This window comes from Pseudorca crassidens, chromosome 10 (assembly GCF_039906515.1).
Source record: "Pseudorca crassidens isolate mPseCra1 chromosome 10, mPseCra1.hap1, whole genome shotgun sequence".
Lineage (NCBI taxonomy): Eukaryota > Metazoa > Chordata > Mammalia > Artiodactyla > Delphinidae > Pseudorca > Pseudorca crassidens.
Window position 1 is genome coordinate 21628828 of NC_090305.1, and position 143501 is coordinate 21772328.

At 40.9% G+C, this 143501-nt stretch overlaps 6 protein-coding genes and 3 non-coding genes across 23 annotated transcripts; 7 read left to right on the top strand and 2 right to left on the bottom strand.

Moving 5' to 3' along the window:
* Positions 1–3407: 3407 nt before the first annotated feature.
* Positions 3408–3479, bottom strand: TRNAM-CAU (transfer RNA methionine (anticodon CAU)). Its single transcript has one exon. It is a non-coding gene; the product is annotated as a tRNA-Met (tRNA).
* Positions 3480–3845: 366 nt separating this feature from the next.
* TRNAG-GCC (transfer RNA glycine (anticodon GCC)) lies at positions 3846–3916 on the bottom strand. The gene has a single exon. It is a non-coding gene; the product is annotated as a tRNA-Gly (tRNA).
* Positions 3917–9115: 5199 nt separating this feature from the next.
* ZNF165 (zinc finger protein 165) lies at positions 9116–20395 on the top strand. 7 transcript variants are annotated; one of them, XM_067752274.1, is made up of 5 exons: positions 9216–9364; positions 12938–13417; positions 13762–13900; positions 16059–16187; positions 19740–20395. In XM_067752274.1, the coding sequence occupies exons 2-5, from the start codon at positions 13007–13009 to the stop codon at positions 19937–19939; spliced, it is 879 nt and encodes a 292-aa protein (XP_067608375.1). In that variant the 5' UTR covers positions 9216–9364; positions 12938–13006; the 3' UTR covers positions 19940–20395. The 7 variants fall into 7 exon arrangements, with proteins under 7 accessions (XP_067608370.1, XP_067608369.1, XP_067608375.1 ...); XM_067752269.1 differs by lacking the exon at positions 19740–20395 and having other exon boundaries at positions 9116–9229; positions 12935–13417; positions 16059–17036; XM_067752268.1 differs by lacking the exon at positions 19740–20395 and having other exon boundaries at positions 9147–9229; positions 16059–17036.
* A 6122-nt stretch (positions 20396–26517) lies between these two features.
* LOC137231717 (zinc finger protein 135-like) lies at positions 26518–35381 on the top strand. Its single transcript, XM_067752285.1, is given in 4 exon segments — positions 26518–26656; positions 26788–26935; positions 32017–32444; positions 32446–35381. Coding segments are annotated over 4 exon segments (1095 nt in total). The 5' UTR covers positions 26518–26639; the 3' UTR covers positions 32948–35381.
* Positions 26813–53349, top strand: ZSCAN16 (zinc finger and SCAN domain containing 16). 7 transcript variants are annotated; one of them, XR_010946714.1, is made up of 5 exons: positions 39813–39898; positions 40478–40944; positions 41942–42080; positions 44244–44351; positions 46068–46204. XR_010946714.1 is itself a non-coding variant. In XM_067752298.1 (5 exons), exons 2-5 carry the CDS (start codon positions 40561–40563, stop codon positions 52346–52348), a joined length of 996 nt encoding a protein of 331 aa, XP_067608399.1. In that variant the 5' UTR covers positions 39814–39898; positions 40478–40560; the 3' UTR covers positions 52349–53349. The 7 variants fall into 7 exon arrangements, 6 of the variants coding, with proteins under 6 accessions (XP_067608395.1, XP_067608396.1, XP_067608397.1 ...); XM_067752298.1 differs by lacking the exon at positions 44244–44351 and adding an exon at positions 52340–53349 and having other exon boundaries at positions 39814–39898; positions 46068–46531; XM_067752294.1 differs by lacking the exons at positions 39813–39898; positions 44244–44351 and adding an exon at positions 26813–26935 and having other exon boundaries at positions 40528–40944; positions 46068–52177.
* Positions 53350–60650: 7301 nt separating this feature from the next.
* ZKSCAN8 (zinc finger with KRAB and SCAN domains 8) lies at positions 60651–95091 on the top strand. Its single transcript, XM_067752321.1, is given in 11 exon segments — positions 60651–61161; positions 61194–61462; positions 67966–68469; positions 69113–69254; positions 71303–71394; positions 71656–71779; positions 73424–74363; positions 86741–86747; positions 87713–88683; positions 90920–91034; positions 93359–95091. Coding segments are annotated over 7 exon segments (2472 nt in total). The 5' UTR covers positions 60651–61161; positions 61194–61462; positions 67966–68052; the 3' UTR covers positions 88463–88683; positions 90920–91034; positions 93359–95091.
* Positions 95092–103474: 8383 nt separating this feature from the next.
* LOC137231713 (zinc finger protein with KRAB and SCAN domains 8-like) lies at positions 103475–109199 on the top strand. 3 transcript variants are annotated; one of them, XM_067752277.1, is made up of 4 exons: positions 103475–103614; positions 104586–105094; positions 105385–105514; positions 108335–109199. In XM_067752277.1, the coding sequence occupies exons 2-4, from the start codon at positions 104666–104668 to the stop codon at positions 109096–109098; spliced, it is 1323 nt and encodes a 440-aa protein (XP_067608378.1). In that variant the 5' UTR covers positions 103475–103614; positions 104586–104665; the 3' UTR covers positions 109099–109199. The 3 variants fall into 3 exon arrangements, with proteins under 3 accessions (XP_067608378.1, XP_067608379.1, XP_067608380.1); XM_067752278.1 differs by having other exon boundaries at positions 103514–103752; XM_067752279.1 differs by having other exon boundaries at positions 103514–103682.
* A 12479-nt stretch (positions 109200–121678) lies between these two features.
* LOC137231707 (zinc finger protein 345-like) lies at positions 121679–129355 on the top strand. Its single transcript, XM_067752259.1, has 4 exons — positions 121679–121769; positions 122646–123101; positions 123621–123768; positions 127634–129355. Exons 2-4 carry the CDS (start codon positions 122691–122693, stop codon positions 129025–129027), a joined length of 1953 nt encoding a protein of 650 aa, XP_067608360.1. The 5' UTR covers positions 121679–121769; positions 122646–122690; the 3' UTR covers positions 129028–129355.
* An 8528-nt stretch (positions 129356–137883) lies between these two features.
* TRNAS-GCU (transfer RNA serine (anticodon GCU)) lies at positions 137884–137965 on the top strand. Its single transcript has one exon. It is a non-coding gene; the product is annotated as a tRNA-Ser (tRNA).
* Positions 137966–143501: the final 5536 nt, after the last annotated feature.

A 143501-nucleotide genomic window follows, 5' to 3' on the forward strand; every position in this document is an offset into this window, starting at 1 on the left:
TGTTCCTCTCTCCAGCACTAAAAACTGTCTGTGTTTTCAAGGCTAGATCCTGGAATTCCACTGGTCAGTATAGCAATAAAAGCAGGCCTGAGAATGAAAACTTGGCATCGGAGAAGTAAAAGAGGAAAGGAAGATTATTAACAGAATGTGTATGAGTTGTCAGAATAAGTTACCAAACTTGGAAGTGTGTGAATGGGATCTGTGGACAAAAATTGTCACCTGCCATATCAGTAAACGAAGGATTTTACCGCAGCCATCAAGCCATCAGCCACTGCCACGCACTGACTGTGCACCCTGAGGGGCTTCAGGATGGCGAAAAGCAGGATACTGGCCCTAGGTAGTTAAGATACATATCAAAGGAACGATTTCAATGAGCCCAGACTCTTGCATCTTCCCACACATAAAAACGCGCTAAATTCATTAACTTGTGATGTCTGGTTTTCTTTAATTAGCAGTGATATTTTGATGCTAGACCACCCGTGTTTGTTTGAACTACTATATATCTTGGCTACTCCCTTACCTGTTCACAGCAGTCCCTCAAAGCTATCTGAGAGGCTGCAACCTGGGCTTAAGTCCTCAGCAGGTCCACGGAATAAAACATAATTCTCAACGTTTAGGTTGTGCATTTTTTTTCAGTCGACAGCTCCCAGGGAGTCCTTTCAGTGGTGCCCGGTGGGGTGGGGCCACGTGGCTGAGCCTCCAGGATTATATGATCTATGGAGGTGTGCATCTTTGATTGCCTTTGAGTGATTAGGCTATTTTACAACTCAGAGATAGAATGTAAGTTGTAGATAATTAATAAAATGCAAATGATTCCAGGTATGGGTGTGGACAGGAAGGAGGGGGACAAAGGTAAACTGGTCCCAGTCCCATTTTCTTCCTCCAAACCTTATTGAATAGACACTCAACTCTCAACCAGCAGATTATTGCCTCACACAAGCAGTTTCTAGGCCTCTCTAGGAAATTCTGAGATTTGGAAATCTCTATAGTCGGCATCCAAAGCTATGAAGTGAAGACTGTAATTGAAGAATAACACTTTGTGGAATCAGAAGGCTTGGGTTTTATCCACCACCCAGCCCTGCTGCCACTGCTATCACATTCTGTGTAATTTACTGGACGGTCTCATCTTCCTGGTCTGTTCCTGAACTAAAAGTGATCTCTGAAGTCTCTCTTCCAGCAGAAATAATCTGTTTCTAAAAATAAGTCTCCTTCTTCCAGGTCACTTGAAGCTACTGCTAACAAATGTAACAGATGACAAACTTTGTTTCAATCACGCAAAATGCTTTTTGTGGGAGATGTGCTCTACACAGAGAGTGTGCTTGGAGGCCCGGCCCCACAATAAAATGACTATTGTGAAATAAAATTCACGTTTTATGGCAAGACAAGAAAAATTTAAACATAAAAAATTTTCTCTGCCGTTTGGGCTACGCTCCCCGCACCCCCGCCCCCACCTCCCTCCCCCTCCCCCTCCCCCCTCCACTGTGCATTGTGTGTCTGCATGATGCATCCACCAAACCACTCCCATCAGCAGAAATACTGGCCTCAACCGTAAAGAACAACATTCTTCTATCACCAACAAGACAACTCCTTAAAAGAAAACCTTCCTTCTTGATCTTGTAAGGAGCCATGATAACCCACAACTTTGTACTTGCAGATCTGAATTGTGTAAACTGTCAATAATACGTCGTTTGATGTACAGCCCTCTGTCTCAAAAAACTTATATAACTGTGTTTTGACTTCTAATGGGCGGAACAGTTCTTGGAGGTTTCTGAGAGGCTGTTCCCTGGTTATAAGCCTCAATTTGGCTTGAAGAAAGTTTTCCATTTCTTTCTGAGATCGGCTGATTTAATTTTTCGTCGACACTATCATAATAGAGCTCTTCTCTTTTCATTTTTATGCACGTCAATAAGAAATTCTAGGTAAGCATGAATTTGCCACTGTGAGAAGATGCTCAGTCTATGGTTACAATATCCAAGAACCGACTGAAATTTTATTTCTTAAATAGAACCCAGAAGAAAATAGTGAATAATGTTTCATCTTTCTGGGCAATTTTTTCCTTTTGATTAATCACATGTTCCTCTGGTGATCTGTGAGATTAGAAAGCTTGTTACTGAAACACCTCAGATGGAAATTGTGTCTGCCATGGGCATCCATGTAAGCAAGACTGAAAATGAAATGAGATCTCGCCTGGTACCTAAAGTGATTCTTTACTGTGATAGGATTTTCATGTGGAAAAAACTTTAAATACAAAAAAAAAAAAAAATTAAATATAGTTGATAAAAGAACTTTAATGACTGGATTTCTAAAACCTCTATCGCCAGGTTCATAAAGACGTTGCCTTCACTTTAGAACCAACTGAAAATCAAATATGGCCCTTTGGCCTCTCAGTCCAGACATTTATGTAGACATTAGGTATACTCATATGTTTAGTTATAGATTATTACATAGAAATAGACTTACTGTCAATGGTATCATAAAGGAAAGCCTTTTATGTGGGCACTTTGTCAATGCTTTTGAAAATAAGCATTGTGTTATTTAAATGAAAACTGTAATATGAGTTGTTCTCAGGCTCCTTGCAAATAAAAATTATTCATTAAAAAAAAAAAAGGAATGGGAGATATGCACATCGAATTCATAGTAGAGTTGCCCTGAGAAAGGGGATATTAGGACTGGGTTTGCAGCTGAAGAGTACTTCAATTTTATGTTGTTGTTGTTTTCCTTAAATATAAAAGAAATTTGTAGTTTATATACCATAATGTTAAGTAGTAGATAGATTCTGTGTGGTAATTTTTGTACTCTTTTGTACTTTTTTAGAAGGTGAAAGAAGAAGGTGAAGAATAACGAAGAATAGTCATCTTTGGTGTATTAGAAATCGTAGCTTTTAACGTATTTAACAAACGAGCAACGCCCAAGATGTGACAGGCCATGTTGTAGATACTACAGGAACCACAGGGGGACTAAATACTGAATGAATAAATAAAATATACTATATATTACATAGTGATAAGTGCTAAGGAGGAAAACAGAGCAGGGGGGAGAGATTGTTGAAAACTGTCATTTTAAATAAACCCCAGCTCCCTTTAACCAAATCTCTGAAACTGAAATCAGCTATATATGGTTCTTTTTAACTCTAAATTTAAATTCTCTTTTACAATACAGTAGTAGGTAAAGATGGGCACCTTTCAGCGGATGGATGAATATTAATTCTCTGCTCCCTGAGATGGGGCACCTGACATTAGAGACTTTCTGATTTGTGAATTATTTTCGTCACAAAATTTTCTTGGGATAAAAATCTACCCCTGAATTACCCACATTTTCATGAGGTACAGAAAGAAGGGAAACAGGGTTGCTAAGACTACGGTACCTCGTTCCCCCCCCCCCACCCCGAAAAAAAAAAAAGAAGCACCTAGCAGAGGATGGTTTCGATCCATCGACCTCTGGGTTATGGGCCCAGCACGCTTCCGCTGCGCCACTCTGCTGAACGCGGCGGCTGAGGTTCGCAGTAATTCCTTTATTATATTTTTATTTAAAGAGAGCTGTTTTTATAAGTTGGAAAAAGTTTTCTTTCCATCAGAGCCCATTCGCTGGCTTTACTCATGCTTCAAACAGAAGAATGAATCCAGAGCAGATTGACTCCATATATTCTGAACACAGAAAATTGGATGTTTCTTTTAGGAAAACAGCCCGTCTCCAGCCAGCCTGCCCCTTTCACCTTGCAGAAGTGACTCCGGGTCTTATGGTCACAAAATATACGAGTAGGTCAAAATTCGAATGTATAAAGTATCCGAGTTCAAAACGAGAGCATTTTGAAAATTGGAAGGATTTTTTGAAAACAGAAGGCTCTCTGCATTGGCCGGGAATCGAACCCGGGCCTCCCGCGTGGCAGGCGAGAATTCTACCACTGAACCACCAATGCCTACACGCCAGCTTCCTGCACACTTTCCACATGGCTTTTACCTGTTATTTTTACTGCTACATTGAAACAACCCGAATTTTCTTGCCGAAAAAAATGTTTAGTTTTTTGCTCTTACTGACTAGAAACTTGTAATGTTCCTTCTTTTCAGGAAACTCTCCCTTCCACTGCAAGCTCAGAGCGTCCCCCTGCGACACCGGAGGCTGGCCCGGGTGTGGGCGGCCCGGTCTCGGGCGCGTCTCAGCGGCCGGTAGCCGCCCCCGCCACGATTCTAGCCCCTGGGTCGCGGGCGTGGGGAGCAAAAGGAGGAAGAAGGGGAGGAACGAGAAGGAAGGGGAAGGAGCCTAGTGCTGTTCCCCTCTGGTCACCCCAAAGGGTAGGCTGTGGGAGATTTAGGAATTCTGTGGGTTTGTTTGCCTTATGCTTCGGTTGCCATGGTTATGGAGGTGGCACTAGAAACTCCTTCCAGTCGAATAAAGAACAAAGGTCTTATTAAAGGGTAATTTTCCCCAAAAATATACAATCGTGACTCTCATACAAGTATAAAAATGAACCCCTTTGAAAAGATTTTATTTAACTCACTAACGAGGTAACTGGTGAGGTGTTACTACAATTCAAAGGAGAATTCGAAGAATGGAGGCCATTTATAGATCAGGAATATTGAAATTAAAGTGTAAATAGGGCCCAAACTGGCTTTTACACGGTTAGGGATTGGTGGGGAGGGTGGACTAGGGAGGGAGAAAATGTCCCACCAGTAGACAATTAATTTGCCTGTCTTAGACAGGAGTTATTTTCTATTGCTATCATATCTACAATCTACAGAATTGTAAAATAGCTCTCACAGAATCAGATGACACAAAAGGGTGTGCTATAATTTTCCTTTGAAGCACAAATTTCCCTGACAGTCCCTTTCTTTCTCAGGAAAATTCTGCAGACTCAGCACTGACAGAAGGGCTAAACTCACAAATTAAACACCGTTTAAAAGCTCACCATAGCTCAAAGCCAAGGGCGCTGGTCTGCTGTTTCTGACCATCTCCCCTTAAAGTCTAGGGTGGGGGATTCTTAACAGGTGGGTTCACAGATCCTTGTAAGAACGGATGAAAGATCTGGATAAACTCCTTAGAAACCTGTACACATACACACATTTGCATTCGAGTTCAGGTTTGGGGCCTAGGATAACAGTCCGTGATCCAGTAGTTCCAGGGTCTCTGCTCTCCCTCTTTTAACCTGGAAAGTGGCCTTCATTAAGTACCATCCTCTCCATACTTCTCATTCATTCATTCCTGCCATCACCCACTTCAGGAACTGCAGCCTCTCTTTTATGAAGGCCCCACTCGGGGGCTCAGCGTAGTTTAGGGGTGGGATGGATGGGAGCTAATGTATAACTAGGTGTAGATTAACCTACATTCCTTAAAATCATGCCCAATGCCCTACATGCCTGCCTTACCCCCACCTACACACACGTTGTAAGATTAGGCCACCCAAGATGGCTGTTCTCTTGCTCTCTGTACCTTCATCCCCTGCTCGACCAGTGCCTGCTTCCCTACACCCTACTCACCTGACTGACCTTCCCTCTTAATCATACATCCTAATCAGTAAATACCTATGTACTTGCCCCGGCCCCATCTAGTGACTGTTCTAATCTTTAGATCGGAACTATCTCCACTATGATAGCTTATCAAAGGAGCGGTGAGGGGCACGGCCCTCTGGTTTCCCTGGCAACCGATGAGCCAATCGGATGTCAATTCCCCCCATAACCTGTAACCTCCCTCTTCCCCTGGGAGCGAAGACTATTGGCCTGTCCTGCCTGCCATCTGCCGCTGGCGTGTCGCACCAGGACCTTGCTTCAGATATGTAAATTGTGGGAAGAAAATACACGGGGAAATTAATAGAACACAAGGGTTATTTTAGTGAAGTATCTTTGTGCAGACTCATCTTGGTGCTGACTTTCCATCTTCTTCATGGCCATAAAATTCCCCTGGAGAAGGAATTTATGGCAGTCCTCATTTCTCAGAATTTTCTGCTTTACTACTTGCAGCAAGTCCAGAGAACACCAGGGCTCTTTCTCAAAGCAGTGTCTCCCAGAGCAGCAAAACTGGGGAAATTTTAAGCTAAGAGTACATGCATATTCATGAAGGGGCTTGAACAGAGGAGAATTCAGCATAGAATTGGGGCAAAGGTCAGCAGGGTTCAAGCTTTAGTCAAAGTCACAAGGGTCATAAAGGGTCAACATTATCATCCCTTAGGCTCCGGTTGATCTGGTGGTTGAGCACTTGGATTTAAATTCTGCAAGCCAGCTGGAGAATGTGCTTCAGGCTAATCTTTACCACAGAAACAGAACTGGGAGTCTTTCCCACTGATTTACTATCTTTGCTATTGTTACTTCTCTTGCCTGATAACAGTCCTTTGTTCCTGCATTCTTTTGTTCCCTTTAGATCATTAATTACTGAGACCTGTTCAAGGACAAGGATCGTGACCAGGTTTAGATCAGTTATGGGCCGTTTTCAGGCAAAGCAGGGTAAACCAGGGTATGGTTGTTATGAATATTTAAGTCAGGGCCTTCTCCATTGATAAGTTTCTAGAGATTTGATTATCTTGCTATTCCTGATACAGAGAGGGAGACACCCTTGCAAATAGAGGTTTCCCTTATAAATATAAATGTCTCTTACAAAAGCGGAACTTTGACTCAGTTTTCAGAGCTTCTCCTGTGTCTGCAGTTTGGTACTATTTGATAAACAAATATTTGCTAGGTCATATACATTAATATGTATAAAATAGATAACTAATAAGAACCTGCTGTATAAGAAATAAATTTAATTAAAAAAATATTTGCTAGGTCACGCAGAGACAGTGGTCTCTGATCTGTAACACCTGCCGAGTTTCCACTCCACACCTAGCCCATATTTGTTGCAGTGTAGGGGAGCAGAATTTGCCACCCTAAAATATGTCTTTGGCATATGAATTGTTTTAAGCCGGTTATTTTCTGAGAAACAGCAGACAAGGGATGTAATCGAGCAGGACCCCATGGAGCCTTCCCAGGACAGGCCTTCCTCCATATCCTCTGCTTTAGTTCCTCTCTGAAGTACCTAGATAATAGGATTTCATGCACATTTCCTGGGTTGTTTTGCAGATGTAAAAAACCTCCCCCTGTCAAACAAATGGAAGATGTTAACCACTTGAGGACCATAAACACATAGCCCCAGGCCTCCTGGAGCCTAAGGACTGATAAAGTGAACCCCTGTGACACCAACCTGCTACCTCACCATCAGCCAATCAGAGAACTGTGCACAAGCTGGTCACAGACCCTGCAAACCCTTCCCCCCTCTCCCCCCCCCACTTCCTTCAGGGAGCTTGGGGCTTTTTAGGGCATGAGCCACCTGTCTCCTTGCATGGCCTTGCAATAAACCTTTCTCTGCTCAAACTCCGACGTTTCAGTTTGTTTGGCCTCAACGTGCATCGGGCACATGAACTTGTGTTAACAGAGAAGGGCTCTGAAAATCAAGTAGAAGCTGCCCTTTCATATGGAACATTTACATTTTTAAGGGAAATCTTTATTTGTAAGTGTGTCTCCCTGCCTGTACCTGAAAAAGGAGAATGACCAAATCTCTAGAAACTTTTATCAATGGAGAAGACAATGACAAATCTCTATCACAATCACCTTTGTTTACTCTGCTTTTCCTGGTAATCTCCCATAACAGACTCTCCTCACCCTCAACATCCTCTTTTATCTTTAGCTGAAGACGGTATTTAAGGTGGGAACTTTGGCCATTTTCGCAAGTTACTCAGTTTTCCTGGGTTCTTCCATGTATACATGTTATTAAACTTTGATTGTCTCCTTTTTGTTACCGAGTCCAAGCTCGCTCTGCTCACTGCAAGACAGGGCAATAAATCGGGAGACGAGGTGTTGAGGTAAGGAATAGCAACTTTACTCGGAAAGCTGGGCGTCTGAGAAGATGGCAGACTAATGTCCTAGAGAACCATCTCATTGGGGTCTGGATGCTAGTTTCTTTTATAGAAGGGGGTGGGGAGGCGGAGGTTAGGAAATAAAGTTAAAAGGTCATAAGTCTTGCAAAATATCCCCTGGTTTGACCATCCTCGGGTAGGGGATGTGTTAATTTCTTCTTTCTTGCAGCCATTCACAGGTGAGCAGAGTCAGAATGTTTCCCTGTGAGCTGAACAAAAGCTGTGGCAAAGCAAGAGAGGCATGGACATATATACACTAACAAACGTAAAATAGATAGGTAGTGGGAAGCAGCCGCATAGCACAGGGATATCAGCTCCGTGCTTTGTGACCGCCTGGAGGGGTGGGATGGGGAGGGTGGGAGGGAGGGAGACAGCAAGAGGGAAGAGATATGGTAACATATGTATATGTGTAACTGATTCACTTTGTTACAAAGCAGAAACTAACACACCATTGTAAAGCAATTATACCCCAATAAAGATGTTAAAAAAAGTTTACTGCGGTAATCCAAAAGAGAGATAATAGTGTTATCAACCCATCTTAGGAGAAAGGATGAACACAATGCTATATTCACAAATGGAATATTATACAGTAATGAAAATGAATTTTAACTCGACAATATGGGTATATCTTAACTTATTGAGTGAAAAGAAGCAAATTCAGATTACCTATGACATGATGCCTTTCAGACAAAAACAACTAAAATTAAAAGCCTATATTGTTTGGCCATGTGTATGTATCAAGCAGAACTATCTTTTCAATAAGTAAGGGGACACAAAATACAGAGGGAGACAAGAGAAAGAGTTGTAGTAAAGGTTAGGTTATTGTCAACGTTCTGGTTCTTATAGATTTGGTAATGGATTAAAGAATGTTCACAATTTAGGGTAACGCAAAGTCTTAAACCAGGCGTTATGATTAACCCCGTTTTGCATATCTGCGGTCCACCCGGGTTAGGGACAAACCAAGGATTTGGGAAAAGTTTCCCATAAGTCCAAAGGTGAAGTTTGAGCCGCGTCCCTGCTGCGTGGGCTTCCATTTCATGGCCCCATACTGAAATGGGATGAAGTCAAGGATGAGGACCGCATGGGAGCTATAGAGGCAAGCTTATTACTACAAAGAGAAGAAAAGACGCCTTCTCCTTCAAAGTCTGAGGACTTCAAGACCGTAGCGAAGACGCCTGGGAAATGGAGTCCCGGCTCCTGAGGAGATCCGAAGGCTTCTGGGAAGCGCAGTCCAAAGCCGGCCTGTCTCCTTCTGCGCAGCCTCAAAAGTCTCTGTGGAAGGACGCCTGGAGGCGTATTGCAGCTCCGTCCTTCCACCGGAAGTGTCCGATCGGAACCAGCCCTGTGGGAGAGGTGAGTCCGGCTCTGGGGCCTCAGATGTCCGGCCCTTTGTCCCCTTTAAACACCCAGTCCCTATCATGTTACCTTCGGGATTGCAGCAGCCCTGTGGCGCTCTGGACCGGGACCTCAGAGGAATCCCGAGGAAAGGTGGAACTAGGTTTGGCGTTGGGAGAGCGTTCGCGCCCTCCTATTTCGGGAAAGAATATGGGTTTCCATAGTTACCTCCGCCGCGCGTGACGTCATCGTTGAGGGCTAAGAGGGCGTGGTTGGGGGGGCTCGGGCATTCCTGCTTGCGGAGATTACAGGGTCACTGGTAAGAGGAGTGGCCTGACCCAGTCGGGCAAGGCGAGGAAGGGTGGCATCTGTCTTGGATCGGCTGCGTTCTGCCAGAAGAAGACTGCCCCACGGTCCGCCCCTGACTCCTGCTTCTCATGGGAGGAGTAATCTGCCTTTTCGCAGGAAAAGTGGGGACATCCCGGCATCCTCATGAAATTTACTCACGCAGTAAATATTTAGTGTTTCCTGTGTAGCGGGGAGGCCGCGAAGCCAATATTGAAACCAATATCTCGTTCTAGAATGAGAGAGAAGACAGCAAATCAGGCAGTTGTAAGACTGTAAAGTGCCTCAATTTGAGAAACACAAGGTGCTGTGAGAGCTGTGAATCCCCTGCTCTCTGGATTTCCCCTAACTGCCATCCCTCCGCCAACAAAACTACCCCCCCACCCCCGTCCTCGTCCTACCCCAACATACACACCCAGAGCCTACCCATTCACCAGGAACCTACTCATCCAACAGGAAGCCTGCACTTTACGAAACTTCCACCTTTCCCAACGTAACTAATTACTCCCTACTCTCTGTCCTAATGGCATTTGTTTACATATCTGCTTAGCTATTTTTGTAACTCTGCTCCAACACAATGATTGTAAAGCACTAGATGCTCAATAAATGTTTATTAGCTTGAGATTAGTAAGACATTTGAAACCCAGCTTTACGGGGTATATATCAAATCCTTGAGAACTAGATGATTTTATCTAGAGTTGTGGACTGTTTTAAGTGGATGAGAAGTGAGTAAACATCTGAAGACAGAACTTTCAGCTATGTGAGGAGATAACATATGTTGTAGAATCAGCTGCTTAGCATGATAATTTAAGTTTAAGCTAGGAATTGTGGATTCTGTAGGCCTACTTTACTGTTCATCTTCCTACGCTAAATGAGATAATGCCCATAAAGATTTAAGACACTACCTGGTAAACATTTAACACGTCTAGAAAACATAACAAGAAGTGAACTTAGGTCTCTATATCAAAAGAATGTCCCAATAAATTATGAAAGATTGAGACTGATATATATACCATAGCTCTAACCCCCCATTTTCCTCCTCTATCATTGCTAAATTTTGTTCCTACTTTCACCCCCTCAAACTCTGTTTTCCAAGGTTCAATCTGAGCCTGTGATCTTCATTTCATACTCTTAGACAATTATCCGCAATATTTATCTTTAACTGCCCTTTCCATGGATCTTATCTAAATCTGTATTTCCATTCCTAACTCCTTTCCATTAAAATCTCTTAATATCTGTTGGAAATGTTTTTCTAAGTGGACGTCTCATCATCTAAAATACAGAATATCCAAAAGACAAAGCAATTAGGAAACTCAAATTTCCTAATTTACATTTTTATCTAATAAATCAACAAATGTGGGAACTTAAGAATAAATATTAATAAATATTAATAATGCTCCTTAACCTCATGGAGCTCCAGTCAATTGTTGAAAAAAAAAGAAAAAGAAAACAGCCAAACAACTAAAAATAATACAGGTTAATATGTGTTGCATCCACAGATGTTGTTTTAGGAACTGCAGGAACTCAGTAGAGTTGGTGAATTCCTTATAAGAGGTAGTGCAATTCTTAGTCACTCCAATTACACCCTGCAAGCTGGTCTCATTATCAATCTGCTGTTCTTTCCCACTTCCTCAACTCTTTGCTCTCCCTTCCTTTTTGCCTTTCTGGATCTTTCTCATCCTTTATTGTCCAGTTTAAGCCCCACCACCTGTAGGAAATATTTGCACACATACACACACATTCCTTCCTTACCTCAGAGCTCTTAAGATATTCAGTGTCTCTACCATGCAATTTGTTTAGTACTTCGGCTTTCAACATTTATCAAACATTTTCAATGTGTGTGTCACGTGAAACTTGTTTTGTTATTTAAATGTTTTGTATCCATGTGTGTTTTATGTCATTTCTTTCCAACTATTTTGCAAACTCAAATACTATTTTTTAAATTCCTTATATCTGTACATCAGAATAGAGAATATCTAGGCATACCCCATACTAACCAGGTCAGCATATCCAGGGGCAGGGCCAAGGAATCTGTTTCTAACAAAGTTCCCACATGACAGTTAGGCAGTGAGCTCAGCTCTGAATTCAGACTTTCTTGGAAACCACTGCCATATAACTTCTAGCCCAATGCTTTGCTGTGTTAAGATTCTTAATAACATACATGTCTGTGCAAGAGTCAGTAGTCAGCTTGGTGAAATGTTGAGTAGAAGAACATGAAAGATTGGTACTTGTATTTTGCTATTGTACTCTGGGGCTTCACCTCTCAATTCCTTTATTCAGTTTTTCAGTCCAGACACCAGACTGACCATTCCAAAGTGCTGATAAGACTTGAGGAACTCATATCTTACAAAAAGACTAACAAAAGACTGATAAGCAAGTCTTGGCGCTGGTTTATTATAATTTCCTGGTGATACGATAGGCCTCAATGTCCAGGACATAGACTGAGCCATGAAACCAGAAAGGCAGAGAAGGAATTGTTGGGACAAAAGGAAACCTACCTGAGACTTTTGGGGAAGAAGCTAGTTACACTGACTGAAATTGTTAACCTCTGGCTGTCAAGAAAAGTTGCCCTATTTTATTATTTAAGAGATTTATAAGTAATCCTAGTTCCACATTCTGAATAGATAATTATAACATTCTAAGCTTGTATTTCCCCCACACTTTTATGAGTATAGTAGCCTCTTTATGTTTCTATCTTTTCATATTGGTCCATCCTAGAAATAAACAATATATCTCCACAAACAGTATTTGTCAGGCCATTCTGCTCAGAAGCTTTTGTTGGCTCCCCAGTGCCTAAAAGATAAACTCTGAATTCATGAACTTGACATTTGAAGCTTTCTTCAATAGGGCCTTTGTCTCTATAATTTCCTTATACAAACCTACTGACATTTGCTTTCCCACTTCTGTGTTCCTACCATTAACCAGTTGTTCAAGCTGTTCCTTGCTTGTAATTTCCTATTTCTTTCTCCCACATCCTAGTCAAATCCTATCCATTCATCAGAAGGTAGTTTTTTAATTAAGCTTCTGACCATTGTAACCTACTGTGCTCTTTTCCATCTCCAACTTTATGAAGCACTTCTGTCATTTTTCTGTTGTGATGGTTATTTTCTTTATGACTAATAAATAATTTAATTGCATGTGACAAGTTACCATTCAATATTGCCTTATATTTATATTGTCTTATATTTAATATTTGTAATTTAAATTATCTTATTTTTAAAATAAAAATTTAAGCTGCTTTTAGGTAGAAATTATGCAACAGTTGTATTCCACAAAACAGGTATTTTAGTGCTTTTAAGTGTATAATGAAGAATAACTATTTCTATGATGAGATATTTTGTCTTCCTAGACAGTAATAACAATTTTTTTATCCCTCAGGAGAGCTCTTTAAACTAAAAAAGGCCTTTCACAGAGCAGAAGTGGGATTCTGATCATACATTTTATCTCAGGATGACAACAGAATCAAAGAAAGCTGCAGCTCAGAACCTTCAAGAGGATGAAGAACTTCTGATAGTGAAGATTGAAGAGGAAGATTTTGTCTGGAAGCAGGACACTTGCTTACAGAGAAGTGATACCCTCAGGCAGGAGCTCTGCCGGCAGCTGTTCAGGCAGTTCTGCTACCAGGATTCCCCAGGACCCCGCGAGGCACTGAGCCGGCTGCGAGAGCTCTGCTGTCAGTGGCTGAAGCCAGAAACCCACACCAAGGAGCAGATCCTGGAGCTACTGGTGCTAGAGCAGTTCCTGACCATCCTGCCAGGGGATCTACAGGCTTGGGTGCATGAACGTTACCCAGAGACTGGAGAGGAGGCAGTGACCATACTGGAAGATTTAGAGAGAGGCACTGATGAAGCAGTACTCCAGGTACAAAGGGGATGGGAGATCTAAGACCTCCAGGATGGGTGGAGTCCCACAAAGGGAGAAAAGGGCCTGAGATTGATATCTAGCGAGCTTTGTAGGAACTCGTAGTTCAGTATGCAGTTATGTCTCCTTCCATCTCTGTTTGGTACCATACTACCTTTTATAATTGAGTCAGACTTAATTCTTCCTTCCCCAGTTTTATATTATTGAGTTGGCCAAAAAGTTTGTTCAATCCAAACGAACTTTTTGGCCAACCCAATACTACAGGAGGTTCTCTTTGGTTTTGGAAGATGTTTAATTCCAACAGGGATTCTCTCGTAAGCTCAAAGGTACTTTGTTTTTCTCAGATTCCAGTCTGTGGACATGGACAAGAACTAATCAGGAGAAAAGTGGCACCCCCTGGACCACCACTTAGTGTCCAGTTCCAGCCAGTGAACACCAAGGTCCTTCATGGTGCTTCAGAACCCCAACTCCTACTGGACCGTGGTAAGGGACAATACTCTCTGTGGTGCACGTCCCTGAAGAACTGGGACAGTGAACCTCCCTTCTCATGTTAGTCTTCATAACCGTAGATGGTCCTTTCCTTTATTACTTCATGAGAAATGGAGAACTTTTTTCTTGTGTGTCATTGGCCAACCAGAAAAAGAGAGAGAAAAATTTGTTTCTTATCCAAAATGTCTCCTTTTTTTCATTTGTTCTTTATCCATAATATTTCCAAAACATGAGATGTTTTCATGTTATGAGCAAGTTAAAGGAAAGAAAATGAATGAGTTGAGATGTCAGGGAATGAGAAAAGAAGCAAAAGGGAAAGAAACACATTCACAGAAACAAAACATGTTCATAGAGAAGCACATACAATGATAGAGAAAAAGAGAGGCAAATATGTGATGATATACTCAGAAATAGAATATAATTCACAGATACATAGAACAAGATCCATATTGTTGCCTTTGTTTATTTTACTTTTGGTTTTACAAAGCTCTTTTATGTTTTTATAGAAAGTTGGCCATACTTGCACTGACTACCTCCACAGAATCCTCATTGCTATTCAAAAACTCATTGTTTAAAAAGTTCATGGACTTAATATCACTTTAGGTGATATTAAGGTGATGCCCAAAAATAAACCCAAGAGTAAATTACAGTAATTTTTTTTAAATTACCCAAATTCTGCTTTCAAGTTTGCTCTGGAAACATTTCCGTTCAGCCCACCTAAAATTGTAAATTTTCCCACCCTAAGACCAGCACTGCCTAACCCCCTTTACTGGCTAGCTTATTCTACACAAAGGACACCCTATAACAAAGAGGGGCTGCTTGATTCCAGCATAATATAGAGTCATGAGCACAGTATATGGTTGATGAGCTAGAAGGTAGGAATTTTGAGGACTAGATCATAGTCCTGGAAACCAGTGTGAAGAGCTCAGGTGTGTCGTAGAAGAGATTAAGGGTTTCTGAGTAGGGTGTAAGAGGATGACAGGGTTTGTTGTTATTGTTGTTTTATTTTTGGCTGCATTGGGTCTTTGTTGCTGTGCGCGGGCTTTCTCTAGTTGCAGCGAGCTGGGGCTACTCTTCGTTGCGGTGCATGGGCTTCTCATTGCGGTGGCTTCTCTTGTTGCGGAGCATGGACTCTAGGTGCGTGGGCTTCAGTAGCTGTGGCACATGGGCTCAGTAGTTGTGGCTCACGGGCTCTAGAGCACAGGCTCAGTAGTTGTGGTGCACAGGCTTCAGTAGCTGTGGCACATGGGCTCAGTAGTTGTGGCTCGTGGGCTCTAGAGCACAGGCTCAGTAGTTGTGGTGCACAGACAGTTGCTCCGCAGCATGTGGGATCTTCCCGGACCAGGGCTGGAACCCATGTCCCCTGCATTGGCAGGCAGATTTTTAACCACTGCACCACTAGGGAAGTCCCAGGATGACTGGGTTTAATGACAATCAGTCTGGTAAGGGTATTTAGGATGACTGGGAAGAAGAATAGCTCAGAGTCAGAACAGCAAGGAGGCTGTTACAGTTATCTAAACAGGAAGCGGTGAGGTTCTATAGTAACAGAAATGTAAAGAAAGGGAGGTATATAGGGGACATTTAGCAGAAGTGACAGAATTTGATTATCCATGAATGATGAAGAAGAAATGGAAGGGTGGATTGGATGGATAGATGGATGGAGGTTTCTCCCACCACATACATACCTCAGAGTCATTATAACTTTACTTTTCTCAATGCATCTATGTCCTCATCTGCTCTCTTTGAGATTGTGCCTCCCTTTCATCCTCTAAGCCTAACACTAGAAATATCATAGACCCAAAGTTCCTCAAGAGCCCTCTCATTCACATTGCGTAGTTCTTTCTCCTTACTTTGTTCCCCACCCCCATTCTTGCTGGTGGTGATCCTCTTCCTAATCTTTTCTGTTGTATCTGCTCATCCTCGGATGTCTGTTTCCTCTCTCTGCCAACCACTGCATAAATAACTTGCTTTTACCAATTTTTCTTTCTTTTGTATCCTCATCCATCTGTCCTCTAATTACAAAGGCCACACATTTTTAGAGTGGCCAAATGAAGTACCAATAGGTAACCATCTTGCGTGTACCTCAAAGTTTTATTTTCTATCAGCTCAGCAAACAGGTATTTACCCCTTTATTTTTTCATCATTATTTTAGATAATGAGAGTGAAAACAGTGGATCCATGCCAAAGCTGGAAATTTATGAGAGAATGGAATCGCAGAGAATTATATCAGGAAGAATTTCAGGATTTGTGTCAGAAGGATCTGCTGAGCCTCAAGACATCTGTAAGTCTACAGGCAGGTTAAAGAGACAACAGGAAATAGAATCAGGGGAGTCTCAAAAACCATCATCAGCTCAGGATGGAGGTTTTAGTAAAATCCTCACCCACAAAAATACACTTACAGGTGAAATAATAAGCCATGATTGTGAGAGAAGCTTAAATCTGAACTCAAATGAATTTTCACACCAGAAATCTTGTAAACACAGTACCTATGACCAAAGTTTCAAATGGAATTCAGATTTTATTAAGCATCAAAGAATTTATGCTGGAGAAAAAATTCACCAATATGGAAAATCTCTCAAGAGCCCAAACCTTATTAAACATGCAGCAATTTTCAGTGGAGAGAAAACCCATCAGTGTAATGAATGTGGGAAAGCTTTCAGACACAGCTCAAAGCTTATTAGGCATCAGAGAATCCACACTGGAGAGAGACCTTATGAATGTAATGAGTGTGGGAAAGGCTTTGGGGGGAGCTCAGATCTTATTAGACACCAGAGGATTCACACTGGGGAAAGACCCTTTGAATGCAAAGAATGTGGGAGAGCATTCAGCCTGAACTCACATCTTATCCTGCATCAGAGAATTCACACCAGAGAGAAACCCTATGAATGTAGTGAATGTGGGAAAACCTTCAGAGTGAGCTCACACCTTATTCGACACCTGAGAATCCACACTGGAGAGAAACCCTATGAATGCAGTGAGTGTGGGAGAGCCTTCAGTCAGAGCTCACACCTTAGTCAACATCAGAGAATTCACAAGAGGGAAAACCTATTAATGTAAAGAACTTAAATTCATAAGGAAATAGAAAAACGTGAAAAACATTGAATAAAAGATAAATACTGGGTGAGATGAATGACTGTAAGACCAATGTCTCTTTATTCTCTCTCTCATTCTCAGTTTTCTGTTCTGCATATGATCTTCACCTCTGTGTGTCTGCTTTCTGTGAGACAGTGGATGTACCTCTTCCGTTGACTGCTAAAATCAAACCAAAATAGCAGAATTTGGGGGAGGCTAATAAATGGGTTAGTCTATGGCAATGAAAATAAAAAAGAGGACGCTCTTGGGAAATAACCATGATTACAGTGTGGGGGGAAGAAGATTCAGGTAAAGAGACTGATCATCAACTCTAGTTAATGATTCTCCACAAGAGGAGGTAGGCTAAGCCCAGGAGTGGAATAGCTTGAGCAACGTACTGCAGAACAGTTCTTTTGGAAGATTCCTTTAAAGAATGAAGACACAGCACAACTAAATTAGACAGTCATGTCAAACAAGAGGACATATGCAGTGGTGGCATTCCAATATGTAAGCCAAAATCTGTGTTCAGAGGTCATGCCAGGAAGTGAACAACTGGAAGAGCATTTAAAGCAAGAGACCATAATCCAGAGATTCAAATAAGACAGGAGGGGAATAGAAGCAAATTAGGCAACAGCTAGGGTTAGAGGTAAGGAAAGGTGTTCAAATTGAACTAAACCTTAGAATTTGGAGGAGATACACAGTAGTATAACTGGGATTTTACTGCCACGTACGCTGTGGGGTTTTTGGCACCTTCCTGGGTAGGTGGATAGAGAGTGTAGTTCTGGGGAGCTCTCTTGACAGAAATAGGGTTCTCTGGCTACTGACAATTGTGGAAGAGGGCTGAAGGAATTAGTACTAAAAATATAGGTCCCGAAACTTTATTTCATTGCTGCTGGCTGCTATTCTCTCCAAAAAAGACCTAGAGGAGAGTGTAGAAAGGGTAGGTATCTGAGAGAAGAGTGGAGAGGAATCTGCAACAAGTTGGAACTCTACCAATGATTTCAGGATATAAAGGTGAATCCTGCTCTACTTGTTTTACCTTTTAGATGAGGCACATTTGAACTAATGTGAGAAATAAAAACATATTTAAGGCCTAAATATTCTATAGTATATAATGCTTTTATATGAAAACTCTGGCGAGAAACAGAACTCCCATATGAGAAGTATAATCTAATGAACAAAATTTTCCACTAAGAGGCTTTATAAAAAAAAGTCTTAGCATTTATTTTTCAATGACCTTGAACTAGAAATGTCCTGATAGGATCTAAATAACCCAATATTTGTTTTAAGGTAATGTTGAACCCATAGTTTCTTTTTACAGGCACTGTGCTGATAAAACCTGTCTCATGATTGTACAAATGCTGTTATTTTTACCATTTTATTTTATTTTATTTCCCATTTTATAGTTGAGAAAACTGAGCTGTAAAGTATCTGGCACAAGACACATAGTAAATGGTGGAAGCGGGATATAAACACACATACTATTCCAGTGCCCTAGTTCTTAACCTTAACCTTGACTATGTCACTGACAGTATGACAACGGGATATAAAATTAGAAAAGACAGTACTGGGGAATTCCCTGGTGGCCCAGTGGTTAGGACTTGGCACTTTCACTGCAGGGGGGCCGGGATTCAATCCCTGGTCCGGGAAACAAGATCCCGCAACACAATTTTAAAGTTAGGGGGAAGGGGTTTGTATATCACCCTTTTAGAACACTAATTCACCATACATTTTAAAATCAAGGCGGCAGCAGGGACCTGGTAGGCTAGGCAGCGACTTTGCCCTGAAGGCCCCGAGAGACTACCACGAAGACTACCACCCGCCTGGTTAGCGGGCATTTGGGCTTGTGTGGCCGGGGGGCTGTTGCCCAGGGTTTCAGAGCTTCTGTTGAGGTTCAGGAACAGGATTCCAGAGGTGAAGGCGGCAGCTACAGGAAGGGGCTGCGACTTCAGATTGCCCCCCCTCACACCACACCACACACATGCACACTCACACACCTGTCTATGTTGCTAGTGAACGTCTGCACACCATTTGATCATTTACTGATCATGATCAGAAGTCTTATCTGTAGATTTATTTGTAGTAGAAAACACCAGCATGCTTGGTTTGGTATTTCTGATTTCATCCCTTTGTGGCCAAGCTTCACGTTGTTTCCAAATTATAAATTGTATTGTTTGTCTTGCCAAGTTTGTGCTTTCTGTCACATGTGACAAAATTCACCAGAATTGTCAGTTTTCCTTTTGAATTAATATTTTAGTGGTTCATTCAATGAGTTTCAAGATGACTAGTCTTCTTTTAACCTCAGTTAAAGATTTCAGTAACCCTTGGCATTTCTCTATGTTAGTAATGATTTATTTTGCCTTAGGAATGACCCCAACAAATCAGCCCCAGGGACAACCCCCTTGAAGCAGAGACTGCCATATACTCCCAACCCTTGGAGTAAGAGTTTACTCAAACTGTCATAGGCCATACTGGCTGCAGCTTTGGCTATTAAATATCAAAAGGAACAGAATAGTCTCCTGACAGTAAAAGAGGAGGACAACACTACTGTGGGAGCAAGGCTGCAAACCTTCAGTCTCTACTCACCCTGACTAGATATATTAGTCTCCGTGTTTCTACTACCTCTTGAGGATGGAATAAGACTGTGCACATTCTTTGTCTATTGTACGCCCTGAGAACTGTTCCCTAAGATGTCTTTCTAAGGTATTAACTCTTGTTCATTCATTGAGTCTTTCACACCCCAACCATATCTTGTTTCCAGGCTGTAGCCAGTGCCTGTGGAATGGGAGTGCATTCCGAATTTCATCATCAAGCGACACAGAAGCCACCAACTATTCCTTTCCAGACTATGAAAAAGACAGCTTAAATGAGAATTCCAGGCCATTCACGAGCAAGGTGAACATCAGAATCCACCTTGAGAAGAAGGGAGTGGTTGAAAGCTCTGACAGTTATCCAGGTTGAACAGCAACAGGAACACTTTAGACATAGGAAACACCATGCTGAATCAGACTGAATATCCATCCTCTCAGGTACTGCATTCCAGCTTGGGTTGCATCAACAAAGGACATGATGCAGAATAACATAGTGCTGTCCTCCCTATTATCAGCATCAGCAGGAAGCTATGCACCAGCTTTCCTAACTTCATTTAAAAACCTATTTCTGGGGCTTCTCTGGTGGCACAGTGGTTGAGAGTCCGCCTGCCGATGCAGGGGATACGGGTTTGTGCCTCGGTCCGGGAGGATCCCATATGCCGCAGAGGAGCTGGGCCCATGAGCCATGGCCACTGAGCCTGCGCGTCCGGAGCCTGTGCTCCGCAGTGGGAGAGGCCACAACAGTAAGAGGCCCGCGTACCACAAAAAAGAAAAAAAGAACCTATTCCTGACTGATCTCATAAAATAAAAATTATCTTTATTTAAACCTATTTGTATTTTCATCATGTGTAATTTCATAGTCTAACCTCTACTGTACATTTAGTGCTTGCTCTGTAAAGTAAATGTACTCTTTTGTCTTAAAATTACCTTTTCTGACTCCCCTGGATCACCTAACGCCATTTTGTACCCTCTTTCCTATTCCCTTATAATAGAAGCCACATCATCTACCTGATCTTTCCGACTCACCTAAGCCTTGTTTGTTTGGGTTTTTTCCTTTAGTCCCTATAGTCTTAAAGGGTCAGAAATGATTCTAAAATATCTCCTAGATCTGTCCTCTTCAGTATTACCTCCTCAACTGAAGAAGGGCCCTTCTTCAATTTACCAGTTACCTGGAAGTCCTGCCATTTACAACAATATGGATGGACCTTGAGGGCATTATGCTAAGCGAGGTATATCAGACAGAGAAAGAAAAACACTGCATGACATCATTTATAGTTGGAATCTAAAAAAACCGAACTCATAGAAACGTAGTAGAATGGTTGTTACCAGGGGCTGCAGGTGGGGGAACTGGGGAGATGTTTGTCAAAGGGTACAAACTTGTAGTTAGAAGGTTAATAAGTTCTAGGGATCTAATGCACAGCATTGTGATTATAGTTAGCAATACTGTTTTATATACCTGAAAGTTGCTAAGAGGCTAGATCTTAAATGTGCTCATCACAAAAAAAGATGAGATAATTATGTGAAGTGATGGAGGTATTAGCTAACACTAAGGTAGTAATCACATTGCAATATATGTGTATCAAATCCAAATGTATGCCTTAAACTCACACAATGTTGTCAATTATATCTGAATTTTTAAAAAGACAAACACAAAAGTATTTTTTAAATGTCAGTATCTTGAAATGGATTCACTCTGACATGAAACCATGTTTTCCCAAATCCCACTATTCATATGTCATGACTATTAGCTTTTAGATTAATAATAAATAAATGAAATTTTATTTTATTTATTTATTTTTTGGTTGCACCATGCAGCTTCTGGGATCTTAGTTCCGCTACCAGGGATCAAACCCAGGCCCACTGCAGTGAAAGTGCTGAGTCCTAACCACTGGACTGCCAGAGAATTCCCATAAATGAAATTTTAAATTCATGCTATACCAAAAAATTGGATTTAAAAATGACTCTTCCTTTATTCTTTTCATTTGAAACCAAAATTTCTCAGTCTCAAACGTAACTTCTTATAGACCCAAGTTTTGTTTTGTTTCCTGAAATTTAAAAAAAGTCTTAAAATATTAGAGCCCATCTTTCCCATCTGAAGGCACTGCTCTCCATATTTTTTAAAGAACGAATATTTGGTTGGAAAGACAGCAACCTTTATGTCTTCTGAATGTGAAATTTTTATAAAGGCATAATAAATGCTCTGCAATATATACCTTAGGAAAAAATTTTGGTTTATATTCTGGAAACACAATTGTAACCTGTTTCTTAAGTGGTATTTGTAAGGGTTTTTTTTTTTAATATTTATTTATTTATTTGGATGTGCCGGGTCTTAGTTGCGGCCCGCGGGATCTTCATTGTCACATGCAGGATCTTTAGTTGTGGCATGTGAGATCTGGTTCCCTGACCAGGGATGGAACCCGGGCCCCCTGCACTGGGAGCAGAGTCTTAACCACTGGACCACCAGGGAGGTCCCTGTAAGGTTTTAATATATATTTTATTTTTGTTTATTTCTTTAATATGTCATACTTCTTCTGTTCGTCCATTTTGCTTTGGCAGAGCCAATACTCACCTGTACTACAACATTCTTAGACCAGCACAGGAATGCATGTATTCAAGATACCTTCCACATAATACCTTCTTTTATCCTCATAATATCCTTACTCACCACAGTTACAAGGTTTTTTCTCCAGTATGGTTTCTCCTGTGCTTGATAAGATTTGAATTCCAGCTGAAAATTTTCCCACATTTATCACCTGTTTGTTTGAAGGCTTCTCCACAGTTGCCTCCCTTGTAAGGTTCCCCACTGAGTCTGCTAGATGGGTAGTGCTAGCTTCAAATATGTGTGACTTACGCAGTCACACAGTGCCTTAGCACTCAGAAGTGTCCTGCTTTCAGAAGGTCAAGAGCTTGGTTTAATGCCCTGTTGTCACAGTCCTGAAATTCTTAACTTTATCGTTCAAACTGTGTTTTGTAAGTGAAGTAAAACAGGACAATAGAGCATGTGCCTGAACAGAGGATATGCCCCCGTTCACGTGTAGCATTTGTAATCCCTCATGAGCACAAAATTCCAGTGGACCCACAATTCATGAAGAGTTCAGCAAGATGCAAAGTGAGTATGAAGTGGAGCAGAATAGGCTACCCAAAAATGTGCCACTTTGGAATGTGGATTATTTTGAGTTGAAAACTACCAGGACCCAGCAGACTCAGGAAAACTTTTACCTCTCCCTTAACTACCGGAAATAATTTAGACTGGGGGCCTGTGCTGGAAAATGAGCTATTAACAGAGATAATTTTTTTCATTTAAAAGACGTATCTGCCTGGCAGGGGAAACATCTAATTACCAAACATCTGCTCTTCTTATCATCCTGTTAATTACCCTCCTCCCCTTTGAAGCCCCAGACCCCTATCCCATTCATTAGCTCAGGATGGCATGTAAGCCTCTCTTATCTTCAGGGCTCCTAGACATAAAAAATTAAATTTGTTTTTCTTCTGATAATCTGTTTTATGTCAATTTAATTATAAGACCAACCAAAGAACCTAGAAAGGTAGAAGGAAAATTTTTCTTCCCCAACACCTGCTTCCCACTCCACTTACCAACTTAAAAAGCCTACAGAGTAGAAGTGTCCTTTACAAGCTACAGACCATCAGTTGTTAAATTTTTCCAGTAGACTCTATTCTCTACCTGGGGTTCTAATTTTCCTAAAGAAAACTTTTATAGTGTCCGAGCCCTGCAGCAGTCTCACATTTTAATGTCAATACACACGATAAGCCTGGAAATTGTCATTTTACCTTGAGCAGTGGTGGTCTCTCTCACTGTGGCCACGCTGTAGGGATCCCAGGGCAGGTCTTGGTCACACATGCGTGGGGTGCATCCTGTCCCTGGGCTGTGCAAACTTGGGCAGGTCACTTAAGCTTTTTGCGTGTTTCCGGGTTGTAAGTAGAACACACAGCACCGCACCCATCATAGCGTGCCTTAAGCCTCCTCCTTTCCCTTCCTCTCTTTGCGAGGCATTTATGATCCAGACGGAGTGACTGTACTGATGGGAACACTGCGGACACATTCTGGTTGCGCGATGTGCCTGCCTGGTAAATACATTCAGGTTGACGGGGGTCGGGATGGAGTGGGGGATGCTGTCCAGGGAGGCAGGTTGGCAGGGAGGGGAAGAGGACTCGGGGTCGGTGAACTCGAATTAGACAAATGATGCTCGGAGGGGAAGCGCGCCTAGGAAAGTCCCCGCCCGCTGCCCCGCGCGGGGGAGGGCGGAGGGACTCAACGACGCGGAGCTGGCGCTCGGACCCTCTTTTTAAGATGAGGCGAGTCACAAATCAAAACCCCACAGGCCTAGGCGTCCTGATGTGCAGACCTCGCTGCAGGCACGGGGCGCTCGGCCAAGCCAAACGGCTCGGACCTTCCCGAAGCCGGCGGAAGCGCAGGCGCAGGGCTGGGCCGGGTTCGCGGACGCACTTCCGTCGCCTGTAGGTCTGGGGCTCCGAGAGGCTGGGTAGGTCCGGGTGGCCGCCTTCCCCGGGCGCTGGTAAGACTGGCGGGAAGACGGCCCCCCGTCGGGGCCTGGGACCCCGAGGTCGGCTGGGCGCGGGTGGGAGGAGCCACCTCCTTGGTTAGTCGGCGCTGGAAGTGCCCCCGGAGACCCCGCAGCCGCCGGCGTTTCTAAGACTCGCACTCCTGGGTTACTGGCGCTAACACGAGTAGTTCTATTCTGACCACCCGTTTGTCCAACGTGGCCGCCTACTCCCGGAAGCCTTTTGTGGTCTGCCAGGTCCTTGTGGCTTGAAGGACACAGACAGCCGACACCTCCTGAGCCTTGGGCTAGTGGTTGGTCACAATGATGTGCCAGTGCGGTAAATGAGAACGGGGTTTGTAGTCTAGACGGTTAACTCACTATATTGTCTTACTCTTTCGAAGATCCAAACCAGTGGAAGACATGTATAAGCGGCTCCATGTCCTTTATCTTGAATGATTCCTAAAACAATCTTTCTCCAAGCCCAGTCTAGAATCCCCTAAATTAACCTTTAGGGCCGGGAAGGTGAAGGTGTTTTGGAAAGTTGCCCATTGAGTAACAGATGCCAGGCACAGAGAAGGCACTAGAGGGCCTCCTTGCATCGTCCTATATTCTGTCCCCGGAAACCTAGAAGTGTACCTGAGCTTGAGGCGTGATCCCTGGAGCCAGCACCTGGATGACCAATTCACAGTGGTAACTGCATCCCTCTAACTGAGGTCTTACTAAGTGCCAGGCACTGAATTTAATTGATTCTCAAAATAACACTATGTAATAAGGTCTGCCGTTTAGTTAATCGCACTGTAACATTATTTTCCTGGTTTTGTAATTGTGCTGTGGTTATATAAGATGTTAACTAGGGGAAGCTGGGTGAAGGTTATAGGGATTGTTCTGTACCTTTTTTCTGGCAATTTTCTATAAGTTTAAAATTATTTCAAAATAAGACGTTTAAAAATCTCTACGATATTTTTAGAGAGGGGAAAACAGAAGTTTAGAGATGTTAAGCCACCACACATAAGAAAAGAGGATTCAAGCCCAGGTCTTTTGGAATCCACAGCCCGTGCCCTTAACCACTGCCTGCCATGCTAATTAGTTGGTAATCCACATTTCTGCAAACCCATAGGCCCTGCTTAAGTCTGTTGCTACATGGAAAACTGAAACCACCTACCCCCACACAGCCTACTACCTACACTAACATAATTTGACTGTTCAACTGTCTTCCCTAAATGTAACTCCACTATTCCACTTCTTTAGCAACATACCTTTACCATTCCAGGAAATTCTTGCCCTAGAAAGTAAAAGTTGCCGATAATTATATTTGTTTCAAGAACTTGCCCCTCAATCCATTTATGTGAACATCAAACTGTTCAACTTTCAATGGATAGGATCTAGACATTTTGTAACCGTCAACTCAAATTCTGCACCTTGCTGTGCCCATCAATCCTAAACTATTGTATCATGATCCTTGCCCAATCCTTATCCTGCTTTGAAAGATCTGCCTTAAGCCCCCAAAACCTCATAAATATCCTGACTTTGCCTTCTTCCCTGGGAGACACTACTAAGACTCTGTCAAGTAGTACTCTCTAAGAATAAACTTGGGCTGGCCTTATCAACTGATTGTTTTGGTGTTATTTGGAGGAAGCAAGCATCCAACAATATTCCCAGTATTGTCAAAAATGCAGTCTCCTGACAAACTTCCCTTCTCCTACTTGGAAAAAGGTTTGAATTGCCTTAAACTTATTTTTTTTTAATTTTCTTTATTGAATTCTCTTTAATTTGGGATTGAGCCTCCTTTTTCTTCTAAAACAGAAAGATTAGACTTAGTGTGTGAGCTCAAATATTGAAGCAGCCTGCATATACATATCTTTTTAACTATGGTTTCTGTAACCTTAGGAGTGTGCCCTAAAGGATAACACGTATCAGCAATCCTCCTCTTGGCCCATTGGAGTGGGAATAGCTGCTGTTTTCCTTCCAGATGTTCCTGAAGAGCCAAAAGGGCTCTTCGAAGTAACTAATAAAAAAGGGCCTGCTCGGCTTCCCTGGTGGCGCAGTGGTTGAGGATCCGCCTGCCGATGCGGGAGACACGGGTTTGTGCCCCCGTCCGGGAGGATCCCACATGCCGCGGAGCAGCTGGGCCCGTGGGCCATGGCCGCTGAGCCTGCGCGTCCGGAGCCTGTGCTCCGCAACGGGAGAGGCCACAACAGTGAGAGGCCCGTGTACCGCAAGAAAAAAAAAAGAAAAGGCTTGCTGTGAGTCAGAGATCTGGCACAAAAGGGAGCAGCCAAAACAACCAGGAGTTATTCTGCCAGCTCTTCCAACATTTCTGCTACAAGGAGACTCCTGGGCCCCATGAGGCCTTGAGCCAGCTCTGGGTGTTCTGCTGTGAGTGGTTAAGGCCTGAGATGCACACCAAGGAGCAGATGTTGGACTTGCTGGTGCTGGAGCAGTTCCTGACCATCCTGCCTGAGGAGCTCCAGGACTGGGTACAGGAGCCTCAACCAGAGAGTGGGGAGGAGGCAGTAGCTATGCTGGAAGATCTGGAGAGGGAGCTGGATGAATCAGGCCAACAGGTAGGAAAGGGCCCTATGCTCAGCAGAGAGATAGTTGGGAGTGAGCTTCCAGGCTGGTCCTTTGTGGGATCTCTGGGTATCATTTACTCTGTTGGCCCTTCAGACGCCTAAATGAGCTTGCTTGTCCTCAGGTTTCAACCCAGGCCTGTGCACAGGAAGTTCTTTCTGAGACATCAGTACCTCTGGACCCAGCTAAGAAAGCAACATATCTCCAGCCTCAACCCATGGAGATCCAGCTTAAGGGTGAATCTCAGGACGCTCTACAGCAACAGGATTGTGGTTAGTATTGACACTTAGGTCATATGGCTCTCCTGGAGACCTTAGAATCATTCATCATTCAGCAGATGTATATTGAGTACTTATTATATGCCAGGCACTGTGCAAGGCACTAGGTGTAGTAAGCAAAGTGGACATGATCTTTGTTTTCATGGAGCTTATAATAATCTGATGACAGAGGCATTAAACAAACAACTAAACAAATAAATGTGCCATGATAGATTGTACATGGGGGGAGAGGGATGACAGAGAAGGTGTCTTTGAGGAAATAACATGGTAACTGAATCCTAAAAGTAGAGTAGGAATTAACCAAGTGAATAATAGAGGGGAAAGCATTCCATGCCAAAAGAGCATGTGCAAAAACAAGTGTGAAAGAAATTGGTGGGTTTGAAAGATGGCCAGTGTGACTGGAACGTGGAGAGACAGGCAGAGTAGCAGAGAGAAGATGGTCAGGAACCAGAAAATGGGGGCTTTGTGGGTCCTGTTAAGAAGTCAGTAAATCTTTACTTTTCACTGTGTGTAAGCCTAGCTCTGGGTTCTCTGAGGATCCCTGCCCTAAAGGGGTTGAGTATCCATAAAACGATAGCTGTTGATTTGAGACAGTGAATGATTATGTGCCAAATTGGAGATCAGGTTCTTAGGAGAAGAAATCTACTTCTTCAGGCCCTGGTGGTAGCAGAATGGCTGGGATTTGAACTGGGTCATAAAAAAAACGGGTAGCATTTCATTGGGCAGAGAACATCAGGAAGGCTGTTGCTCATACTTCCTCCTCTTCTAGCTCTCTCTGTCCTGCTACCCTGTTCTTCAGTTCTTCAGTGGAGATTTCTAGTTATTTAGCCCATTTTTTTCCTCCCAGTGCTTCTTTCCTTCCCTGTCCTATCAGGCCCATGACATATTTGGGTTTTGCAAATATGCTCAACATTCTCCCAGCCACCCTCACTGCACTGCCACACACATCACCACCCTGTTGGATTCATAAAACACCACCTGTGACCATACCTTCTCCACTTGCCTGCCAAACCGACTCAGAGCTATTCTTCGAGACTCACCTCAGCTGTCGCCTCCTTCAGGAAGCCTTTCTTGATACTTTCCTACATGTTTGAGTTATGTGATACCTCTTGTGCATACCTGTCACAGCAGTTAGCATATTGTATTTCCACTTCACTTGTCTGAAGCTCCTTCCATTGATTACAGTTGGTCATTCTTAGGAACCAGTTTCTTTTTTAAATGTGAAATGGACATTTTCTTTAATACTAAGATGTTAGTTAAGTTTTCTGACATGTTTTATCAATTTCTGAGGCACGATTCTTACATGTCAGCACCTTTCCTCTGGATTCACTCTTGTTGAAGTTCATCCTTTCATAATCATTTTATTGAGTCATTTGTTGAGACGTGGATGGATCTAGAGACTGTCATACAGAGTGAAGTAAGTCAGAAAGAGAAAAACAAATATTGTATATTAACGCATGTATGTGGAACTTAGAAAAATGGTACAGATGAACCGGTTTGCAGGGCAAAAATAGAGACGCAGATGTAGAGAACAAATGTATGGATACCAAGGGGGGAAAGCCGTGGTGGGGGTGTGTGTGTGTGATGAATTGGGAGATTGGGATTGACATGTATACACTGATGTGTATAAAATGGATGACTAATAAGAACCTGCTGTATAAAAAATAAAATAAAATAAAATTCAAAAATTAAAATAATAATAATTTTAGCAAGATTCTTTGGGTAGTAGACTTAGCCTTTGCATGTCGGAAAATACCCTTATTTTGCCCTCCTTCCTTTTTAATCATGGTTTAGCTAGTGTAAAATTCTAATTGACAATTTTTTTTCCTCAGCATTTTGAAGATACTACTTCACTGTCTTCTAGCTTCTATTTGCTATTAAAAGGTTACTATCAGTCTTACTGCCTTTTAAATTTTTTTAGGGATTCCATCTTTATCCATTAGTGGCTTTTAGATTTACTCTTAACCTTTATGATCTGAATTTTCATTAAAAAGTGTGTCCTGATAGGGTTTTATTTTTGTTTGTCTTGCTTCATCTGAAAATGCTCTTTTGCTCTAAGATCTCATGTTTTTCTTCAATTCTCGGAAAATTCTCAGCTACTAATTCTTTAAATTGTGCTGCTTTTAAAATTCCTTATATTATTTTCTTCTGGAACTCCCAGAATACACTGATTAGAACCTACTTATCAATCTATTCATTTAGCCACTTTTTCACATATTTTATGTCTTTGTCTCTCTGTGGTACATCCTAGTGGATTCCTCTTCTGTTATCTTTGAGTTTATTCTGTCTCTAGTTTATCCACTTCTAAAATTTCTATTTAGTTTTTATACCACATATCTTTGTTTCATTTTTGCTTATTTTATTTCATAATTCCATGCTTATTTGCCATGGATGGTATGTCATCATTTAGCTCTTTTAGGTATCTTTATTCTACTAATTTTTCAGGATTTTTGATGAAAATAACTTCATCTGGATTGAATTCATGTTCCAATTGACTTTGTGAACCATCTTTCTTAGTGTTCCATTCATTCTGAAATTTTCTTATCTAGGCTCACTTTGAGTTCTTTCTGATCTGTTTAACATCGTCTGCTTCCATGTTTAGCTATTCTGTTGTTACTGTTACCTGGCCCCCTGGAAGCAGGTTTTAGGGCTCCTGTTTCATGTCATACACAAATATCACCAGTGTAGTCACAGGCTTCCAGGTGGCTTGACATGGTTCTTGGTCAGAGTTGTATCTTTCTCTGTATGTGTCTGTGTGCTTGTGTATGTGTGTACCTGCGTGTCCCACCCAGCCTCTGGCATCAAGCAGTGAGCTGGTGCTACTCCTTTCAGGAAGTAATTTTAGGTCCCCATTTTCCTCTGGGACTAAGATTTCAGTCACTCTCTGGGGCCCAGCAGACCCACAGCTTCAACTGTAGCCACCGTGTGTATTTTTGTTTCCATTCTGGTCTGCAGAGATGTTTATCTTACTTTTTAGCACAGATGGGTTTTTAGATTTATTTTTATTTTTTACTCAGTGTATTTAGAGCTGAAGTGTGAACTCATGGCGCCATCCTGCCTAGAAGTATACCATTTTCCCCAACCTTTTTTAAATTTATTTATTTATTTATTTTAGGCTGTCTTGGGTCTTCGTTTCTGTGCGAGGGCTTTCTCCAGTTGCGGCGAGCGGGGGCCACTCTTCATCGCGGTGCGCGGGCCTCTCACTGTCGCGGCCTCTCTTGTTGAGGAGCACAGGCTCCAGACGCGCAGGCTCAGTAGTTGTGGCTCACGGGCCTAGTTGCTCCGCGGCATGTGGGATCTTCCCAGACCAGGGCTCGAACCCGTGTCCCCTGCATTAGCAGGCAGATTCTCAACCACTGCGCCACCAGGGAAGCCCCCAACCTTTTTTAGACAGTTAGAAATTGAGTTTCTGTGCTGTACTTTATTATATTAATCCATAAATTTTTTTCTCATGCTGATACGGATTTTAGTTCTATTATATGTGCAATGCTGCTTTGTAACCCATCCGCAGTAGCCATTTTTTATTTGCTAATGGCTCTAAAAGACTATGTTCTTGCATAAATGCATCTCTTTGTGTAATTTGCCTTTAACTTCTACACAGATATATCTAATGTAACTGTAACATAAATTAAAGTTTTAAAGCACCTAAGTACTTTAAGATAACCTTATATAAACCACTAACAATGAGGGTTTTTTACCATAGTGGCAAGCTGGTTTGGTGAGGAAATTATTGCAGGTTCCTGTCCTAAAAGGAAACCCCGAGGAAAGGCTTCTCTCACTCTTGGCAACATTCTTTCTCAGCTCTGCCTTATCTCTGGGTTTCTGCCCTTCACAGAATGGGAGCTCCAGGACCCAGAAGTGGCTGTCACTTTTCTCAGGCAGACTGCCAGTGAGCTTCTTCCCTCATCCACACTCTCAGAAGTCTGGAATGTGCTGTTTGACCATGGCTCCTTCTCACCCCTCATCCCAGAGTCTCTTTAGGCAACGCATTTTGGCACAGTCAGCCCAGTGCTTCTGTTTAGAGTTAGGTCTGACTTGTACTACATCGTAGATCTTCAACTGGCTCCATAGTAGTCTTTCCCTTTTTTCTCCCATTTAATATCTTTTATAACACAAAGCAAACCACTTTTCCCTGCACTATTTCTACATGGTTATAAATTCTGCCCTTTACTCTGGGTCCTAAAAATGTGATTACTTCAGGGAGAACATGGCTTGAATGGGACAATCTCACTTTTTCTCAGAAACTGTTGATCATTGAGGAAGTGGCCACATCTCCCACCCTGGAAGAATGGGGAGTGTCGGGACTCTGCTCAAAGGAACCTCTGTAGGAAAGAAAGGCAGAGGAATTATGGAATCATGCTTTCCTTGGATGAGGTCAGATGGGAGTCTAGGGTCTGCTAAAGAACCTTCTCTGGGCTAGTACTGGTTTCCTGGGAAATCTCGAATGACCCACAGAATGTAGCTTCAGGTTTGACAGATTTCCAGTGTTCTTTGCAAGAAGAGTAGTAATGTCTCTGGGAGCTAAAGCAATTTCTGTCTGTCCCCACATGAGAACATCCTCTTTTACCCCCTGTGTCTAGACTCTAATCTCTTTGTCCTGCCTGTTTACAAATGTGATACTTCTCTGTGGCTGATCCCAGAGGCCTTCAGAGCAACCTGCACAGAACTGTTTCATGACTGCAACTTGGTACCTGCCACTGTCAGCTTCCTCTTTCATTTTGTTCCTCCCAGTTTCTGTTCTTTCACCCCTCTCTACTCAACTTTTGGCCTTCCTGGTGAACCCATTCTTATCTTAGGTCTTCTTCTGTTGTTTATGATGCTTGTTCATTGGACCATTCTTAATCCTCCCTGATGTTTCTCCACTCTTTTCTTGAATCACCCCCTCCCAGTCCAGCCACTGTTAGTCCTCTCTTCCTTTGCCATCTCCCAATTTCCTCCTCAAACGTTGTAAAACCATTTTGTTGGTATATTGAAGCTGTGTACTTCTAGTATAAGTGTTTCATTTTATTTCCTGTATATTTCAGTGACATTTGAATACTGTATTTTTTATTTCGGATGATGTGATACGAATTGAGAAAGAAGAATTGGTTCAAAAGCAGGAGCTTACTGTAGATATGGAATCCCAAGAAAAGCTATCAGACCAAATCAATGGAGAGGCTCTTGAATGTGGAGAAACCCAAGAACATGAAGGATGGACAGAAAGGTATCAGAGAAACACTTCAAATGACAGAAGATATAAATGTGATGAATGTGGAAAAAGATTCACTCAAAACTCAAGCCTCATTAGACATAAAAGAATCCACACTGGAGAGAGACCCTGTTCATGTAATGTATGTGGCAAAACTTTCATTCAGAGCTCACAACTTACTGACCATCAGAGAATACATAGCCAATTAAAACCGTATCAGTGTGATGAGTGTGGAAAAGCCTTTTATTACAGTTTACACCTTGTTCAGCATCAAAGGACCCACACTGGAGAAAAACCTTTCCAATGTAATGAGTGTGAAAGCTTTTCATTACAGCTCAGGCCTTATTCAACACCAAAGGACCCACACAGGAGAGAAACCATACCAGTGTAATGACTGCGGGAAAGCTTTCTCTCTGAGCTCACATCTGATAAAACATCAGAGAGTCCATACTGGAGAGAAGCCATACCAGTGTAGTGAGTGTGGGAAAAGCTTCAGTCAGAGTTCAGGCCTCTTCCGTCACCAGAGAATCCACAGTGGGGAGAAACCATATGAATGTGATGAGTGTGGAAAGACTTTCAGTCATAGTTCAGCTCTTGTTGGGCACCAGCGAATACACAGTGAAGAGAGGCCCTATGAGTGTGATGTGTGTGGGAAAGCTTTCAGCTATAGCTCACATCTTCTGGGACACCGAAGAATCCACACTGGAGAGAAGGCCTATGAATGCGATGTGTGTGGAAAAGCTTTCCGGCAGAGCTCACACTTCATTGTACATCAGCGAATCCACACTGGAGAGAAGCCCTGGCGATGTCAAGAGTGATGTAGAATTTTCCGTCTATGTCCATTCCTGTGGGACATCATCAGAAAAGCACAGCTAGATGTAGGGAACTCTGTGATCACTATTGCAATTTCAGCAGTCATTTGCAAATACTTATAGAGGCTGAAATAGGCAGACACCTGACAGCTTACCAAGCAAGACATTGTGATGGTTCTGCCACTAAGCACATCATGTGATGAACTGGGACTTTGGAAGGGCTCATTCCATATTCTCAAACTTTTCTTCTCTGAAGCAAGTGGCTCAGGCAATCTAAATGGTCTGTTAGACAAATAACAAGATTTTAGAGATTACTACTGTTTCTTTTCCCTTTCCCTTTTTATTCTCCCGTTTTCTTTGGAGTTGGAATAATAATCTTGTCTAAAGTGTAAATTTAGAATTAACATCTGATCTGCATTTTTTTAAAAAACCATGAATTTTTGGTTAACTTGATAAAATACATTAACCAATCAATTACATACACTAAAACATTGTGCAATACAAAAGCCATTTTGTAATATTGGAATGAACTATGATTTGCACGGGTAGGATGGGTTAGTGGCAGTAGAGCAAGAAGATTTACCGTGCAATTTCCCAGTGACCTTTCACATCTTAAACCAGAGAGGGCAAACAGGCCAATGGGCTGTAGTTGGCCTGCACATGCATTTTTCTCACAAAGTTTTTTTGGTGATATAAAATTATTGCAACTACTTAAGTTCACATAAAGTCTGACTTTCCAGATTCTCTTACAAAAATGCATGATGTGGCAACCCTGAGCACCACATTCCCATGTGGGAACAACTGACTGGAGCTGATTATCACTGTTGTCTAGTTGGACATGGTCCCCACTGCCACACAGATTCCTACTGTCTTATATCCCCCCCTTAATTCATTTTGTCTGTGTGAACGCTGCCCCTGCCCTAAGGGTTTCTCAGAGAGGCTTCAGGGCTCTAGGTCCCTCACCACTGAAACAGCTTCATTTTAATTCGTTTTAAATATTGGCCTCTAAATAAGATTTCTCTGAAGAAAGGGTTTTCTGCTAGCAACAGTTTGAAGATTTAGATTAAATAATAAATTCTAAAATGTAACTTTTGAGCACCTGAAGGTAGAGGAAAGCCACTTTAAAATTTTCTTTAGATAGAATGTATAGGTAATCTATTGAAAGTCAATTATAATAGCTTCTAACCAAATTCTTAGAGACCAGTTAATCAGGTGAGATGAAAAACATAAAAACACATGAAGGGAGTCAACATTAAGTGGAAAAATTGAAAAAACACAAGGCCAAAAGCAGAGACCATTTGGGGAAGAGAACCGTTGAAATGTGAAACATTCAGTAATAGGAGCAGTTGTGGGAAAGCAGTGGGATGAGGCCTTAATGGGAGAGTAGGCAGAAGTGAAAAGAAAAAGCAGCTAAGAAATGGAAAGATGGGGATAAACTCTAGGAGAGGAGAAAAGTGAAGAGAAGTTAGGGAGAAAAGGGAAAGACCAGAGATGCCAGAAAAACAAACTTCAAACAGGAAATGGAAGCAAAAGTAGTGAAAACATAATAAATGAAAAAGCAACCTTTAAAGAAACATGAAGGGGAGGTTGAGGGTTTGTAGAGGCTCGAGACCATGTTTTGGTCGTTAACCTCCCAGTGACTTCAGAGTAATAATCAACCCTTTATTTCTATGCCATGTAGGCCAAATCCCTCATATGAAAGATCCTAACCCAAACCTGAGTTCACTACTCTATGTACCACTCAGGAATCTGGTTCTGCACGGGTCTCTGAGTGTTGAGACACAGGACGCCCCTCTTTACCACTCTAAGCCCCAACTTGTTGAACTCTGCTCAGCCTGAACTCTACCTTCTTAGCAAAACCAAACAAGCAGAAGGATTCTCCTGAGGAGCAATAATATATTCTTGGCCTCTCTCTGTGAGGCATGTGGCTTGCCTGTTCCACTAAAGAGGAAAAAGCATGATGTTGTGAGATAGTAATATCCATTATAAATTAAATAATGATATATGCAAAAGGAAAAGCACTTTGCAAAGTATAACAGTAATAGCTACCATCTGTTGAACCCCTGTGTCCCACACACTATACCAGGCACCTTATTATCAATATATATCTCATGTAAACTTTCCATCTCTTCTATAAGCACTATTTATTATATCTCAATGTCTACATATAATTTATTCTTATGAAAAGCTTGTAATAAAATGAAAAGTTTTTATTATATTAAAATGTTAAATAGCCTGTTAAAGTGCTTTTAGAATAAAATCACACAACTATGTAAAACAGATTAAAAATATCAAAAATTGGAAGGGAATGACAACAAAATGTCAATAGTGACTGTATTTAGGTGATGAAAATGGAACGATTCTCTTCTTTTCTTTCTACTTGTCTTATATTCCAAATGGAAAATTTAGAATTTATCCTACACATGTAATAAATACTTTTAAAAAATTAAAATGCTACAGAATTTTCTGAGCCTTTCTGGAGATGATTCTTTGATAGTTTTTTCAATTATTTCCTTTAGGATTGGTTTTTTTAGATTTTTCTACTTCTTGAATGAATTTCGGAACTAATGGTTTTTTCCCAGAAAACGATCAATTTCATTAAGATTTTTTAAAATTTTGGTAGCATACTTACCTCATCTGCTATTATTTGTCATTGATAACTTAATTTTCTTCTCTCACTTGGATTTACCATAGGTTTGTTGTTTTTATGGGCTCATTTACAAAGATTTCATTCTTGGATTTATTTATTAACATGACTTTTTCTATTTTTAATTCATTTACTTTTATTTTTCTTTTCTAACCTTTTCCTTGGGAATTTCTCATTCTTTTTCTGATTTCTTGAGTTGAATTCTTAGTTCATTTATTTTCTCTCTGTTGAAATAATGAAAGCAAGTGAGTATATACATCTACCAAGTGCTGATATTTTTTTAAATTGTCCACTAGTGTTTTTTCTGGGTTTTTGTTTTGCTTTGCTTTGTTTCTTGGTAGTTTTGGAAGATATAACTAGAGGGGGAGAAAAGAGGACTCTCCTTGTCATACATAGACTGTCTGCTTATGCCTTAGTAAAGAGGTCAGAGAGGCTTTATCCAAGTAGAGGAAGGACATACCTAAGCCAAGGGCAGAGACAGGATTTTAACAGGATCTGTGACAGTGGTTGGAAGCCTCATTTTGTCTGGTGTTCAACCACTCAAGTTACCACAGCTGGTGCTCCAAGGCGCTGGTGTGTTGATTCTCTGAAGTTGACGAGTGACTGAAGCCAGGGGTACCTGAAGAATACTCTGGGCTACTCAGTATGTTCATGGCCTCTAGCAAGGTTTGTGTTTGAAAACCTGATAAGAGAATTTGATACAACAAGGCACTATATAAGGAGGGAGAAACATGCTAATAGTGCACCGTGCACTAAAGGGGGAACAGGAAATAGTTAAGCATTTTCTAGATGTTTTATTTGCTCAGTTGGCTATGAGGGACATATTATGCCAGTCAAGGGAAAGGGCTTTGGCTTTCCATCATGTAATTCTAGTGAAAGAAGAACAGGGGTTATCCTTTGTCTAAATGTTTCTCCCCAGAGAGGAGAGTTTTCTAAAGCTTACATGAAAGTCACTCATTACTACGCTTTCTAAATGTTCCACCCATGTTTACTTGATCACTTATATTTGCCTGAAGCACAGGGAAGTTAGATCTGATTTTCATCTTAAAGGAGTTGTACTCTTTTACAGGATGACTTGTCAGGCAAAGAATTTCAGAGAGAGAAAAGAGATATTGATGGCATTCTCCAAACAGGAAAATTGTTTGTAAGTTGTGAAGAATAAATAGGGTTTAAAAGCAATTATCTTTTTCTATTTACACCAGTATTAAGTTTTTATAAAAATTAAACCTTAACAGAAATATATAATGTATAAAATGCAAGTTCTCTGTAAGTTTACCCCAAGTGATAATCACTGAGAACACATTTAAGGTGATTATTTTACAAAAATGATCATATCATACTGTTTTGTAACTTACTTTTTTTACTCAGTATGTCTTTGGCATCTTATAGTTTTTAGTTTTAAAAATGATGAGGATATAAGGGCTTCCCTGGTGGCACAGTGGTTAAAAATCTGCCTGCCAATGCAGGAGATGTGGGTTCGAGCCCTGGTCCAGGAAAATCCCACAGGTCGCGAGACAACTAAGCCCGTGTGCCACAACTACTGAGCCTGCACTCTAGAGCCCATGAGCCACAACTACTGATGCCCACATGCGTAGAGCCTGTGCTCCCAACAAGAGAATCCACCACAGTGAGAAGCCTGCACACCAGAACGAAGAGTAGCCCCGGCTCACCGCAAGCAGAGAAAAGCCCACGTGCAGCGATGAAGACCCAACGCAGCCAAATAAATAAAATAAAATTTTTTAAAAAGTGATTGGGTATATAGAAATTTAAATTCCCAAATGCTGGATATTCAAGTTTCCCCATTTAAATAAAAAATGTCTCTTTGTACACATTTTCAAACATTTGTATAAGTATTTTATATGGATAATTCAAAGAAGCTAAGTTGCTGGATCAAGGAGTACAGACATATTAATTTTAAGATGTCTTCCAAAAATATACAACTAACAGTGCCTCTATTTCCACACACTTTCTAATATTGAATATTATCGATTTTTTTGTCTTTAGTAATGGAAAAGAATTTTTAAATCTCATTATTGTTTTAATGTAAATTCTTTAAGTAGTAAATTTGAATACTTTTTAACAGTCATTTTTGTCTATCAATATTTGTGTTCTATAAATGCCAACTTAGGTCCTTTGCCAATTTTTCTACTGGCCTGTTCACGTTTTTCTTTTCTTTTTTTTTTTTCAAGAGGTCTTTGCTTATTAGGAAAATCAGCCCTGTGTCTTTGAGATGTGTGGTATATTTTACTCTGAGCTTATATTTTAGGTGGTTTTTTTTTCATTCAAAAATCCTAAACTTTTCCATCACCAGTTCCGTTTATCTTTCTCTTCATGGCTTTTCAGTTATGTCTTTAGGGTTTTTTATGTCACACTTAGAAAGTCCCTCCCCACTCCAAGGTAGCAATAGCTTCACATTTACAAGTCTATTGTTAACACAGCAGCCAGAAAAATCTTTTCAATGCCTAAGTCTGATTAAGCTACTCCTCTGCTCAGAAATTCTGAACGGCTTTTCATCTTGGAGTACAAAACAATATCCTCGCACTCACGCAAGACCCTCATCTCTCTCTCTCTCTACTCCCAACACCCTTTTGCTCCTTCAGCTCCAGACACATAAGTCTCCTTCCTGTTCTTTGATTATTTAAAATACTCTCCATTCCAAGCCTCTGCATTTTCTATCCCTCTCCCAGAAATCCCTTTACCCCTAAGGGCCCACTCACTCATCTCCCTCAATCTTTGCTCAAGTCAATGTACTAGTGAGGTCCTCAATGACCACCCTATTAAAAGTGCATTACTCCTGGGCTTCTCTGGTGGCGCGGTGGTTGAGAGTCCGCCTGCCGATGCAGGAGACACGGATTCTGTGCCCCGGTCCGGGAAGATCCCGCATGCCGCGGAGTGGCTGGGCCCGTGAGCCATGGCCGCTGAGCCTGTGCGTCTGGAGCCTGTGCCCCGCAATGGGAGAGGCCACAGCAGTGAGAGGCCCGCGTACCGCAAAAAAAAAAAAAAAAAAAAAAAATTGCATTACTCCTTCATTGTCATCCCAAACTCCATATTTTCTTTATTTTCTCCTGAGCACTAACAACCACCATCTGATACACTATATATTTTTCTTGTTTGTTTATTGCCTGCCTCCCTACCCCCACCCTCCACACACACACACACTTAGAAGTTTTATGAAGGCACGGGCATTGTTCTACTTTAAACTAGTTCCAGCTTCTAGAACAGTGCCTGGCACAGTAGGTGAATAATCAATATTTGTGAAAGAAAGAGAAAGGAGAAAAAAAACCTAAGCTTTTCTTACCCGTCAGCTTGGCAAAGATCAAAATATTTCATAACATTTCGTTGGCAAGTATAGGTAAACATCGCAGATGCGTTCTATGATTAGTAATTTGGCACTAAGAAAAGTACAAATGCCCCTACTCTGTGCTCTAGTAAATCTTTTTCTAGGAATATATACTATGGGTATATCCTTACACACAAGAAATTATGATGTTCAGAGTAATTTATTGCAGCATTGATTGAAAAATAAAAGAATGGAAACAACCTACTTGACCATCAATAGTGTAATTATTAATAAATTATGGCATAACTGAATACTATGTGATTATTCTTTTTAAAAAAGAGCAAGATGGAAGAAGCCCTTTATGTACAATCTCCAAAATCAATTAGTAGGAGGGAAAAAAAAAATCAAGTTGCAGAACTGTTACCATTTGTGTATGGGTGTGTGTATTTGGGGGTGAGGGTGAGGGAATCTAAACCTGCGTAATATACCTATGGAATGATATAGCATATGTCACGAAAAATGGTTACCAAATCTAGATGCGGGGGCCAGTTATCCTTTTCTTTTCTAATCTTTTTTATTGAAGTTTACTTAATTTACAGTGTTGTGTTAGTTTCGAGTGTACAGCAGAGTGATTCAGTTATACCTATATTCTTTTTAGATTTTTTTCCACTATAGTTTATAATTCTTTTTAAACACTGAACCATGTGAATGCATTACATACCCATATTACTTATTTAATAATTAAGTGGGGGAAGAAAATCTTGAGAGGGAAAAAGGTTTTTTTTAAGAGCAAAAAAAAACAGCTTGCGGGCGCCTAAGTCCCATCAGTCCAATGTACAGGAACCGGGCCCTCCACGGGTTAGAGCTGAGGGTGGGCAGCCCGGCGGACGCCACCGAGGCGAGGCTTCCTAGAGCGGCCCGGAAGTGCCCAGCTGACAGCGACCCAGCGCCGATTGGTCGGTTTGAGTCTGACCTTTGTTCGGGCCGCCCAAAAGACGCTAGCTGTCGCACCTGTACCTCTCGGCGCGAGGTGAGTCTCTCCCGGCTCCTGGGTGGAGGAGGGGGCAGGGCATAGTCGTGGTCTGCAGCAACTGTCTCCCCACACTTTCCCCTCACAGGCTGTCCCCTCCCTCCAGACATAGCTACGAGAGAGGACTTGTGCCGACATCCCGGGAGAACGGAGCGAAAGGGAACACTGGTTACGAGTTGCTCTGCGAGGGCATTCATCCTAACCCCCTTCCTGAGTTGGCGCATGTACCCCACAACCACTGCATCCTAGGGACCCGTACATCTCAGGTTGTGGAATGAAAGAGGCTTTTGACAACGCTGTTAACACTTAGCGTTTATTTAGTGCTTGCTCTCAGGCCAAGGACTTCGCATACTTATTTAATCTACACGTCGACCCTATGAGAAACACGAGAATTTTTACAGATGAGGAGCTAGTAACTTGCTCTAAATTACACAACAGCCCAGATTCAAATGCATGCTCCTGCTTCAGTGTTCTTATTTACAGCCTCCTGTCAGACTGTTTTCTCTACTCAGTTCTGGTTGCTTCCCTTTATCAGTGTTTATGTTCACAGCAGCTTTTGTCATTTCTCTATGGTAACAGATTTTTCTCTGAGACAAGATTCTAAGAGATTCTCCTTGAATCAGTTCCAGATAGAGGATTAATCTCCTGAAAAACAGCCCAGAATGGCCACATCCCTGGAACCTGAGGAACAAAAAGGACTTTTAATAGTTAAGGCAGACCATTATGGGGGACAGGACTCCATCTCACAAAAGTACAGTCCTCACAGAAGGGAACTCTTCAGGCAGCACTTCAGGAAGCTCTGCTATCAGGATGCACCTGGACCCCGTGAAGCTCTTACCCAGCTCTGGGAGCTTTGCCACCAGTGGCTGAGGCCAGAATGCCACACAAAGGAGCAGATTTTAGACCTGCTGGTGCTTGAACAGTTCCTGAGCATTCTCCCTAGGGACCTGCAAGCATGGGTGCAGGCACACCATCCAGAGACTGGAGAGGAGGCGGTGACTGTGCTGGAGGATCTGGAGAGAGAGCTTGATGAACCTCGAAAGCAGGTGGGAAGGGGGCGGTCATTTGGCTGTGAGAGAGCAGGGTTTAGACCAAGCCAAAGCAAAAAGCGTATGAAAGAATACCTGAAGGTATTTAATATGTTACCCTAGAGAAGAACAAGGCTTAGGGACTGACTGCCAGTGTCAAATAACTTAAGTGTGACTGATTAAAAAGAGACACTAGACTGATTCTATGTCAGTTTGGAAGGCTAGGATCAGTGAGAAGCGGTAGGAAGGCAAAAAGGTATCAGGAAAACAGTTTTCTAACATTCATGGTTACCTATACGTAACATAGGCTACCTTGTAATAAAAAACTCCCCTTCAAGGTTTGGTTCAAGTAGATAATAAGGATAATACAGAACAGCATGGTCTAATTGTGACCCATTCACATTTAATACATGTAATTAAATATACATTTAATATATGGTAATTAAATATAATGTGAGCCCTATATGTGGTTTAAATTTTTAGTAGCCACATTTGTGAAATTAAATACATTTCATTTAACCAAAAATATGTAATCATGTAATCAATATTAAACATGAGGTATTTTACATTTTTTAATTTCAGTTTTCAATATTTGAATGTATTTTACACTTCACATATCTCAATTTGTATTAGCCACATTTCAAGTGCTCAGTAACCACATCTGGCTAGTGGCTATCATATTGGACCACATGGCTATAGAAGAAATGCCCCCATTTGGTGGAAGTTGGGTTCGATGATCTTTAAGGTACCTTTCAAGTTCCCAGACTCTGATTCTGGACCTCTGCAGATCACTATTAGAGGCACCGAATTTTCTTCTCCAGTGTCCTGAACTGTACAGATTAGACTGCGTCTCTTGGTTTTTAGTCATTATTGCCATTTGCAATTGCATCAGAATTTGTCCTCTTTTCCATGGCCTTGGTCCCTGGCACATGCTTCTTTTGATCTTTCTCTGAAGTTCTTTCAGTTCTTTCACAAAATCTACCTTGCAAGCCCAATCATACTTCATTGTTCCCAGGTCCCAGCCAATTCAGAAAGACAGGACACACTTTTGGACACGTTGGCCCCCTTGAGAAGGCCACATGAGTCACTGACTATCCAGCTCCATCCCAAGAAGACCCAGCAGGAGCAGGAATCTGGGGAGCCCCAAAGGAATGGTAAGGAGCAGGAGTCTGTGTTTATGAGGGAAGAGCTGTTTCCTTAGGTTACAGAGGAGCTTTCTCACTTTCATCTTCTCCCTTTTAAGTTTTCCTGCTTGTCCTTCACCTCACTGTGGAAGATCTTATTTCCCTTCCTACCCTTGCCCTATCATGGAAAGAACTGTATTTCAGTTTTTCATTACACTTAAAAGCTGCTATTTGGCCCAAGGGGTAGGGGAGGAGTTCACCAGATGTAATCAATGCTACTAATAGAACACAAGATGAGGACTGATAAGAGTCCTTTGAGTTTGGTATTTAGAAGTTAATGAGTCTTACCAAGAGTATCAGGAGGCAGAAGCTGAAAGAGTCAGACTATTTTAATAAGCTTTAGTAAGCTTAACTCTGTGGAATCCTCACCTCTTTTCTGTGAGAAGCCATATAAGTTTCTCTCCTCACCTTTCAGAGAAGATAGGACATGCACTTATAAAATAGGTCGCAATAATAATTTAACGTGTCTATTGTGCTAAATTGTATTGCAGAGAACACGGAGAATTATTATGACTAATGGCTTATCTATGCAAAACTTTAAATTCTAGATATCTTTCCTTCTGTTTTTTTTTTTTTAATACTTCTGGACCAGTTTCACTCTGCTTCCCGTTAATGGAAGTCCAGAAAATTACACACTTCCTATACCTAAAATTATAGAGGTTTACACATGTGCTGCTACCAAAATAACCTTTCAAGGGAATACTATACAGTTAAAATGTGAATTGTATTTTCTTAATCTAATCTACCAAAAGATACCTCATGAAATCTAGCTATCCTTGAGGCCTATGACTTCTTAGGGAAGTCTACTTTGTCTGCATTGAACAGTATTAATATGACTTTTTTCTAAGGTACAGCCCTGGCAATCTTACACAATTTTTATCTGTGTTCCCACTACCACTATACTCCCCGCCAAAAAACAGACAAACAAAAAACAAAACCACCAAAGCAAAACCAAAGGAAAAAAAGAAAAAAACCCTGCAGAAATCACAACAAATACTTTGAAGAAATGCCTCTCAACTTTATTAAAAGAATGTAATATCTGGTCCAAATCCTCATTTTACAATTAAACAGATATACCCACAGTGATTGTGACTTTTCCAAGTTTCCATAAGGAGTTAGAGGGAAAGCTGGGGCTCCTGTCTACTAGTAGAACAATTTTTTAAAACCATCATGATAATATACCAAAAAGCCAGTGTCTTTTAAAATAAATGTATTGTTAAATAGAGAGACTTTTATGCAATATCTCATTTTAAAATTTTCATTGTATCCATTTCAGCAAGATTATTAGTATTAGCCGTTGGCTAGGGTAATGGGACTCGTCTCTGTAAACATACCTGGAAATTATAATAGTGGTCACTTAATACAGAATTATCTTCACATATGAGAGAACTTGGAGAACTGAGTGTTTTGCAGTTCTTTGTAGCACATTGTCAGGTATTTCAAAGGGAATTTTTGGATGTTCTGTTAACCCACAACTCTGACTCTGTGGTAGCAGTAAGTGATTGTCTGCTTAACTCTGTTCCAGTTTCACTTCAGTCAGCATTTAACCTTGTTCTTTCCCTCTAGACTGTCAAGCAAGTTGTACATATGGTAATCAAATGGTCTTTATGGACATAGCCTCATCTCAGTGACGAGCAGGACTGGGCTTACCTGGAATGTAACTGATAGGGACTCTTGGATATGCCAAAATAAAATTGGAAGAATGGCCCTGGCAGAAGATGCTAAAATGAAATACTCCTAATTTCGTCAGTTCTGAAACAAGATCTCCTAGAATCCTATTAGCCTGGGAATAGCTGGCACTTGGAAGAGATACATAAAGCCCTGAAACTCCAGTTGGCCAAGTAGACTGCAGGTCCCTGAGATGAGAAAAGTTCCCATTTGACAGTTTCCATACAATTTTCTTTATGTTGTTCAATTGCAGATGTAAGGGAGAGGGTTGTAATTTGAATCTCTGAACAAGGAAAACTGACCCTGTATTTAAAAACAAAAAAATATTTTCAAGTCCTGGTGAGGGATTTTTCTCCAGACTTCTCCTGAAGTTGTAGGAGAGAGACTCATCCTAAGGACTGGTAGATTCCCCTGAAGGTGGTAAACTGACCATAAGTGCCAACTCTTTGTATCCTTTTTTAAAAGATATTCATCTTCATCAGTAAGCCACCGAAAACCAACCATCAGTGACTCCAGTATGTAAAAGAAGCTGTTGAGCCAATATGTTGATGTTTGAAAACACTTTTCTTAATGGTATGGGGGTGTCTCTGATTTCTGTGATTTGCTTAATGATCATTAACCTACTAACTTAGCAGTACTTCTGCCACACGCTATACTTTTACACATGCTTTATTATACATTTCGTCATCTGATCAAACTATAGGAAAGGAGGAGGGCACAGAGGTGATAAGGAAACCAAAATGGTTATAATCTGCCAACATTTAAACAATTTTCAGCAAAGCCAGGACTGATATCTGGACTTTCTGGCTCTTATCCAGTCCTTGTAATTTCTAGCCTGAGATAATATGGTATTTAGATTCCAAAACAATATCATTTTAGAGCAAATAACCAAACTTTAAGAAATTTATTGCCTGATTAAAAAAAATATATTGTAAGGAGGATGGTAAGATTTGAGGAAGATTTGGTAGGATGGGGACACTGTGATGACAATGAAGAATGGGGTTCATGGCGCTCAGTCCAGAGCCAGTGTTTTCCATACCCAGCCCAGGAACTGAAATGTTCTAGTAGCTCTTGCTGCTTCTTCCATCATACCGAGTGAACCACTGAAAACTATATGTGATTAAATGATTGTTCTACAGTTGGGATTCCTAGGCCTGTTGAGATGGAGGTTTCATCATAACCAAATAGGTGACACCCAGCATTAAGACCAAATAGGTTTATTCCCTCCAAATCATCAAAACACCTATTTTCTTATAGAATTCAACTCAACAAATATTTATTGAGTACTTGCTATGTGCCAAGTTCTATGCTTAGCTTGGGGTTGAGGATATGGGGATCAGAAAGAGGGAGAGAGCACATCCGATTTAGGAGGTTAGGGAAGACTTCCTGGAGGAGACAGCATTTGAGATGGACCTTGAATAATAGCTAGGCCAGTGGCTCTCAAAGTGCAGTCCCTGAACCAGCAGTGTCTGTCATACCAAGACGAGCAAATTTCAGGGTTCTACTCCAGCCTTATCAAATCAGAAGCTCTGGGGGTAGGTAGCACAGCAATGTTTTGATAAGCCATCCAGATGGTTCTGATGCACAATAAAGTTTGAGAACCACCAAGCTAGGGTTTAGACAGGAGGAGATGATAGTGAGGACGTCAGTTTCAGAAAAAGGATTCCACCCAGCACATACACCAGACCATTCACTGTCACTTCCTGCTTAGCTTCCTCCATTTATCCTGACCTGCATGCTCTCTCTGCTTTTAGCTAACTATTATTTACACATACTTCTCTCCTTTAATGGTTCCAACTCACTATATTCCTCTCAGACCCCTGATCCCATTACCTTCTCCAGTCACTTTTACTTGGTTTTACTCCCACTTACTACCTAGGTTTCAGACCCCTCATGTTTCTCCCAAAATTTTACCTCCCTCCCCATCTGTTTTCTAATCTCCCTGTTTATCCCTCTTAGTTATCCTTGGCATGTGTGTAGTTCCTATTTACCACTCTGCATTTGCACAGGATTGCCAGGTAACCCCTCATCCACATTTTTGCCTTTTCCTCTCTTCATAATCTATTCACAAATAATGTATCCTGCTATCTTCCTTACTGGCCTCTTCTTTAATTTCTTCCCTATATTGTCAATATATGTTTTGATGGTGCCAGATATCTAATTTTTGCATTGCATGTGACTTTTCATTTTTATAACACATTTTTAACATTTACATGTTCTTTATTCCATAGGCTTTTTGCTTCTTAATCCTAGAATAGGACCTGTTTGTATACTGTTCATTTGTTACAGGTGATAAAACCAAGACTAAGAATGAAGAGTTGTCCCAGAAGGAAGATATACCCAAAGACATGGAATTCCTTGGGAAAATAAACAACAGACTTACCAAAGCTATTCCTCAGTATCCTGAATCCAAAGATGCTATTGAAAGTGAAGGCAGATTCGAGTGGCAACAGAGAGAAAGAAGACGCTATAAATGTGATGACTGTGGAAAAAGTTTCAGTCATAGCTCAGACCTTAGTAAACACAGGAGAACTCACACTGGAGAGAAGCCCTATAAATGTGACGAATGTGGAAAAGCCTTCATTCAACACTCACATCTCATTGGACATCATAGAGTACACACTGGAGTGAAACCCTATAAATGTAAAGAATGTGGGAAAGATTTCAGTGGGCGCACAGGTCTCATTCAGCATCAGAGAATCCACACAGGTGAAAAACCCTATGAATGTGATGAGTGTGGGAGGCCTTTCCGTGTAAGTTCAGCCCTTATTAGACATCAAAGAATTCATACAGCAAATAAGCTCTACTAATATGGTGGAAATAACAAAAGTTCTTTAGACACTCAGGCCTAATTAGTTATCAGAGAAATCTGCCTTGGAGACCTTGAGTATCCTGATGTAGGCAAAGCTTCAATCATCATTAAAAATTTCTCTGGCACCAGAGAATTTACCTGAGTAAAATTTCCTTTTATTTCTGAAGCAGTTCAGTTTCTTGGAAGGAACTAAGAGTTATTTCAGAAAGCCTTGTCCACTGCCAGCATTGCTCACTTGCAGCCCCAAATAACCATGTTTCCTGGTCCTGGTTGAAAGATGTGAATTCTACCTCTCAACTCTGGCTCCTTTTTCCTTGGCCACTCAGTGTATGACTTTAGGCAAGACATTCATATTTTCTCTGCCTTCATTTTCCCATTCTGCAAAGTGCAGATGATATAATAGAAGCCCACCGGGTATGCTGTATTAAGTTAAAATAGATGAAAACTGCTTTTGAAATTAAGAACTAAAACCATACTGTTTTTCCCCATCATTAGTGATATAATGGCCTAAATATCCCTTATCTTAAAGTGGGGAATATAATAATTTTGTGGAATATTTTGCTTTGCCAGTGATAAAAAAATGAGGAAACCACCAGAAAGATAGCAGGCTAAGAAAAACATTAAAATGGAGAGGAAAGCTATAAGTCATCAGTGGGAGCTGCTGGGAAGGGGGATGATGGAGTGTGTTAGGGATCTGTAACTTTGGATAAGTCACTTCTCTTCTGAATCTCAGGTCATTTAAACTGAGGGAGATCGGGAGAGGTTGGTCTAGAACTGCACTGTCAAATATGGCAGCCAGTACCCACATATGGCTATATACATTTAAACTTAACTGAAATAAAGTGGAAAATTCAGTTCCTTGGTGACATTAGCCACATTTCTGCTCAATAGCCACGTGTGGCTGGTAGCTACAATAATGGACAGCACAGATCCAGACCATTTTTTATCACTGCAGAAACTTCTCAAGGACATTGCTGTTCAATCATTGGTAAGGTAACTTCCAGCTTTGGTATGTGATTCTGAGTTCAGGAAGGTAGCAAAAGAGATAGCTGAAGAGGCTGTAATAGCAATAGGAGATAAAATACAAACACCTTAAAACAAAGTAATTTAGTAAAAATAACTCTGTGGTACTTTTTCAGCCTTAGAAAGAGAGTGTATTGTAATTGGAGAAAGATGACTATTAAGTAAATACAATAACCTAATAATCAAAATTGAAAGCTTAACTTACTACCTTATCTCTATAAAAAGAGTGTAATTACCTTTACAAGGTAACATCCCCTGTCAGTTACCCTATACTAATGAAAAACTGGGACTCTCAGGACACTAATACTTTAAGACACAGTGAACAATTTAGTTTTTCTTTTTCTTTTTGGCTTCGGAATGTATTAGCATTTCATGAACGTATTTGCGACAGTTTTACATCACTAGTTTGAGAATTTTATAGCATGACAGGAATTGTGACCAAAGGCCAACACGTTCAAATTTACAACACCATCAAACTGCCACGAACCACTAATTCTAGGAATAGCCATCACCAAAATGATCAGGAAGTGATCTAATCTCTTACTGAAGACATTAATTACACATACTTGCTTTGAGAGTAGGAAAAGCACCAGAATCATTTTGTGTCTACTACTATTGGAAGGTGACTCTTAAATCATTCTTCATAACACCATAAAGATAAACTGAGTTTTTATATCTTTTGAACATAATGCTCCTTATAAAAAAATAAAAGTAAGTTTACTTTGAATGTATACATCAACTGATACAAATATTTTAAGGCATCAAGTTTCACACTCATACTTGTTTTTTCATTTATCTGAGCACTATTTCAAAACATTTGAAACAAAGGATTTTTTAATGATCATGAAAAGTAAAGTATTAAATCTTTAGTATTAGAAACATCGTTTTCTAAAAAATAAAGTTAGATGCTTAATGAATGATAGCTTTTCCCCCTTTACCTTCAGTCTTGCTAAAAAACTGTCATGTGTAGAAGCTGTTCACAGTCTTTAAAGGGGAAACTCATGTTTCTGATCTTATCCTTGAATTTAGAGACTTCTGCAATGGTAAGAAAGATGATCTTGGCTACCACAACATTAAGTTTACTTAAATGGGTAAAAACGATGACAGACTGATTTTCCTCTAACGTACTCTGTATGATTGAACATTCTATTCAGGTAGTAGTTTTGAATACCTGTTGTGTATAAAGAACTGTTCTAGTCTTAGAGTTGTACACCCTCAAAGTCTGAGTGAAGAGTAGTTTGGAGCACTGAGACTATGCTACCCTTTTTAGTCTGGTGTTGATTCCAAATTGCCACCACAGTGTCCACCATCTGATCTTGACCAGAGGGGCAAGGATAAGAGTCAGGAAGGTACAGAAAGATTTGGGGCCAGAGACAGCCTGGAGTGATAGTGGCAAGAGAAGAAAGTCCAGTGGGACCTGGGATAACTGCTGGCATAAGGCAAAGGGGGCATGAGGTTGAAGGAGATCTAAGTAGTTGTTAGTATTATGAAGGATTAGGCAGTGTCCTAGTAAGTCTGTAGAAACGCACAAAAAAATTGGTGAGGATGCAAGCAGTTAGAAAGAGGAGCTCTGAGTTCAATCACAGCCACAGTTATTCGAAAAGAAGGTGTAATATGTTAGACGCCGTAACGAGAACCACTGAGTTCTAGCAGAGAGCCATCCTGGAATGATGGCACCTGCTCGAAAAGAACCCTAAACATGGAAGGCAGTTTCTTAAATAGTTGTGTCAAAAACATATGCATCACTCCTCCCAAATTTTTTGGAGGGTTTTTCTTTTTTTTGGAGGGAGGCAAGAACTTGTAGTTTGTAGTTTTCATGAACAGACAGTGATTTTAAGAGGCATCTAAAGGGAGTACGGGGGCAGTTCTTTCAGATACAGTTGGGGAATGGTGGTTAAACTGGTGATTTTGAATGAGGAGCCAACAGCTATAAAGGGAGGAAACAGATGAGAGTTGGGGTAGGAGAGGATGTCGGAGGTATGCATGGGCCTTGGTGAACAGGGGGGAAACAAGATAGAGGAGAAGGGGATGGAACAAAAAGAGAGTGATAAAAAAGGAGCAAGGGTATAGGGAAAGGAACAAAGATAAAATAAGAGATGGTGATAGAGAAAGAAAAGAGTGACAAGTAATTCCAATATTGACATCAATTATAATTGAGACAGTGGGTCATATGCCACAGCCATACGAAGGTGAACAGATCAGCTTATCCCAAGGTCGTTGAGTCTTACATGCACAGCACATATTATTTATGTTATCTTTATTGAATGTGTCTACAATCTCATTCTGAGCATGAAATTATTTCTTTATAGTCTAATCAAAAAGTCCATCAACAGTGAAACTGCTAGAAACTTTGAAATGCTTCAAAACAACCTGTTCTCCCCTTAGTAATATCACAAGGCAATTAGACTAAGTTTCTAAAAGAATAGATCTCTCAGTCTTTCTTACTCAAATCCTCTAGAGCACAGTTTCTCAACCTTGGTTTTACTGACATTTTCAGCCAAACAATTTCTTGCTGTGGGGGGCTGTCCTCTGCAGTGTGGGATGTTTAGCAGCATTCCTGGCCTCTACCCTCTAGATACCAGCAGCCCCAACTTGTGGCAAGCAAAAATTTCTTAAGAGATACAAATGTTCCCTGAGGGACAAAATCTCTCCCCCGCCCTGCCAGCCCAGTTGAGAACCACTGCTCTATAGGAAAATAATCTGATTTCCATGACCGTTCCACATCATATACAATAAGATTCAACTTAGAAATGTTATATATGGCCAGCACTGTTAGACCCTTTTACTACCCCACAAAATGATTTTCTAGACCTTCTTCTCTCTATACCGTACTTCTGCTGCTACCCTCTCCTTTGCCCCTTGACCCAACCACAAATAGACACTTTATCCTTGATCTGCACTGTCCAATACATTAGCCACTAGATACATGTGGCTATCGAGCACTTGAAATGTGGCTACGCAACTGAGGAACTAAATTTTTTCACTTTAATTTAAATTTAAAAACTGATACTCAATTCAGTTATTGGAAAACCTTTAAGTATGTTCGGAGTATTTCGGGTATAGGAATCTATTTTTTCCATTCAAAATTTTATGTAATCTCAATACAGATCAAGTACTTCCAATGAAAATTTAATAACTGAATTGAGATGTGTAGTAAGTATAAACACACTGGATTACAAAGACTTAGTATGAAAAAGGAATGTAAAATATTTCATTAATAAGATATTATTTTAAAATAATATTTTGGATATACTGGTTTAAATAAAATACATTAAGAATTAATTTCACCTGTCTTTTTACATTTTTAATGTGGCTACTGGAAAACTTACATCCACATAGGTGAATCACATTACATTCCTATTAATTGGACAATGATCAAGATCTTCTCACTCTCAGGGTAGGTCCCATTCACTATGTTCCAAACCACCTCAATTCTGTGAGGCTAAGTTCTGTGCTGCCAAGGACTCTTTACCTTTTTCTTCTTATTCATTAATCCAACAGGTATTTACTGAGTGCATGCTATGTGCCACGCCTCTATTTTAGGTATTGGGGATAGAGCAGGATATAACAAGATATTTCCATGTAAGACTGTGAGAAAAATAGTGAATGTTAAAATTAAAGGTATAATGCTGTCCTTTCAGATGGAAGACTATTAGGAAAAAAAAGGCAGGGCATTTCAGGTTAGGTGTGGGGAGGAAGGAAAGAAAAGGGGGAAAAATAGATTGTTACTTTGGGATTACAATTTCATTTCAATTTAATAAGATTTTAAGTTTGGTTTGTTTGGCAAGTCCAATAGCACAGCAATAGGGACTAAAGGTCTTTGGATATGCCATTGCATGAGAGGACTTATTAATGGTTAGACCTGCTTTACGCATTATTTTTAATACACACTTCATAGTATTTACTGCAGAAGTCTCTGGGGAAATTAGCAATGGAACAATTTCTATATGTAAGAACCATAAGTTCCCATGTATGCTGAATTACCCTATTATATATCACCGTAATACTGGGTACAAGGAAGGAAATTTCATTAATCCAGTTATTGTGCCTTTTTGTTTTTCTCTACTCCACTCAGTAGATAGTCTTGGAAAACTCTCCTATAGCCTTAACTTTATCTCAAAGACGTGAAAATGATTACGTGCTTTTGATGTTTTTTGTTTAAAAATAACTTACCTATGAAGAACAATCAACAGTTAGATAATTATAAACAAATTCTATTTTACTATCTATATAAAAATACAAACTTGAATATGAGGACATCTAAAAATGCAGAAATAGTTATATATTCCATGTATCAATGTATAAAAACATAGCTGGAAGGAAATCCTTTTTCAGAATCAGGAAATAGTGCCTTATCTACTAGGTTAAAATCCTAAACCCTCCAGCAAATGTATAATTCCATATTTTGAACAATTTTAGTATTTCATTGTCACATAAAATATGTAAATAGCTATTCACATTATTGTGGTGATTTGCATATACAATAGGAGTCAGATGGGAAAGAAAATACCATTCTTATTTGTAAAGCAATGACAACACAATAAATCTGGAATCTTTGAAATAATTTTAAGTTAAAACATTTCTTCACCTACTGCATATATTTATAAGTTACGTTAATGTCTAACTCTTACACAAGTTGAGTTTTTTGCATAAACACTTAATGCTACTTTCTAGGCACTCTGTTACTCAAGGGTTGACCTTAAATTCATTTTTCCCCTTGGATCAGTATTCTTGACACCTATGGAAAAGAACATCCTGGCTCCTCCAGAAAGTAGATAAAGCTAAGTCAGAAATAAAGAAGAGATAAACATGACACTCCAATTGGAAAAGTATAAAACCATCACAGTCAGTTTGGCTTCAAATGAAGAGTAAGTACATCAATACCTCCTAGAAAAATCTATGCCATTTCTTACATAAAACCCAAACTACTACCAGGACTTTGAGTTAGTTCAGTGTAGACATTCTACCAGACATAATGTATTTGATAAAGCTTCTAGCTTTTTATCTTCAGACTGGTTTGCTATATTAATTCAAGAGTCTCAGGAATATGAGAAACAATGACAATAATTCAAAATTTTTCATTATCTGTTCTTGGATGTGTCTTCATTTGTCACAACTGTTGGGCTATAATAAAGGAGCTGCTTCTGTCTTTTCATTAAAAAAAAAGAAATCCCCGCTTTTATAAGCCTGTATTACAGTGAAGGAATACAAGACAAATATTGAATAGGAGTAGTGGTATATGGAATATAAATAATGAAATGAAACAGAGTGGCTGAATGACTACTACAAGTAGTCAGAAAAGGCTTTTCTGGAGAGCTGACATTCTAACTGAAATATAAATGTCCAGCCTTGGGAAGTTCTGAAGAAGACCCTGTCAGGCAAAGGGAATTGCTTATGCAGTCTCTATGGTAGGAATGAATCTGATGTGTTTACAGGAAATGAAAGAAAGTCATTGTGTCTAAAGCAGTGGATTAAGGGGAATGTGGTAATAAAATTAGGCTAGAGAGGTGAGCAGGGGCCAGGATATGTATTCTAAGCATGGTGGGACACCATTGGAAGGGAAGGACATGATCTGATTTTTGTTTTTAAAATATTCTGGTCCCTTAAGGAAGCAAGAGTGAGAAAAAAGCAGAAGCAAGGAGACCCGTCAAGAGGCTACTGCAGTAATCCAGATGAGAGAAGGTGGTGGCACCAACCACAGGTCCAAAGTGGACATGAAGAGAAATAAAAGGATTCAAGGTATACTTTGGAGACAAAGCCAAAACAATTTGCTAAAAGATTGTTGTAGACTCCTAAATTCTCACACAAAAAGATGTTTAAATACTGGGTTAAACATATGAAGTTGCCATTTCTGTGTGTCAGAAGCAGTGAAATATCAGCAATTTCAAATGATTTAACCTAGTGGAAACAAAATAAGAACAGAGAAAAAGCTAGAGAGAAATGGAACAGGAGAAGGGACTTTGAAATTGTGTGGGGGCCTAATTAATTTGTTAAATGAAAATTTGTATTCTTTTCTCCTTAAAACTTTCTGTGGAAGGCACCCTTTGTTAAGCCCTTTGTCTAAAGGGAAATTGCCAACAAACCTGATGAGATTCAGAACACCACTATAATAACATGTCTCTGTACAAGCTTCCTTCTGGATAGCACGTTTCCTAAACAGATAAAGTCAAGGTTGTCAATGAAAGGCAGTAGAGCAGAGGTTAAAAGCAGAATGCCTGGGTATGAATCCTTACTCTGCCTGTTACTAGTTATATGACCTTGGCTTACTTTCTGTGCCTCAGGTCTCCCATCTGTAAAACGGTGGTAAAATGGTTATCTACCTCATAAGGTAGGAATTACATAAGTGACCAAATGTAATGGGTTTAGAACAGTGCCTGACACATAGTAAGTGCTATGTTAGCCTCTGCCAATAGCGCAGTTAAGTCTTCTTGTTTATCAAAATGCATCATGTTCAGCATTTTCTTCCCCCCAGACTGCTTAAATTAGTTAACTGGCATTTGATCTTCATGAATTCACTGCATTTGTTGCTGTTGTGTGTGTTTTAAAATAATTCCTGTAATGTTAACAATTACCCTAATTCTGAACTGCTCCCTGCTCCCTAAATACCTAACCCCAAACCCAGCCCGGACGGGCCCACCCGTACACCGGCGGAGAACACCACCCCGGTGACCCTCACTGGGGCACCCACCCGCCAGCTCTTGTCTCCTGGCGGTTTCCAACCCCCGGCGCCGGGTCCAGCTCACAGCGCCATTTACCGGGCCGCAAATCCCTGCCCGGGGAGCTCTGGAACCTTTAGCTACCGGAAGTGGCTGGGAGTCGCGAGAGCGCTGAAAAAGGGGGCCGGTCTTTCCCGGGGTCAGAAACACTGAGGTTGCCTTGCGCACTAAGGGAGAGGAAAACTGGCCTTTGTTTAAACTTCTCTGATCCTTAGGGGAAATGAGGGCCCAGGATGAAATGGGTGAAGAGTACCGCCGCTAGTATTCTTTAAACCTGGATTCAAATTCCCGCTCCACCACTTTCCTGTTAGGATCAAGGGCAATGTTTTTAACCTCTCTAAGCCTCGGTTTCCTTGTTTGTGTAAATCAGAATAATATAGTGCCTGTTTCATAGGATGGTTGTGACGACTGTGAGAGTGCACGTAAAAAACTTAGTCTTTAGACGTTTCCCTCCCCTCCCCTATCACTCATCCATGTCAGACAAATAGGACTAATTAACCAACTGTCACTTTTGCTTTTCTGGAGCTCGTGTGAAGAAAAGTAAAGTGCAAGACTTGAGTAAGGGAGAAACCAAGAAGAATACAAAAGATTGACAGTCATTGTGAGCTTCACATAGTTGCCCATCCCAGCATTTTCACCTCACTTGGCTCCTGGCACATGGTAGGTTCTTGATAAGTACTTACTTGGATGAATGAGGACAGATCTAGGGCAAAGGAATTAAAGAACAGAAGGGAGAAAGTGAATCAGACTGACTAAATTTAGCTAGTTGACAAAACAAGCGAAACCACTTTTCTCGTCAGAAATGTATGGTAGTCACTAGGCTCCTGTGTCAGACAAAGGACTTTACTTAATGACACAAGCATCATGAGCTTCATGCTCCCCTTGTCCTCAAAGCCAGAGGAGTGCCGAGGAGGGGCCCCAGTGGGTACTGCTCACACAATGGGTTTGCATCCTAGCAGAGGAACCCCAAGCATAGGAAAAGCCAGTCTTTGCCCAGCCTTGCCCCAGAGTGAGGCAATATCTTTATTATCCTGGTCAGGAAACAAATCTGCTTCACAAAGAGATACAAACATCTTTGAAAAGATAATCTGAAAGAAAATCTGTCAGAACCCTTGGAGAAATGTGAGAGATCCTTGGAGAATTGTTTCCCAGCACTCTAGGAAATAGCATCTGGGGTTAGAGGAGATGTCAGCCTTTTTTTTTTAAACTTTATATACATCAAGATTCTAGTTTTTATCATATTTTGTTATTTTAATTTTTAAAAATATAATAAAAATAAAAGGCAAACAGAAGTTTACATTTGTTTTAGTAAGGGATAAGGAGCCACTCAGGGTCTGTGACTGGGGAAATTATAATGATGTTTAAGGAACATGAATCTAGTAAACATATCTGGAGTGGACTAAAGTTATGAAGATTATCTCAAGGCTGCAGTCATGTAGGTATGAGGTAATTAAAGGAAGGTGGCTATAATAGAGAAGAGCAACATTTCAAAGGAGAAATCTGCTGCCTCCCACCCTAGAATTGATTTAAAGCAACTTTCACCCGGCCCACAGGGCCCCCCATCAAAACCAGTTCTCACAGTGAAAATTTAAAGTCACCACTCTGCAGTAATAATGAGGATATGGCAACACCAGTCACAAATCAAGTAGGTGGCCTGGCTCAGCTCCTAGCTGAGAAGCTGTACCTGTGCCTTGTGGCCTCCCCTAGCTCAGCAGGCCTATCCACCAAGCTTGCAACTTCTGCCCTGCTCACTGTTTTGCATTTTTATTCTGTTTCTGATCAGTAGAGATTCAAAGAATGTTTCAACCTAAATGTTTCTTTTTTCCACTTTTTTATATTAACCCATTTCTATGTTTAAAGCAGCGTGGATTAAATACTTAACATACTCATTTACCTAGAAGACATCGGCCAACTTGGTCTTCAGCATTCATTCCCCAACTGATTTATTTAAAGTTTCCTTCTGTTCTCTGGATTGTCTCTTTCTGTTCTCTGGATTGTCTCTTTCTTTTGGGGGGGTCAGATCTCTGTTACTCTTGTCCCGCCTTTCATGCTCTGCACCTGATTTTCATTAAATGTCCTCTGGATTGGATGCTTATATTTAGGAATGGGGTCCTGTGCTGGTTAATTTAGGTAGTATGAGTTTCCGCTACAGTTGTAGGAGGCTGCTTGTGCAGCTCGTATTATCCCAATGGAAATTCTCAGTCCGGGTTGTATGTAAGTAGGCAGGCCTTCCTTTAGAGTGAGTGGGAGCAAGCAGACAGGCTGGGAGCCTACACAGTTACCAAAATGAGAACCTCTTTCTCCTCCTCCTTGTTCCATTGTAGAGGTCCAGAGTCATTTCAAATTTTGCTATGCTTCTTTCTGAGGCCTCAGTTTTCTTATTAAGAGCCCTCCCGATCATTTTAGAAAACAGGTATCAAGCTAGAGGGCAGAAGCCCCAGCTTCCAGTTAAAAAAGGGAGATATCCAACTGTCCCAAATGCAGTTCTTAAATGAATAGCCCATTCTTGCCATTTGCACCTCTTGGTCCTGAGGTTTGAACTTCTCCAGGATTCTTTTGCAGATGCATACCTGGCCCTGGTGTCTTACAGGGCAATTTCCTCTGCTTCTTCAACAATCTGATCCCAATTGCTGATTCTTTTCCAGAAATTCCTCAAAATTTCTGCTCCACTCTTTATTTTCTAGCACTGTTATTTATTTATTTTGTTTTAAATTTTTTCAGTCATTTAAGTGTGTTCTTGGGAGGGAAAGGAAGTAGATATATGTCACCCTTCCAACTTGAACTTAAAACAAGCCATGTTCTTCTATACCACCTCTCTCTCACTTTCTCATTTTTACACACCTCATTTTTGGATTCTTAGAGAAGGCTTTCTGATTAAAGTGAAATCTGAGCCAGACCTCGAAGGATGGATAGAGTTTAGGTAAGTGGAGAGTAATAGGAAGTACACTTCTAGCAGAGGGGTCAGTATGAGCAAAAGTGTGATACTGAATGAAGTAGCAGGTATGAGAACCAAGTCACCTCCTATTAAGCCAGACATTAAAGAGATTTGCAAAATGTGAAATGATTCCACTCCTTTTACTTTTTTTGAAAATATAGTTAAATTTCATAAAATATTAAAGTAACAAAATATGTTACTTAAGTTAACATGTAATGGGTATGTTATTGTTAAAGAATAAATACTTTTAATTCCTGTTTTAATTTCGAACAAAGCAAATCTTGATGGATATGACCCATATAAACATAAGCTCTTTGGAGTCCTCACTAGTTTTTAAGAGTATAAAAGGAGTCATGAGACCAAAATATTTGAGAATTAATATGCTAGTCCATACACTATATGAAGTGATGCTTCTGAAACTAAAATGTAGAGCAACTACGGAAAATGTGGGAACACCCTTGTGGCCCTAGGTGTGGAAAATATTTGGAGTCTTATTAAAAACTTGTCACCTGCTTATACAAATAAGGAAAGTATGAGTAACCAGGGTCTAACTTTTTTTGTGCTTTGGTGGGGCTGTCATGGTTGTTGGACCTAGCGACTCAGGCAGTTTAAAATATGTTCTAAACCCTGGTGTGGCTAATTATAGTAGTGATTTAAAAGGGTTAAATGCTTACTTCCCATAGCAGGAAGTCAATAGATAATATATCTATACCTGAAAAATCAAGAAATGGCAGTGTTAGCGTGTTATTTATAAATATGGAGGTTAATATCAAGAGTAAAAGGAAAGAGTTAAAGTGGTTGTCTGGGGAATAGATATTGATAACGGAAGGGAAGAGTGAGGCCTGGTGTTTTTCACACCATAAACCTGAGAGTACTATTCAATTTTATTTACTTTTTTTTTTTTTTTTTAGGCTGCATTGGGTCTGTTGCTGCCTGCGGGCTTTCTCTAGTTGTGGTGAGGCGGGGCTACTCTTTGTTGCGATGTGTGGCCGTCTCTTGTTGCAGAGCACAGACTCTAGGCATGCGGGCTTCAGTAGTTGCAGCACATGGGCTCAGTAGTTGTGGCTCGCAGGCTCTAGAGCACAGGCTCAGTAGTTGTGGCGCACAGGCTTGGTTGCTCTGCAGCATGTGGGATCTTCCCGGACCAGGGATCGAACCCATGTCCCCTGCATTGGCAGGTGGATTCTTATCCACTGCGCCACCAGGGGAGTCCGTACTTTTTTAAAATGTATTTTTATTAGTAAAATGCACAAATCAGGTGTGCAACTCAATGAATTTTTACATATGTATGCAACCATGTTAACTACAACTCCAATCAGTGGTAAACATTTTTTTGTCTTCTGTCACCAGAGATTAATTTTACTTGTTCATACAAGGCTACTTTTATTCAACATAATATTTTTTAGATTCATCTACATTGTTCATCTATCAGTAGCTCCTTTTAATTTCTGAGTAGTATTCCACTGTATGAACATAACACTATTTGATTCTCTGTTATCCTGTTGATGAGCATTTGGGTTTTTCCAGTTTGGGCCTACTATGAATAAAGCTGCTATGGACTTATGTTTTCATATCTCTTAGGTAAATACTTAAGGGTGAGATTACTGGGTCATAATGTAGGCATTATTTAACTTCATTAAAAATTGCCATTTTTCAAACTAGTACCATTTTACACTCCCATTAGGAGTGTATAAGAGTTCCAGTTGCTTCATATCCTCATTAGCACTTGGTATTGTCAGTCATTTTAATTTTAGCCATTCTAATGGATGTGTAGTAGCTTTAGTTTTATATTTCCTTGATGAATATGACCTTGAGTACCTTTTAATGTACTTATTGATAATTCATATATATTCTTTGGTAAAGTGTGTGTCCATAACTTTTGCCTATTTATGTTTGTCTTCTTATGATTGAGTTGTAAGAGTTCTTTATATATTCTGGATACCGGCTATCAGAAATATGTATTGAAAATACAGAACTATGAGATATGAGGCAAGAACTATGAGATAAAGAGTAGAAATAAGTGTTTTGAAAGAGCTGAAGCACTGTAACTTCTCAATGTTTATTGTTATTTGTTTCATTGTGATGATTAGATGACAAAACTCTTAAAAACAAATCAAAGCTACTGGGGGTAGACAAAATATTTTTAGGTTAAGGTTGGGGACTGGATAGAAACATCGGTGGTGGCTATCAGCAGGAACAGATAAGGAGGGGAAATTAAGATGAAGACTGGAGGGACTTCCCTGGTGGTTAAGAATCGGCCTGCCAATGCTAGGAGACACGGGTTCAAGCCCTGGTCCCACATGCCGCGCAGTAACTAAGCGCGGGCGCCACAACTACTGAGCCTGCGCTCTAGAGCCCGTGCTCTGCAACAAGAGAAGCCACTGCAATGAGAAGCACTCACACCGCAACGAAGAGTAGCCCCCGCTCACCGCAACTAAAGGAAGCCTTTGTGCAGCAACGAAGACCCTACGCAGCCAAAAATAAATAAATAAAATAAATAAATATATTTTTTAAAAAGTGAAGACTGGAGGGGAACCTGAAAACCCAAAATAAATGGGTAGTTAGAAAAAGTGTTAAAGGAATAAAAATGGGGGACCAAAGTAAAACAGTTTTCATGTGAAAATAAATTAAGGAAAAACCTCATTTAAATTGGAGTCAGGAAGCCCTGAAGGAGAGCTCTCACGCATGTACCACTGTTACAGCCTGCATAACCAGCAGGAATAAGGAAGATACAAATGATTTTAACGAGGTCAGCTTATACAGAATTCTTTGTATAAATTTTTCTCTGTCACAACTTCTTATCCATGATAATAAGAACGTTACTTCTCTTCTGGTACAAGGGAGGACATTTTTCACATGGGAACTGCATCACCTGCTTTTAAGAAGATCACTTCTTGTCCTAGCAACAAGGCACTGACCACTGCTTGCAGCTAATAAGAAACCGCCATAACAACTAACTCTTGTTCTTCTCCAATGAACTTTTATTCAAGACAACCCTCCCCAGTCTCCTCCTAAAACCTAGTAAAAGCTGACCTTCCCTTTGTCTCTTGCACTTGCCTATGATTCACTACGGCTTGCCTGACCGAAATTGCAATTTTCTGCTTTTCCTGCATAAACCCATTTTGCTGTTTAAAAAATTGTATTTTATTTCTAAGGTTAACATCCACAACCTCCACCCCAAAATCCTACGTAGTCTGAAAAGTTAAAATTGTAAGGGTGTATAAAGAATGAACATAGATTTGAACTTAGGTTTTTCGAAATTTGTGGTATTTGAACTAGGGTCTACTACTGAAGCTTAAGGCACAGATTACGTCATGATGCTAAGCTTAACTCAGCACTAAAAATAAAGTACAAAGCAGGTTTGGTAAGAGACTGCAATTCATTAAGATAGGAAAGGGTGGAACATATGTACAGACTCGAAAAGAATTTACATTTAATTATAATTATTTTTCGAATACTTAATAGTATATGGTATACTATTACTAGGTGCCGTAGGGGATTCGAAAAGCTATGAACCATGATTAACAAAATTCCTCAAGAGATCTGCAGTCTACGTGAGAGGACTGGACATATTTATGAAGCGAGAACAGTAAAGTACAGGGGTAACTAACCCGGCCAAACGTGAGTCTAGTTAATTAGCATCATAAGGATCCTTAAGGCGCATCCTCCTCCACCGATACCCCAGCTTCCGCCTGCTCTCATCGCTGGCCCCCGCACGCCCTCGGATCAGCCCGCCGGGGGACAGTTACCTCCCCAGCGACCGTGCCGGGCGGACTAGGTGAGCCAGGTGCGCGGGGCAGAGGTGACACCACAGTCCGTTATTCCCCACGACTTTCCCGATGCCCTAGAGCCGCGCAACCCTGCGACGCGTAGACGAACGCTAGGCCCAGAGTACTGGTGAGAGGGGCGCGGTGCCCCCGTCCGCTTAGAGTACTGGTGAGAGGGGCGCGGTGCCCCCGTCCGCTTAGTCGGCCGACCATAGAGCTTTCAGACCTCCAGGATTCCTAGAGAGCTCCCGGAAGTGGCTTGGGGCAAGATGCTTGCTGGCCGGTGCTGTGCCTCCGCACGTTTGGAAGTTAGGGGCTGGAGGGGCCTGGTCCGGTTACAGCTTTCGCCCCTTTTTCTACCAGCCCTCCCTCCAGGTCTGTCCACAGTTTGCAGCCTCACTTCCCCACCCGGGCCGCCGCTGGAACTCACGGTGAGTACGGTTCGGGCTCCGGGCCGGAGGAAGGGGAGGGCTTTGTGGCCAGACCAGGCCGCAGGTGAGAACAAGCGTGAGGGGTCTTGAGAGGAGACCTGAGCCGAAGTCGGCGCCCCGGTGATTCGGTGGATCACGGGTCGCTTTGGTTGCCAGCGCAGGCCGAGTCCGCGTGCCTAAACTTTTTGCGAGGGAACCTTTAGTAGAGATTCGCTGTCTTCATCGCTAATCGTTTTGTGGCGTTATTTGCAGTCGATTTTGTCTTAAAATAGGAAACTGTTCCCGGGTTATCTTTTTTTTTCCCCCGTGTTATCTTTCATCCTCCTCTTTCCACGATCTGAATTGTTTTTACTTAGCAATTTTGCATTTCCGTCACAATTCTCTTTTTTTTTTTTTAAGATATATTTTGCTTTTGGAAACCCCAGTTATCCTTGGAAGCCAATTTTTCCTGCTAAGTTATTTTGCTCTTTGTGGTGTATTCAGAATGTGGTGGTGTGTTGACTGCATAAATGTACAAAAGAAACATTTTTTGACAGCTTCGTGGTGATGTAAAATTCAGACTTATTCAGAATACTTAGTTTATTAAAGCTAATTGAAGCAGATGCCTGGGAACTCTTTCGGAGGGGCCCCATTTCCAAAACTCAAGTGACTCATGAGTAATTTTTGTCAGGCAACATTAAGACTGCCACTACCACCTCTAAAAAATAATCCCTATTTCTATTTGATTAGTTCAGTTAAGTATACTTATGCAGTAATCATTGTTGTAGCAAATGCATACATATTTTGAATTTCTGCTGTGGTTAAGTGTAAAATGTGGTAGATGTTAAAACTTAACGCAGTTTGAGATACCTATAAAGCACAGTGTTTACTTCACCTTTATCTTTAAAGCCTGGAAAATATCTTTGTTTTGTTTTATTTTCAGCTCTCAAACATCCCAAATTAGACTTAAATTAGTCTAAAGGAAGAAAACATTCTTTCTTCATCTGTTGAAATGCTGTTAAAATGGGTTGTGCTTTCAGTAGTTCACAGGATTATAGCGTTTGAGATGAGAAGAAGCTTTAAAGATTGATTATTTTAGCTTCCTAAATCAAGAAACTTGATGAGGTATTCTTAAAAGAGAATGTAAGACGCAATCTTGATCCACAAGGTGCTTACCAACCTAAATACAGGTGTATATACTTTGAGAGGAGGGTACATAGTAGACTAATTTTGTAGTACGTATCTTTGTACTTGTTTAGTTATAGGCTGTAATTTTCAAAAACTTGTCTCATGGGAGAGGGAAGAGGCTAAAAATGGAAAGTTAGCTACTAAAAAGAATAATCAAATGGATAATGGATAAGATTTGTTGGTTGATTTGGTTTAAAATATGAACAAATCTGATAATTAGATGACTCCCATCAGTTTCACTACTGAGATTTTAATGTCATTTAGTATTATATTACCGTTTTAACATATCAACAATATAAAGTTCTTGCGTGATGCACACTTAACATTGAAACCTTTTAAAGCTAGTATTGACGAGCATTGATTATAAGATGGAAGATGGCCAGTAGTTCAGTACTTAAAGATGAACCTTGACTTTAGGAAATTCATAGGAAAACATGGTAAAACTATGACTATGCAGAATCACATTCAAAACAATTAGAGTTCAGAATTCATGTCCCATAGTAATGACCTTTTAAGTTTTTAAACTATAAGTATCTATTTTAAGAATTTATTAAATTTTCCTTGATTTTTTAAATGAATTATTTTAAAACCATGGATGTTAACCCTGTCTGTTCAAAACAAAATTGTTTACCCCTTGTCTCAAACCCTCCACAAAATTTCAGCCTCTTGTCCAAATTCACTCTTCCCTCAAATCTCTGTATTCCAGGAAATTCCCCCACTTCTCTGTAAAGTTATCATCTATGAATTAAACCCTCTGTTGTCAGTTACCATATTTAACGTTATCTCTTGCTCCTTGATTTCTCCTATCTGTAGTTTACTCCCAAAACTACTGTCACCAGTCTTGTCTGATTTTAAAGATAACTTTTCAAATTCTCTTCCTTTTCTGTCCACTCTCTCTATGTAGGGGTTCTTAACCTTCCTGGAGTCCTTAGGTGGACGTTTGGTGTATGAACCCGATGAAATTGAATGTAAACTTTTGTGCCTATGGGCTTTTTTATGGGGAGAAGTTCTGTGTTTTCATTAGACTGAGAGACTATGAGCCAACCCTACCCCACCCTCTCGGCCCAAAACCCCTGAAAGATAGAGACACTGCTTTGAAGACTCATGTCAGGAACAATATGTAATCTGATTTTCCTTATAAGTGCCTACCTCTTCTTTCCCTTGGCGGACTACAGGTCTGGGATTTTATCTTGATGTTCGCATTTCTTGCCAGTTGCTTTTGGATATGATGCCCTTGGTTATGCTCTTTTCCATTCTCTACAGTGCTGCCTTCAGTTATGTTTTTCTCCATCCTGTTTTCCACAGTGCTGCCATTGTGATCTTTCTGACATACAAATATGTAATATAACTTCCCTGCTTAAAAAGAGATACAAAGAAAAAGGTCACGGCTACAAACTAACATTTGCAAGAAAACCATGGCCATGGGCTGACATTTGCAGTACATACTGTACACAGTGTGATAAATCCTATGTCTGGACCATGTAAAAAATAACTTGGCAAGAATGAGCACCTTAGGGCTTCCCTGGTGGTGCAGTGGTTGAGAGTCCGCCTGCCGATGCAGGGGATGCGGGTTCGTGCCCCGGTCCAGGAAGATCCCACATGCCACGGAGTGGCTGGGCCCGTGAGCCATGGCCGAGCCTGCGCATCCGGAGGCCACAACAGTGAGAGGCCCGCGTACCACAAAAACAAAACAAAACAAAACAAAAAGCAAAAAAACAAACAAACAAAAAAGAATGAGCACCTTAGTCTTCTGGGGCAGGGGGTTGGGGGTATTGGCGGCTGAGGAGTGAGGGCAACAGGGAAAACCTAATTTAAAAGGTAATAGGTAAGCTGAGACTTTTTAAGTTAGAGTTGAATGATTTCCACGAGACCAGGATTTATCAGCCTCGATATTGACACTTTGGACCAGATCATTCTTTGTTGTGGGGATTATGTTATGCATTGTAGTACGTTTTGTTTTGTTTTGTTTTGTTTGTGGTACGTGGGCCTCTCACTGTTGTGGCCTCTCCCATTGCGGAGCACAGGCTCCGGACGGACGTGCAGGCTCAGTGGCCATGGCTCACGGGCCCAGCCGCTCCGCGGCATGTGGGATCTTCCCGGACCGGGGCATGAACCCGTGTCCCCTGCATCGGCAGGCGGACTCTCAACCACTGCGCCACCAGGGAAGCCCTGTAGTATGTTTTTTGTTTGTTTGTTTGTTTGCTGTTAGTACCTCGACATATCTTTTTTTGGGGGGGAAACAATTCAACCCACAATAAGCATCTTTATGGAACATGAATGGAAAGAAAGCATAACCAAAGGCAGGAAGACCACTTACCACTGCTACTGCAGGCAAGAGATGATGCCTAATACCAAAGGTAAAAACCATAGACATATATCCCCCAAAGAAATAGGACCTTGTAATTGAACAGGTCTAAAGAAAACCTCAGGCCTTATATCTAAAACTTACTCTTCAACAAATATAAATACAGTCTGTGTCGGGTATTGTAAATAATAGCCCTCTAATGTTCTTCAATTCTATCAGTAAGATAAAAGATAAAGACCTGTACTCATGGGAAACATACAGTTAAGTTAGAAAGTCAAAACTCCTTTGCAACTAATAATACACAATTATGGCAAAAGTAACATTAAAGTAATACATACTTATGTAACAGATGTATAGAATAAGAGGGAAATCACGTCCAATTGGAATCATTAAGAAAGGATTTTAAGAAGAAAGCATTTTATCTTGTCCTTTGAGAATAGGTAAATAGTGTGGGTACTAATGAAAGAAATCAGAAGACTTAAATAAATGGACAGATATACCATGTTTATGGAATAGAAAACAATATTGTTAAGATGTCAGTTGTCCCTCAACTGAGTTACAGATTCAACACAGATCCTATTCCAGGAATTTTTTTTGTAGGAGAAGCCAATTATAACATTTATATCAAAAGGCAACAGAACTAGAAAAGCTGAAACAATTTTGAAAATGAACAACAAAGTTGCAGGACTCTTAGTAATTTCAGGATTTTAAAAGCCACAGCAATCAAGACAGTTTTGTATTGGCAAAAAGAAAAACGTATAGGTCAGTGGAACAAAATAGACTCCAGAAAGAGATCCACACATGTATAGTCACTTGATTTTTGACAAAGATGCGAAGACAATTCAATGGGTAAAGTTTAATCTGTTTTTGCAAATAGTGCTGGAACAATTGATATTCGTATGCAAAAAAATGAACCTCCATCCATACCTCAAACTCTGAACAAAAATTAACTTAAAAGCAATCATAGAACTAAAGGTAAAACCTAAAACTATAAAACTTTTAGGAAAAAAACAGGAGAAAATCTTTGTGACCTTAGATTAAGCAAAGATTTCTTAGATATGACACCAAAAGTACAATGCCTAAAAGGAAAAAGTTGACAAACTTCAAAAATTTATAAATTTCAGGGCTTCTCTGGTGGCGCAGTGGTTGAGAGTCCTCCTGCCGATGCAGGGGACGCGGGTTCGTGCCCTGGTCCGGGAAGATCGCACATGCCGCGGAGCATGGGCCCGCTGGGCCCGTGAGCCATGGCCGCTGAGCCTGTGCATCCGGAGCCTGTGCTCCGCAACGGGAGAGGCCACAACAGTGAGAGGCCCGCGTACCACAAAAAAAAAAAAAAATTACGAATTTCTGTTCTTGGAAAGGCACTTTTAAAAGAATGTAAAGGAGGAAATATTTACAAGTCACGTATTTCATAAAGGACTTGTATCCAAAATATGTAAGGAATTCTCAAAGCTCAATTATAAAAAAAACTAATTTTATAAATAGGCAAAAGTTTTGAGCAGATACTTACCAAAAAAGATACAGTTGTCCCTTGGTATCCATGGGGGATTTGTTCCAGGACCCCTCATGGATACTAAAATTTGTCGATGCTCGAGTCTCATATAAAATGGCATAGTCTTTGCATATAACCTACACACATCCTCACGTATACTTTAAATCATCTCTAGATTACTTATAATACCTAATAAAATGTAAAGGCTATGTAAATAGTTGGTGGTGTGTAGCAAATTCAGGTTTTCCTTTTGGGAACTTTCTGGAATTTTTTTCCCCAAACATCTTTGACCCGTGGTTGATTGAATCAAGGGATGTGGAACCCATGGTATGAAGGACCAACTATATGGATGGCAAATAAGCACAGGAAAGGGTGCTCAACGTCATTAGTCAATAGAGAAATGCAAATTAAAACCCTTGTGAGATACCACTATATGCCTTTAGGATATCTAAATCTATATATATGTCTATATATTTATTTATTTATATGTCAAATGCTGGTCAGGATATGGAGCAACTGCAGTTCTCACATCTTGCTAGTGGAATGCAAAGTATTATAGCCACTTTGGAAAACAGTTTGGCAGTTTCTTATAAAGTTATACATATACTTACAATATGACCTAGCAATTTTACTTCTGGATGTTTACCCAGGTGAAATGAAAACTGTGTTCACACAAAAACTCATGTGCAGATGTTTATAGTGGCATCACTTGTAATCATCAAAAACTGGAAGCAATTGAGATATTGTCAACTAGAGAATGGGTAAACATTCATCCATATAAGGAATAAACTCCTGATATGTACAACAGCATTGATGATCTCAAGTACAATATGCTAAGTGAAAGATGCCAGACTCAAAAGGCTACATACTGTATGATTTTATTTATAAAACATTCTGGAACATCATTAGTGTATGGGACTAGGTTTTGGGGTTGCAGGTGTTGATAGGGCATCCAGGTTCCTTGGAGATGCAGGACCTGTGCCCCAGAGAAGAGTTACAGAGCTTGAGGTAAAGTCCATAGTAGAAGTTAGCCTGGAGACAGGGGGAAGATGGCAGGGGGAGCACATGTATGATAATGTTAGGTGGAGAAGAAGAAAGTGTTAGGACAGTTCTTGACAATATCTTGAGCTAGATTATATGGAAATTAGTCTCATGTTGAGAGTGAGGGGCAGGTTGAGAGCCAAAGTGTGTAGAAACAGTATAGCTGGTATAGCAAATGTTGAAAGGAGTTAAATCAGCAGCCCTGAGGGCCGGATGAGGTTAAATGCAGAATTTCAGTTAGACCCAGTCTACATGGTTTCCTGACTTTGTTTAGCCATGTTCCACATCCCCAAGAGAGAAAGCAGAAGGAAAGGGTTATTCCCAGATGGGATTGGCATGCAGAAGGCTAAGGAGGCAAGGAGTTATTTCTGGAGAGGATCACTTAAATGACTGAGGCATGAAGTCCATGTCATGGAAGGGAACTTGTTAAGATATCTCAGTAGATTACTATGACCTTTGACTTGCCTTTACATTATTTGTCATTTTCTCTTCCCAAAGAAGTAGCCTTAAAGAAGAGGCCCTCAGAAGGTTCTCTTAAGAAGATAAAGTAGTGGAAACGAGTCTCCTGAGCTTTTCTGGCCCTAAATGGCTGCAGAATCAAGGAAGTCTTCAGCCCCATCCCCACCAGACCAGGCTCCTGAAGAGGACCTTGTAATCATCAAGGTAGAGGAAGATCATGGTTGGGACCAGGAGTCAAGTCTACATGAAAATAACCCTCCTGGCCAAGAGCTGTTCCGCCTGCGCTTCAGGAAGTTATGCTACCAAGAGACACTAGGACCCCGAGAAGCTCTGATCCAACTCCGAGCACTTTGCCACCAGTGGCTGAGGCCAGATTTGAACACCAAGGAGCAGATCCTGGAGCTGCTGGTGCTGGAGCAGTTCTTGACCATCCTGCCTGAGGAGCTCCAGACTCTGGTTAAGGAACATCATCTAGAGAATGGAGAGGAGGTGGTGACTCTATTGGAGGATTTGGAAAGGCAAATTGATATACTGGGACGGCCAGTAAGTAGAAGGAGGGGGGCATGCTCTGACTGTGAGAGTCCAGGAAGCTGGGTGGAGGGACATTGACACAACAATGGGAGAATAAATGCTGAGCATGAGTTTGTGTTGCAGGAGGATGAAAAGAGTTATCGTGTGGTATGGCTTGTATTTGTAGAGTTCTTTTATTCTTGTAAAGGATATAAATCCATTTTTTATCCTCATAACATCCCTACAACTGTATTATTGTTCTGTTTGCTAGATGGGAAACTGATGCATAGAGAGCTTAACTTACTTTTTCAGGGGCACCCAAATAACTAAATGCAGATCTGAGCCTGTAACTCAGGTTTCCTAGTTTCTTATCAAAAGTTGTTTCCACTAAAGAGCACTGTTTTAAGCTTCTGTTTATCATTCTTCCCCTTTCTTGGGAATGCAGAATATCAGCATTGTGGGCAGCAGGGAGGGCATCAGCAGAAATCTTTTCCTTCAGTACTAAGCAGAAATGATGCCTTTCTGTGCAAATCAACATGTTTGTGTTCCTAACTAAGTGAGATTCTGCTTTTTCCTTCCCCCAGTATGTATCCCTTTAGATGTGCTCTTGGTACTGTTACATTGTTCACTTCATTTCTCAAAGGGATTCCTTGTAATGCAGGTGTCTTGTTTCTAGGTCCCTGCTCGTGCACATGGACATAGGGTACTCTGGGAGGAGGTCGTGCATTCCAAATCTGCACCAGAGCCTCCGGATACTCAGCTCCAACCTGTGGCAACCCGGCACGAATCTCCAGTGCTCCAAGGGCCACAAGACAGAGGTGAGGAGCTAGATTTCATTGATGAGGAGTGGGAAAGCAGAGAGGAAAGAAAGTACCTTTGGGACACCTGTCTAGTTCCTGGAAGGAACTAGCCTCTACTGTTTACAGACCAGCAATAAGACCTGATTTAAATGTTTATCTAGGCTTCAAATACAGACTCTTAGTCCCAGTGGTAAACTCATGAACAAATTAAAGAATTTGGGGGTTTTATGTATTCATACATTTCTGTTACCACAGTGTATTTTACAACATAGGCATTTTGAGGTTTTACTGGTATCATGACACTTTATTTGTAAATATTTCAGTATGTATTTTCTTAAACAAGAGTGTTTTCATAGATAACCACAATAAATTGATCACAATTAGGAAATTTTTTTTTTTTTTTGCGGTACGCGGGCCTCTCACTGTTATGGCCTCTCCCGTTGCAAAGCACAGGCTCCGGACGCGCAGGCTCAGCGGCCATGGCTCACGGGCCCAGCCGCTCCGTGGCAATGTGAGATCCTCCCGAACCGGGGCATGAACCCGTGTCCCCCACATTGGCAGACGGACTCTCAACCACTGCGCCACCAGGGAAGCCCCCACAATTAGGAAATTTAACACTGATGCAATACTAATCTAGTCCACAGTTCATATTCAGTTTTTGCTGGTTGTCCCAATAATGTTCTTCCAGAGTCTAGTCCAAGATCCCACTTTGCAATTAGCTGTCCTGTCTCTTTAGTCTCCTTTAACTTGGAGTAGTTCCTCACCCTTCCTTTGCCTTTCACGATCTTGACATTTTTGAAGAGTACAAGTCAGTTATTTTGTAGAATGACAACAATTTGAGTTTGTGTGATGTTTCCTCATATGTAGATTCGAGTTGTATATATTTGGCATGAACATCCCAGAAGTGATGTTGTCCTCAGGAATACAACAGGAATTTGCCTGTTATTGGTAATGTTATCTTTGATGACTTGGTTAAGGTTATTCTTGCTAGGTTTTTGTTACTGTTTTTCCCTTTGTAGTTAATAAGTAATTTGTGGGGAGATACTCTTGAGTCTATGTAAATATCCTGGTCCTCATGAAACTTTTGTTGCTGAAACACTAGTTTTAGTATTTATTGATGCTTCTTGACTGAATCAGTGATTACTAAAGTGATTATTTTCTAACTCTGTCATTTCTTCTACATTTATTTATTTATTGTAATGGAGAGTGTTCTCTCCTTCCCCCATTTTATTTTATTTATTCATTTTTTATTTATCAATGTGGACTCATAAATTAGTATTTTATTTCCAGAAATGTTCTGTTACTATCTTTATTTTGATGCTTAAATTGTCTCAGAGTTGGCCAGAGGAGGCCTCTTCAGTCTGGCTCCTGTGTCCTATTGACATTTCTCCATCATTTTTTGAGAATTTTCTTACAGAACAAGATAAGGTGTTCTAGTCTCATCTCATACTTGCCCTGAATTTCTTATTTTTTCATTTGTGTGGTTTATAGTAATTTGTTCTAAATTAGTGGATTTTTAATATTTCTAACGAAGTTTAGAAACATTTTCAGTTAATAGTACAATCCTTATGTAAAATTCTAATGCCTGTTGCCCAAGACACAGTAGTCTATGTTTATTTTGATATTACCCTGTCTGGTTTCTATAGGAAGCAGATGCTGGCAGTCATGGTAGACATTTCAAAAAAGTAGTAGAGTTAGTAGAAATAGATTGGTTCTCATATTCAGCTTGGCAAGAGATCAGGAACTAAAGAAATACTGTGTACAAGCACAAGGATGGAATATAGCTTTGGTGGTAGAGAAGAAGTTGTAATGCACTTCCTGTTAGGAAACCAGTACACTTTCTATTTTTGACATGTAACTTCAGGCTGAGTGGGACATCAAAGTGCAGATGTTTTGTGAGCAACCATAGGTATGAACCCAGAGTCCAAGATTAACAGCATTTCATATTCAAAATCTCTGGCATGCATATCGGCTGAAATACAAATAATTTTGGAATGTGTTAGTGCTGGTTCCTATAACCACAGGACAAGGCTGGTCTCATTCATAGCTCCTTTCTCCTCTCGCAGCCATATCTGCTTCACAGAGTCCTACTCCTTCCCAGAAAGGAAGTCCTCGAGACCAGGAGATGAGAACTACACTTCTTACAGCAGGGTTCCAGGTGAGTTGTGCTCCTCACTGAAACCCCATAGCTCCATTAAGAACTTGCCCCATGTTCTTCTGCATAGAGACAGGTTGATCCTTGATTTTCCCCCAATGAATCTGGTGCATTTTCCTGTTCTTTCCTGCTAGCTATGCAGATCCCTTTACACAGTACATTCCCACCTCTTGATCCACTCCAACCCTGGTGGATCTCTCTGACACTCTGGGTTTGAACTGTGGAACAGTCCCAGTCCCAGATGGGCATCTTGTTTTGTTTCAGACTTTGGAGAAGATTGAAGACATGGCTGTGTCCCTAATTCGAGAGGAATGGCTTCTTGATTCATCACAGAAGGATCTGAGTAGAGATAACAGGCCAGAGAATTACAGAAACATGTTCTCCCTGGGTAAGGAAAGCTCTGGTTATTATTATCATTTACAGTTTTGTGTTTGTTTATGTGTACAGTAGCTTTGAGCTTTCTGAAAGACATAGTTGAGTTTAAACTCAGGATACAACAGAAAGATAAAATATTGAGACTTCTGGAGTTCTAAAAGGAACTTTTGCAGCCACTATGGAAAACAGCATGGAGGTTCCTTAAAAAACTAAAAATAGAGTTACCATATGATCCAGCAATCCCACTCCTGGGTGTGTATCTGGAAAAGACAGAAGCTGTAATTTGAAAAGATACATGCACCCCAATGTTCATAGCAGCACTATTTACAATAGCCAAGACATGGAAGCAACCTAAGTGTCCATCAGCAGATGAATGGATAAAGACGATGTGGTGTGTGTGTATATATATATATATCTCAATACAATGGAATATTACTAGGCCATAAAAAAGAATGAAATAATGCCATTTGCAGCAACATGGATGGACCTAGAGATTATCATACTAAGTGAAGTAAGTCAGACAGAGAATCTAAAAAATAGTGGAATCTAAAATATAGTACAAATGAACTTATTTACAAAACAGAAATAGACTCACAGACACAGAAAACAAACTTATGGTTACCAAAGGGGAAGGTGGGGAGAGGGATAAATTAGGAGTATGGGATTAAGATACACACTACCATATATAAAATTGATAAACAACAAGGATTTACTGTATAGCACAGCAACTATTATATTCAATATCTTATAATAACCTATAATGGAAAAGAATTTTAAAAAAGAATAAAGATATATACACATATATATGTGTAACTGAATCACTTTACTGTACACCCAAAACTAACACGATATTGTAAACCAACTATACTTCAACTAAAAAAATAAATAGAAATAAAATAACCAGGATAAATAAATAAATTTAAAAAAATAAAAGGGCACTTTTATTCTCTAATCTAGGACTTACCTTACAGTTTGTAACTGGGTATTGGTCTCTTTGCCAGTTGGAAATTGAAATCTTTTAGTGCTCTCTGAGTTCACATAGATTCTCTCACTTAGACCTATTGTGCTCCTCCCTTTTAATGACTGGGACTTTTTCATTCCTTTTCCACTCATTAGGTCTTTTCGTAGTTCCATATTCCTTCCCACTCCCTAACTTCCACTTCTCCGCAGTTGATCCCTTCTCTACTTCAGTCCTCCTTCCATCAACCCTATTTTTTTTTTTTTTTTTTTTTGCGGTATGCGGGCCTCTCACTGTTGTGGCCTCTCCCATTGTGGAGCACAGGCTCCGGACGCGCAGGCTCAACGGCCATGGCTCACGGGCCCAGCCGCTCTGCGGCACGTGGGATCCTCCCGGACCGGGGCACGAACCCGTGTCCCCTGCATCGGCAGGTGAACTCTCAACCACTGCGCCACCAGGGAAGCCCCATCAACCCTATTTTTTGATGGCAGTTCTTCCCCAGTTGGTGTGTGGTACTTCTGTTTGACCCTGCTCCTTTCTCCCCATATTAACAAAGGCATTTCAGAGACAGGTGGGAGCTTTGCGTTTACTTGTAGCTGTTCCAAGTGTATATTCCTTTCCCCCATCTTTGATTTCTTTCTCCTAACATAGAGTATAGGAAGTGACGTTGGCTTGATGTTTATTACATTTTTATTCCAGGTGGTGAGACCAGGAATGAGAACAGGGAATTAGCTTCAAAACAGGTAATATCTACTGGAATCCAACCACATGGAGAGACAGCTGCCAAATGCAACGGGGATGTTATCGGGGGTCTTGAGCATGGAGAAGCCCGAGACCTTCTGGGCACATTAGAGAGGCAGCGGGGAAATCCCACCCAAGAGAGACGACATAAATGTGATGAATGTGGGAAGAGCTTTGCTCAGAGTTCAGGTCTTGTTCGCCACTGGAGAATCCACACTGGGGAGAAACCCTATCAGTGTAATGTGTGTGGTAAAGCCTTCAGTTACAGGTCAGCCCTTCTTTCCCATCAGGATATCCACAACAAAGTAAAACGCTACCACTGTAAGGAGTGTGGTAAAGCCTTCAGTCAAAACACAGGCCTGATCCTGCACCAGAGAATCCATACTGGGGAGAAGCCGTATCAGTGCAATCAGTGTGGGAAGGCTTTCAGTCAGAGTGCGGGCCTTATTCTGCACCAGAGAATCCACAGTGGGGAGAGACCCTATGAATGTAATGAGTGTGGGAAAGCTTTCAGTCATAGCTCACACCTCATCGGACATCAGAGAATCCACACTGGGGAGAAGCCCTATGAGTGTGATGAGTGTGGGAAAACCTTCAGGCGGAGTTCACATCTTATTGGCCATCAGAGAAGCCACACTGGGGAGAAACCCTACAAATGCAATGAGTGTGGGAGGGCCTTCAGTCAAAAGTCAGGCCTTATTGAACATCAGAGAATCCACACTGGAGAAAGACCCTATAAATGTAAAGAATGTGGGAAAGCTTTCAATGGGAACACTGGCCTCATTCAGCATCTGAGAATTCACACAGGGGAGAAGCCCTATCAATGTAATGAGTGTGGGAAAGCCTTTATTCAGAGGTCAAGTCTCATTCGACATCAGAGAATCCACAGTGGAGAAAAGTCTGAATCTACGGGAGTTTAGGAAAAAACTTTAGTCATAGATTGGGCATTATTCAGCATTAGAGGAACCATGTGCTAGTGAGAGGTCTTTCAGTGTAACAAAAAGGCAGAAAGTTCAGCATCATTACAACCTTATCTAGGGTCAGAATTGATAGTGGTGACAAAGTTAGAATAGCTCTTCAGTAGTTTGGGCACAGTGCCTTGATGCAGGTTGATTAGCTTGACTATCTTGGGAGGTGTCTGATGGAGTGGAGCTCCTGATGGCCTAAGGTATCCTTTAGAAGCTTAAAATAGCATTAGAGCAAGTTGCTCGTCACGGCTTGAGGCACTTAACTTTGTCTTTTTGGTGAGTAGCTATAGGTTTGAGAGAGGCTACTCCTCCTAGTTCCTCTGTTTCTTCCCATCTGTGATCCCTTCTCCCATTTATTCCCCTAAAGGTGCACTTGTGCTCCTAATCTGACCTAAGAAGCTGCTTTAGAGTTTGAAGCAGCCTCTGTGTGAGACTTATATTTAGCTTTCTAAGATCCTAGTTCTAGGGAAATTTTTACAGACATCTCATGTATTTATGCTTAAGTGTGCATTTTATTTTATTCTAATGCTCCTGATAGTGGAAATCCATATTCCCATGCAAACTCAGAATGCTATATTTTTAACAGCACTCCAGCATTTTTCTTCATATATCACCTTCACTGACTCCACTGAGTCATTGAGCATCCATACGTATCCTTCACCACTCCCAGTCCCAGTACCTGTGTCAGCGAGGAAGTGGACGCATTAGTGATGGTTGTGGGAATGATGCAGAGAAAGAGGTGAGTGGAGACTCAGCCCCGCTGCTCTTGAGCTTGGATGGTTGTGCCTTTTGGTGACTTCTGACTCTGCTTTCCACCTTCCCACTGTACACTGTGGTACAAATAGGTGTTTACACTATCCTCGTTAAGGCATCACATGGGGAAAAAAAAGGAGACAGGTGCTTGAAGAAGACATAAAAATCCTTACAAAGAATGTATACTCATCTCTTTTGGCCCATTACGGTACCACTCTCTCAGGGGTCTGCACAAACCCCCTGACTAGATGGTCTACACTCTTGTCTTTACCCTGGACCCACCTCCTTAGATGGCCTCAGCACCTCCCTCATTCTTCATCTCTTTCTTGCCATATCTACAGCGGTAATCAGTTGAATACTTCACCTCACAGTTCCTCATTCTTCTGAATTCTGGTGCACTCCATCTGTAATCCAGCAAAGACACAGTATTAAACTCATCATCACCAAGCACTATATTTCATCTTTGAAGCTTTCAGTATACCAGGGGATATTGTATAAAGTAATGAGGCTGGTTTAAAGTAACACCTACAACTTCCAGAAGAATCCAAATATGGGTTGTCCTTTAAATAGGGCAGTTCTAGCTATTCCAGTAGTGCTATTATTCCAAGTGCTACCACTCCTCTAGATATTTGGAACATTCTCAAGGTTCCCATTTAATAGACCATACAGGAAAACTCTATTACTCTTGAATTTCATCTCATTTTTGACCACTTGATTACTCACTTATTCACCATATTTGGAATTGAATAACTTTTGGCTGTTTCCAAAATCAGCTGTCAGAATTGGAATTAATTCCATTAATCCTATCCAGAAGAAAATGATACACATTGTGATGAAAATTCCAAGAGAAATTATGAAATTTCACACTGCGACTATCATGAACAGGGACAGCACTTTCTAATCATGTTGTTTTATGATTGATGTTTTCAAAAATCAGTTATAAAATCAGGTATCATAGAGGTCCACCTTTTGGATCGTAAATTCCTTCCCTATAACATCCCTTCCCTACCCCAGTATGGCCCATATTGACCACTAATAACATCAAGGTTATCTACATCTATTTCATTGAACCATTGGTACCCACTTGTCATTCGTCATCCTGGTTTCCTTGGTTAACTTCTTCAAAACAATGCTTTTCAGTATCCTTTATTTTCTTATCTTCCCTCCTCCCCCCTCCCTCCTCCCTCCTCCCCCCTCCCCCCTCCCCCCTCCCTCCTCCCTCCTCCCTCTCCCTCTTTTTGGCCTATAGATTACTATTCCTAATTCCCTGGTACTTGAAATTACAAGAAACCAGAAATAAATCTAGTTGTCTCTAGATCCTTGCTCTCCACTTTAGTTGTGCCTTATTGTCCTTAAGATACTAATTCTACCTGAGGCAAATGCTACCTGTGTACAGATATTACATAGGATGAGTACATTGTCAGAGGGAGAGTATGTGTGTGTGTGCATGTGCATGTATACACACACTCCTCCCATGTATTGATAGTTTAGGGGAACAGTTGTCTCCTATTCCAATGAAAGCTCTCAGCAGAGTACCATATTGAAATGACTGTAGATGTACCAGTTAACATCTCTACTCAGAGTAATGTGTAGCCAGACTTAAATCTCAGAATTACTAATATCTGGCAGAAATTTAAAGAAAATATGACCAGAAAGATTACTATTTTACTGGGATGCATGTGAGAAAAGAATATGACTTGAAAGAACGATATATACCAAGGCTGATTCAGCACACGTATAGAGATAGCCAAGTAGTATAAGACAGTAGAAAAAGGCTATTGTTTCTTTGGGGGCATAAGTAGAAGCCCATTCTTGGTCTCCTGTTTTCACTCTTAGCATTAGAATATTGTTGATCACTCTGTATGACCTTATTTTGCTCCTAACTATGAGTGACATGCACTAAGTTCCTTTATCCTGCATATTCTGTTTTTATGCTCTTAATCTGAAATGAACTGTTCACCAGTACTTTCTTCTCCCATCCTCAGCTTTTCATTTTAGGACCTGGTGTAATAAAGTGGTTCTTCCGTAACTGTTGCGATCCAGCATAGTCCTAGTAGAGACATCTTAGGTTTCAAAGATTTTCTCCATTGAGTAAGGTGGCAGTGCTAGAATGCAGTGATTGATTCCCATATGTGAACAGTTAGTTTTACTCTTGGTTCCGAGGCTCTAGATAATAATAGCTGACATTTATTGAGCACTCACTATGTGCCAAACCCAGTGTTACATATTTCTTATGCTTATGGTAGATATTGTATACTCCACTGTATGGATGAGGAAACTGAGGCTTAGAGAGCTGAATGAGTTGATCAAGATCACAACTAGTAAGTGATAGAGCAGGGATTCTAACCTACATAGTCTGATTCTCAAGCCTGTGCTCCTGACAGCTGGTCTGCTGTGTCTCTAATGAACACCCTAACCCTGGCCAGCCATTTAAAAATTATGTATTCCTGGGCTTCCCTGGTGGCGCAGTGGTTGAGAGTCCGCCTGCCGATGCAGGGGACACGGATTCGTGCCCCAGTCCGGGAAGATCCCACATGCCGCGGAGCGGCTGGGCCCGTGAGCCATGGCAGCTGAGCCTGTGTGTCTGGAGCCTGTGCTGTGCAACGGGAGAGGCCACAACAGTGAGAGGCCCGCGTACCGCAAAAAAAAAAAAAATAAAAAATTATGTATTCCTGGTTACTGAGGGAGGAAATGTGCACTATGGTGCAAATCCATACAGTTACTGGAAAATTGGTTGAAAATGCCATTTTGGTTTATAATTATATCATCTTTAAATGTTGATACTTTTGATGCTTTGTAGTACTAGAAAGCTAAATTCTGCAAGGAAAACATGTTTAAAGAAGTAAAACATTTTTAAAAACTGGGAGGACAAAGCAGTAACTTATAGATTCAAGTACATTTCTCTCTGAACTGCCCCAGGGAAAGTAGCATTGTGGAGGGAAATGAAATATCCATGCCCTAGGCCAGGCAGATGGACAGTCAGGATGACACCAGTAAGTTCATCTACAGCATAAAATGTGTAAAAGCTTCAAATTTACTGCTCATTTCCAACTCCCATTTTATTCTTCTGTCATTCATGGTTTCTCAAACATGTCATCCATTATTAAACCCCGTTTCCTCATTAATCTATTCTTAAAACTTCTCCTTGTTGGCTTTTGTATTCCACTGAAATATCCTCAGAATCATCAGTGGATAAATATTAATGCCTTTTTTTAGTTCTTGTCCTTCTAGATCTATATTTCATACTTGGGAATTTCCCCTGCATCTCAGGGATTCTCCTTTGACTTGTGGGATCCTTTTTGGTCAGTTTCTTCACTTTTAGCTTTTCTTTGTTGGTCTTTTCTTCCTCTCCACTGAGAAAATCTCCATGTCTTAATTTTATTCACTATTTTTTCTATACTCCTGTTTAACCATTGTGATTGTTTACACTTACCTTCTTATATTTGAGTAACTTAATATTTCCTGCCCTGTGGGTTGTCTCCCACAGGTACTATAGGTACCTGTGAACTTTTCCACAGGTACCTATACAACTTGGTATTTGAAAACAGAACTCATCACTCTGTCCCCAACCCCTGTTTTCCTTTTAAATAGGCATCTTTGCTTAACATCTTTACCCTGAACAGACTCACTACCCTTCATATTTCTTATCCCAATCTTAGAGTGGTCTTTTAGTCTTTTTCTGGTCTCCATCGTTCATGTCCAAAGTCTTGCTAAGTTGTACCAATTCTTAGTCAGTTTTCTCCTTGAGGCTGGACTTTTTTACGTTTCTGCTATCCCTTCATATCCTTCTCTGCAGATCCATATCATCTGAGGCCCAGGTTATTGTAATTCTTTCTTTTCAGTTTACTTACTCCCAAGATCCCCACCTTGTATGCTTCCAAGATGGTCCTCCTCAAACTCCATTTTCATGATATCTCATTTTCACTCAAGAACACCCAGCAAATAATTCCTATCAGAGCAATGATGTTCAAAGCTCTCCATTACCTTGCCCTCCATACTTAATCTGCCTCAGCTTCATTACTCTCTAGCATATTCACCTTGATTTATCATGGTTAAACTTCCTGTGACCTTCCACTGTTGTCTTATAAGCCCTTGCCTCTGTGCCTTTCTCATGCTGTTCCTTTTGCTTAGATTTCTCTTTGGCCCCAGCTCATGTTCATTACTCCCTTCAAAGCCTAGCTTCCATTACGTCTTCTGAATGAGCTCTCCCTGACGATTTCATCTCACACTGAGACCTCCCTTATTCTGTGCTGCCTCAGCACTGATCCTTTTGAGTTTTTACTATGGTCCATGCAGTTACTAATATGTTGTTATGTAATTATTTTCTAGCATTCTGTATTGTAGTTTCACATTTGTATTTATTTCCCAAGTTAAATTGTAAGCTCCTTGAGGGCAGGAATAATAACTTTTACATTTGTATCTTTGCACCCCTTAGTGCCTAGTACAGTGCTGAGCACATAGTAGGCGTTTAATAAATGCTTGTCGAATTATTGTGTGGATTATTTTTTTATATACAGAAAATTTTACACTGCTTTTGAGGATATATGCCTCTTCTTATTTTGTGCACAGACCCATTTCCATTGTACATCAATAACTGCCTGTACCTAAGACTAAAGACCAAAAAATTCAACTTTAGGAGGGTATGTGTGAAAAGTTGAAATGTGAAGCTTTCTATTTGTTTGGTCAGAGTTATTTATTGATTAAGAAAGAAAATAGGAAACTCTAAAGATTACTGTTTATCGTTGCAAAAGTGCTTGAGAATCGGCTTTTGTATCTCAAGTTAGACTGGTGGTTCTCAACTGGAGAAACCTGGCAACGTCTGGAGACAATTTCGGTTGTACCTCTAGTGGATGGCTGGGATACCACTGGCATCTAGTGTTAAGGCTGGAGATGTTGCTAAACATCCTGCGTGCACAGGACAACCCCCACAACAAAAGAATTATCAAGCTCTGTATGTTTAATAGTGCCAAGGTTGAGAAACCCTGGTCTAGATATATTTAAGGTAAATAGGAAAAAGAAGAGAGACGAAATACTAGATTTTTTTTACAATTAGAAAAATTAGCTATGCCAAGCTTTATGAGAATCCTAAATGTTTATATATTTTGTAGTTTGTAAGATTAGAAAAAGCCTTAACGTTTGGAGTTTACAGCAACATACCTGTATGTTTTAAGATTGCTTTCAGCATCAAATCTGCCTCCATCCTTTATACCAAGTGGAAGATGTTGTAGGAGTACAAGTCTAGTTTTAGCCTTCTATATCTTGGTTCATTACATAAAATACAAGGTAAAACACTGGGGCCTATCTCTTTAGCAGGGGGCCTGCAACTTACCAAAGATTTAGCTTTGGGGACAACACATGAGCCTCGACAGTCCCTTGGACAGCCACTAGACAGGAATAACTGTCAACTTCCCAAGGAAACCCCAAGCCAGAACGTTGTCAAAGTTTGCCAAGTATTAAAACACATCCCCACTTAAAAAGTTTTTAACATACTCTGTTAATCCTACTTAAGAAACACATGTAGGGGGAAATATTAGTAGGAAATTTAGTTAATTAGGAAATTGAGTAGTGTAAAAGAAGACTTTTTAAAAACTAGTCTCCTTTTGTAACTCAATGGTACTTTCTTCAACAGGTTTAAAGAGTAACAATCCCAGAGTTAGAAAAATCAGTTTATGTAATACAGCAAAGAAATAACTGTGTTGATCTGTTGTGTTTACTCATACAGTCTATAGAATGCTAGGTTTGGAAGTGACTTTTTTTTTTTTTTTTTTTTGCGGTACGCGGGCCTCTCACTGATGTGGCCCCTCCCGTTGCGGAGCACAGGCTCCGGACGCGCAGGCCTAGCGGCCGTGGCTCACGGGCCTATCCACTCCGCGGCATGTGGGATCTTCGCGGACCGGGGCACGAACCCGTGTCCCCTGCGTCGTCAGGCGGACTCTCAACCCTGGAAGTGACTTTTGAGATCATTTTCCAGCCCGTTATTCTGTAAATGAAGGTCCAGAGAGGTCATGTGGCTTGCACCAGGTCACCCATTAAGTTAGTGGTACAGGCGAAACTAGAATCCAGGCTTCCTGAGGCTTTGCCTATTTCTTTTTTGGCTAGTCATGACCCTTGTTTTATGTTCTTGTTTCATAGTGTGCCATGGGATGTATTCATACTTATTGCCTCCACTTGTAGTGTTTCATTTTAGGAATTATTCCTTTCATCAGCTTGTATGTCCAAACGAGTATATTGACTGGTGTCTTGAGTTAAATTCTTTGATAAACGACTGAGTAGTCCAAGGGATTTTGCAGTACCGCCGCCCTTTTTAAAGTCCTGCCCTCTCAGGTCTGGTTCCTAATCTTGGAGAAAGCACATAGGATGTGCAGCATTGGCTTCAGAATACTAATAATGAAGACCAGAGCTCTTAGGGACCTGTGGGTCAGTTTTAGGAATCCTGTAGGGCCCAGACTGGAGATGTTGCCCTTTCCCAGCTGCAGTGTCTTTAAATTCCAATATTCAAGGGTGATCCTACCCTGGGTAAAATCAGGAAGCAAAAAATCACCTTCGTGACGGGTGAGGCAGGAATTCGGAGTCTTTCAAAGACTCGGGGCAGAGGAGCTCCCAGGAATGACAGTATTGCCCAGACCCCACAACTGCCTGCCTGGGTACAAGCTAGGCCCCGCCCCGGAAGTGCTGAGAGGGACTTCCGCTCGCGGGGAGCTCTCGGGCCAGGTTGCTGCTCGGGCTGTAGTAGTAGGGTCCTCTGCGTTTGGGCGGTGGCATGGTGGGCGTTGCTCAGCTGCAACCCCTCGGATTCCTTCTCCTTGGTCGGACCGGGTGGAGCGTTGGCATGAGCCCCGAGAGGCAGTCCTGGGACGGTGGGCGCTAAGCCCAGATGCAACCTCCCGGGGAAGGGTTTTTCTCGCGATTTAGTGCTGCTGGAGTCCACATTTGGACTACTTCTCTCGGGATTATAACCCCTATCTTTCTGAGGTCTTCAGAGATTTATTGAGTCACATTAACAACGTGTACCCCTGGTACATTTGGAATCAATGCCCACCAGACCCCTCAGCTTGCCATTCCAAACAAAAGGGAGAAACTGCAAATGAGTGGAAGTATTAGGATCTCTAAATTTAGGAGAGGTTTCCTCTTCCACATCTGCGTTTCGTGCCCATACTTCCTTTAGAATGCAGAATACACCTCTGTATTTCAGCTTGGCAATAAATAATCGCCCTTCCCCTTTAGCAGTAACTTTTCCGTCCACACGTGTGCAGACCCGCCTACCAGCAACGGCGGTGCTGTTCTCTCCCGACGCACGTCTCCAGGCCCTCTCCCAGTAGTGCTCCGAGGCAATGGCAAGGAGATTCCTGTGGCACAGGGCCACGCCTGCTAATCCCAGTTTGTGATCTGACAGCCCGTCTTTGAAAGTTAGCCCCTTATTTGACATGGCTTTCTTTCTTTTTCTTTTTTTTCTCCCATTACCCTCAGTAATTAGTGTAACAGCTGTGGCAATCTGCTTTTTCTTTGAGTAAATTTATGTTTCTTTTACAGAAGTATTCCGGAAAAGGGAGGCCCTCAAGAGGAATCTTACTGAATTGCAGACTCTCCAATTAACAAGAAAGCTGCATGTATGCATTTTTAGAAGACCTGCTTTTGCTGGTTCCAAGGATTCTGTTACTGGAAAACTGCTCTGAGCTGGCTCCAGCAGCTCGGTTGACAATGGCTGAGTCCAGTTCCTGACTATTCTGATGAGGAATGCCAGGTCTCGGAATGGGAGTGGCATTGGGGGGAGAGGTGAGAGGGTCTTTGGGAAAGTGACTAAGCTGGAGGACCTCAAGAGGGAGTAGGATGAACCTAGACAAGAGGGCAGCAAAGGAGAGGTATTATCAAGTCATCTGAAAACTTTCAGCCTCTTAGTGATGATTCTTCTCTTTTTTTTTTTTCCTACGTTTTATGTATGCAAGTCTAAAGTCAGACTGTGATAGTAGCCAAATAACTTAATCTCTGTGCTTCCATTTCCTCGTCTATAAATGAGGATGATAAAAGCAATTGCCTTTTACATTACATGAACATTACCTGGTACAAAAGAAGTGCTATCTAGATATTTGTTGTAATTATTTTTTCCTCTCCTTACCTTCCTGGGACTTGGCCTGCTCTGCTGATTTATTTGTTTATACAGTGATTCCCCATAATTTCACGTGTTTAATTTTTTCTAGGTCCCATTTCTTGCACACAGTCAAGAAGTGATCTATTAATAAATGTCAGCTCTGGCAGCAGAAGGAGAACCACTGTCTCTGCAGCTCCTAGCCAGGAATACACTATTGAAATATCAATTACAGGGACCCTTCTCCCTACAGGAGTGTTGTTAAGTGTTAAACTTTGACATTCTGTAGTTTTCTGAAGGTTCTGGATATAAGGGACCTGACGACACTTTTTTTTTTTCTTAAACTTCTGTTTAATGAGATCAGCATAACTGTGTGGTTATGACTGCTCAGCAATCTGGTTAAGTTCAAAATGAGGGTGGAACAATAGGGAATCCAGCTCAGCTCTGCCAATTCCATGATTTGTATTATTCAGAAGTTCTCCCTTTGCTGTCTGTTGTCTGAGCTATAAGTTGTAAGTATATTTTCCATTTTTTATTTGTTTTTCACTCGACTTAAGTGGGTTTTTTTGTTTTACTTTGCCAGAGTATGGATTCTTTGCAGGGTCAAATTTATCAATCTTTTCATTTATGGCCTCTGGATTTTGGTTCTTAATTAGAAAGAAAGGGCTTCCTACTCTGAAGTTATAAAAGACTTCTCCCATGTTTTCCTCTGGCACTTGTATGGTTTCATTTATAACATTTACAACTTCTATTTATTTGAAATATTTACCAGTGTACAGAGTGAGGTCAGAATCCAGTTTAATATTTTTCCAGATGATTACCCAGTTCTCTGCATACATTTATTAAAAAGTCTATTTATCTTTTTCTTACTGATTGGCTACCTTTATTATATGCTAGATTTCTGCCTGTGATTGCATCTACTTCTGAACCTTCTATTCTGAATCATTTGTTTATCTCCTTCACCAGTGCCACACTGTTTAATTATTGAGGCTTTATAATATGTTTAAAATTCTTTAGGACAAGTGCCCCTTCATCGCCCTTCTTTTTCAGTTTTCGCAGGCGGAGTCTTGCTTGTTTAGTTTTCTATGTGAACTTTAAAATCTACTTATTAAAAGGTTCGTATTTTTTTGGAATAGTGTTAAATTTACAAATTAATATAGGGATTACTTTCTAAGACCTAAGCCTTGAGATACCATTCGCTGGTTCTGCTGGGAGGCAAATGGAAGGAGTTGGGACTGTAACAGATCTAGGTTCAAATTCCATCTCGGAGCTTTTATTAGTTGTCCAACCTCAGAAAACTTATCTGCTTAGATTTCTTATATATGAGAGGATGACTGTAACGTCTGCCCTGCAGGATTAAAGGAGCTAAAAAGCCTAAAATGCCTTTTTCTGTGTAAATAGAATCCTTTCCACTCTTGCTCCTTTCAGGGCCTCAGCTCATGAACCACTGAGAGGGAAGCCTCCAGGATCCCAGAGCGGACCACCAGGTGCCTCGGGCGGGGTTCCGCGGAAGTCGACCTCTCCGAGCCAGTGCGGGCGTCAGACGACCTGTCTATTCATCAAATCAGGGTTTTCCAGGTGAGACCTCTCGCGTCATTCTCCTTGGGTTTGGAGTGAGCTGTAGGGCGAAGAGCAGCAGAGAGGGTTACTACGCGCCGCACCTCGTTGCCTCACACCTGCCCCTCTACCTTGCGCCCCGACCCTTTCCTTCCCCTCACCCTGCCGCCTCTCCCCTTTCCCCGCCTTCTTTGCACACTCCTCCCTTCTCTTTTACTATATTTTCCTTTCTCATTTCCCACGGTTTCTTTTTCTGTCCTTTCCCTCCTCCTTCTCCTCTGGGCCGTTGCCACACTGGCATTGCCGACTCCCCCAGAGACCCCCGAGTTCCCCAATCGCTTTTCTGGCGGGGCCGATTTCCAGGCGGGTGTGGGGAGGTGGAGTAGACTTTCTTTTCTCTTGGCCGTGTGCCCTCAGCTCTCCTTTGTTCTGATAACCTTAGTAGCTGACGGACGCTTGGCAATTTTATTTAGTTGTTCTTGAAATATTTTCATTTTGCCTCAAAGGAAAAAATCAGTTTAGCTGAATGCTCTACTCACGGAAACTCCTTTCTTTTGGTATCTATATCTCATTCCCCTCTGCCTCCAACCTTTTTCTTCTGTTTAAATGATGAAAGCAAATGTCCCTCTTCTTGATAGCTTTTCTTTGGAATTAAAAATCTTAAGGTATCTGATAACAGCTCAGAAAGGTAACTTTATACATATTTGTAGCCTTAAGATAATTTATCCAGAAAAAATACTGTATTTATTATCCTTTGTAGTTGCCTAAAGTCAGTATCAGCAGTTTGGGTCTGTGAGGGGAATATATTAGGGAAAAGAAGGCACATTGAGGCAGCCACAGGAAAGGCTAATTCAAGTATGAGCAAGCTACAGACCAGAAGGGGTTTGGGTAGGACTAGGCGTTCTCTGTGTTTTGCTAAGGGCAAAGCGACTTGCACCACATGCTTCCATGGTAGCCATGTTTCTGGACTCTGGGCAAGCGTTCATTTGCATGTGACCGGTGCACTGAGTTAGCCTTTTTCAGTGTTGCCAAGGAGCTACTGTTCAGAGAAACTGGATAGAACAGCATCACTTAGAAATGGTACAGTTCGTAAGTCATGGAGAGTATAGTGCCCATATGAAAGTAAACCTGTGACTGATCTGTGGGGCTCGAAACTGGATTAAGGAAATCAGAGGCTTTAAAAGTACGTTTCTATAAAGAAATATTGCAAAGACACAAGAAGCTAATAAAATTGATTACCTATGGAGGTGGCAAACTGAGGGGGGACCAGGGTGGAAACAAGTCTTCTTTTTATATATCTTTTGAGACCATTTTGACTTTTGAATTGTATATTACCTATTCAAAGACATAGACAAATTTTTAAATAAAATTTTTAGAATAGTTTCTGATCTCTGGGCATTTTGGATTAGCAGAAAAATTGTGAAGGTAGTACAGAGAGTTCTTATATCCCCCACACCCAGTTTCTTTCTTTTTTTTTTTTTTGGCTGCACCACGTGGCATGTAAAATCATAGTTTCCCAACCAGGGATCAAACCTGTGCCCACTGCATTGAAAGCATGAATTCTTAACCACTGGATCACCAGGGAAGTCCCCAGTTTCCCCTGTTATTAGCATCTTACATTATATAGAATACTTATCACAACTATTGAGTTACTATTGCCTATTATTATTAAAGTCCATACTTTATTCACGCTTCCTTAATTTTTACCTAATGTTCTTTTTTCTAGTCCAGGATCCCATCCAGCATACCATATTACATTTAATTGTCATGTCTCCATATGCTCCTCTTGGCTGTGACAGTTTCTCAGACTTTCCTTGTTTTTGATGACTTTGAAAGTTTTGAGGAGTACTTTAAGGTTTCTTTGTAGAATGTTACTCAATTGAAATTTGATGTTTTTCTCATTATCATGCTGAGGTTAGAGGTTTGGGGGTGTTGACTTATCACTATTGAGACATAAAACAATTTGTAAGATGGAAAAAGGCAGAGGGAGATAATTTGTGTAATTTGAGTTTGAAGCAAAAGTTTTATTAAGTTTGGAGATAGAATTGAGTTTGTTCCCAGGGGATAAGAGAGTGGGAGCAGTCCAACAAGTTATCCACACATTGGTCTGAATTATAAAGATGGAGTGGACCCTTCTTTGGAGAGATAAAGGGTCTGTTCTGTCACAGTTCCAGAGAAGACAAAGCACCCCTGTTGCTAAGATACTGTCTGTCATAGCAACATCAGCTGCAGCAATAGTAGAGGTAGCAGTAGACAGAGCTTCTTTTATCTCCATGTCTCTCTTCCAACCCAAATAGTGTGGACTTGTGTGAGTGATAAAACACAATGATAATGTTATTGTCATTTTTCCCAAACTAATTCATTATCAGTTGAACTTCTGGTTTTTTGCCTTCTCTGTTCCTGTGCTCCTTCATCTGCTCTGTTATCTGCAAATCTCTGCAACTCCTGTCTTGTTTCCCAATTTAATTAAATATGATAAAAAGTCTTAAGTAGAAACTATCTATTATTTTATATACTCACTTATATCCCAGATTTTGTGCTTTAAATACCTTTATAAAGGGTAGACTTAAATAGTTATTTGAGTCAGGTGTTCATTCCAATAGTTCTGTGGTGGTACAGACTGAAGAAAAACATTTGATCTGGCCACCGTGTGATCGGTGTGTCCTGGGTTTGTGGAACATGTTTGAGAGTCCTAGTTTAGTCTTTATTACATCATATTGCTTTAGCATCAGGGAATAAATTACATTTGAAAGGTCTTCTTATTTCAGGAATCAAGGCCAAAGGTATGAACAAGGTGTCAATTTTGAAGGGAAGATTTTTGTAAGGATGGACCCACACCCGAAGGTCCCCAGCATATATGATAGGGATACTTTACAGATTCCTGAGAATGAAAAACGTTTTCAGTATGAGGACCAGTTAGAAAGGCATGTGGACAAGCCTGAAGAAGAAAGATGGTATAAATGCAGTGAGTGTGGAAAGAAGTTTGCCCAGAGCTCAAGCCTTGTTTGACATCGGAGAATCCACACCAGAGAGAAACCCTATGAATGTGATCACTGTGGAAAAGCCTTCAATGCGCGCTCAACCCTCACTGTGCATGAAAGAATCCACACTGGTGAGAAACCCTATACTTGTAATGAGTGTAGGAAAGCATTCAGTGTGAGGGCGCACCTAATTATACATCAGAGAATCCACAATGGAGAGAAACCCTATGAATGTAATGAATGTGGCAGAGCATTTAGTGTGAGCTCAGACCTCATCAAACATCAGAGAATCCACTCTGGTGAGAAACCTTATGAGTGTGATGAGTGTAGGAAAGCCTTCAGCGTGAGCTCAGACCTCATCAAACATCAGAGAATCCACACAGGAGAGAAGCCATATGAGTGTAAGGAGTGTGGGAAGGCCTTCTATGTGAACTCAGCCCTTATTAATCACCAGAGGATTCATTCTGGAGAAAAGCCCTATAAGTGTGGAGAATGCAGGAAAGCATTCAGCCAGATCTCAACTCTTATTCTTCATCAGAGAATCCATACTGGAGAGAAACCGTACGAGTGTGACGAGTGTGGGAAAGCATTCCGTGGGAGCTCTAATCTTACTAAACACCAGAAAATACATGCCAAAGGAAAGTGTCATCAGTGACTTACATGGTGAAGATATTACAAAGGCCTTTTTTTTTTTTAATGTCAGAAGTTGTCACCAAAGGAAGGGTATGGTAAAAGTTAATGTTTGAATTGACACTTCGTTTCTTGGAATATCAAAGAAGTGAGAAGTCAATGAAAAAGGACTCCATCATCGTAATGATTGACTTAAGTCTCTAAGATCACATCTACTTCTGAGAATGCAGTTTTACTACTCATAAGGTAAATTATACCATAATATAGTTTGTTATGGTTTAGTAAGAGCAAACTTCAATATTTCAAACATGATTTTTCCTTTTCTTGTGTGCAAGCCTTTTGTTGTTGTTGTTGCTACCAGTATTATAGGTGAAACATTAAATTTTGAAATTGGAAGTAATGTTGGTTGGTGAGACAGGGACTACATGTCCTCATTGAATCTGCAAATAACTAACCTATTGGTCTTGATTTCTTTGGCTTTAATGTACTGCTATGCTCTTAGAGACGGTTAAATGAGTTAGTGACCTCGTGGCAGAAGGCATACTCTCTTTTTGGCTAGGAATCCCAACTGATAATTCTTCAAAGTTTCAAAGTTATTCTTTTTTTTTTTTTTTTTTGACCATGCCATGCGGCTTGCAGGATCTTAGTTCCCCAACCAGGGATCAAACTCGGGCCCTCTGCAGTGAAGGGGCTGTGTCCTAACCACTGAACCGCCAGGGAATTCCCTCTTTAAGGTTATTCTTGCTTAGTTAAAGCCCCAGGCCTGGCTAAGACTCCGCATTCCCAACACAGGTGGCCCAGGTTCGATCCCTGGTCAGGGAACTAGATCCCACATGCCGCAACTAAGAGTTCGAATGCCCAACTAAAGATCCCGCATGCTGCAACGAAGATCCCATTTGCTGCAGCCAAGACCCAGCGCAGCCAAATAAATACATAAAAATAGATTAATTTTTTTAAAAAGGTTAATTATAAGCCCCAGGCCTTTTGGACTTAATAATCCAATAAACCCCAGAACTTAACTGAGCTTCCTAAACCAAAAACCTCTCAAAAGAGTGTCAGGTGCTTCCGACCCTTGCATTCAGTGTTTCTCAAAGTGTAATGTGGCATATGCAAAGACTCAGAGGTATGAGAATGGAACAAGCTTGGGGAACTGTTGTTGAGTTGGGGTTGGCATTAGTCTTAGGATGGCTTTCAACGATCTGTTTGAGAATAGAGATGCAGACGTAGAGAACAGAGGTGTAGACACGGGGGTGGGGGGATGAATTTGGAGATTGGGATTGACATATGTGCACTGCCATGGTGTAAAACATGGCTAGTAGGAACCTACTGTATAGTGCAGGGAGCTCAGCTTGGTGCTCTGTGGTGACCTAGATGGGTGGGATGGGGTGGGGGTGGGAAGGAGGGGATATATATACACATGTAGCTGATTCACTTCGTTGTACAGCAGAAACTAACCCAACATTGTAAAGCAACTATACTCCAATAAAAAAAAACACAACGATCTATTTGAGTGACTATGTGAAACTTGATATCTGTAATCAACCAGGAGAGCTCAGATTTGGGAGGTGGTAGAAAGTTAATGAATTCAGTTAGAGAAATGTCTTTGTTATATCTGTGGAAATCCCAGTAGAGCTGTTCACCAGACTATAGCCTAACTTCCTAACTATCCCCAGGCCTAAAACTCAAACTCTGTATTCTCTGCACATATGAAACTCAAAGGAAATCTGGACTTTAAAATTACTTTGTTATTATTTTTCTATTTTAGTAGTGATTTCTTACTCCTGGGTAATGGGCCTGAAATCCTTTTGATCCCTGAAACTTAGTAATTCGAGGTTCAAGGTGAGCACCAAATTGATAGAAATTGCAGATTGCTTTGGTCCACACTGTGGACAAGTAGGAGGGAACACTCTGTGGGAAGTTGAAGTGGTATTCACTTCAGAGTAAGACTCTGTGTTGCAAAGGATGCACAGTTTCCCTGAATTCTCATCAGCAATTCAAGCAAGTCAGCTATAAGGCACACTGGATTCCAGGTAGCTCTAAGCTAACTTGTGCCCTCCAACACTGAGGTCACAAACGCATGTTAAAAAGCACATCATGAAGTCTCTGTTATTGAGATGGTGCTTACCACACTACTCAGGTAAATTTAGGCCTGGACATGGGGACTGAAGGTAGAGAATGTCATGGTTCTGCAGCTCAAATTGAGGAGATAGGACCTCAATCAGGGCATGAGGCATGTTAGAGAAAGTAAGGCACGTACTTACAGGCAGTGAAGGGCCTCAAAGAAGCACCAGGACTGTGCTATGCTGGGTTGAAAGTGTTAATTCTTTGCCCTACTTTTTCCTGTCTTTGGCAATTGAAGGACACTGTGGTTTCCCCCTGCTCTGCTCTGGAGAGACTTCCCTGTCACCCCCTGTCTATGTTGTTATCGCCATTGTTTTCAGTATTTACCTCTTTGGGCCCAGCTGTCTTGGTTTGTTCATAGGATGGTGGTTTGCAGGCAGAGTCGTCTGGGTGGAGCACACCCTTCTGGGATCAGCACTGAAGTGATGCCATATCCCACCCAGACCAGCACAACTGTGATTCCTAATCAGTAAGTGGTGAGTATTTTGAAAACTTTGAAGGAACAGACATTCTGGAAAAAGAAATTTCATTTACTGAAGAATTGAGTGTTAGGATATCAGGATATATGTAACATGGTTATTCCTTATAAGCTCAGATTAAGGTATTAATGATTATCTATTTTAGGTTGGGCCTTGTGTCAGGTACTAGGAATACAAAGATAAATGAAAAAAGCACCCTACTCTCCAGAGGCTTACAGTCTATTTGCGGACAGGGAGAAAGGAGTAGATAGAAAATAATAATTACAGTGATAAAGCCATTGGATTTATACCGAATGCTTTTCATTGTAAGTGTAACAAGTACTTATGAGAAGGTTGGAAAAGCTTTGAAGGAGGATGAAATCTTGAAGAAAGAATGAGTTCTTCAGCCACATGAAAAGGAATGAAGGAAGGTACAGTGGGAATAACATGTGAAAATCATGGTGCATCTGGGGGAGGAGAAGGAAGTTTTCAATGTGTATGATTTTTCAGACCTGACCATAGGCAGTTACAAAGGCTTTATCCCTCATGGGTGTAAAGCTACCCTCCTACACAAGGCTTTGAGGCACAGCCAGTGCATGCAGTCTCTGAAGGGAGTTGCAGTCAAAGACTCAGACCGCCTGGCCAGCCATGCTTTTAGGCATATCTGTACTCTTAGCCCAGGCACCTCCTTTTGGGGCCCTTTTTACTGGGGGTCTTGCCCGAGTAACTCTTCAAGATTCTCTCACCCTGATAAGGCAAGACACTTTTCTCCACTCTCAGTACTAGTACTTTTACAATCCTAGCCTTTCCCCTCTTTCTTCCCCTGGCCTCCAGGTCCAGAAAATGACTGGAGCCTTTTGTTTGGTGCTGTGTTGGCAGTGACACAGTCCCCACACCTGTGCTGATTCACCTGACCCCTGCCTGGCACTATTGCATGGATAAGAATAACACACTGCAGGAGCCAGCACTTTTTTGTTGTTGGGCCTCTTGCTAATGCTATTGCAGTAAGTGATTAAAGGCTTGGCTGTTACTTTCATTTTTGCCTGTGTTAACTGACTAATGCAACACATTCTCACCACTCTAGAATCCAGGCTAGAAGAATGCTCCTACCTTGAATATGCTGCTGTTATGGCAAAAGAAAAACAGTCGTAGGACCACATGATGGCTTTTAAAGCATCTGTTCAGGAGGAGCATATGTCATTTCCACTTACGTTTCGTTAGTCAAAGCAGTTCAAATCACCAAGCTTACTATCCATAGGGTGGAGAAAAATAAAGCTTACAAAGAGGACAGTGAATAACTAAGAAAAGTAATATAATTTACCATTGAGATAGTGGATCTACCATATTGGTCAATATTTTTGGAATGCTTCCTATGCTGGGGCTTTTTCTGAGTACCTTACATGTGTATTTTTCTCAATAAAAAATAATGAAATGAGATACATACTACTATATTCCCATTTTACAGCTAAAAATATTGAGGAACAGAGACAGCTAGGAAATGGCAGAGCCAGGAATTGAAACCAGAAGTTCAACTTGACGATGTTTTCTCTTAACCACTATGCTATATTATGAAAGTTTTGATCTGAAGGTTGTTTATGCACCACAGTGGGCCAGTGTGTTATGCTGGTAAAAACTTTAAAGGTGAAATTCAAGAGCCCTTGGTCTCAACCTATCTTTACCTCTAAGTAATCCTGTTACCTAGGCTAATGCCACCTAGCTGGGCCTCAGTTTTACATCCTTAAAAATAAGGAGACAGGCTAGATATTCTCTGATACACCTTCAGCTTTGAGGTTTTTATCATCTCTCCAAATAGATAGTAAAATGCTTTGTTATGTGATGACCTCTTCTTTAATCTGCTACTTTATATATTGTTATGTTCATTGGAGCTCTTGCACAAATGAGTCTCCTCACCAGTCCTTTCTGTTTTACTTCTCCTGCTTTACATTAGTGATGATACTAATAATGAGTAGCTTCCATTTATTTAGACCTATTCTGTTCCCGGTACTTTTTCAGGCTCCTTAGGGTAAATTATTTCATTTAAAAGTATAGATGCTATATTTAGAAAAGAAGCAAAGGTGAAAAAAAAATGCTCTAAATATCCCTTTTGAGAACTTAAAGCACAGGAAAATAAACCCAAGAAAGCAGAAGGAAGCAATTACTAAAGATAAGAGCAGAAAGTAATGGAAAAGCAAGTATGTATTCTTACTTAGAACTTTCACACATAAAGAGTTGTGTTTTATGTAGTTTCTCTCTGTAGGCTACTCTCATGTATGTTACATTTGACTTCCTCTTTCTGCCTCTGGGGAAAAGATGCCAATTTCATGATCAACCTGTTCTTTCAGATGGTGACTCCTGGCCTTAAATAAGGAGTCTGTTTCAAAGCAGAGTTTTCCAGAAGAAGTCTAACAAACAAGGGAGATGTTCAGAAGACTAAGTGGGAACATCATCAGGGGCTCCACACTGGACAAGTTCATGGACTTCTGAATAATTTACCCAAGTGAGAGAGGAGCTCCTTTGAGGACGCACAACTTACATTGCCTCAAGCCATGGAGAATATCACTCCGATAAAGAGGCCTAAGACACCTGGGAGAATTCACCCTGAAGTTCAGTCCTGTCGATGCTGTGGGCATGGGAAATTCTGCATTCAGCTTGTGCACAATTTCCAACTTCAACTGTAATAAAAGAAGCAGCCACTCGTAAAGCGAGTGGAAGTCACCAAACCAAAAATATCCCTCCCTCATAAGACAAACCCTGGTACACCAGCAACCCTGACCAAGCACCAGCACATCCAAACTTAAAGAAAGCCCTATAGATCCTCAACCAGGAACGACCTTCAGTGTAATCCCAAGTCTCAATAAACAACAGAGAAGCCATCCTGAAAAGAGTTTCATGAGAATAAAGAATGTGGCAAAACCTTCAGACACTGGAGTGGTCTTAGACATCAGAGAACCCTTGGGGATATCTTCAGTGTCAGAAGCCTTCTCTGTGAGGTCAAGTCTCATTGAACATAAGCAAATTCATTTTGGACAGGGACCTTATCTATGTCACGAATGTGGCAAAGCCTTTAAGTTCTCTGATAGCCTTGCTAAACATCACAGAATCCATACTGAAGAGAAAACTTATTGGTGTAAAGAGTATAATACTGTAGGATTCATTGTGTTTCGAGTCTGGTCACCCGCCAAAGAACCCACAATGGAAAGCACCATTATGAATGTAGTGAGTGGGGGAAGGCCTTCGTTTGGAAGCCAGCACTTAATTACCAGAAAACCCATGCTAGAGAGAAAATCCATAAATATTAAAATGTGGGAAGGCCTTCACTTAAAAGCTCAATCTTATACATTGGAAAATCCATACTGGAACAAAACGCTATGTATGTATGACCACTGTGGGGACGCTTTCAGCGTTAGCTCAACTCTTAAAGTGTAGCAAAGATTCCTTGTAGGGGAAAGCTCTTTAAGGGTAAATAATGTAGGAAAGCCTTCAGTCAAAGTTCATATCTTATCAGGAATTCCCTGGCAGTCCAGTAGGACTCCACACTTTAACTGCCCCCCACCCCCATCAAAAAGAAAGAAAGAAAAAAAAAGTTCAGATCTTATCAAACATCAGGATCCACACTGGAGAGAAGCCTTATGACTGGGACAGGTGTGGGAAAATCTCTTGAACTCATCTCTTACTAAACATCAGAGGATACACAACAAAAATGAACCTCAGTAGTCAAATATGAGGTAGAGGTATAACATAGAACTTTTCAACATCAAATGTCACCACTAAGAAAAAACCCAATTGCAAAAAATCACTTTAACTGGCATCATTTTATGCAGTTAGACAAGTATTACCAGAGAGACTTTGTCAGGTCACTTTGGGCAAAGCTGAATTAAAACAGATTCCTGTGACAGATCTCAGTGGATATTTAACTGTCTTTGGCACAGTTAGCTTTTCATTTTCTACAGTAAATGTAGAGAGAGTAGGGGGATGTCTTTAAAACTAACCACAACCTTGAATAATCCAAATATTATTTATTACATTTATTTTTTGTTTGGAATTCATGATGCTAATTAAATACTTTTTCTAAGAATGATTTTGACATTGATTCCTGGGATGCAACGGGTATACACTTCTACCAGACTTATACCCTTTTACTTTTTTTTTTTAAACATCTTTATTGGAGTATAATTGCTTTACAATGGTGTGTTAGTTTCTGCTGTATAACAAAGTGAGTCAGCTATATGTATACATATATCCCCATATCCCCTCCCTCTGTCTCCCTCCCATCCTCCCTTCCCACCCCTCTAGGTGGTCACAAAGCACCGAGCTGATCTCACTGTGCTATGCTGCTGTTTCCCACTAGCTAGCTATCTTGGTGGTGTATATATTTGGTGGTGTATATATGTCCATGCCACTCTCTCACTTCGTCCCAGCTTACCCTTCCCCCTCCCTGTGTCCTCAACTCCGTTCTCTACGTCTGCGTCTTTATTCCTGTCCTGCCCCTAGGTTCGTCAGAACTGGTTTTTTTTTTTAGATTCTGTATGTATGTGTTAGCATACGGTATTTGTTTTTCTCTTCTGACTTAACGTCACTCTGTATGACAGACTCTAGGTCCATCCACCTCACTACAAATAATTCAATTTTGTTTCTTTTTATGGCTGAGTAATATTCCATTGTATATATGTGCCACATCTTCTTTATCCATTCATCTGTCGATGGACACTTAGGTTGCTTCCATGTCCTGGCTATTGTAAATAGTGCTGCAATGAACATTGTGGTACACGACTCTTTTTGTATTACAGTTTTCTCAGGGTATATGCCCAGTAGTGGGATTGCTGGGTCGTATGGTAGTTCTACTTTTCGTTTCTTAAGGAACCTCCATACTGTTCTCCATAGAGGCTGTATCAATTTACATTCCCACCAACAGTGCAAGAGGGTTCCCTTTTCTCCACACCCCCTCCAGCATTTATTGTTTGTAGATTTTTTTATGATGGCCATTCTGACCTGTGTGAGGTGATACCTCATTATAGTTTTGATTTGCATTTCTCTAATGATTAGTGATCCCTTTTTATCGTGTTAGTATATCTGGGAAATACAGCAAATACCTGTGTTTCGGTAAATCATTTCACAAAATTTCCTGTCCTTTGTTAAAAAAAAAAAAGATGGTGAAATGTGGGTGGGCCATGTGTACATGTGATATGCTGAACACAGACCGTATTTACCTCATTCATCTTTGGGTCTCCAATATATAAAGTATTGACTGACGCAGAGAAGGCTTGTGACACATGCTGTTGAATGACTGCTTGAAGGGCTCTGTTTATGGGTTGGTATCTATTCAGCCTGAAGAGGGATCTCTAATCGTTTGCTATAGGATCTGCCCTCTTCCCAGACCTGGTCAAGAAATGACCTTGGGTGCTCAGTGGGGATTGATTACAAACTCATTTCATGGTGCATCATAATCATTGGTCTGTGTGTGGCCTTACTTTCAATTTTATACATTTAGGCTTTTAACCAACTCCTTATTATAAAGTCTTGGTCTGAACACCTTTGAGAGTTTTTCTGGAAAACATATGCAGGAATGAAATTGCTGGGTCATAGGTTATGCACTATGTCAATTTTACTAGCAGGTAATGGTTCCTGTTCCTTGGGAACTAAGAGATCTATCTGGTGCCTTACATGATCATGATATCACCTTTTCTATGTGGGTTCCTAAGAGCAGCAGATATCCCAATCAGCCAGGCACCCTCTCATCTGATGAGGATGGGGTGAGGTGAATCTCCAAGATAGAATAAAGAAACTTCAATTTCAAGAATAATGCCTGACTTCTCAGGGTCTGTTGAAGCAAACTGATTCTACTATTTAAAATACAATGTGGTTAGGGACTTACCTGGTAGTCCAGAGGATAAGACTCTGTGCTCCAAATGCAGGGGGCCTGGGTTCAATCCCTGGTCAGGGAACTAGATCCCACATGGCACACCTAAGTGTTCGCATGCCACAACTAAGAAGCCCACGTGCTACAACTAAAAGACCCCACATGCCACAACAAAGATCCTGCATGCTGCAACTAGGACCTGGCACAGCCAAAAATAAATACTTTTTAAAATACTGAAAAAATAAAATACAGTGTGATTAAAAGCTACATATCAGACCATGTTGTGGATAAAGGGGAAAATTAAAGGTTTTTCCCTTCTACCTAAGAACATCATCCCAGAAAGGGAGTGTACCGAGTGCATAGGTCCTGACATTGGCCTGGAGACACCAAAATTGGATTCTGGGGACTGCCAAGGTGAGAGTTAGTGCTGGTAAATTCCTTCCCTTTGGTGTGTGGGACCCCAGATGACCACACTCTAAAAATAAGCGTGAACCACACACAGACAGGCTCACCCAGGGGGCTGCAGCTCAGCTTTTGAATTTCTCAATTTCTACAGTTGGATTTAAGTGATTCCATAATGCTAGTGTCCTCAGGTACCAGGAAATACTCTCTGTAAGGACGTAATAGTCTATTAGCTCTCAAGTTATTTTTACAAACAATTTTGTGAAAACTTTTTTTAAACTAGGCACAAGAGAAGACAAATAATGCAAAGAAAAGTCAACAGAAGCAATTGAGAGTAGAAACATTTCTACTGGGAATTCAGAATTTGAGTTACTGGGCACAGATTTTAAAATAATACGTACAATGTTCAGAAATGAAAGATAAGAATTTTAACAAAAAATGGGGAACAATGAAAAGAACTAAATGGAAATTCTGAAATTGAAAAACAAAAACAAAGAATTTGTGGATGCATATAGCAGCAGATGAAACAGCTGAAGAAAAAATGAGTGAACTACATAGTTGAGAAGAAAATATCTAGAATGAAGCACAAAAAGGACAAAAAGGATGGATTATATAGGAAAAGGGTAAGAGACAGAGAATACAGATCTAAAATATTTGTAATTAGGGTTGCAGGAGAAATTAACAAAACCAAAGCCAGACACGATATTTAAATACATAAAAACTTCCTAAAATTTAATTTAGACACGTGGTTAGCTCCACTGACAACAAAGCCCCAATCCTTAGGTGCTTTCCAAAAGTCACCCCATTAACATAAAAGATCTCAACATTGAGGAAATTCCAAGGTTTTTAGGAGCCTAGTACCAGGAATGAGGAGAAAGACCAAATATATTTCTCTTATTATAAATCACAATAATCACAGGCACAATCTACCAAAACCCCAACAAGGATAAGTAGATCATCTGATTGGCCTTTATCTATTAAAGAAATTGAATCAATAATTAATAATCTTCCAAAACAGCACCAGTGCAGGTGGGTTCACTGGTAAATTCTACCAAACATTTCAGTAGAAATTTTATAAATATTATTTCTTAACAGATAATAGAGGCAGAGGGAATACTTCCTAATTCATTCTGTAAGGCTAGAATTACCCCAATACCAAAACTAGACAAAGACATTACTTGAAAGGAAAACTACAGACCAATATATTTCATGAATAGATGCAAAAATATGCAACAAAATATTAGTAAATTGAATCCAACAATGTATAAAAAGAATTATACAACATGACCAAGTGGGATTTATCCCAGGTATGCAAGGTTGGTTCACCATTTAAAAATCAGTTAATGTAATCCATCACATCAATAGGCTAAAGAGGAAAAAATATATAATCATACCAATAGGTGCAGAAAAAGCATTTGACAAAATCTAACACCCTTTCATAATAAAAATTCTCAGCAAACTAGGGATGGAGAGGAACTTCCTCAACTTGATAAAGAACATCTACCAAAGACTTCCCTGGTGGCACAGTGGTTAATAATCCACCTGCCAATGCAGGGGACACAGGTCCGGAGCCCTGGTCCGGAAAGATCCCACATGCCGCAGAGCAACTAAGCCCACGTGCCACAACTACTGAACCTGCATTCTAGAGCCCGTGAGCCACAACTACTGAAGCCAGCGCGCCTAGAGCGCATGCTCCGCAACAAGAGAAGCCACTGCAACGAGAAGCCCATACACCACAACGAAGAGTAGCCCCCACTCACCACAACTAGAGAAAGCCCATGTGCAGCAATGAAAACCCAACACAGCCAAAAATAAATAAATAAATAATAATAGTAAAAGATAAGCAGTAGCTTCAAAAAAAAAATCTACCAAAACTACAGCTAACATCATACTTAATGGTAAAAAAACTAGATGCTTTCCTGCTAAGATGAGGAGTAGGACAAAGATGTCCCTTCTCACTTCCATTCAACATTATACTGGAAGACTTAATGCAAATAGAGAGCCCAGAAGTAAACCCACACACCTACTACAGTCAATTAATCTTTGACAAAGGAGGCAAGAATATACAATGGGGAAAAGACAGTCTCTTCAGCAAGTGGTGTTGGGAAAGCTGGACAGCCACATGTAAATCATTGAATTTAGAACACTGACTCACACCATACACAAAAATAAACTCAAAATGGCTTAAAGACTTAAATATAAGACATGATACCGTAAAGCTCCTACAAGAGAACCTAGACAAAACATTCTCTGACATAAATCGTAGCAATGTTTTCTTAAGTCAGTCTCCCAAGGCGATAGAAATAAAAGCAAAAGTAAACAAATGGGACCTAATCAAATGTATAAGCTTTTTTTACATAGCAAAGGAAACCATAAACAAAATGAAAAGACAACCTACAGAATGGGAGAAAATATTTCCAAATGATGTGACAGACAAGGGCTTAATTTCCAAAATGTACAAACAGCTCATACAACTCAATAACAACAACAACAAAAAAAAACCCAATTGAAAAGTGGGCAGAAGACCTAAATTGACATTTCTCCAAAGAAGACACACAGGCCAACAGGCACATGAAAAAAATCTGCAACATCAACTAATTATTAGAGAAATTCAAATCAAAACTACAATGAGGTATCACCTTACTCTTGTCAGAATGACCATCATCAAAAAGTATACAAATAGGGACTTCCCTGGTTGTCCAGGTGGTTAGGACTCCATGATCCCAATGCAGGGGGCCTGGGTTCAATCCCTGGTCAGGGAACTAGATCCTGTATGCCTCAGCTAAAAGCCTGCATGCTGCAACTAAAGATCCCACATGCCGCAACTAAAAAAACAGATCCCACATGCTGCAACGAAGATCCCACATATAGCAACAAAGATCACTCTTGCCGCAATTAAGACCTGACCCAGCCAAATAAATAAATAATTTTTTTATTTTTAAAATATACAGGGACTTCCCTGGTGGTCCAGTGGGTAAGACTCCATGCTCCCAGTGCAGGGGTCCTGGGTTCGATCCTTGGTCTGGGAACTAGATTCCACATGCACACCACAACTAAGAATCTGCATGCCTCAAGTAAGACCTGGCGCAGCCAAATAAATAAATAAATAAACAATAAAAAGATAGATTGGTAATTTTTAAAAAGTATACAAATAATAAATGCTGAAGATGGTGTGGAGGTAAAGGAACGCTCCTACACTGTTGGTGGGAATGTAAATTGGTACAGCCACTTTGGAAAACAGTATGAAAATTCCTTAAAAAACTAAAAATAGAGTTACCATATTTTACAATTTTAATTTACAATTCCCTAATGACATATGATGTGGAGCATCTATTCATATGATTGTTTACCATCTGTATATCTTCTCTGGTGAGGTGTCTATGCAGATCTTTTGCCCATTTAAAAAACTGAGTTGTTTGTTTTCTTATTGTTGAGTTTTAGGAGTTCTTTGTATATTTCAGATAACAGTCCTTCTTTTAAAAAATTCATTTTATTAAAGGATAGTTGATTTACAATGTTGTGTTTAGTTTCAGGTGTGGATCCTGCAATTCCACTCCTGTGCCTATATCTGGAGAAAACTATAATTCGAAAAGATACATGCACCCCAATGTTCATAGCAGCACTCTTTACAATAGCCAAGACATGGAAGCAACCTAAACGCACATTGACAGAGGAACGGATAAAGAAGATGTGGTATGTATATACAGTGGAATATTACTCAGCCATAAAAAAGAGTAAATGAAATAATGCCATTTGCAGCAACACAGTTGTACCTAGAGATTATCATACTAAGTGAAGTAAGACAGAGAAAGACAAATATCATATGATATTGCTTATATATGGAATCTAAAAAAAGAGAGAGATACAAATGAACTTATTTACATAACAGAAATAGACTCACAGACATAGAAAACAGACTTATGGTTAGCAAAGGGGAAGGAGGGGGAGGGATAAATTAGGAGGTTGGGATTAACACATACACACTACTATATATAAAATAGATAGCCAACAAGGACCTACTGTATAACAGGGAACTATACTCAGTATTTTGTAATAACCTATAAGGGAAAAGAATCTGAAAAAGAACATATAGGGAATTCCCTTGTGGTCCAGTGGTTAAGACTCAATGCTCTGATGCAGGGGGCCCGGGTTCAATCCCTGGTCAGGGAACTAGATCCCGCATGCCGCAACTAAAAGATCCTGCGTGCCACAACTAAGATCCGGTGCAGCCAAATAAATAAATAAATAAAAATAAATAAATAATAAGAAAAAAAGAACATATATATATATATATTCTTTTTTATGGATATGTATATAACTTAGTCACTGAGCTGTACACCTGAAACTAAACACAACATTGTAAATCAACTATCCTTTAATAAAATGAATTTTTTTAAAGAAGGACTGTTATCTGAAATATACAAAGAACTCCTAAAACTCGACAATAAGAAAACAAACAACTCAGTTTTTTAAATGGGCAAAAGATCTGCATAGACACCTCACCAGAGAAGATATACAGATGGTAAATAATCATATGAATAGATGCTCCACATAATATGTCATTAGGGAATTGTAAATTAAAACAAGGAGATACCACTACACACCTATTAGAATAGCTAAATTGCTAAACAGTGACAACTCCAAATGCTGATGAAGATGTGGAGCAACAGGAACTCTCATACATTCTTTGTGGGAATGCAAAATGGTACAGCCACTTCAGAAAACAGTTTAGCAGTTTCTTACAAAAGTAAACATACTCTTACCATATGATTCAGCAATTGCATTCCTTGGTATTTATCCAAATGAATCAAAAACTTATGTCCACACAAAACCTGCACAAGGATGTTCATAGCAGCTTTATTCATAACTGATAAAACTTGGAAACAAGAAAGATTTCCTTCAGTAAGTGAGCGGATAAACTGTGGTACATCCAGACAATAGAATACTCAGCAATAAAAAGAAATGAACTATTATGCTATGAAAATCCATGGAGAAATGAATGTTATATGCTTTTGCTAAGTGAAGAGGCCAATCTGAAAAGGCTACAAACTCTGGTTCCAACTACATGACATTGTGGAACAGGCAAAACGATGGAGACATAAAAAGATCAGTGGTTGCTGGGGGTTATAGGGGTTGGAGTGTGGGAATGATGAATGGGTGGAGCATAGGGGATTTTTAGGGCGGTGAAACTGTTTAGTATGATGCTTGTAATGGTTGATGCATGTTATTATGTTTTCTAAAGCCATAGAATGTATTACACAGTTTATATTAACCTTAATATAAACTATGGACTTTAGCTAATAATACTTTATCAATATTGGCTCACTGATTGTAACCAAAGATACCGCACTAATGCAAGATGTTAATAATAGGGTTTTTGCGTAGCCGGGGAGGGGGTTTGGAGGGGCCATGTGGGAAGTCTATACTTTCTGCTCCATTTTTTCTGTAAATCTAAAACTACTCTTTAAAAATAAAGTCTATTAGGTTTTTTAAAGCTATTTTTCAGCAAAAAGACATCGGTTGGGAGTAAAAAGGGAAGTGGGAGCCGATATCTGGTGTTCATATAACAAAGAGCTCATATCCAGAATGTAAAAAGAACTTTCACTCACCAATAATAAATACACAACAAAAAGGGCTCTGGGGGCTTCCCTGGTGGCGCAGTGGTTGAGAATCTGCCTGCTAATGCAGGGGACACGGGTTCGAGCCCTGGTCTGGGAAGATCCCACATGCCGCGGAACAACTAGGCCCGTGAGCCACAACTACCGAGCCTGCGCGTCTGGAGCCTGTGCTCCGCAACAAGAGAGGCCGCAATAGTGAGAGGTCCGCGCACCCCGATGAAGAGTGGCCCCCGCTTGCCACAACTAGAGAAAGCCCTTGCACAGAAACGAAGACCCAACACAGCCAAAAATAAATAAATAAAGAATAGAATTCTTTAAAAAAAAAGGGGGGGGGGGCTCTGAGCTTACTCCTGGAGTGTGGCAAGTCTCAGCAACCTTGTGGGTGATTTGAACTTTATCAACTGGCTCAGATTTCCTCAGGAGAAGGCAGGGGGTGAGAAAGAGGGGAATAAAAATCCAAACGCCGGAATGAAGCGCTCCTCCCGCCCTGGCCGAACCTGGTGAAGGCAGTAAAGCCGGCGGAGTAGTAAGGTTGATCATAGAGAGGACCGCGCCTCCGGATTCCTAGGCGGGCACCGGAAGTGGCCTCGTGGTCCTGGGCGCCTTTTGCTCGGCCGTTTTGGGTTCCTGGTTGGCCCGGCGGGACGGTGGCTTAAGATTTTGCCTTAACTACCTGCCAGGGCTAGTCTCCAGGGAGCGCCAGTCATCCCCAGAGCTGCGGGTGAGCGGTCGGGCTTCTCCCCAGCCAAGCTGCAGAACGCCCCATCTCTGTTGTCCCACGGCCCAGAGGTGGGACGGGGAGGACGTCTTTGCGGCTTGCGTGTCCTGTTCTCCCCCCAGCACGTGCACACAATGCTTGGTAACGAGCTCAGTGACGATTTGTCTCTCTACTGTTCGGCTTGGATTTGTCGCTGTTATTTTGATTTTATAGTATAGCATAAACCGCTCAGATTTTGCTTAATTCTCATTCTTTTATACACGATGGAGGCGGGGTGGGGGGTTGCGGTGGGAGAGGGAAATGCCTCAACTGAGGGTTAGGTGCTTAATCCTTTATTCCCTGAACGAACACTATAACCAGTTTATGGAGCTGTAGTATATTACTCCTCTGTATAAGTAGTTTGATTCCTTTAAATGTCGTAAAAGTTTTACTGGAAAAATAACTATGACTCGGCTCGTGTATATTGTCATAGTAAGTTTACTAAAGTGTGGCAAGATCCATCTTCCCTTACCTTGCTAAGGATCAGGAAGCCTCCTGTTCCCTCTACAGGAGTGTCCCAAGACCCATCCTGCCCTGCTGAAGCAGTTCTATGAAGGGGTGGTAGATTATGAGTATACATGAAAGAAAGCCTTGGTAAATGAGCTATGGTGGTCGCCAGCCTTGGCTCATGTGATTTTTTTCTTCCTGTAATGTAGTTCTTATAAACTAAAAAGTCTTTAAAGTCTGAGAATGTGGCCTTATTTCCCACAATAGAAGTTCTAATGCTAATATTTATGTAGCACTTTTCTGTATATCAGCAGCCAAGTGCCCTTTCTCAGTAATTCTGATCTATTTTCACGGATCTCAGGAATATTATCCTCCTAATGTTCCGCTACTCAGGAACATCACCTTGGCAGTGAGTCTTCATTATTAATGACATAGGTTTTTGACTGCTGTAGTTATTCTGCTGTTTTAAGTGTGTTCTCCTCCCACAGGAGTGCTCTGATCCTAAGGTTCTTCCTGATTCCTGGTATGTAAGACAAGTGAATCCTATCCTGAGCCATTGCACTCTAAGATGTCCACCAAGTTGAGAGAACATGCAGCCTTGATTCCTGTGGTGCACACTCGAGAGGAGCAGGAGGGACTGAGAATAGTGAAGGTAGAGGAAGAGGAGAACCATGCTTGGGAGCAGAAGCCTCACCAAGTAGGGAATGTGCACCCTTATCAGGAACTTTTCCGCCAGTGCTTCAGGCAGTTCCGTTACCAGGCGGCCCCTGGACCTCGAGAGGCTCTGAGCCGGCTCCGGGAGCTCTGCCAAAAGTGGCTGCGGCCTGAGATGCACACCAAGGAGCAGATCCTGGAGCTGCTGGTGCTGGAGCAGTTCCTGACCATCTTGCCCGAGGAGCTGCAGGCCAGGGTATGGGAGTATCATCCAGGGAGTGGAGAGGAAGTGGTGACTGTGCTGGAAAATCTGAAGACAGAACTTGGAGACGAAGGACAACAGGTGGGAAAAGGGTAATCTATTGTTCATTTATGAGAACCCCAGGGGTCTACCAGCAAAGAGAGTGGGCATGGGTAAGCAAGAGGATTTTATGACCATTATTTTCTGGGCTGACGCATTATCCTATGTTTTCCCTTTAAAGCTCTGCTCTTTCTGTGAACTGATTAAGACACTGGTTTCTTCATCATTCTGCTTTCTGTACCCATAGGAAATTTTATGTTTAATCAAACTTTGAGGTTTAATTAACTATTGCTGATCCTCTCATGAACCCAGCTCTTCTTGTATGTCCTTAGGTCCAAGCCAGTGCACATTACAAACAAGAAGTGCTGTGGAAGGAAGTAGGACCTGTAAGCCTTGCAAAGCAGTCACTTAACATCCAGCTGAAGTGTGATCCTTGGGAGCATTTTCCTCTGCAAGAGAATGGTAAGCTTTAAAATGTGAATCTTTTGTGATCTTTTGGAAGCACTGAGTATAGCATCTGCTAGGAAGCAGTATTTCTGGTGAAAAAAGTGGTATCTAGAATAGCAGAATAAGTTTAACACCAGAAGTTTATTTACAAAGTGAGCATATCTAGAGTTGATTTAATTTTGCATTGGGATATGTGGTATTTTTTAATTGGGTTATGATAGTGGTTTACAATTCTAACTGTGAGTCCAAATCATTATGGAACCGTTTTAACAATACAGGTACCCAGATCTACCATAGATTTACTATAGTGGGCCCTAGTGCTATATGTTTTAATTAGCTACTATAGAACAATAGTGGTAGCTTATATTTTAAAAATCCAAGTAATATAGAAAAATACGAAATGAAAATAAAAGTTCCATTCCGAAGAGTTAACCACTGTTAACATTCTCCAGTATATACTTCTAAAATTTTTCTTGTATGTTCAAGCCTCTCCCCACTTTTTAGGGAAAATTGTATCCTGACGTATTGACTATATTAAAAAAATTTTTTATATTCTTGATGCTCTGGCATTTGGGGCCTTGATCATGGACAGACTGGCCTTCCCAGGGCTAGCTAATTCCTAGAGACAGCAAAGGACTCCCCTGCAAGTGGGCCTTTCATATACAGTCCAGCCAATATGGAGCCCAGTCCCCCAACCATCTCCTTTATCAAACCTTCACACACCAAGCCAATATTCCCCCTGCCCTAAATCACTCCAGGGTCAGATACCAGAGAACTAGGGACCATCCCTATAGCCCAGAGTGTGCCAAAAGTATTCAAATTATCCATCCTAAGCTTACTTAGCATACCTACCCTGCCTTATCCATTCCCTCCTGGGGAAACTCCAATAAAGGCTCTAGGCCATGCTCTCCCCTCTTCCCCTTCTGCCTCCTGATTGATCGTGGTGCTTTCCCATGCAGCCCTGCATGGCAGACTACGTCTTCTGTTCCTTGGGATCTACGAGTGTAAAAAATTTCTTTCTTCGTATAGTCCTTTCCATGTCTGCGTGTCTTACCATACCTACTTAAAACAAATCCTGGATACATTTTAACATACCTATTATACACACCACTTTGCATTTTGCTTTTTTTTTTACCTAATGAGAATACTCATTCATGCACCAAATATTTATTGAACATCAACTATGTGTCCAGCAGTATTCTAAGCATTGGGGATATAGAGGTGAACAAGAAGGCCAAAGTCTCTGCCCTCATGCAACTTACATTCTAGTTAAATCAGTGGGTACCACAATCTCAGTTCCTTCGTTCAGTTGCAGTCGGTGTTTATGGCCTAGAGAAAACATGCAGAAATAATGTTATTCTTATCAGTAGAGTTATTTTATTCCTTTTGATGTTTAGTTTTCTGTTGCATACATGTATAATAGTTAATAGTCTCTTACTGATGTGCATTTAAGCTGTTTCCAGTATTTTCATTATTTTATTTATTTATTTGGTCGCGCCATGTGGCTTCTGAAATCTTAGTTCCCCTACCAGGGATTGAACCTGCACCCTCAGCAGTGAAAGCATGGAGTCCTAACCACTGGACTGCCAGGGAATTCCCTCTTTTTGTTATTTTAAACACTGCATCAGTGGATGTCTTTATGTAAAAGTCTTTTGGCTCTTGTGTGAAAATATTGGAGGAAAAAAATTCCTTTAAATGCAGTGAGAGATTGATAGCCACTGGAGTAAAGTAGAAAACTTATTATGTAGGCAACAATGTTATAGTGATTACCTCTAGGGAAAGTAAAAGGGCACAGGGTGATGGAGAAAGATGAATTGGGATTTGGACTTTTTACTTTTATACCTTTTGTACTGTTGAAATTTTTACCATGAGTATCTATTCTTTTTATAGTAAAAATAAAGAGCGCGGTCTTTGAATTCAGATAAACCTGAGTTCCAGGCCAGGATTTATCACTTAATAGTCGTGTGACCACAGACCAATTATTTAATTTCTGTGTTTCAGTTGCTATATCTATTACCCAGCTCATTGTGTTGCTGTGAGCATCACCAAATATTGGGTGATCACTTGGTGTTTTAGCTATCCCATTTCCATGTAACAAACCACTCCAAAACTTAGTGGCTAAAAGGAACAACCATTATGTTATCTCTCACAGTTCTCTGGATTGACTGGGATAAACAGGATGGTTCTTCTACTGTACATGATATCAATTTAAGCTGTAGTTATCGGGGGGCTTGCCTGGACTGTGATGCTCGAGATACTTCACTCGCTTCTCATACTTTAGCAGGAGATGGCTAGAAAACTGGGCTTAGCAAGATTCTGAGATGCATGGGCCTCAGGTTATCTCATTCTCTCACTCTTTAGTGGGGTAACTGGACTTCTTACATGGTAACTCAGGGATCTCAAAAGCATCTTTTTAAAGTCTTAATCCTTGAACTGACGTATCATCACTTTCACCATATTCTGTTGGATAAAGCAAGCCACAGGCCAGCCTAGACCCTGTGTGGGAGGGGGGTGGACTACACAAAGGATGAATGCTAGAAGGTATGTTCATTGGGGGCCCTTTGAAGACTCTTGGGAAATTTACATTTCTTTCCTGCCATTCTGAGTTTTTAGATCTGGGCTGGGGCCCAAACGTGTTTTATTTATTTATTTTTATTCTCTATGACTCATAGGTGCAGTGAGTATCAAAAACCATTAGGATGATAGTTCTTGCTTATTTAGCACAATCCTTGATATTAATAAGCATTCATAATGTTATCAATTATTATTACTAATCTTACTTCCAAACGTTTATGTGGGACATGTGGCACTTAAATAATCGACTTGCTCTTTCAGCAGGAGCTGAGACCAGGAATATGACTGGTGAATTTGCTCCAAAGCAGATTTCTGCAGAAAGGAAATCATTGGTTGCTTTCCAGGATCCAAAGTGTGGAGAAACTTTTCTATATAGGGGTAAATCAGAACAGCAAAAGGTCAACCCCATGAGAGTAAAACGACACAAATGTAAGGAGTGTGGAAAGGCCTTTGCTCAGAGCTCAGGGCTTGTTCGACATTGGAGAATTCACACTGGAGAGAAACCTTATAAATGCAATCAATGTGGAAAAGCAGTCAGCTATAAATCAGCCCTTCTTTCACACCAGGAAATTCATAATAAAATAAAACGCTATCAGTGTAATGAATGTGGGAAAGCCTTCAGTCAAAACACAGGCCTGGTTCTTCATCAGAGGATCCATACTGGGAAAAGACCTTATGGATGTAAAGAGTGCGGTAAATCCTTTAGTCAAAGTTCACACCTTATTGGACATCTGAGGATCCATACTGGAGAGAAACCCTTCAAATGTAATGAATGCGAGAGGGCCTTCACTCAGAGGTCAGGACTCATGGAACATCAGAGAAGTCACACTGGAGAGAAACCGTATATGTGTAAGGAATGTGGGAAAGCTTTCCGAGGGAGCACCAGCCTCACTCAGCACCTGAGGATCCACACTGGGGAGAAGCCCTATCAGTGTGAGGAATGTGGACGAGCCTTCATTCAGAGGTCAAGCCTTGTTCGTCATCAGAGGATCCACAGAGGGCAGAAGTCTGTTTCTGTATCCTAATTGTAAGAGGCCTTTAATCATAAATCAGGCCTTACTGAACACTTTAGAAAGCTATGCTGAATACAGACCCAATCACTGTGTAATAAATTCAAGAAATTAGGGATGTGGTGTCTCCATTGTTATTCTAAGTAGCCAAACTAGAAGAGATTCTGATATCATCCAACAGATTGAAAGAAGCTGGTAGCTTGTCAATGGAGCAGACCATTCACATTTTGGCCTGAGTCTGTTGTGGATGCTGCTATTTCTTTCTCCCATTCTTTTGGTCCTTCTCCTTTGGTCCTTAAGCACTTTTGCTCCTTGAAGTCACTACCATCACATACCCTGAATAGCCTGATGATTCAGTGGCTCTCAGATTTTGAACAGAAGATCACTGAGACTGTTACTACTACTGTATACTATGCAAAGGAGAACTTAGCAGGATGAACAGGGAAAGTGATGCTGTTGTTAAAGTTATATAAATGAGGGGTAAGCTAGGTAAGTTACACTTAAAAGTGACTACTCAACGACATAGCTTGCTGTTTTGTTTGCCTTCTCTTCACCCTGTTGGTGAGGGAAGAAGTCCTACCCTAGGATTTGGAAGATGGCCAAACACATGACACCTGACACTGGACAGATGGGATCGACAGCAGTTAATTAGCCGCTTATACTCATAGCCTAGGGGAGGAGGGCCACTTGGGAGCAGAGGGAACAAATAGGAGCTTTGGGATACAGGCTTTGTAGTAATAAGATGGGGTGATGTCTGGTTTCCTTGGGAGGATGTGATTGGCTTGTTTGAATAATTTCATGGGCAGGCAAGGAGGTGAAACCCAGTAGGTTGAGGAGTGTAGCTAGTCCAGCTGATGGGGAACGAGCCAAGTGGGGTCACTTCCTGCTGGGTGGGAGGCATATATAGCAAGAGCAGAGGAACCGATGGTTAGGCTTTTGGGTCCCTGTGAGGCTCAAAGATGTCAAGGCAGCACAGGAAGTTTTAGGCCTTGCTTCTCACTTTGTCAACTTAGAAAAAAGACGTAGTTTTTAGGAAAGAGTTATAATGTATATCTGTGCCCTCAAGAGTGCTGTTTATTCATATGTACTCTTTTTTTTTTTTCTTTTTCTTTTTGAATCTCAGTGATACACATTCCTCCTCCAGTTTATCTCTAGGAAAAAATCCCAGAAATACCTTTGACCATCCAGCATGCCAGTTGGACTTGATCCCATATTGGTAGTGGGATTGAAGAGACATCAGGTAGCAGAGTCTATAGTGCTTCTCCTACATCTTTCTGACTTTCTTATGCTAAAAACCAGTAGAGATCTCAAGCTCAGCTCCCTCACTGTCCACTGTTATCGTCTGGATACCTATGTCCTCATTATGCTTTAGTTTATCTTTTCAACCTTTGGAATAGACAGTCTGAAAAGCATTGGTGTTGTCTTCTACTCTGAAAGAAATATACTTTTCACTATTAGGAGGATTTGAGAAACTAGAAAGTTTATAAGGTAGAAAGTGTATAAAAGTGGGGTATTTCACTATATTCATATTTTTATAGGGACGGTATAAATAAATACCAACCCGGAAAACTCTGGAGGTGCTAATTGTTCATCCTTAGTGCCATCACTTACTTTGTTTTGCCTTGTTTCAAGGCTCAGGTAGGAAATACCTTAGAGGTTGACATCTACAGGTCAGAGGGAAATACCTATGACAAAAATAAAAGAGAAGTGGATAGAACATTAAATCTCCCTGAAGTGAGACACCTTGAAATTTAAAATGCAGACTTTCACAGAATACTTGTACATTTGAGGAATTTTCAACCAAGTGGATGAAATCTCCTGTGAAATGTGCTGATGAACTGAGCTTTGCTGGCAGTGGGAACTATGCCAGAGATGAAAACTGGCATCAGATACATTTGCAGACATTTGTGTAGCTCATTCATTGTTTTTAGGAATTGAATTAGCTGTCACCTTAAAAAAACTTAGAAATTTTATGCAGAAATGGGATTTCCATATTATTTTGAAAAAAATAAGATCTGGCATCACTGGGCCAGACCTCTTACCTTCCAGTTCTTTCCATGTCCCACACTCCAGCTTCATTATGTGTCTGAGCCCTGGAAACATTTGAATTTGCTTATCTGGAGAATGACTACTTCAGAGGAGGGTTTTATTTAATAGCAGAGTAAACTAAATAGAAACAAGGTGAAGTCATCCTTGACTTTTTGATAGGTTGTTTGCAAAAAATGGAAAACCATAAATTGAGAAATTTGAAAAGTAGGATACAGGTTTCCCCTGCTACCTGAAAGTGAAGCATTACTATGAAACTTTTTGTAAGCCGAAATGACATAAAGCAAAGAGGCAGTTACCTTAGGACACATTTTGCTAACGAATGCACAAAATCGAGATAAAGCACAGATGCTCACAGACACAGTTCAAAGCTATAGTGGCTTAATGCTGAGATGCTGAGTGTAGTTCCCAGGGAAGGAGCTTAGTGGTGCCACTCTTGCTGCTTGATTTGCACGATACCTCTCTACAAGGCTGGCTGCAAAACAAATGTTGAACGCTATTTTCGCTTTTCACCCTTTTTTGGCAAACAAAATCCTCTTCGGCTTTCTTTCAGTTAGTGAAAACAGGTACTAATGTAGGTCTTTATTTGTAAAGGCGAAGAGGCGTAAAGCAAATTTTCAAAAAGCAGGGGATACTTGTATTTCTTGATTTAGTTTAAATAAAAATAATGAAAACATGCATAAGTGTCAATAATGTTACCTTTGTGGACTTGCTAACCTTAGAGTTAGGCATGTGTTTACAAAAGTAAATATAACAGGTCTCTCCACAGTGACTTGGCTAGTATACATTTCTGAAGATATGTGTTTAAAGAACGGTTATTGCGTACATATGTGTCATGCATTTTAAGGGTATTTAAAAAGGTAAATAAAACACGGATTCAATGGTGAATTTACAATTCAAGAAAGAAAATTTACAATACAAAACAAGGATAAATGAACAAATCAAAAACAGTTCTGCCTGGGAGAATTGGGAAAGTATATAAAGAAGGTGGGCATTTGTGGGACTTTACAGATGAATAGGATTTTGGTTATTAGTCGAGATTCTAAGAGAAACAGTATATATTATTCTTTTAAAAAAAAAAAAAAGGAATTGGCTCAGATGATTGGGGGCTACTCAGTCCAAAATATGCAGAGCAGGCTGGCAGGTGAACTCAGGCAGGATTTCTGTGTTACAGTTTTAAGGCAAAATTCCCTCTTGGGGATATCAGTTTTGTCTCAAGGGCTTCAGCTGATTGGATGAAGCCCACCCATTATGGAGGGTAATATCCTTTGCTTCAAGTCAACAGATTGAAGATGTTTATCCCATCTATAAAATACCTTCACAGCAACATCTACACTTGTGCTAAAACAACTGGGCACCGTAGGCAAGCCAGGTTTACATATAAAATTTAACCATCACAGATATATAGAAAAAAGCAGAAGAAGCTGTTAACACCACACGTGTCACTGATATTGCACAGGGGTGTTACGTGCAATTCCTTTTAAAGGGTGCTGTGTAGAGTAGTAGGTTATATCAAGACTTGTTTCTCTGGGCTGTTTACATCAAAATTGTGTCTTATTTGCTTAAGTATGCCTTCCATGTTAGAGTCCATTTAAAAGACATTCAAAGCACTTCGGAGGTAACAGTATACAGGAACAAACCCAAGAATGGCATCAGGGAAATCTCAACCTGACTCGCCCAGTGCCCCTTAGAAAGCATAAAACTTGGTTGGTGAGCTAAACAGGTTGGAAAAACTTCCCTGGGTTCATTTCGTTATCCATCCACACGTTTTATAATAAATCTGACCTGTCGATATAATTGACTTTGGTCCTTGGAACAGAGAAAGTGAGTGACTTGTTTAAAGTGACCTAGTGCAAGGCTTTAAAATTTCTTGACTCCAAGTCTGGCGTCCTTTACGCTACTGTTTTCCGACGTACATTTCCTGGGTGCAGTGGTCGACTCACAAACACCGAGAGGGCGCCAGGCTGCTCTCTAGAGGAGTCTGGGTCTGCAGAAGCTCTGCAAGGCGGCCTGGAGAGGCCGGCGGCAGGGCGGCCCGGGTGAGGAGGGAGCGCCTGGTAACCACCAGTGGGGCGCCGGCGAGATCATAGAGATGCTCAGACCTTCCAAGTTCCTGTACAAACCCCGGAAGTACAGTCTCCGGGACCGAGATCCTAGGTGACTTGTCCAGCTGTATACTTGTGTGCACGTGTCGGGTCACACTCCAGCGCTTCTCCCTCTTTTCTCTAGAGCAGAGCCGGCCGTTTTCTGGCTTCGGGGTGAAGAACCGGGGTTCCTGAGTGGGTTGTAAAGAGAGGGCAGATGCTAGAGTCGAGTTTGGGGGGCGTGGGTGGGGGCGACGCCCCGCTCTCCGTGCGCAGCTGCGGCTGCCAGGTGCGCCCAAACACCCACGAGACCCCCATAGCGCATGCGGAGTGTGACTTCGTTGGCGCAGGGGAAGCAGGGTGGGCTGGATTTCCCTGGCGTTTGCTGCCATGCAAAGACATACCTGTCTCCGCAGCCTTCGCAACAGTTTGTCCCTAAACTGTTAGGCTTGGTTTGTCACTATTTTATCTCATAAAGTTAACAAGCTTATGTAAATTCTTGGCCGCCCAGGTAATTTTGTTCTGTTTACAATATATTCCTATCCCCCAGAGCCCAGGAGAGCCTTCATCTTGACTCTGTACCCTAAGTCAAGTGAACTTTGTCTTGAGCCATCATAGCCCCAGATATCAAAAGTTTGGTGTAACCCTGACTTCTGTAGTTCATGTTACTAGGAGCAGGAGGGTTTGCACATAGTGAAAGTGGAAAAGAAGCACATGCTTGGGAGAGGCCTAGGTTGCCTGGGAAGGTGCATCCTCACCAGAAGTTCTGCCCCTAGCGTTTCAGGCAGTTCTGCTACCAGGAGGTCCCTGGACCTCACAAATTTTGAACTTTGTCATTACTGGCTGAAGCCAGAGATGCACACCAAGGAGCAGATACTGGAACTGCTGGTGATGGAGTAGTTCCTGACCCTATTGGAACGGGAGAGCTTTGTACTTAGATACAGGAGAATCATCCAGCTAAGAGGCAGTAGTTGTGCAAGAGAGTCTGAAGACACAGCTTGGATATGCAGGCCAGCAAGTGGGAAAGGGGTAATCCAATATTATGTTATAAAAATGCTGAATCTTGAGCTTCCAAGTATGGGAAGGGATAGAAGCAAATCAAGATTTTATGTCCTTTCTTTACTGGGGCTAAAGCAGTGTCTTTCTGTTTTTCTTCTTCAAAGATCTGCTCTTGAGACTGTGATATTTGTCTGTCTCCTAACTCCATTGGAAATTTTCTTTTTAACTGAATGCTGAGGTTTTAGCTATTAGCAATGATTTCCAAACCAATTGGGCCTGTTTGTAAAGGAGCAGTAAGTGTAGTGGTCAGACTGCAAGAATTTATATCTAGAGTGTACCGCTTACTAGCTCTGTGATCTTAGGCAAGTTATTTAACCTCATCAGAATCCTTTACGTGTACAATGAGAAAATTTTTTTATCCTTAGGTTCAAGCCCATGCACAAAAGCAGAAAGTATTCTGGAAGGGGGCAAGATCTTTAACCAGAGAAGTCATTGAATATCTAGCTCAAGAATAACCCTTGGGAGCCCACCCCTCTATAGCAAAGTGGTGAGTATAAAAAAGAGCCTTCTGGGGAGAAGTAGTTTCTTTAGTGGCAATATGACATGCCTGTCTTTATGCTTTTCATAAGGACAGCCAGGTCTGATCTGAGTAGGAATAAGGCAGAAAATTCATCATACATGTAATGATGCTTTGCCATCAGTTACACAGAACCGAGAACTTAGCTTTGGGGGGAACTTCTCAGGTACCATCTTAATGGGGGCTTGGCCTTCGGATGTTCCTGCTCTTTACACTGTTTATTTATTTTTATATTTATTTTTATTATATTACTCCTTGAGTGACCTTTATACCACCATTTAATTTTTGGTCAAAGAAGCAAAGATGCAAGGACAATGCTTTCCATTTAATCTCCTATTTTCTATTAACTTTTGTAAAAATAACCTGTCAGGGTTAATGAGAAAAGGTATGCTGCTTTTACAAAAACTCAAATCAGAGAAAACATTTGAAAGATGAGGGGTATGCATATCATGAAACAACCACGTGAAAAAGATACACATTTCCCTCAGATTAATGTATGATACAATCTGAAAGGCACCTGTTTCCCTCAGAGTAACTCATTTATGGTCTACGGAACTTTAGTTTGCCATGCACAGTTTCTTGCTTGGGGAGACTTAATGAATACTCAGTTTCCTCTAAGGAATTAAGTGAATTGCACTAATAGTATCTCCTGTGACAAAGGGAAAACAAATTCTACCTGACCTCATTCCCATAGAAGCACTATGTTAAGTCAAAATGATGTAAAACACAAGCATTTAGGACCTGTAGACTTTTTCTACTTGTATATTAAATTTGTTATGTTTGAAATTCCTATCAAAATATAAATATGGCCGTATATCCTGTTATTAATTTCATCTGTATGAAACATTCAAGTATATTCCCTAGTCGTCGTCTTTTTTTTTTTTGGTTGTGCCAGGTCTTAGTTGTAGCATGTGGGATCTTTAGTTGCAGTATGCAAACTCTTAGTCACAGCATGTGGGATCTAGTTCCCTGACCAGAGATAGAACCCGAGCCCCCTACATTGGGAGCACGGAGTCTTAGCCACTGGACCACCAGGGAAGTCCCTATTCTCTAGTCTTTTTCCCAGTATATTTAAGGCACAAAAAGTACACTCCAAGTTAAAGTACAAAATAAATCCAATTCTCTTTAGGCTGTCCTTCCAGAAGGAAAGATGGAAAACTGCATGATTGGGATATGGTGGGATATGTCTACTACTTATTGGTGGACAAGGAACAACTGAGTTTGAGGGACCTCCCAGCTTTTAGTGTAGGAAAGTAGGAGTGGGGATCCTTGGTGTCTCTGTGTCAGATGTGTCTTCAGCCCATAGACAGGGCCTAGAGTAGTGCAGCTAAAGGAACGGTACTCACTGGCCAAAAATGTTTCTTGGATTATTTTCTCAGGTCACATTGGAACCTGATATTTAAAAAGACATTTGGGACAGTTGATATTTAAAAACAAAGGAAATAAGATCAGATACATGAAAGCCAGAGATGGGGAAAGTGATATAAGTCTTCCGCATACTGGCCTCTTCTCCCAGGTTCATTGACATATTGAATAGTTGTATCAGTCATTCAGCCAGCTAATCCGCTGATGTGTGGAGTTCCATGGTTGTGAGAATTCAATAGAGATTAAAATTACAAGAGATTTTAGTCTAATGACAGGGGAAAATACAATGTCCCTTCTTTATGTGATATATTCAGTGGGTGTAGCTGTATCAAATAGTGAGAAGATGTAAGTTGAGGAAATTAATAATTTGATTCTTTAGTCTAACATTATAATATTAAAGAAAAGCAATAAAGCATATCATAAATATCAACCTGAGCTTTTTGGACCTTCCTCAACCATAGAACCAAGGGCCTCCATAAATCTAATTATAGCAGCCCCTCAGTGTTAACCTAACCCCAGCACATGCTTCTAAAAGTATTAATCATACAGAGTATGTATTTATGAAGCCCTTCCTCTGTGTCATTAACTATACCAAGGACATATGCAGAGATAAGTAGAACATGAATTTATAATCTATTAAAGCAGAATAGGCTACATAAACAATAAGTAATTATATTATAAAGTCCAAATAATGTTAAAGCACATTAATTCTGACTGAAGGAGTCAGCAGAGTCTTCACAGAAAAGAAGACATTGGTGGTAGCTTTTAATAAGTACAGCTTTGAAAAAAGGGAGAGAACTTGTTGACACCTTATTTGTAATTGTAATATACAAAGATGACATTCAAAACAATGTGAGATTTCTTTACAAAAGAACACTTGGTGACAACACATTTATGTGTGTGGATATGTATACACACCTACATATACAAGCATACATTTCTTATACATTATTACAAATCTATTTGAAAAATAGTGCCAAAATAAAATATGATTAGGAAGGCACATTATGCCAATAAAATATATGAACAGGGACTTCCCTGGTGGTCCAGTGGTTGGGACTTCGCCTTCCAATGCAGGGGGTGCAGGTTTGATCCCTGGTTGAGGAGCTGGGATCCCACATGCCTCGTGGCCAAGGGGCCAAAGTGTGGAACAGAAGCAATGTTGTGATGGGTTCAATGGAGACGTTAAAAATGGTCCACATAAAAAAAAATTTATTTTTTAAATGAACAGAGTCTTTTTTATTGAGGTACACTTCTATTTTTGTGAATTGTCTGAAATTATATTAGGAAATAGACACAATCCAACATTGAGACAAGATTGCATACCTTCCAGGAACATCCTGTATGGAAGAGGGAAAATGGTTTGGTTATTGAACTTACATCCCATTTGTCTAGTGAAAACAGGTTGTCCTTGTTGTATGGTCTGTAATTTACTAAGAAACAAACAACACCACAAAAAGTTGACCTAATTATCTACGTGGATAGATCCTCTAATCAGTAATATATCCTTCAGGGGTGGTTCACCAACACTTAATCAGAAAGGCCACACTCCAGAGGAAGTTAGCATTAAGCACAGCAATTAGCTCTATCTCCAATTAATAGCAGAGGTTTTACTAATTTACATACTGAATGTTAGAAGTGAGTTTTCATTGGTGGAATTTGTGATATTAAAGATATATAGTGACTAAAAGAATTTAGAGTCTCTTCCTTCTACCTTTGCATGAACATCTAGAGTCCTTCATGGCTCACCTTTTAGAATGGCACTCGAGGCTTGATTCGCAACCTTTTCTGATGTCAGAAGATTCCGTTTGCCTGATCCTGACTCTAAGATTAACTGCATCCTTAGCAACATTTCCTTCCAATGAACCTTTCACCCAAGATGTGAGAGGAGCAGCCACGCAGACAGAGAAACTGGGAATTCATCATGCTCCCAGAACGGGCTATATGACTTTTGTCCATGCTTGCTGTCAATGTTTCACTCTTAAATTAAGGAAAATGTTTCTTATAAATATTAGGTTATAAGCATTAGAGGAAGCAATCATTTCATATAGCTCATTCTAACAAATAATGAGCAAGTGTCCAAATTTTATTTAACTCATTAATGGAGGAGCCAACAGAATGGTAGACTTGATTCCACGAGAATATACAAAATTGAAATTCATATAATTAGTGAGGGGAAAATATTGCAATAAAATTGCTAAATTAGATACAAAATTGGTTAGTATTCTCTTCTGGGCAGAGGAAAATTTTATATCTTTTCAGTTTTCTATAAGTTAACCTCTAACTTTATAGGACTGTAAAACATTTGAAATCTAATCAATTGTAGGTCAATGTTAAATTCCCCGAGAGTCAAAATGTTCTAGCATATTTTTGCCTATTTCCAATTTTTGATAATTTTCCTGAACATTGCTAATAAATGTCTGTATGCATAGCAGATTTCAGTCTAAAACCAGAACTGATAGCTGGGGGAGAGGATCCCAAAGCCCTCATGAATCTCGATTGCTGGCTTCTGATACTTCTCAAAATGACCCTAATAATTATGAATGAGAAAATTAGCTATGTTCAGTACATTACAGTCATGTTCAGTCTTGAGACCCCTCCACGTTTTCAGAAGTTGGCACATGTAGATATTTAAAAATCACAAGTAAATAGGAGCAAGATTGATGTAACATGTTTTCTGTTTTGTTTTTGAGGTTTTTTTTAGCTAGGCTACGTGGCTTGTGGGATCTTAGTTCCCCAACCAGGGATCGAACCCGGGCCCACAGCAGTGAAAGCATGAAGTCGTAACCACTGGACAGCCAGGGAACTCCCAAGATTGATGTAACATGTTTAAAAGATTTGCCTTTTCCTTGGGTTTAGTCTGGGAAAACTCTTTATGTAACCATAGCGAGCGAAGCAACAATTTCAGGGTAAGAGTGGATGCAGGGCACTCCCTGAAGAGGATAAAGATCTGAGCAGATCTTTGACAGCCTTTCTAGACTGTGCCCTGCTGGTCGTCTCCCCCATCCTGGTGGCCTCTGGCCAACTGCTGTTTGCCAGCCTCCTATTCAGTTCACAAGCCTCCTTTCCATTGCTAGCCCCAGGATGGTTTCCCCAACTCCTGAACCTTTCCCAACTTGAGAAGGAGGAATTCTTAACTTGCTCCCTTTCTCCAGGGCCCATCCTGCCTTCCACATCTCCCATAAAGACTCTAACCACTGGGCCTCAGTGAATCTCCATACTTGAACTCCTTCTACATTTAAATCCAGGACCACATAATATATTTACATATTAACACTCTGTTGTTCATCAGTGTCAGGTGTTCTAGGTCTGTGCCCTAATTACATAATAGGCCTCTGGATTATAAAGATTATGTAATTTTTTTGGTATATGGTTCAGGCCCAAGGAGGACACTAATTTGCCCATTTTATATCTTCTGCAGAACAACTGACCCCTTGTGGGCAGGCTCAGTAAAAGTGTGTACTTTACACATAAACACAGTAAATGGGATGGATATATTAGTCATTTCTCCTTAGACTCTTAAGACTCAGAGTTTTTCACAAATGATAAAGCTATCCATAGTGTGTACTCTTGTCAAAAACTCTGCTCGTGGTTTTCCCTTGTGTGATCTCGTTTAATCCTCTTGATGCCCAGTGCTCTTAGTTTTCTTACTGTCCCCTAATTGGAAACAGATTTAGAGAAGTTAAGTGACTTGCTCAAGGGGCACTGCAGCACAGGAACCTGAATTCAGTGACCCCAAATTATAAGCTCTTAACCACTGTCCTATACTATCTGATCTCACTTATTGGATTTTTGATATAATTCCTAGTAAGTATAATTTGACAGATGCTTAGCCACTTTGGACAGGGAAGGGAAGAAATGTGAGGGATGTTTACAAGGCAGGGCTGGTTTTGCTCTGGACTCTGCTCTGTCATTCAGCTCTCCACATCCCCAAGGTGCCAGCCCTTCTGTGAACTGAAGGTCCTGGGTGTGGGGTTCAGAGGCTTCAGTTCCTACACATGTGAGCAGTGGTCAACTCTCCAGTCTCCTCAGGAAGCCGTGGTTGCTTTGTGGTGTTGTCCTTGGTATTTGCCTTGAAACGTAGCATCTTCAATGTGGCTTTCTAAGATCTGACCATTAAGCTCATTCCAGGTGCTTTCAAAATAGCTTGCTTTCCCCTTTTCTACTCAGTAATAATCCCTTCAGTATCACAACAGTGGTGTCCTTTCCACTCTTTCTAGGTGAAGGGATTTTGAATTTTCTCTGAGGTATCAAGAATTGAGAGAGAGGGACTTCCCTGGTGGCGCAGTTGTTAAGAATCCGCCTGCCAATGCAGGGGACACAGGTTCGATCCCTGGTCCGGGAAGATCCCACATGCTGTGGAGCATCTAAGCCCGTGTGCCACAACTACTGAAGCCCACACGCCTAGAGCCAGTGCTCTGCAACAGGAGAAGCCACAACGAGAAGCCCATGCACCGCAATGAAGACTCAACGCAAACAAAACCAAAACAAAACAAAAAAAAAATTAAGAAAAAAAACGAAAAATTGAGAGAGGAAAAAGAATTGAGAGAGAGCTAGATTGTTTTAAGATATGCATGTCCTGCACTGTGAAGAATGGGGAATATCTGCCTCAGCACAAGAGAAACTCCAAAGTGAGCAACATTGTTTCTGTAGGGGCAGTGTTCTGAGAGTCTTGCTTTCCTGTGGTAATAGCCATGAGGAATCTGTTCCCAATACACCACGGTCTCTGCACAGTGGGACAAGGACAACTTTACAGTTCTGGCTGGTTTTTCAAAATTCCAGCACCCCACTTCATATGTTGATTCTCCTTTTTGTGTCTGCTACTCCCTTTATTATTCCCAACCCTGTGTTGCTGACTGACTAAAGCAGCAACTCACTGAGGAACCTCCCTCAGAGCAGTGAGCTCACCTACTTTGATCGCCCCCTCTTCCAACTCTTCCACAGTAGAACCTCTTCCATCATTTAATCCTCTTCTGCGCTTAGGGTCATGCATTCTCGCAAATTTCCACCGCCTTCTGGCCCAAGCTCTTTGCCTTAACAGCTCCCACTTTTCGACCATCACTGTTTTCTGTGTTTCTTCCTGGTTTCAGTATATTCACGAGATCCTAAAGGCTAGCTATCGTGTTCCTTCCTGAGAAGGAGAGGGTTCTGGGAACAGAGGAGATGAAAGCACCCAGGAGAAGGGCAGAGGGGAGACAAACAGGTAGCGATGCTGACCGCCAACGGCCTACTTCCCGGGAACGCTCTTTATGGAAGAGAGCAATCATTTTTCTTCTCTGTTGTCATCTAGCACTCCTCCCCTACATTTTCAGTTAAGAGGTCCTACCAGGTTGGCAAGAGGCGGGTGTTCGAAACTTTTTTTTTAATTTCAGAGATCCAGGAACTGGGTTTAGTGTTAATTGTCAAAGCACAGTTGCTGCTTTCACCGCCTTTAGTCCCGAACCGCTCAAACTGAACACGCAGCGTACCCGACGGCAGGGTAACTGGGAGACGCTGCGCACGTGGGCGGAGGCGGGTCGCGGGCGCGCGCTCGGGGGCGTGACCTCCGGGAGACGCCGGAATCCGTTGCGCCGGAGTGTCCGGTTCCGGGAGCCGAACTTGTGCGTCCCTGTCAGGTGAGCGTATGGGGGCGTCCCTCCGCCTCGATATCGGATTCGTCCTTGCGAAGCCCCGGACGTGTTGAGCCGCGTGGGGCAGCCAACACCGGCCCTGGTTCCGGCTGGAGGACACCCTGTGCCCGGGGAGGTTCGGGGCTGCGCGGCCGGGAGCAGACGTCTGTCTGGGAGGCTCCGGAAAGGCCGGCCCCAAGGCCCCCAAAACAGGACCCTGTCCCGGGACTGGGGACCCCCTTCTTGGGAACCATAATTTCGAAGCTCTGACTAAACCAAGGCCGCCAGCACTGTGTGAAGCGAAGTGGGATTTCGCTCTCAGTTTTGCCAGATTAACACGAAAACATCAATAATTTTCTAGCTGTGACTAGTAACTTTTCCTCTCCCACAGGTTGGATCATATGTATTCAAGTATGGAAAAACGGTGCCAAGTGATAACTTGAACATTTGCTTTAGGTTAGGGGCCACATACATGTATTTAATGCCGGATTTGGAGGAACCTTCCTCCATTAAGTGCAAGCCTTCATTCCACACACACTCCCCAGCAATTATATATTCTTACTTATCAGCCTTCATTCCACACACACACACCAGCAATTGTATATTTTTACTTATCTCCGTAACATACTCTACACTTTTCATATTTGTTGTATTTATTGATTGCTCCTACTAGAATGAACACTCCATGATGGCAGGGATCTTTGTAAGCTAATGCGTCTCAAACACCTAGAACAGTTTCTGTACAAGGTAGGCCTCTAAAAAATATTTGTGGATTCAGTGAATTAATAAAATTAGTTACCCTGGTTACAGGTCTTCTTTCTTGTGTGCGTTCTTCGAAGTATATGCTGTGTATCCCTTTATCACTTAATTCTTATTCCCCAGGGTGCCCTCAGAAGCCTCCAGTTGAAACTCCAGCAGAAGCCAGGAATGATGGCCGTGGACACAAGAAAGTCTGCTGGCCAGCTGTTCCAAGCCCCATGGGGTCAGCAGGGGCCTGTGATGGTGAAAGTGAAGTTGGAGGAAGACCACCTCAGGAATCAGGGTCTCAGCCTTCCAGAGAACCAGCCTCCTGCCTGGGAGATCTTCAGGCAGCAGTTTAGACACTTCTGCTACCAGGATTCCCCTGGTCCCCAAGAAGCACTGAGCCGGCTCCGGGAGCTCTGCCATCAGTGGCTTAGGCCAGAGACACATACCAAGGAGCAGATCCTGGAGCTGCTGGTGCTGGAGCAGTTCCTCTCCATCCTGCCCCAGGAGCTCCAGGCCCAGCTGCAGGAACATCATCCAGAGAGTGGGGAGGAGGTGGTGACCATGCTGGAGAATCTGGAAAGAAAGAGAAATGTACACATAGGAAGAGACTAGTATGATGTGGTTGCGGGGAACTGGGAGCAAAACTTTCTCAAGTGTGAAGGCTCTGAGAGAACAGTGGGAAAACCTAGCATTCAGCAGGGAACTGAGCTTCTTGCTAAGCCAGTCAGGAGGGGAAGAAGGGGAAGGGTGGGAAACAGCAGATTCGGGGATGGTGAGTAAAGATACTGAAGGCATCGTGCTCCTTTACTGGTCATTCATCGTTCACAGCAGCAAAGACGTAGGTGGTATCACACATGAAAACTAAGTTCGGTGAGGTTGTGTAACTTAGCCAAGGACACATAGCCAATAAATGATGTGACAGAAACAATATTTGATCAAACTTTACTTTGCTTACCTTTCTGGCTGCCTCTCAGCACGCTAGGGCCTGGTTTCTAGCTTCTTCCTTCTAGTCTTTGTTGGGGGATGTTTCTTGGGGACTCCTCCCTGAGGTTTGGTTCCTGTTAAATTCATGATATCCTTACAGGCCTAATGAGTGCTGCTTGTCTCTAGCTTTCAGCCTGTGCTCTGGAACAGAAGATCCTTTTGCAGACAGTGACACTTAAGACACTAGATGAAGAATCTTCATGTACCAGAGTTCAACCTCCAGCAGTCCAGTTCAAGGGCAAAGGACCTGAGCCCCACGCATCAGAGGAAAGAGGTGAGGCAAGAATTTCTCTAAGGAATTTGGACTGAAATCAACTCCCCTTTGGTTTTTTTGTGGAGTGTGACTTGTTAATTCCTTGTGATGAGAGTTGTTAAAGAGTGACAGAGCTGACATTTTAGGTAATAATGATTAACAGGTGATAAGTCATCTCAGAACAACCTCAGCAGTATGTCGGTTTTAAACATCCACAGTTGAATTTTCTGCAGATTGTCTATAGCAAATGTTACTTTCAAGTATTTTGATGCTTACATAAATAGACCCTGATAGGATATTAACATTGTAAAACTACATTGACTTTTTTGAAAGTTACCTCTTATTACTACCAGAGAAGTATATATGCATTGTAGAAAGTTAGAAAATACAGAGTTGCAAAATAAGAAAGCAAATCATGATATTCTTATCACCCAGAGATTACGATTGATGACTTTTTATTTTATATCTGTATATCTTTTATGTGCACATGTGTGTATACACACATATACACATTCCTTTCACCAAAAAGGGATCATTTCTATGTGCTATTTTATAATCTATTTTGCTCAGTTAATAATCTTCCCTTTTCCCTGTCAATACATCTTAATGTTATCTAAACTCAATCCAAATTCAAACTGGTCCATTTTTTTCCAAAATGTCTTTAAAGCTGATTTGTGCAAACCAGGATAGAAGCCAGGGTCACATAACACATCTGGTTGTTATGCCTTTTAATTCTTTTTTACTTTAGAACAGTTTCACTGTCCCATTTTCCCTCTCACAGCCCAGACTTTTTGATGAGCCCAGGCCAGTCTCCTACCCTCTGTATTTTTCTGGTTGCTTCCTCATTGTATCATTCATTTTGCTCTCCCTGTACCCTGGATTTCCATAAACTGGAAAAAAGGTTGAAAGACTCAAGTTAAACATTTTTGGCTAGAATTAATATTAGTTAAGTAGACATGAATACCTGGGTGACCCACTATAAAATCCCTGGATGGCTTAGGATGATGACAGTATGATCCCTCCATTGAACAGCTAATTTTCCCCCTTGTAATGGTGTGGTGTCACTTTGGCAGTTTGTGAATGGCCAGTTTCCTATCAACAAAATACAAAATATTTGAGAATTCTTGTGTGGGTCAACCATTTTATTAAGGGTTACAGAATGATTTTATAATTCTTTCATTCCTTCTACATTATTAACTGGCATTCTTCTTTATAGTAAAGAAACGGTCAAATCATCTATTTGTTGATTAGATTGACTTGACTTCATATTAGACAGTCAAGATTGATGCTTAGTTTTCCCCCTTTATTTACCAATTTTCATATTCAAGGAATGGTTTAATAGGTACCTCAAATGGCAACGTGAGATTTTAGGACTTTCTCTGTGTTCGTATCATTATGGACTTAGTAATTTTCATTGAGTCAGTGTGTTTCAATCTACCAGTTATTACTCTTTTTAATGCTCAGACTGACACATCTTTGCCTTGTATGGATGTCTCACATCTTGCCCCTGTCTCTTTTTGCCATGACCCTATGAATTTTGAATCCTTGCTTTCTGAACAAAATTAATTGTTCCAGGCTCACCTTGTACTTTCCCTAGACCCAGATTTGGTATCAACCCTTTCTGAAGGAGCCTTGATTCTTCTAAATGGAGAATGCTACTGAGGTATAAAATCTGGGTGCTAGGGGAGTTCTTTACCACTAGGGTAACAATACTTCTAGCACATTTTATGGGTAGAGCTAGAAGTACATTTTTTTTTTCTAAAAAATATGAGTTCACAATGGTGTATTCACACTACAATGTTCCATTATTTTTCTATATTTTATTTCTGCATTTATTTTTGTTAATTCCTTCCTTATGTTCTCACTTGTTTTTTAAATTTATTTATTTTACATTGTAGTAATTTTGTATCAGAGGTGTTCCCAGGAAGCATAAGGAAGGGGAATGAGACACAGAAGGGAGAAAAGCCAGTAAAGTGTTCCTAAATGAGCAAGTTATCTTGGTTAATTAGTTGTCCTTTTTATTTTTTAACTTTTGAGCTGGATTGATCTATATATCTGTTACTAATATAAATATTTGATGCTACAGATGAACACAGGTTTTGATGAATCCCAAATGTTTTGAAATGTAGTGTTTTGTTATTTTCTAGAAAATCGGAAATGTATGCTTGTATTTTGCCTTTGAACCAATAATTGGAAATTTTAAAATTTTCAGATGGAAGGGCTTATTTTCTGATTTTGTTATTAATTTTAGATTTATTCTATTGTAATCAGAGAATGTTTGTGTTGTTTTTACACCTTTGGGACTTTATTATGGTTTTCCTATGACCCCAAAAATAGTTTTCATTAAAGGTCACTGCACATGTGAAAAGATGTTCTATTTTCAGGATACAGAGCTTGATATACATATTTATCCATAAAATTTAATTTTGTTGATTTCATTTTGTAAATCTTCCGTATCTTTATTTTTTTGCCCATTTGGTGTTTTTTCAGACAGAGAAAGGATGATTAAAGTCAGTTATTTGTTTTGTCTCTTTATGTCATCTATAATTTCTGCTCTAGGAAAGTTGCTCCTCTGTTATTTTCTGCATAATTAGACATATCTGTTCCATTGTCACTGTAAATTGTATATTTAGCATTATAAAGTTCTCTTCTTTGTCTAATTTCATGCTTTTGGCCCGAATCTCTCCTTTTTTCTGAAACTGAGATCATGATGCCTTCTTTCTTTTATTTGCGTTTGCTTAATTTTCTCTTGTTCATCATTTATTCATAACTTTTCTCTGTCATTTTATTTTAGATGTGTTTCTTGTATATATAATAGAGTTGGGTTTTGCTCTGTGACCAAATCTATTTTTTTTCTTTTTCTTTTTCTTTTTTTTTTTTTCTGGCCACACTTTGCTGCTTGCAGGATCTTAGTTCGCCAACCAGGGATCAAACCCGGGTAATGAAAGCGCCAAGTCCTAGCCACTGAACCACCAGGGAATTCCCTAATTCTTTTCTTTTAATAGTTAAGTTAAGCCATTTGCATTTATTGATAATAAGTATAAACATATATATACACATATGCATAAATACTTATCTGTGTGTGTTCACGTGTGTATGGATATACATATACATGCATATGATTTTAAGTGTGTGGTTTGTTTTCCCTCCTCTTTTTTAAATTGTAGTAGTTCTTATAGTTAGGAAGCTTTGTATTTTTGTAGTAGTGGTACATTAGTTATCAATTGCTGCTTAATGAATTACCACAAACCTAGCAGTTAAACGACTCACGTTTATTGTCTCATAGTTTCTATGGGTCAAGAGTCTGGGTATGGCTTACCTGGGCCCTCTACTTCTGGGTCTCTCACAAGGTTGCAGTCAAAATGCCAAAGATGGGATCTCATCTGAGTTGTGACTGAAAGATCCACTTCCACCCTCACATGGATGGTGGCAGGACTCAGTTCTCTGTCAGTCACTCACACAGACACAGGGCCTCAGTTCTTTGCTGGCTACTGGCCATAACCCACCTTCAGTTCCTTGCCACATGGGCTTCTTCATATGGTGGCTTTCTTCATCAAAGCCAGCAAACCAGCAAGGGAGAGTGTCAATAGAGAAAATCTCATAGTAGGTGGAACTTACAGTCTTAGGTAATCACAGAAGTGACATCCTATCAATTTTACCATACTCTATTGGTAACTTGGCCATGCTTTATTCTTTCTCACTCCCACACCTGTATTACTCCCATTCCTTCTACTTGGCTGACCTGTTTCTCTGAATGCCTGACACTAAATAAAGAAAAGATATAAAATCCTCTGTTAAATCTAAAATAAAGATTAACCCTCCTACCTGTCTGTTTCTTAATTTTGAGTTGCCTTTTCTCCTTGAGTTATATGATGTGTTGTTTCAGATGGTGGTGTGAGGACTGAGAACCTGACATTAGAAGTGAAGCAGGAACCTTATGAAGAAATATTATGGTGTAGGGAGGGGTCTGATGGACATCATGAAACTGTGTGTCAGCATGCCACATACAGAGGAGACAGTGAGCCTAGTGGAAGTTTGGAGTTGCAGGATGGGGATGCCACAGGTGAAAAAACATATGAATGTGATGAATGTAGGAAAACCTTCACTTGGATAAGAGGCCTTCAGCTGCATAGGAGGATCCACATTGGGAAGAAACCATATTCCAGTACAGAATATGGAAAGGCCTTCATCAGACGTTTAGAACTTACCCAGCATCAGGGGCTTCAAAGCAAGGGAAGACCTTATCAGTGTAAAGAGTGTGGCAAAGGCTTCAGTCAGAAAGCAGGCCTCTCCCAACATCTCAAAATCCACACTGGAGAAGAGCCCCATCAGTGTAATAAATGTGGCAAATTTTTTAGTCAGAGATCGGTTCTTACAAAGCATCAAAGCTTCCACACTGGAAAGAAACCTTTTGAATGTATATACTGTGGGAAAACCTTCTGCCATAGTGCAGACCTCACTGAACATAGGCAATTCCACAACAAAGAGAAGCCTTATGAATGTAATGAATGTGGGAAAACCTTCAGGCAGCGTTCAAATCTTACTGAGCATCAGCGAATTCACAGTAAAGAAAAACTCTATGAATGTAAAGTATGTGGAAAAGCCTTCGCTCAGTATGCAGGACTTAACCAACACCGGAGAATCCACACTGGAGAGAAACCTTTTGAATGTCCTGTATGTGGACGAGCCTTTAGCCGGAGCTCAGAACTTATAATACATCACAGAATTCACTCAGGGGAAAAACCCTATGAATGTGCCGAGTGTGGAAAAACCTTTAGAGTGAACTCAACCCTGGTCATACATCAAAGAATTCACACTGGGGAGAAGCCCTATAAATGTGATGAGTGTGGTGAAGCCTTCAGTCAACACTCAGGCCTCAACAAACACAAGTTAGGAGGGAAGCACGGAAACCCTCCTAAACCAAGAAAATATACGTGTGATATATGTGGGAAGACCTTCACGCAGTTAACTGGCCTGAGAAACCACAAAAGAATCCACACTGGGGATAAGACCTACCAATGTCCTGAGTGTGGCAAGGCCTTCACAAGGGGAGAGCATCTTATTGAACATCAGGGGATTCACAACAAGGAGAAGCCTTATCAATGTAAAGAGTGTGGCAAAGCCTTCAGTCAGAAGACAGGTCTTAGTCATCATCTCAAAATCCACACAGTAGAGAAACCTTTCAAATGTTCTGAATGTGGGCGAGCCTTCAGCTGTAAGTCAAATCTCAATAAACATAAGAGAGTCCACTCTGAGGAAAAATCCTGTACGTGTAAGTAGTGTGGGAAGGCATACAAGCAGAGAGCAATGCTGATCCAACATCAGAGAGGCCACATCCTACTAAGCCCCAGCAGTGGTGAATGAGGTGAAGCCTGCAGTAGAAGCTCAGTTCTGATTAAGCACCAGAGAATCCACTAAAATGACTCCTTGCCAAGGTGTTTGGTGACAACTTCAAGTAGAATTCAGAATTTTTTTTAATTGAGATAAAATGTTTCTTGAACTTCCTTATTTAAAGAATGTCAGAGATAACACATTGAAAAGTTGTTTAAAGGTCATAAATGCTGGAAAAGTTGAGATTTTGGAAAAATAAACGTCAACAAGAAATTTACCTGTGATTACCTTTGTTAAATGCAGTGTCATTTAATACAATGAAAAGGTACACAAGGGCAGCTATAAAAAATATATTTTTTATACTGAATTCATGAATATGTTTTGCTTTTTCAAATAATTCTGATTTCTAACTAGCCTTAGCCTAGTCAGTCTAATGTTGAAATTGCTTCTCTTAGTACCAGTTGAGGTCACAGGACTATCCGAGAGCTTAGAATGTGTGAGATGAGTTGTCTCTGTTTCCCTCCCACCTTCGCTACCTAACCAAGCCTCTTGACCATACGTGGGTGGCCTGCAGACCCTTCCTGATCCCCACCCCCAGAACTAGCATTTCCTGGTGAAAAAGGACATGTTATATTCTAAGTGACATGGAGAGCATAGAGGTTTGGGCCCCAGTACATCAAAATCTAGTGTGGCCATCATGGCTAAAGCACAAAGCATACATTTTGATTGTGAACACAGCTCCTTGAGCTCACAACAGAGGACAAAAGAGAAGAGGGGAAAGCAAGCCTTTCATTCCAGCATTTTCCATCTCCTACAAAGTATATTTATACAACTGAAACCTCTTTCAGCTTCAGCACTGCCTATATCCCTCAGTCAATGTAGTGAGGGACTTTGCTGAAGCTGATGATAGTTTTCAAGTACTGGAAGAATATTTCCTCATTTTTGTAACTGCTTCTGACTTCTACTAGAGTTACAGTATTTATAGGGCAACATAATTCCCTGTCAATAGAAACTCTGGCCCAGCTGTGGTAAAAAATTTTGGTGAATTTAAGTCTCCCTTAGGCTATCTAGTCTGCTAATTCGTCATTCTTTCGCTTTTCTTTTCTGCTCTACTGCCTCTGATACTCTGAATATAAGACTCTTGAAACTTTCCTGGTCATAGAGAATGTTTCCCATTGTCTCCTTTTATAGTTTTTTTGGTTTTTTTTTTTTGGCGGTACACGGGCCTCTCACTGTCATGGCCTCTCTCGTTGCAGAGCACAGGTTCCAGACGCACAGGCTCAGCGGCCATGGCTCACAGGCTCAGCGGCCATGGCTCACGGGCCCAGCCGCTCCACGGCATGTGGGATCTTCCTGGACCGGGGCACGAACCCATGTCCCCTGCATCAGCAGGCAAACTCTCAACCACTGCGCCACCAGGGAAGCCCTCTTTTTATAGTTTTTACCTCTCACTTCCATGGTGAATAGAAGTGGCGTTTCTATTACAGGCCAGTGATATTTAACTATCTCCAGGTTCCAGCCTATCCATGTAAATACAATGTTTTCTTAAAAGAAATGGCAAATATGGGAGCATCAAAAGTTATTAAATGTTGTGTCAGTCCTTAAAACCCAACTCAAGTGTGAATCGCCACAAGCCCAACACTTTTTTGAGATGTAATTGACATAACATTATATTAGCTTCAGATCTACAACAAAACAATTCAATATTTGTACATACTGTGGATCACCACAATAAGTCTAGTTAATATCCATCAACATATACAGTTAAATTTTTTTTCTTTTGATGAGAGCACTTAAGATCTACTCTCTTAGCAACTTTCAAATATACAGTACAGTATTAACTGTAGTCACCATGCTATACATTACATCCCCATGACATTTATTTTATAACTTGAGAATTGTACCTTTTGACACCCTTCACCCATTTCACCCCTACGCTCTCTCCCAACTCTGGCAACCACCAATCTATTCTCTGTATCTGTGAGTTTGGTTTGTTCTTGTTTTAGATTCCACATATGAGATCGTATAGTATTTGTCTTTCTCTGTCTGACTTATTTCACTCAGCATAATGTCCTCAAGTTGTTGCAAATGGCAAGATTTTCTTTTTTATGGCTGAACTGTATACACACACACACACAACATTTTCTTTATCCATTCATCTATTGATGGACACTTAGGTTGCTTTCATGTGTTGGCTATTGTAAATAATGCTGCAGTGAACAGGGGTGGGAGGAGCATTGTGGGCTGGTGCAGATATCTTTTTGAGTTCGTGTTTTTGTTCCCTTTGGATAAGTACCAAGGAATGGAATTGCCGGATCATGTTCTATTTTTTGAGGAATCTCAATACTGTTTTCCATAATGGCTGCACCTATTTACATTCCCACCAACAGTGTACAAGCATTCCCTTTTCGCCACATCCTTACCAACACTTATTTCTTGTCTTTTTGATAATTGCCATTCTAACAGGTGTGAGGTAATATCTCCTTGTGGTTTTAATTTGCTTTTCCCTGGTGATTGGTGACATAGAGCTCCTTTTCATGTACCTATTGACCATCTGTATGTCTTCTTTGGGAAAATGTCTATGCAGATCCTCTGCCCATTTTTTAATCTTTTTCTTTTTTTTCCTTTTGAGTTGTATAAGTTGTTTATACATCTTGGATTTTGCAGATATTTTCTCCCATTTGGTAGGTAGGTTGCCTTTTCATTTTGTTGATGGTTTCCTTTGCTGTGCAGAAGCTTTTTAATTTGATGTAGCCTCACTTTTTTTTTTCTTTTACATTTGTTCCCTCTGCTTTTGGTGTCAAATCCAAAAAATCACCAAGACCAGGATCAAGGAAACTACCCCCTATGTTTTTTCTAGGAGTCTTATGGTTTCAGGTCTTATATTCAAGTCTTTAATCCATTTTTACTTAATTTTTGTGTATGGTGTAAGATAGTGGCCCAGTTTCATTCTTTTGCATGTGGTGGTTCAGTTTCCTTAACACTATTTTTTGAAGGGACTGTCTTTCCCCATTGTATATTCTTGGATCCTTTGTTGTAAATTAATTGATCATATATGCATGGGTTTATTTTTGGACTCTGTTCTGTCCCATTGATCTGTGTATCTGTTGTATGCCAATACCATACTGTTTTGATTATTATAGTTTTGTAATATAGTTTGAAATCAGGAAGTGTGTTGCTTCCAGCTTCTTTCTCAACATTGCTTTTGCTATTTGGCATCTTTTGTGGTTCCATATGAATTTTAGGATTGTTTGTTCTATTTCTGTGAAAAATACCATTGGAATTTTGATAGGGATTGCACTGAATCTGTAGATTGCTCTGGATTGTGTGGTACAGTGTCAAAGTTTAACTTCTTATAAGGGATTTTTTTTTTTTTTTTTTTTTTGCGGTATGTGGGCCTCTCATTGTTGTGGCCTCTCCCGTTGCGGAGCACAGGCTCTGGATGCACAGGCTTAGCGGCCATGGCTCACGGGCCTAACCGCTCCGTGGCATGTGGGATCTTCCCGGACCGGGGCACGAACCCATGTCCCCTGCATCGGCAGGCGGACTCTCAACCACTGCGCCACCAGGGAAGCCCAGGGATTCTTAGCTCAGTGAAAATATTGGTTCCCAGCCTTCAGCACTGGGTTATTAACCAAAACAAGTCCTTTATAAGGCACAGCCTTACCCACAGACAGTAAAATCTTGTAAGGCATTCTGAAGACCCTCAATAAGGACAACTAGTCACTTCCAGAAAATGGAAAGAGGTTTTTTTGAGATTCTATTCTTTAGGAACATGAGAGCTTTGTATTCTCTTAAAAGTGATGTTAAAGGTAGAATTTCAGGAATGTTTGTAATTTCTTTTAAAAATGAGAAATATCCATTTTAAAAATAAGTGTAGGGAAGAAAACAACTAAATAGTATTGATTCATCAGAGACTGGGAAAGTAAGCCTACCATATGACCCAGCAATTCCACTCCTGCTTATATACCTGAAAAAAATTAAAACACTAAATCGAAAGGATACCATGCACCCCAGTGTTCATAGCTGCATTATTTATAATTGCCAAGATATGGAAGCAACCTAAGTATCCATCAACAAATGAATGGATAAAGATGTTGTATATATATATACAATGGAATATTATTCATCCATAAAAAACAATGAAATAATGCTACTTGCAGCAATATGGATGGACTTGGAAGGGTATTATGCTAAGTGAAATAAATCAGAGAAAGCCACTGTATATCACTTATATGTGGAATCTAAAAAATAAACTAGTGAATATAACAAAAGGAACACAGATACAGAGAACAAACTAGTGGTTACCAGTGGGGAGAGTGAAGAGAGGAGGGGGTAGGGGTAGGATTACGAGGTACAAACTATCATGTAAAAAGGAAGTTACAATGATATATTGTACAACACAGGAAATATAGTCAATATTTTATAATAACTATAAATGGAGCATAACCTTTAAAATTTTTGAATCACTATATTGTACACCTGTAACTTACATAATATTGTACATCAACTATACTTAAATTAAAAAAACAAGTGAGCACTGATTCATCAGAGACTCTGGCAAAGCAATTCCTTCAACTACAGAGAAGCTTGGCAGAAAGATAGGGGTCTTAATATCAAGGTCCAAGCAATACCCAGGGAGTGCTCCTGCACTGGACAAATTTCCACGAAGCTCTTCCGGCATCCAGCTCATTAGCATTCCCGGGTAAGAGGAAAAGTCAGCCACGCTCCCCACCAGATTTTCCCTATACCTGGTCTCCTGGAAACAGGGAAGGAGGGCAATTTGAAAGAAAAGTCTGTGGTCTTGGGAACCTCCGGAAGCTAGTTGGGTGGATGAAAATGATGGCCCTGCTAGGATCCAGATGTTAACACGGGAAATTGTTGGATCCTTTTCCTGGTCATTATCCACCCTATCGTCCCCTCTCTCCCGGCTTTGACTATTTCGAAATTCCAAGATACTCTATTAACACTATACCTACAGAAAGAACGGGAGGGATACAGCCAAAGGAAGGGATCGGGCTGCTTTCCTGGGATTTCACAACCTAGACTGATTTCAAGTGCATATCCCAGAAGGAGTGAGAAAGGCTGCAATCACGTCACTGCCTCCGAAATTCCCTGCAATTCACGTTATCCTCCTTGACTTTTCTTCTCCGTGCGCCTGGGGACACATACTTCTCGGAGAGGGTGGTCAGTACCTGGTCCCCAGTTCCCTTCAGGATGCAAAGAGGTGCAGTTTTGAAATATTAGCTAGGATTCTCCTTCAGATGGGAAAGGTTCGGCTCTGGGCAACTGATTTGAATAGAAGTGGGGAGTGTGACCAGGGCAAGAAGAGCCAAGCGGAGCGCGTTATAGAGCTAGTTACAATCACAGCTTTCTCCGTCTAGAGAACCGAAGCCCAGAGCAATATCCTTCAAAAATCTCCAGAAAAATCGAGGGAAGCCTTCACCTCCGCACTGAGCAGACTTTGTCTCCCGGCTTTTGGTTTGTTATTTGGCAGATTAAGTCCTAAGAATGACTTCTGGTTTTCCCAGCGTTCTGTTTCTCTTTAAGACTTTTGACACCACTGGTTTCCCCTTCTCCCTTCCCTCTCAAGCCTAAAACAAACCACTCAATCAAACACGATCGCGTCTCCATTGAATTTTAGGGGAAAATAATTTGCCATTTTCGCGTTTGAAATACTGCGTGGTAGTTAACAGCATGGGCTATGGAGACGGACTGCCCCGTTTAAACCTCATCCCGGCAACTCTGCGTGAGGCCCTCGGCAGGCCCCCACCTTACCAGGACGGTGCTGGGATTGCCTTAAATTTTTTTTTAATTTATTTTATTGAAGTATAGTTGATTTACAATGTTGTGTTAATTTCTGCTGTACAGCAAAGTGATACAGCTACACACACACACACATATACACACTTTTTTCCATTATGGTTTATCACAGGGTATTGAATACAGTTCCTTATGCTATACAGTAGGACCTTGTTGTTTACCCATTCTATATATAATACTTTGCATCTCCTATGGGATTCCCTTAATTAATGCATGTAAAGCAATTAGGAGTGTGCTAGGCAAAGTAGGCTCTGTGTAGGAGTTTGCCATTATTATTATTATTATTACCCAGCTATGAAAGACTTTAGAAGACAGAAACCAGAAATTTTGTAAACCTCCAGAGAGGTCCCCACCTCCCCCCACAAGGAGCATGTCCGGTTTAGCAGCATCGCCACCAGCTTGTGCTCCACAACCGTCTGCGCTTTCCAGGGAATAAAGTAAAAGCTAAAGCTTAGAGCGCGGGGGCTTTGCTGGCGAGGGGTCTTCACCGTCGGGTGGAAAGGTTTGCGGCCTGCGGGCGGGTGAGCACTTCTCATGCAGCTGTCAACCCGTGGACGGCGACGCTCTTCAATTTTGCAGTTTTACCTGCATGCCTTTAGGTTCTCGATAAGGAGTTTCCGACAAATAGGGTATTAACTCCTCCCTCACCTTTCCTTGTCAGCAGTTATATATGTCTTGCTTATTTACTTGTACTCTCCCTGACCACTGCATTAATTCTTCCTTGCAGGGACCATGACATCGGGAATATTTATGCAATAAAGTGAAGTTAAACATATTATAACTTTTAGTATGGACATTTAAATACACAAAATAAAGAAAATGATATGACGTAGCCTAATGTATTCATCACCCAACTGCAAGAATTAGCAATATTTTTGCCAATCTCTCTCCCTATATATATGTATATATATATTATTTATTTATTTATTCATTTATTTATTTATATTTCCGACCTTTTCCTCCTGTATTTTAAAGAAAATCCAGGCATCATATAATTTTATCCATAAAGACTTCAATATGTAAGAGAGATAGAATTTCTAAATATATGCCCTTCTTATTTAATGGGGATGGCTAGCAGGGGGGAAATGGCTTCTTCAGATTCCTTTGTTTTGTCCTATTTTATTTTGATCAGTGTGTTAATTTTCTTAGAATGATCTTAAAGGCTCAAGAGAACAATTCCATTGCACAAAGTTGGTGGGGTGTCAGTCCCATGTCAGTCCCAATCTCCCAGTTCATCACACCCCCAGCCCCGCCCCCGCCGCTTTCCCCCCTTGGTGTCCATACATTTGTTCTCTACATCTGTGTCTCTATTTCTGCCCTGCAGACCGGTTCATCTGTACCATTTTTCTAGGTTCCACATATATGCGTTAATATACAATATTTGTTTTTCTCTTTCTGACTTACTTCACTCTGTATGACAGTCTCTAGATCCATCCACGTGCAAGACAATTTTCTAAGCATTTCACTGATATTAACTAATTTAATACTCATCGTAACCTTATGGTTTTTTAAAAAGTAGGATTATTAACCCAAAAGTTTTAATTAATTGAAAATATCCTTTCTAGGAGGCTTAATTCTAAGGCTTAGATTTGGTATTAAATCTGTGAAAAATAGTTATCGTTTGCTTACACGGACACTGGTGTATTAAGACCAAAACAAATACATTCCATGTCCTCTTGCTGTAGCGAGAGTGGTCTAAGTCAAACTTCACCGAAGCTCTTAGTTAACAGCAGAAATCCAGCCCCGCCCGAGGCTTTCCCTAGGAACAGTTCTGAAGTCACTGGTGTGAAATGAGCTTGCTTTTGAGTCTCTGAAAAGTAAGTGTGAGTGGTAGCGGATGACTCAAAGTGTAACAATACTCAAAGGAACAAGTATTGTTTCATTCAGTATTGCGGATGAAGTACCTCTAAAGGTTTCGTGCTGATCGAAGATATTTTGAAATTCGGTGAACTGGGGTGAGAAAGAAGAGTCCCTCCCAACAAAGCTGAGAATAGAGCTAAGAGATTTCGTAGAGAGGAAAAAGGCAACAACATTTTTGTAGAAAAGAACAATTCAACCTCCAAAATTCTGCACTAAATATTTAAAAGTACACAAACTCTCACGAGTGGGAGAGGTTTTTTGCTTTTGTTTTTGTTTTTTTGCCGTGCCGTGCGGCTTGTGGGATCTTATTTCCCCCACGAGGGATCGAACCTCGGCCCCCGGGATTCTTAATGGTCACTTTATCACAGAGGTTGTCAGAGCTGCAGGGGACGTTAGGGGTTACTCCGTCCGGCCACCCTAGTGGGGTTTAGGAAAGAGCCACAACCAGGAACTGCACCCTGCCTCCTGCATCAGGGATTACCCACCTCACCGGCCCTTCCCAGCGTTAATAGTAGTCAAGCTAAGCCGCTCTTGCGCTATGATACAAGTATCTTCCCATTGGGGCTCTTTCTCTTGTCTACTTTTTTCCAAAACATGTTCTCATGCGTTGCTGATTTTTCATAGACTGATCAATACCAAGTCCTAAAGTGGATAACAAAAGACAAATGAGGGCGTCTCCAGGCTGGCGGGCATATCACAAAAGCAAATGGAAAGGAATCGCAGAGCCGGGATTCTTGTACCACTCAGAAAACGGGAATCCCGGGATTTCTGATCAGGTGGTGGGGAAATCAGTCCCTCGAATGCGGAATGCAGCGGCGGAGGGACCCTGTGAACGTCCGGGTGTGTGTCTCCCCGGCACGCAGAGCTGAGTTGGCCAGCCAGGGTTGGCTTGCGTCCAACAACGTGTGTCAGGCCTAGTTCCACCTGTTATAAGGTATTTGCCAAGTAAATTCACCACTCCAAGTGTTGTGCATCAGTTTTGTGGTGGTTGTGAAATTTACTTTGACACCTGACTCACACTGTGGTTGTGACGATTAATCCAGGAAAAGAGCGATCAGATGCATTGCTATAAAACGCCTGGAAGTACTGCAGGAAGAAGCTGAATAAAAGAGAGTCACATGTGACGAGGTGGCCGAGTGGTTAAGGCGATGGACTGCTAATCCATTGTGCTCTGCACGCGTGGGTTCGAATCCCATCCTCGTCGGTTTGCTGTGCATAAGAAGAGTGAATGTTCCTTTTTGGTGAGTTAATTCTTTACTCATCACTCACTTGAGTAGTTCCTTCTAATCCCCCCTATTCTCCACTTCCTCAGTAGCATTTTCCTGGCTGTGAACTTTGTTAACTGATATGCTTGATTCATGTTTCATTCTCCCACAAAATGTTCATTCCATTACAAGTTTTGCTTAGCAGGGATTCCCCATTGAGGAAATAATTGAAGAATTAATTGAGGACCATAGAAAAACCTAATAAATTTAGAGGAGCTGATAAAATTGTCTGTAGAGTAATGTACACAAAATTATGGGTTATTTAAGGCATTATCGGGCTGATTTTATCTCTATGCAATTTTTGTCTATTATCTTTTAACTTTAAAAGCAACCATTATTGTCTAGGTACCCCAGTCTTTGACAAGGAAGAGTATGTATCTCTTAGAGATATGACAAAACTAAAAAGTACACGCTATACAACATTCTCAGTTAGGGCTAAATATTTCCTCCTGAGAAAAGGTAATAAAAATATAGGACTCCCCTGGTGGTCCAGCGGTTAAGACTGCATTTTCCCTGCAGGGGGCAGGGGTTTGATCCCCGGTCGGGGAAGTAAGATCCTGCCCGCATGCCATGCGCGATACACACCCCCGCCCCCCCAAAAATGTTAGTAACGTGTAGTTTCTACATGTGACTTCCATATTAGACCTTGGGAGGAAAAAAAAAAGAATAATGTATTTCTTCATTTTTTAATTTATTTATTGCCATTCTGGAGTAAGTACTACATTCACATGATTCAAAAACTATAAAAATCTAGACACCAAAGTTTTGTCACCAATACTGGCCTTCATGTGTCATTCCAGAAAAAAAGAATGCACGTATAATATTATGCTCTCCAAGATACATTATTTTTTAATTGAAGTATAGTTGATTTACAATATTGTGTTAATTTCTGCTGTACAGCAAAGTGATTCAGATATATATACACCCACACACACACATTCTTTTTATATATATGTTCTTTTCCATCGTGATTTATCACGGGATTTGAATATAGCTCCCTGTGCTATACAGTAGGACCTTGTTGTCATCCATTCTATATATAATAGTTTGCATCTGTTAACCCCAAACTCCCAATCTTTCCCTCCCGAACCACCCCTCCCCTTGGCAACCACAAGTCTGTTCTCTATGTCTGTGAGCCCATTTCTGTTTCATAGATAAGTTCATTTGTGTCATATTTTAGATTCCACATATAAGTGATATCATATGGTATTTGTCTTTATCTTTCTGACTTACTTCACTTAGTATGATAATCTCTAGTTCCATCCATGTTGCTGCAAATGGCATTATTTCATTCTTTTTTAATGGCTGAGCAATATTCATTGTGTATATGTACCACATCTTCTTTATCTATTCATCTGTCGATGGACATTTAGTTTGTTTCCATGTCTTGGCTATTGTGAATAGTGCTACTTTGAACACAGGGGTACATGAAACCAAGATATATTGTTAAATGAAAAAGAGCATAGTGCAAGACAATGTGTATAATTCTACTTATAAAAAAAGGTAAATATATCTATATCTGAATATATACAACATTTTGCATATGTGTGTCTATAGCTATAATATAAATGTCTAGAAGGAGATAAGCTGTGTTCTAGGGTGTATTCATTTGTAAGATGTTGCCACATTTCCTCCATAGGAATTGTACTGATTTGCACCCCCAATCGAATAAGTAGAAAGGAGACCAGACCACACCTGCTTCTGCAGCCCTGTAAGAGGGATTATTTCAACTAGCATTGTCACAGATCATCTAAATGGAAGCACAAGCACCCACAGTGGAAGGAAATAGGAATCCTGATTTCTCATAAACTTGGTGACTTTGGTTTATTACAGACTTTCTGGATAATCAGTGGCAGTTTATAAACTGGACTGATTAAAAATTCAAGATTTAATGGATTTGGGATATTGGTGAGATTGAGCTGCTGTGTGGTTTTAAGGTAGAACTCATTTGATTGATTTATTAGAATGAAAATTTTATATGTCTAAATCAGAGATCTGAAATTAGATCACTGGATTTGAAGCATTAGATCATATGCAACTGATGAGATTACTCTAGTTCAGTCGTTCTCTAAAGTGCAGTTCCTCCCAAGCGACAGCATTATTATCACCTGGAAACTTGTTAGAAGTACAAACTCCAGGGCTGGGACCCAACAATTTGTGCTTGAACAAGCTCTTAGGATAATCCTGATTTATGCTAAAGTTTGAAACTCTAGTTTTGTTTTGTTTTATTTCAAAACATGGTTAACCTAGTTTCTGTCCATCTTGGTAATATCTTTTCTCCCCAGGGTGCACATTTCTCCCATCATTCCAACATCAACACGAGTGTCTATCTTGATTTTTCCCTGCTCTGCCAGGATTAATCATTCTAACCCCTACTCTGCCTACAGAGCTAGGACCCACAGAGCAAGCTACTGCGGTGTAAAGACACCAGCCAAAGATCACCAGAACCAAACCTGACAAAATCAGTGTAATGAATTAATGCAGCGACAGGATACTCCAAGGTAACCGGGAAATACCTCTCAACAAGATAAATGAGAGAAACCTCTTTTATTAATAATTGAGTTTAGACGACTCTGAAGAGGCCCTAAGGGGAGCGGGTCTGGGTTGGTGGCTATTTCTGAGGCGGGATTAGAAGAAGCGCGGATTAGCTAGGGATTGGGTATGGTCATGAAGAGAGAGGGCTGTTATCCCAATAATAGGTGGACATAGCCGATCGGGTCTGGGGCGTCGTAAGAAGGCAGTTATCACTCAAAGTGGGGGCCGTAGTGGCATTTTACAGCTGCGGCATGATCTTGGGGAAAACATTGTTTCCTGTTTACTTTGCAGCTGGCATTACCTGTATCTGTCCTCCCAGCCCAATAACAGCAGCTTCACTTTTTTCTTTTTCAATTGAAGTAGGTTTTCTTCCTTTTAATCTAGACAAGGTTCCTGAGCCTCGGCTTCAAGGAACTACTCCCCGGTTGTTTCGACTTTGGTTGTTCAGGAGACTTTGGAGAGGAAGGAGGCCGAGGTTTCCTCTTTTTCACCCCAATCCAAGGGGCCTAAGAGACGAGGCGCGGGAGAACGGCCCGCAGAGGGAACTTACGCTCTCGCATTCTCTGCCTGCTGCTGGGTTTTGAGGCCTTTCCAGGCTAGGGTTGGGGTCGTGGTGGGTGGTGAGGAAGGTAGAACAGAAGGCCGACTCGCGTGAATTATCCCGGCGAATTGCGAGGTCTCCTCCCGCGGACGCCCAGCAGCGAAGAAAGCGCCTCCCGCTGGAGGTCGGCGGTAGGGTTGCCGGGTAAAACAGAACTCCCAGTTAATTTGAGTTTCAGATAAAGAACGAACAATTTTTACATACAAATGTGGCAAACCTAATTGGTGGCTGAGCGTCCGTGAGCGGCCTTCAGGGCAGGGCGGGCGGCAGGGAGGGTTCCCTTCCTCGACGATTCAGAGGCCAGAGGGCGTCTCCATCTCAGGAAATGTCACTCTCCCGCCCTTTCCACCGGCTCCCGAGGGTTTGTAAACTTCCAAGAGAAAATGCCCATTTCTGACCTCTCCCGGGCTCAGCCCACTTGGGAATCCCAGAAAGAGGCATTAAATGATGGCTTGAGAACTCCTTCGCTTTGAAATATAACTCTCACTCCTTGAAGCTGAATGAATATATCATTACGTCGGAAAGGAGTGTTACTCAAAAAAAGGGGAGAAATGAGCTCCTTCAAGTCACTTACCCGAGAGGCAAATGCAAAACTAGACCCAAAAGTCGCATCGAGATATGAACTCCGATCATCAGATTCAAAGCCCATAATGCTAACCGTTACACAGCAGGACAGTTACCTGGCGGTGTTTACGGTGATGTTTACGTGAAATGAACTAGCGGCCTCGGCTGCGGTGGAACGGGCGGCTCCTGAGCTCCCACTGCGCCGGCGGAATCCCCCGGCCTCCGCCTTCCGCTCTCTCAGTCCGCTTTTTTGCTCCAAGTCCAATTCTTTCGTTTCTTCATTCTCTTGCATCTCCAGTTCCCGCGAGTCTTCAAATAACCTGGCTGGAAGAGCGAGCCTGTCGAAATGGTGTGTTATGCGGCGATGCGGTGCCCCCTTCCGCTCCAGTTTCAATCCTGAGGTTCGCTGTTCTCTTTGGGGTGAGCTCCTGAAACGCTGTCGGTCGCCGGGCACAGCCCGTGGTGGCCGGAATGTTCGTAACCGCAAATGCAGGTAAAACTAAAAGATACTACCCTAATCAACGCTATGCAGAATAGTTTTAAGAACCTGGTTGCAATGTATATGTATTTCTAGAAAATATAATATACCGAAACAACTTTAGAAGAAATAGAAAATCCGAGCAGACCAGTTACAATTGAAGACATAAAGTTGTCAACAAACTACCCCCGAAAAAATATCAAACATAAGTTTCACAGGTGAATTTTAATAAACTAGTTACAGAACAGATAATTCCAATGCATTTAAAACTGTTCCAGAGTATAGATAAAGAAGAGAATCTTCGGTCTTGGAAGGCGGTGGCGGGGGGCGGAGAACAATCCAAATAATGATCTTGAAACCAAAACTGATTACCAACAAGAAAACCACATATTCTTATTCTTATTTATGCTTAATCCTAAATAAAATAGGAGCAGAATCCAGCAGCACGTTAGAGTAAATCATTTACTATGGCAAAGTGGAGATGAGATGAACATTGTTTAAAATTTTCAGAGCTTTAAATACAATTCACCATATTAGCATATCTAAGGAGAAACAGCATATATGCATTTAATACACGTGGGGATGGCATTTTATTATGTTAACATCCATTTTGATATATTAAAATTTTAAAATAAAAAGAATAGATTGTTCCTTACTTAACGTGATAAACATATCTAACTAACATCAACATCATCCTGCTTTTCAGAGGAAACATTTTATGCCTTCTCTTTGAAGCTAGCTAGCAACATGTTAGAAAAATGTCCATTCTCACTAGTATTATTTTATATTGTTCTGGAGGAACTAGACAATGCATTTAACAAGAGAAATAAATGAATTTGAAAGAAAGAGTTAAAATTATATGAAGGTATTCAAGGATTTGATAATAAAATTAAATATATTTATAAAAATAAACAAGAGAAATCAATTGCCTTCACACACACACACACAACATGAAAGACCCCCATTTACAATAGCAACAAAAGAGATAAAACGTTGAGAAATAAATTTTCTTCAGTTTTGTTTATTCATTTGTTTTTTTTTAAGATTCCACATATAAGTGATAATATTATAAATATAAATATAATATAATATTCCATTGTGTATATATACCACATCTTCTTTATCCATTCATCTGTTGATTGACACTTAGATTGCTTTCACATCGTGGCTATTATAAATAATGCTGCTATGAACATTGGTGTGCATGTATATTTTTGAATTAGTGTTTTCATTTTCTCTGGACACATACCCAGGAATGGAATTCCTAGATCATATGGCAGTTCTATTTTTATTTTTT

Excerpts from the sequence above, each read along its gene's own strand:
- ZNF165 (XM_067752269.1), top strand. The coding sequence starts at position 13,007 with ATGACAACAGAATCAAAGAAAGCTGCAGCTCAGAACCTTCAAGAGGAT. Across the intron at positions 13,418-13,761 it reads CTGATGAAGCAGTACTCCAG|ATTCCAGTCTGTGGACATGG; the intron begins GTACAAAGGGGA and ends TGTTTTTCTCAG. Across the intron at positions 13,901-16,058 it reads CCAACTCCTACTGGACCGTG|ATAATGAGAGTGAAAACAGT; the intron begins GTAAGGGACAAT and ends TCATTATTTTAG.
- ZSCAN16 (XM_067752294.1), top strand. The coding sequence starts at position 40,561 with ATGGCCACATCCCTGGAACCTGAGGAACAAAAAGGACTTTTAATAGTT. Across the intron at positions 40,945-41,941 it reads TTGATGAACCTCGAAAGCAG|GTCCCAGCCAATTCAGAAAG; the intron begins GTGGGAAGGGGG and ends CATTGTTCCCAG. Across the intron at positions 42,081-46,067 it reads TGGGGAGCCCCAAAGGAATG|GTGATAAAACCAAGACTAAG; the intron begins GTAAGGAGCAGG and ends CATTTGTTACAG.
- LOC137231713 (XM_067752277.1), top strand. The coding sequence starts at position 104,666 with ATGTCCACCAAGTTGAGAGAACATGCAGCCTTGATTCCTGTGGTGCAC. Across the intron at positions 105,095-105,384 it reads TTGGAGACGAAGGACAACAG|GTCCAAGCCAGTGCACATTA; the intron begins GTGGGAAAAGGG and ends GTATGTCCTTAG. Across the intron at positions 105,515-108,334 it reads TTTTCCTCTGCAAGAGAATG|CAGGAGCTGAGACCAGGAAT; the intron begins GTAAGCTTTAAA and ends TTGCTCTTTCAG.
- LOC137231707 (XM_067752259.1), top strand. The coding sequence starts at position 122,691 with ATGATGGCCGTGGACACAAGAAAGTCTGCTGGCCAGCTGTTCCAAGCC. Across the intron at positions 123,102-123,620 it reads ATCTGGAAAGAAAGAGAAAT|CTTTCAGCCTGTGCTCTGGA; the intron begins GTACACATAGGA and ends GCTTGTCTCTAG. Across the intron at positions 123,769-127,633 it reads CCACGCATCAGAGGAAAGAG|ATGGTGGTGTGAGGACTGAG; the intron begins GTGAGGCAAGAA and ends GTGTTGTTTCAG.